The following is a 144179-nucleotide window of genomic DNA, read 5'->3' as shown; positions in this document are numbered from 1 at the left end:
TATATTTTAGAGAAAAATTTATAGAATGCAAACTAGTCTAGAACGACGTATGCGCCCAGAAGAATAACGAGGTAAGGAGGAAATAATTCTACTGCACTGTAGTCTGTATCTACAATAATAATTTAAAAAGGTACGAAATTGTCCTGTGATGCGTGTGGCAGAATATATTTGAATATATGGGACTACTAAGTGCCTTTGCTGGCAGGATCTAGTGTTTACAGTGCACTATGTCTTCTGGTATGGGCTAGAGCAATTTTGTTACTTTCATTGATCTGTCTCAGTCTTATCTTTGGCTTTGACAAAATGAAAGTGACTGAGGTATGAGCGATGCTAGTAATGCCATTCCTTATGCAGCCAGTCCCTGCTATGAATGGTGTGAAAATGTTGCTCATAGGGTCGGTTGATGCAGGCATTTCAGTGGGCTTGGCAGACTGATATGTAATAGCAACTTCTGGCTCGGTGTGGAAAGCAACGGGAAACTACCTCACTCCTCATTTCCGTAGTATGCCTCTTCAGTGATGCCTAGGCCATCTATGACAGCTGATGGCGGAGCTGTTGAGGATCCAACCAGCCTTCGGGCTGAGGACTAAACATACACATACGGGACTACTGAAATGAGTAACCCTCCAGGGATTCTGAAGTAGGGAGCGTGGGTTGACGGCCACGGAGCCCTGAGTCTGGTACTGTTTCCACTGTCTCGTGCAGGTTTTCTCACTTTCATCTTTCCTATTTCACTTCCTACGGTCAACACTTATTCCATCCCGTCTTCGGCAGTGTTAGGTTTCCGAGGCCCAGGGAGGTCTGTAATTTCACACCCTTCGTGACCACTCTTTGAAGTGTTGGGCCTCTTCCTGTTTATCTCTGATATGTGTTGAGGGAGGATGATAGCCCAGTTACACTTCGTTTCAAAACAATCTCCACCGCAAAGGGACAAATTTAACCAGAACAATAGTACACTTTATTTTTTTGCAATCTGCATTACGTCGCACCGCACATATAGGCCTTATAGCGACTATGGGATACGCAAGGGCTAGGAGTGGGAAGGAAGCGGCCGTAGCCTTTATTAAGGTAAAACCCCAGCATTTTTCTGGTGAGAAAATGGGTAACCACGGAAACCATTTTCAGGGCTGCCGACAGTGGGGTTCGAACCTGCTATCTTCCGAATCTAATCTGATAGCTAGGTGACTCAAACCACGTGACCACTTCCTCGGTAAACAATAACAAGTTTTTAAAAAGTCGTTACTGGGACGTAAAGCCAATAACAATTGAATGGAACAGTACTGAGGTCAAGGTGGCCAATTGTTCTACTGCACTGTACTCAACAACATTGGTTGCTGATGGAATACCGAACATCATAGCTTATATATACACAACATCAACTGTGGTGTTTACAAGGTATACGAATAATACCGTACAATAAGTACAGGTCGTGATAAATTGAATAAGGAAAATTAAATGAGGAAAGGAATCAACCCCTTAACTTGACATTTTCATGTATAGTCAATTGGGAAAAGGCTGCGTAAGGCAGTGCTGCAACTGTAATTTATCAGAAGGAAGTCTGGCGCCGAGTCGTCAGCGTACTTGCCTTTGGTTCAGAGGGTCTCCGGTTCGATTCCCGCTCAGGACAGGGATTTTAATTGCGTCTGGTTAATTCCTTTAGCGCGGTGGCTTGCTGTTTAAGTTCCTACTACTTCTACTACTAAATGTTTTCATTCCTCCCCTGAAGGGGGAGGCGGGCCTCCTAGACGGTGATGCCGTCTATGATGCTAGGAGATTTGTATCGGAGAAGGAGATGTACGCAGAAGGTGAGAGGTTGGCAGCCGTGGCCTATACTAGGACCTCTCCCGGCATTCGCCTTAGTGCAGGAGAACGGAGAACTACGGAAAACCATTCTCAGGACGGCCGACAGTACGGACCAGACCCTCTCCGTCTCCCGAATACAGAGGCGTAGAGCCACGGTAGAGCCGTGGCCAACCCTCCTCTGCTCGGTTGGCCGGTCAGAGTGCAGAGCTGTCGAACCATGGACCAGCTGTGTCCACTTGTGGGCCGAGACCTACACTGCATCCGCCGACTTGTGTTCCTCTTAACACAGATTTTCAAATACAAACAACCCATCACACTACAAACCATCACTGAAACAAGTAATGGTGAGTACATCCCTTAACACTGGGTTGGCAACAGGAAAGGCGTCGGTTACGACTCAGTTAATTTAGAACTCTTAGGTGTTCCAGTCTTCCGAAACTGATTTTAATAATAAATGTATAAACTCTAACAACGAGAAAATATATGGTAAACGGTATTGCACCTGACAAAGAAACAATTTAATTAAAATAGAAAGACATGTTTCGTTCTTGAGAGGACATCGTCAGGTCTAATCAAATTACGCACAAATATTTAGAAATAAAATTTAAATTTATTTCTGTTTAATTACTTAGGAACTTGATATTTGGAACTTACCTAAATGATGCCCTCCTTTGTCTCTACTCCAGCATTTACTCCCAGGTTTTTGAAAAACCGTTGCTCTGTCATTGGTGTCGGTCCAAGTAGGTCAAGGGACTGCAGTCATTTGGACCCGCGCAGGTTTTTCAAAAACCCCGCAGTAAATGCTGGAGTAGAGAAAAATGAGGGCATCATAAAGATAAGTTACAGATTTCAAGTTCCTAAGTATTTAAACAGAAATAAACATAAATATTTGTGTGTGATTAGATAGGACCTGACGATGACCTCTCAAGAACGAAACATGTCTTTCTATTTTAATTAACTTGTTTCTTTGGCAGGTGTAATTACCATATCTTTTCTCTTTCCGATAATTTTTAAATTTATTACTCAAAAATTAGTTTCGGCAGAATGGAGAACCTAACAGTTAAAAATTGTAAAAAAGACATAGGAGAAAGGAAAAAGAAGAATTTATCAGGTAGCATCCTCCGTGGTCGTTCTGTTTGATCTCGGTTCATGTCCACTTTTGATTGGCAGTGGGAGTGAAGGAAGCTTTGCCGTCCGTGCAAGATAGCTTATAGTTTTAAGTAATCATAGTCACGGGGATTGAGCAAAATTTTATCTCCGTTTTTGACGGAACTTAACGCTTTATGCCCCTTTGACTCGAAGAGAATGAGTTTTGCGACATTACTCTGACATAAGTGTCCTTGAAGCTACTTTCGAGGTGTTCAATGCTCTAGTACGTTGCTTACCACAGCTGAATGCGGATTAAAACTGAGAGAGCGGATTGGTTTCTGCCCTCATTCTAACCGTTCTTGACCCATTTATCACGGCCTGTGCTTATGGCACGGTATTTCCGTACATCCTGTATAGCCTACCCTCCATAGACACGAAAAACCTGTTACAGAAAGAACTCAAATCAAAATCAATTTTTTTTTTGCAAACGAGGTGTGTTCCGCGGTGCTAAATGGTACACTAAAATACATTATTATCCAGCACTAAATTTTAAATTAACAAGAGAAGAAGACATTTTCCTGGAATACATTATTATACAATTTACACTAACAATTTTTCTATTAAACGCACAGCTCATCCTTAATAAATTTATATTGTTTAGAAAATTCTACTCATAATATATTTTATACTTACAAACATAATTAACTCATATACATTATGTGGAATTACTTCAAATAAAACTATACAACTGCTATGAGATTAAAATTTGCATTTATTTATTTATTTATTTATTTATTTATTTATTTATTCAATTTTTACTCATTTTGGAAATGAAATGGCGTATGGCTTTTAGTGCCGGGAGTGTCCGAAGAAAAGTTCGACTCGCCAGATGCAGGTCTTTTGATTTGACCCCTGTAGGCAACCTGCGCGTCGTGAAGAGGATGAAATGATGATGAAGGCGACACATACACCCAGCCCCTGTGCCAGCGAAATTAACCAATTATGGTTAAAATTCCCGACCCTGCCTGGAATCAAACCCGAGACCCCTGTGGCCAAAGGCCAGCACGCTAACCATTTAGCCATGGAGCACCCATTTTAGGCTCTGGTTAAGACGCAACAAGTCGTAGCCCCTTTTGCCACCGCTTGTCAGAGTTCCTAAAGGGCCTTCACAATTACCGTAGCAGTTCCATGGTCCTCGAAGTCCCTACTGTACCCACCCCTACAGGTAGTCCCTACTTCGGCTGTCCAGTCTCCATAGACCAGGGGTTGGAATTAATTTATTCACAAAAATTCTTTATTTACAATAACCTACACAGGTTGAATGCCCTCTAACATTTCTTTTCTTTGTTACTGTTTATCCTTTTCTTGAATATGTGTACATATTTCGGAAAAGGATCAAACACTACCTCTGGTAAACTGTTCCACTCCTTCACATACTTCCCAATGATTGAAAATTTACTCCAATCACTACTGCTAAAATCCCTTCTAACTCTATACCTGTGGTCAGCCCTGCCTCTTACGGTTTCTCCCCATGATTCCTTCCTGTATAGGTTCTATATAACCCCGTAAGACTAGTTTTCTCCCTTCACTTACTTAAACTTCCCACCCAAATTTCTCTAACATTTCGGATACACTACATTTTCACTCGAAATTCCCTGTTACAAATCTTGCTGCTCTCCCCTGCACGCCATCTATTTCTTTTATTAGGTATTCCTGGTGAAGATCCCAAACACTGTTTGCATATTCCAATAATGGATGAACCATACATAAGTAACTTTTCTCTTTTATTTCTTTGTTGCATCCTTTGACATGAAACGATCTGTATGTTTTCCAACAATGTCGTCCACATGACCCTTCCATTGCAAATTACTTTCAAATATCACACCTAAGTATTTGCACTTGCCATATTTTGGGACAATTACCTCATCCAAAGTTTATTTAAATTCAGTTTTTTCAGCTCCTGTTTGTAAATGTTGTCACAGTTGATTTGCCGCCATTAACCTTCATATTATTCTCTTCAACCCATTGTTGTATACTGTCAAGGTCCCTTTGTAATTCTTGACAACCCTCAATGTTATTTATTCCCCTACAAACAATTATGTTATCTGCATAAAATCTTATTTTTGATGTAATATTGTTCTCTAAATCGTTTACGTATATTAAGAAAAGTAATGGACCGATTATTCTACCGCGTACAATTCCCTTCCAAACTTTCACTTCCTGTCATACATTATTTCCTACTTTGACTTTCTGAACACTTAAATTTAGAAATGTTCTTGTCCAACGTATAACCCTTATGTCCAATCCCATTTCGTCTGGTTTCTTTAATAATACCCGTATTTCATATTTCACTCTGTCAAAGGCTTTCAACTGATCTGATAAGTCCTGCTGAAATCCCACCAGTTGTGCCTCACAGGAAAATGTCTGGCTCCTCATGAACCAATTTTTATCATCATATACCCCTCTGACGAACTTTGCTATTAAACTCTCCAGTATTTTACACACTACACTGGTCAGGCTGATTGGAAAGTAGTTCTCAGGTTTCACTTTATGACCTTTTCTTTTATATATTGGTATTATTGTAGATTCTTTTGAGAAGCTTCTTGTTTCTTTGTGTCTCTCCCTCTCTATCTTCAGTTTCGGTTTTCAGCTCCTAACAATCTTCTACTGAATTCCTCAATTCCCTACTAAATATATTTGTTTTCTCAATATCTGTTAAAAAGTGTTCACCCTTCTCCTACCATCATGGGAATTTGGATTCCTTTTCCATTTTGATTCCTAATATAAGAATGCAGTTTTCCCCGTTTCCCTTTGTTGTCATTACCCTCTTGAAGTATGACATTCATGTAATTCTCTTTTGCTTCCTTTTTTACTCTATTAGTTCCCTCGTTAGTTGTTTTCTAGTTTCTTTACTCTCCCTACCCTCTTTGATTTTCCTGTTTACTATTCTACATTTTCTCTCTAATTTTCTTATTTTCTTTGCATAATAAACAGGGCCTGAGGTAATTTTACCCTTCTTAACAGGTACAAATCTCTTCTCTCCTTCCCAAATTATTTAATTATTTAAATTTTGTCCAAAGTGTATCCACATTACTCCCTTCACTTATCCAACAACTGAATTGTGAATTAAGGTAAGCCCCAAATTCATCAACGTTAGTTTTTCTGTACAGTTTCTTGTCTTGTGTGACTCTCTTATTAAGTCTTTTTGGTACTAGTCCTGCATCCATTATTACAGCCTTATGATCACCCATTCCTTCAATTATCTCAGTATTATTCAAAAATTTCCCATGCTTTAACCAAGAATATATCTAGTAAGTTATTGAGCCGAGTTGATTCTTGTACTACTTGTGTAAATCCTCCTTCCCAAATTAACTTATTTGCCAGTTTCTGCTCATGGGTTTCATTTTCAGCTCCATTCCATTCAACTTCAGGCAAGTTTAGATCGCCCCCAATTATTACCATATCATTATATTTTTGTGCGAGTATAATCTATTATTTTCTCAAATATTTCTATGTCTCTTTCCTCCCTTCCAGGCCTATATATTCCTATAATTTCCACCTCCTTCATATTATCACAGACTAATTTTATCCCTAATATTTCATCCCTTTCATCGGTAAACCATTCATGTGAGCAATAAGTTACCTTCACCAGAATAAAAAGAACCTTCCCATTTTATCTCCTCAGTCTCTACGATGGACTGTATACCCTTCTGGAAATACTTCTATATTACCCACCCCTTCTCTCAACTATGATTCCACTCCTATCACATCAGTCTCATAAGATTACTTTTTTTTTTTTTTTTTGCTATTGGCTTTACGTCGCACCGACACAGATAGGTCTTATGGCGACGACGGGACAGGAAAGAGCTCGGAGTGGGAAGGAAGCGGCCGTGGCCTTAATTAAGGTACAACCCCAGCATTTGACTGGTGTGAAAATGGGAAACCACGGAAAACCATCTTCAGGGCTGCCGATAGTGGGGTTCGAACCCTCTATCTCCCGATTACTGGATACTGGCCGCACTTAAGCGACTGCAGGTTTCGAGCTCGGTAAAGATTACATCAGCGTACCGAATTTTAATTTCTTATTCACTACACTTTGACAGATTACCAAAAGCAATCTCAGATCCTCGTCCTCCCTAAAACTTGACTGTTGCAATTGGGTAACTTGAAATTCCTTTCTTTCCTGAGTTTCATTTTGTAGTTGAATGAGCCAGCTTGAAGTACAACTGGCTCTTTCTACTAGTTTTCCTGGTCGGTATTATAACCCAAGGGAGTTGCCTATTTTACAGTACATATCTTATGATTAATAAAATCGGGAACAATATTTGCAATATTTCGTTTACCTGAATTGTTTAGCTGAAGACCATGTTTTGTGTAACAGTGTCTCTCGAAGCTGATGCATTCTATTACCTGAGTATTACGAAAATGTTTACAAATTTTAACCATATCTGTACTAACTTTGTCCACTTCAATGCTCACACACGAGCGCTACTCAAATCATGCCTATGGGACACGTTCACTACAAAGATGTTAGTCTAGAGTCAGCTTACCTAGTGTACATTTAAGTTGAGAACTGACATTCTTGGCGTCGTTGTGTGCTACGTCATTCGTACCGCCGATGACCACTACTGCAGCACAACTTCCGAGATTTCTTGCCTCCTGCTCCGTGTTTTCCAGTACCTTCTTGATTGGGGCCCCAGGATAGATGACGGCCAATGCTGTAATATCTTCATTGTTCATTTCCTTAGCAACTACTCTCGCCTGGCTGTTATCAAATAAAAGAATGTTCGACACGTTCACCGGTGCACTGTGTGGGATTTTAGGCCTAACTTTGACGCGTCTCGTAACGGAGTTAGTGCTATCAGTTCGGCTCTTTCTCCTATGGATAAGTCCTTGCGCATCGTTTTCTTCCCTCCGAGCTGAAAATAAATTTGGTATCAGTTAAAAGGTTTTCTTTATCTAATTGTAAATTTTCCTCCTAGAATCCAAAACAACGTGACCCCACGTGCTTGAATTCACGGAGTCACCTGCGTTCTGAGTGTTTACTTTCGATTCTAGTAAAGGTACCTTCTCCTTTCAGATCTCATTCTCTCTTTTTAATGCTTGTAAATCTTTTTTCAATGAAGATAGAATTACAAGTACATTATCATTACCTCCATTCTCCAAGGAATGAGACGCCGACGATTGGTTGTCCGTTGTAGGCCTAGGCCCGTTACTGCTATTCAAATTGCACTCGCCACAGCTCTCACAGGCCCAAGTATCTTCATTTACAGCAAAACCAGCACTACATATTGTGCCATTTCACCGTTCTATAGTTACAGCATTAGGAACAAAAATGGCGTTACAGCCATTAAAGGATCAATATAAAAGAAATTAACGTCAGTACGAGCCGAAAAGGCAATACTTTGAACCGGTAGTCACCGAAAGAACCATTCTTAGAAGGCGGTGAGAAAAGAATGACAGAAGCGGATTATTTAAACTGATTATTAAAAAGGAGACTTCAATTAGAATAAAAAACTAAATCCAGCACTGCAGCGAAAAGGACGGAATCGTGTAAAGAAATAAGCACGTTATCTGATTTTGTGATCAATTATTGGCAGAAAGTTTAATCCACGGCAATCCGCTCAACGTTCACCGTATAGAACGACATATATACGCGAAATTTAAGGCCAGTGATAAAAACGTCAAGTCTTGATCAGTTACTACGTGACGGTTGGACTTTGGAAACAGTATATTTTGTCCAATACTGCATACCGTAGAAAACGGAATTCAACTGGCTGTAGAGTGCAATTCTAAAAAAAAAAAAAAAAAAAAAAAACAGAAAAGAAATACTTTTGTTCAGCAAGCAAGAGAATTGACTAATATTAGCACATTTAAAGTTGTTATAGCTACATTAGACGGCCCAGAGCACATATATTTCTATCATTGGCAGTACGAAACGGATTACAGCATGTCAATATCAACTAATGCAATGTATTATTCTGTTCCTGACGTACTAGAGACCACTATGATGATGTTCTAAGAAACTGAGGCAGAGACTACTCCGACTATGGTGGCGCTTCACGAGATTGATGACCCAGGAGGGTTGGTAATCAGCTGAGAGGACGAGATGGACCCGATTACCTAAGCCGAACCATGGAGCGAGGCCTACCATTCCCGATGAACAACAGCGAGATGGGAGACACTACCCAATAAGCAAAGTTAAGTCCCCTATGAGTCGTTTCGTAAGTAGAAACCTTTATTTTTTTACTTATGTGCAACATGATTTGTGACATTGTGCGTGCGTAGATAATATTCAAGTGTAGTTACAAGGAAGTAGGTATTCATCTAAAGTTACCGTTAATCCCATATATAGGCGTAAAATACCAGTGAATGCCGTTCGCAAATTTATCAATGTGGTGTTAGAGAAAGTGATTGATATATTTTTAAATCGTTGTCAGTGAAGTGTTAGAATATTATATGAAGGTTAATATACATGCGTGATGGCCTTAACAGAATAACAAGCGTGGAGATCGTATTTAGGGAATGTTTACGACGAAGTATAGTAGCACAGTTTAATATTGTGATGCACTTTTCTTTGATACTATGACGGTAAGAATAATATTTTATATGTGTAGGTTATGGCACATATGCAGCGTATTTGATGAAATGAGTGCCTGAGACGCACTAATATGAATGCTACGTGATATTTGAAGTGATAATTGGTGAATGAAATAATAATATGAGTTGATAGTAAGTTATGATGGTGATAGTTATTGTTATTTGGAAAGTTGGTCATAGTTTTCTTCTGAGCAATGACAGTATGTGTAAATTGCGCATGCTAACGTATATATTGAAACGTACTGTTTTCAATTGCTGTTTTTATTCCCTGATATACAAAAATAGGTTAGGATACGATCTCAATGCCATCAATACAGAGTCATTTGAGTATGTAGGATCATCAGAGGAGCCGAGAGGCCAATAACGTTAATATTTAGACCTTCCCTGACTTATCTACGATCATTTTTCAAATATTCTCATATACGGCAACTTAATTTATGGTTTTATGGGAGCAGCTTGACACATCACTGGTAACTTAGTCATTCATATTTGGACTTTTAGATGAAGGTAGAGTCTTCTAATATGCCAATTTTTCCTACTTACGGTATAATTTGTTGGAAAATTAGTTAAATACACTTGACAATGCTACATTCGGCTAGATACGCACTTTAATTGAATTTCAACCATGAATTAAAATGGTAATTGAGTGAGTTAGCCACATAAGCCTTATGATAGAATTAATTTGAGATTAATTACGACTTAAAGTGGACTTGAATTTGCTTATATGGAGATGAAACAGCAAGAAATATGAAACGATTATGGAAATTCTCAAGCTTATAAACTAGGGGAAATCTTAAGAAAACAAACGTTGCTTTCTCGCACGAATTTCCTACTGTGCATGGACACGGATGTTTTTTCAGCAAAGTGATATTCATTTTATTAGACACATGTGAATTAAAGATCAAATGATAGATTTTTTTGGTAATTTTGAGGAGCAATCCAGCTCATTAAGAAAAGATTCCAGATGTTAATTAATTAATTAATTAATTAATGGCAATTTTCACTGCGTTTTTACATTCTTAATTGAAACCATAATTTGAAATGTTGTATATAGTAGGGAGTATAATTTTGTTTTCATTTAAACCAATTGGATGCATCTAATTATTTTAACTAGATTTAATATGTTTCACTTGATTATATATCTTTAAATTTTCTTTTTCATTTGATTTTTACGGACATTACCTGATATTTCGACAGGCCAGGATTAGCGTATCGATGATTGAGGCCTGGTTTCCAATTACTTGCCAAAGGTTTTCAAACCTGTTTTTCTTTCATTGCAACATAATTACAGCGCAAAGAGATGCTGATTGCGTTATGAAACTATCTACGTTTTATGAGACAATTTATAACGATATTTTAAGAAATTTTTAAATGATACTTACACTTTTTTGACAATAAAAGTGGAGTAGTGAAACCACGAAATTCTTTTACTGCCTACTTAGTATAGAACTAGATATAAGGCTGAAATGACTAATTTCTGGTTGCGATTTTATTAGCGACGCGTATGAATCACTTGATATATCGTAGAAACTGGAGATTTGTGATTGATTTTAGCGACATGCGAGTTTGGTATCCGACTGATAGCGTGTTGGAGACGTCCTTCTACGTAGGTTGAGATTTACCTCAGGCCATCGACGTACCTTCTCAAGCGGAACTCACAACCCAGTAACATTAATCAAATAATATCATTTATTTAGAGCTAGTCTGGAACTCTTGTATCCCCTTCTGGACGCGGGAGCGGTGCAATATATACACTCAAAATTGTACCAAATTAAACACGTTTCACACTGGATACCATTCTTCACTCGCTTCTTGTTTTCACCACACGTATTCCCGATTTATTCACAAGAGAAGCGGGAGCTACCTTCACCTACATCCTTCGCCGACGCCATCTTAATCCACTGTGCGTACAGTACATAAAAGTTATGTATTTTATTGGTAATACTACATGTGCCTTTTATAGTAAATCAGTCATGTTTAAAATACTCTCTTTAATCAATAAATTCTAAAAACATTACACAGACCTAGTTACAAACACTCATACAGCTGTTTTAAAAACTTTTCTGCTTCGCATAGCCCTGGCAGTCCCGGGAATTCTATTTCACGTACAAGATAGGACGATGAATATGATGGTGAGCACGATGGTTCTATGAACAGATAAAGTGAGTTCTTTTTCTTTACAGTGGGTTTAACGTCGCACCGACACAGATAGGTCTTATTGCGACGATGGGATAAGGAAGGCCTAGGAGTGGGAAGGAAACAGCCGGGCCGTAATTAAGGTACAGCCCCAGCATTTTCCTGGTGTGAAAATGGGAAACCACGGAAAACCATCTTCAAGACTGCCGATAGTGGGGCTCGAACTCAGTATCTCCCGAATGCAAGCTTAGAGCTTCACGCCCCTAACCGCACGGCCAACTCTCTCGGTTCACTGTAACAGCTTGTACGGATTTCTTTAACTGAATTATTTGCTTTAGTTCATGGTTTGCGTCGTTAGTTTAGATGTTGCATTGAGAGACACTTGAATTATGTTGAAATATGGACAATTTTATACAAATTACAGATGCTTTGTACGCAGGCCAACGTGTTTGTATATCTGTAAGCTTACAACCGCGAGCGTAAACATAACGCTAAGAGTAACAGAAACGAGAGTTTAACACAATTTATTTTTCTTCAGAAACAGGTGTTTAAATCAGCTTAAACAGTTAAGAGAGTACAGACGTTTAATGGTGCAGTCCAAAATATGGTCTCTCACCTAGAGCAATGCCAAGGCATTTCGTTGTAAATGTATGTAGTATTTGACAGTCAATGATGATGCGAGTGAGTTTCACTCGGTTAAGGTGGTGCCAGGTTAAGTCTGGGTGAAAACTATCACGATAGATTGTATGCCACGGAATCACACTAAAACTGATCTGATTTTTAGATAGGCTATAATTATCATGAAAACCCATTGTAGATATCAGAACTGTTGTTAACATTTTGCAAAATATTTTGTGTGAATACTGGGGGAAGTAGCTGGGGAGTTGGATAACTTTCATCTTTAGCATGCCATTCCTCTGATCCATACGTTTTCTGATACTGCTGGTGCGTAGCACACTGGTTCATCATAGTATTCTATCTATTCGATCCCTACTCAGAGGCGCTGATTGGAATAAGCAGTGTGCAAACTTAACAAAATAATAGCACAGAGTGGCAGCGTAGTACCGTTCGTTAAAAGTGAGAAAATTTATGGTTTTTCACTTAATCGCAACATTCCTACAGACTGTAATGCATGTGTTTGTTTTCAATTGGCAAACCCAGTCTTTCTGAGGTTGTAAAAAGGCATGTGCAGGGTGACTGTAGGCATGAGGGCCTACCATTACAACGAATATTCCCTAACCCAGTCTTCACACGTGAAAAGACGTATGTTGACTTCCCCGTCACGTTTCTGGGGTAATGTCAAGAACTATTTAATTTAATAGAATCTTACAACATGTACACTACCTAACCTAGAATTCCGTAGCGAGGCACGGGTACATCAGCTAGTTGTTAATAAGACAATGTATTTCGTTTGTCCTGAAGGAATCAGAATATGGCTAGCTGATTGTAACTTTTGCACTTACAACACCAGAGTTTCATTTAATTTTCACATTTTATTTTATGAGCACTGAGAATAATAATTCATATTCCACTTCTAGGTAAAAGTTCAGGGAATTTTAAACTATTTCCAGAGAAAGCGTTTGATATTCCTCAAAGCAAATAAAAAAATGAAAGTGAACTGGATTACTGAATAGAGAATATTCTGGGCATACCTGGACCAGCTTGAAATTTTTGAGATAGAGTTTTAATTGCTGTACTTGCTATGGATTCGATGTGAATCCATCTGGCTTCCAGTCAGGTGTACAAACATTTGCATCAGAGCTCGCAATACGAGGAACACCACGAAAAATATGTTCCACTGTGTATCGAACACTCAGGTACGTAAATGAAACGCAGACTGGTTTTCAAGCACAAACTACACGTAAGGCATAACTGTGGTGAGTTTTACTGGGGTAAATGTACCTAGATTAAAAAAAGTGAATTATCATATTTAACATCTGTTGACCTCCAGTATATCAACCATCACATTCTGAAATATCTTGTGTGTTGCGTATTAAAAGTGTACGGGGCCCCAGCGAAGTTCTGTCCCCACTAAAAGTCATGTCACACATAAACCTAAAAATTATTCTGTACTTGTTAATGGTTTAGCTGAATGTTCAGCGTACTGGCCTTCGGTTCAGAGGGCCCCGGATTCGATTCCTGGCTAAGACGGGGATTTTAATCACGTCTGGTAAATACCTCTATCTACGGGGCTCCATGTGTTTTCGTTCGTCTTAATAGACATCATCATCATCATCATCATGCATACATCATCATCATACATACATCACACTACAAACCACCATTGGCCATGTGGTTAGAGAGCGCAGGTGTGAACTTGAATTCGGGAGATAGTGGGTTCAAACCCCACTGTCGGCAGCCTTGAAGATGGTTTTCCGTAGTTTTCCATTTTCACACGAGGCTGAACCTTAATTAAGATCTGGCCGCATCCTTCCCACTCCTAACTCTTTCCTAACCCGTCGTCGCCATAAGACCTCTCTGTGTCTGTGCGACGTAACGAAAACTGAAATTTAAAAAGAAACCCACAGAAACGAGCATTAGTGAACACATCCCTCCACATTGGGTTGGCGTCAGGAATGGGGTCTAGCCCTAAAACTAGGCTAAATACCATTCAAAGTGAGTTTGGAAAAGCCAGGAGGAAGAAGATTGTTCCTGTGAATTATCCAGTAGTTTCGGCATGGCATGAATGACGGTAGGATACCCAGGAGACTGGAGAGAATGGGTTTTATTTTTTTAAAGTGGCTCTAAGTCAAACCGACACAGACAGGTCTTATGGTGGCGATGGGATAGCAAAGTGCTAGGAGTGGGAAGGAAACGGACGTGGTCTTAATTAACGTACAGTCCCAGCATTTGTATCGCGTGAAAATAGTGAACCGAGAAAAACCATATTCAAGGCTTTATACAGTGGGGTTCGAACCCACTATCTCAAGAATTAAAGCTCACAGCTGCGAGTTGAAATGGTTAGAAGTCGTTGCAGGAAATGGAAGTTGAGGAGGCCACTCATGAAAGCAGACGTGGACACAGTGTAAACAGAGAATCCAGCAGGTGTTTTCTACACTGAAAGCTGATATCCATAACAAACTGTTGTAGAAATGTGCCTGACTGACGAAGTATGTTACAGAGCATTATAGAGCAATGAGATTGTCGTTTTACGAAAACATTCCCCCTCTTAATGCTGGTGAGAAGGGAAAACGAGAAGGTTTGAACAGGTAGTTCAAACAGAGAATGAAGATACAGTCTTGCCAAAACAATGGGAAAGGCCTCTAGGAACTTGAAATGAATAACTCCCTTGGCCTCGCAAATCTAATATCATGAGGGTAGGAAACCAACTACGGTTGGAGGTAAGGAGCTTAGTCTCCTGGTTGTCGACTCTCTCCCCCAAGGCCAGAGCTCTAGGAAATTAATTCCCTCCTTTCAGTCGCCTCTTCCGACAGGGAGACCACATCGTGGGTGTAATCTGTGTTCCCATCCAGAGGGGTATATACAAACAATGAAACCTCTTACGAACACCACTGTCGGCAGCCCTGAAGATGGCTTTCCGTGGTTTCCGCTTTTTCACACCAGGCAAATGGGGGAGCTGTACCTTAATTAAGGCTACGGCAGCTTCCTTCCCACTCCTAGCACTTTGCTATACCATCGTCGCCATAAAATCTATCTGTGTCGGTCCGACGTAAAATAGCTCGTAAGAAAAGACAAAAGAAATACTCCTACGCTAAGAAAGGAAACCATGCATACAATGCCAGTTCTAAAGGAATGTTCAAGAAAAACGGAAATGAAATCGTACCCGTAACTCATAGCATAGCCAGAAAGTTTCCGTGTCAGTGACCAGTTTGTGCGGATCAGACTGTACTAGCGGCATAGGGGCACGACCTACCTCAGCTAGCAAGCCGCAGTCTTGTCGCGACTTTCAAACGATAACATCGTAAACTCTAAGGCTAAAGTGAGTGGACGGGATGTAGCATGTTGAGAAACACTGTGTTCCCACACCTCATCTGATACATCACCTTCAACTACAGGTAGTCAAAAAGACAGCACAGCGCACGTTCCTCATGAGCACATGACCTCCTGTATTATTATTATTATTATTATTATTATTATTATTATTATTATATGGTAATATGCCCATTAGGACTACGAAAAGTATTTAGAGGCGTGGATTTGCCTTCCTTTGTGCCCACATTTCTTTCATCCTTTTACTGTAGGCTTCCTTTCTGTCTTCAGACCAGGTTCTTTCAGTCTTCATCTTTGGTCTTTCCTCTTGGTCATCTTGCCATTTGTGAATTTTGGAGTTGAATATTACCCTGTTTTGCACATCTGCTGGTGTAATTCTGCCCGTTTCAAATCAGTTTTGGTTTTGCCATCCCATTTCATTGTGTCTGTTTTGTCTTTACACCTTAAACTATTTGTTGTGTTTGTGTGGATGAATTGTTATTGTTATTATTATTATTAGATCTTCGTCATTAAGTTATTAGTTGTTGTATTTTACTCGTAATTTTGAGAACTGTGAAATTCATATAAATGTGCTCAGTAGCAGTACAGTACATTATCCTCGAATCGCAATACGTTTTATTAAAAAAAATGCTCAACGATAAATGCGTATTACCTATAAAATCGTTCGTGTTATGCAATAATACATATAAAAAACAGGTGATCCAGGTCAATCGTGTTCCTCAAACTGGAGGATCAAATTACATATCTATATACATTACTTCCTTGCTGTAGATAATTAGTATTACTTAAAGTGTCAATATAAATGTTTCGTTCCCAATCAGACAAGTGTTATAAATTTCGAGAAGTAGTTTCCCTCTGGGTGAAAATACATTTACGGTTGCGTTCTTATATTATTATCCTGCTGAGCCCCAAGTTTGATGTCCTTAGAACGTCCTCTGCGGAGAGTTCTAGAGGTCTTCCATGTTTTCAAGGTGTCCTGTGAGTTTCGAATTATCTGGTATCTCGTTCGTGCCTGGAAGTGTCTATTTTCATTTTATACCCTACCTAGCGTGGATTAAGCAATGGAGGAAGAAGAAGATTACTTCCCTAATATCTTGAAAATATATCTAGACACTTTCTAGGGCTCTGATGTGAAAATTTAATTTGTACTGTCATGAGACTTTTAAGCTCGCGAAACCTACAGGTCGTCACTTCGGAAATGAAAGTTTCCACTGGATAAACGATCATATACGCTTGCGAACTAATGCCTTTTTTCCGTCTGACCCCCTCTTTTGGAACCTCCTTCCACTCCCCCCACTCACTACACACCCAGCTCGGGATGTTTTTTGTAAATTTTAGGATTTTCTAATGATCTGTGGAGTATCCGTTTCTCCGTTACTACAGTAAGTGTTAAGTTTATGGTCTACTTGGAAGTAACTAATTAATGTACATTTTCATGTTTAGATCTACCTTCATGCATCGCTACACTTCGAATTTCTATTATTAACATTTATGGAAGATATCGATCGAAAGAACGGCTTAAATATTAAATGGTTGAGGTTGACAGATAACGCTGAATAAAAGTTTTAAAAAATGAGATAATTTAAAAGAGCAAACTAGCATGAAGTGTCATTCCTTTTTCTCTAGTGAATACAGAACCAAGAAGCAGTAACTTCTTATTTCAGAAGTATCAAGTTCATTGGATGATATTCAAACCACAGTAACTTTGGTGATGTATTTAAAATTTTTACACTAGTTATTTTAATATTTAGGAACCTACGTGTAGTGTTTTCGGGTAGAAGTAATTTTCCAAAATGAAGACAACTAGTCAACTGTATCGCTCCTGCATCGGAGAGAGTTTATATATATTTTCGATTCTACAATAATTCCTTGTCTGACAAAATTGGCTGCTGTGAATTTGGAACTCGGTGTTATGATAGACGAACATATTTTTTGGAAGCTGCAGGTTATCAGCGTCTCCAGGTAAGTATTTGCGACACTTAACTCACATAGAAGATTCCGCAACATATTTTCTCGAGTATAAATAAAAACGCCTCATTTGCACTCTGCTATTACCTTATTTCGACTACTGTGACACCGTATACAATGACCTGACTGCTACTCTTAACGACGAACTACAACGCGCGCAAAACGCCTGTGTTCGTTATATATGTCACCAACGTTACTATGACCATGTTACACCTGTCTATGATGAACACGGTTTGCTAAAAATCAAACAGCGCCGTAATCTTCATGCTTTAAGCCTTCTTCATCGAATACTCTCCTCATGCTCACCTCCCTACTTGTACAGTCAATTTCACCACTTCTCATCCAATCACAGTTTCGTAACACGGTCAAAATTTGATACACTCTTATCTATTCCACCTCACCGCACCACACGATAGACAAATTCATTTGTTATTTCTTCGGCACGACAATGGAATACACTACCCGTCTCTGTCAGAGGAGCCTCACCTGCCAGTTTTAGGCAACTTTGTCACCGATACCTACTAAGTAATAGATGAAGTCCTAAATTGTTGTTCGTATGTTATGTAAATATCGTAGATTTAGCCTTTCTCAAACTATAGACTTTACATAATCACACTCTTATTATTAGCTAATTATGTCATAATTGTGTAAATAATAATTATCATCATCATCATCTTTTCCTCCTGTTTTTATTATTGCTCTTTATCATAATATTGTATTGTTCAGCAGTTGCAAGATGTTTCAATTTTAAGTCTATTTATTTTAATTTTGCACATGTAAGTACTGTATGTTCTGGTTAGATGGAAGGGCCTTAATATTGCCAGACAAAATAAATCCATTGTATTGTATTGTATTGTATTGTAAAAGCACTCGTGGGTACGAAGAAACCATAAGCTGATTGCGACTTCTAGATTCAACCAAGCATGTTTCTACATTTACGAAAATATTTATATCATGGTCACAGTAACGAGACCTCCACTTTTATGTGCAATTCGAACCACAGGGACGTGCTACTTCATTTCCAAAGTCACGGTCGAATTTGTGAGAAGTTGGTAACGATGACATCTAGATACCCTTAATTGAGTAAATACCTGAGAACCCTCCATTCATCCTTAATTGCGATACAGATTGCCGATTTGGTTACAGTGAAATTTGTGGAGATGGATGTGCAATTAGCTCAGTGGCTTAGCTGCTGGCTTCCCATCCAGAAGGCTGAGGTTCGAATCACGGTCGGTGCTGGGTCAAGATTTCCATCTCAAGAATCAAGTGGCATCAGGAAGGGCATTCGGCCTTTAAACCCCGCGAGAAAACAGAATGAGCCTGTGGGGGCTGCTGAGTGGGGCAAGCAGAAGAAAGTTATTGAGGTCCTCCATAAATACACAGAGCATAAGGTCCACATTTAAGTCAAATACTGACAGGTTCTTTAGCAAAGTTGCTCATTGTGTTACACACAAGTAATAGCTGTCGTCTACAAACAGGATTTCCCTGCATTGCGGGCTAATCTCTACCCCTGATGTGGAACATAGAACATCAACTCGTAGCCGTCTGCGGTGAGCGAGGAATGTTTTTAGCCTTGATGTGGTAAACAGGACTGACTTGTAAAGGAACTCATATACAAGACTTAGCGGTCCGACTGGGAACATGTGCTGAATTGACGGACCGTGCTCTTGGAGAATGTGTGCAAGCAGAGCAAAAGCAAGTATACAAGAATACAATTACTATGTCTAATTTTATATGTTCTCTTAATACAATAAGGATAAATTTGCGAAATTAATAATAACATACATGGAACTCGGAGAATCTTAACAGTATCAATTTTCAAATGATTCCATACTAGTCTATTATTGCCACACTCTTTAACGAAAACTGCTTGATATGTTAAAAAAACTGAAAGCTATCCTCTACAAAAGAGCACTTACAGCACATTTCGGGCTATCCTAAAACCATTTTCTTGGAAAAACTATTTCAATTGTAATGTTAGAAAAATATATTGATAATTTGAAAAGTAGATGTGACCAAGTGGCTTTTGTTAAATATAATGCCCATAGCTTGCTAAAGCACGCGTAAAAAATCATAGTAATACAAAGATTCTGAAAAAATGACCCATGAAGTCAGGTCTTCAGGGTGTGAACCTAGACAAGAGTCTCTATGAAAAGTTATAATACCCAATTTTCTTGATATCTGAAAAAACCACCATATAATTTTTTTGACCTCTTGTTAACGAATACCTGAATTATTCAATGCAGCGCCAAACTAAGTCACAATCAAGGCAAACATTAAAGGTGTATGTTACCGTTTCTGTCCAGAAAAGTTCATGAAAATCAAATCAAATCAAATCAAATCAAATCAAATCAAATCAAATCAAATCAAATCAAATCAAATCAAATCAAATCAAATCAAATCAAATCAAATCAAATCAAATCAAATCAAATCAAATCAAATCAAATCAAATCAAATCAAATCAAATCAAATCAAATCAAATCAAATCAAATCAAATCAAATCAAATCAAATCAAATCAAATCAAATCAAATCAAATCAAATCAAATCAAATCAAATCAAATCAAATCAAATCAAATCAAATCAAATCAAATCAAATCAAATCAAATCAAATCAAATCAAATCAAATCAAATCAAATCAAATCAAATCAAATCAAATCAAATCAAATCAAATCAAATCAAATCAAATCCGTAACCTCGGCTGGGGTAGAGGTTAGCTTTGGGCCAGGCCGCCTTTGCAACCATGAATTAACCTGGCACACATTTTTGGTGTAGGCTGAGTGAACCTCAGGACCATGGGCACTTCTGGAAGTGGAAATGTCGTTTCTCAATTTTTCCATTTCCTGACGGAGAATCAATCCCCCCGTTCTTCCAGGTGATCCAAGCAAGCCTTTGCCGCCTCAGATAGGCAGCCCCAGAAAATTGAATGTTACTCAGATAAAATCAACAGATACAGAATCTTGACGTCTGTTTTTTCTTGACCTCTTCTCCACGTATACCTGCATTATTCCAGCTTGCGCCGACGTACGTCATAATCAAGGTACAAATTAAAAATGAGCGTCACTCCAGAATATACAGTATGTACAGCAAATACACAATAGTTGGTGTCTGATACAAAGAAAATTCTATAAATGAGCAGTCGTAATCGAGTCTATCAGTAGAACACAGTTATATGACATAATACGGAAAGGACTGTGGTCTATTATACCCATTCCAACTACGCGATCAAACTCCGGTCCCTGATTAGGGTCTAGGAATGACGAAGTTACAGGATATTAAGGGAACAGCCTGGAGGTAAAAAGTGATATCTGGGTCATTTTGGCGAAAGAATTTTATGGCTGAAATTGAAAGGAATCCGTTTCTTCTTTCTTGTCACGATGTTATCCCTTTAATTCAAACAATTCATCACTTCAATAATGCTTTGTTTGCCAGTCTGCACACAGCAGAAATGGGCGTGGCTTCCGATTTACTTTCATTTTCACATATTTTCACATATTATTCCCATTTATACCCTATAATATTGTTAAATGTAAATAAGTTATATGGTATATGTATCACATCTATATTAGGAAACCTGTGTATGGATATTTTCGATTTAAATCCAAAAATTTTGAACATAAAAAGTACACAATCGTAATTACAGTGCATTCATTATACCTCCTTATGTAAATTGTATATATGTTGGGTATTCAGCCCGAATGCTGGTTTGATCCTCCACAGCTATGCCAACAGCTGTCATAGATAGCCTAGGCATCACTGAAAATAATGTAATACGACTTATAGGCCAAATTTTAATGGTTACAAAGTCTGCACAAGAATCTATTTACAATCTCTTGTCTCACTTAATTAGATCAGATAGTGGCTCAGTCATTCCGCACGCATGAGAAAGGAGATACACTGGTACTTACAGGGGCAGTCTGGAGATAAAAATATATTTTTACCTAAAGCAGAGATTTTCACAAAACTTCGTGGGAATGTCACCTGAATAAAAGTAGGGACATTAGCAAAATATATTTCATAGACAACACAGATTTTTCAAAACAAAAGTTACTTGAGAATATTTTTTTGAAATTTTAATTCCATTTTTTCATGAAATTTAATTGAGATGTTAGTGAAAATTCGGAATTAGGTAGATAATACTCTTTATAAAGCACTGTGTATTGATTTTTCTGCACATAATTTATATTATGGGGGGGGGGGATGGGAATAATAAGGGAAATTGGTGGGAAAATGAAAGCAAAACAGAAGCCACGCCCATTTCTTCTGCATGCAGACTGGCAAAGCATTATTAAAGTGATAAATTGTTTGAATTAAAGGAATACAATCGTGACAAGAAAGAAGAAACTTATTTCTTTCAATTTCAACCATAAAATTCTTTCGCCAAAATGACCCAAATATCGATTACCTCCGGACTGTCCCCTTAATATCCTGTAACTTCATGATTCTTAGATCCTAATCAGGGATTGGAGTTTGATCGCGTAGTTGGTTCTCGTTCAAGAAGCTTTTATTCTAAAATTCGGTAAGAAGGAAGCCATATGTTTCAATGTCGATTCAGTTTATATTTATTCTATAATTCACACCAAAGGATGAATAATATTTAAAAAATACTCCACAAACTCTATTTGGCATTAATTTCTTACACAAGCAAGTAAGCTGTAAACATCCCTATACAAATATTTTACGCTGTGCTCAAAGATCCCTCCCTTTATTTAACTACTAAATTTCTAGTTGTTGTAAAATAACACTGAACATCACAATACTTTTCATTCTAAGTTAATTTCAGTAAAAATGTAAATGGTTTTCATCTAAATTTTTGTTTGCTCTTTTGAAAATGTACAAGTGCACTTTATTACTTCTTTTGTAAATAATTTGCATAGGCCTACTCTTATTAAAACTGCTATACTTCCATGTGTCAGTAACAAAAATGAACATATGTTTGCTGTTTGATGCAAATTTCCAGAGATTTGTTAACTACTAGGACTATGGTTAATGATAAAAATGAAGGTTGTCATATTAGTAATTAAATTGTGACATTGTCAAACTAAGCAACTAACTAACGTACTAACAGTTAACTTCCCACTAATGATCTAAACTAATCTACTGTGTTAATGGGATACCTCCATGACAGCTCATCACACTTGATAATAATCTCTCTCTCTGACGAGGGACTGTTGGTTCTCACCTGTAACAAACAGACATTCCCATTAATAAGGACGTATAATATTATGTTAAATATATAGCATATTTAGTTATATAGAGTTATATATAGTTATTTATTACTTTATAAATATGACATCGTCTGATTTCATATTATCATGATTATAGGCATTCATAAGTTTCTTTCGCTCTTGATTTGCCATTTACCATAAAATTATAGGAGAGAGAAGATACATCTCAGGGTAACTGAATGAATATCTGCATCCTTCACATTCATCCAAAGCCACCCGAATGATTACCAAACGCTCCACTTCACCTGCATGTTGAAGCTACCGGGTGATTCAAAAGTTTGCTCTGATTCTGAAGTAACCCATCGAATGACAATAATTTTTGAATAGTGAACCCTTGAGTCCATACTGAGGGATACCTACCTTTCTTACCTATCAGCAAAGCTCATGAGATCTGTCTCTTGGGTCGTATCGGGTTCTTCGTCACTTGCTGAGGTAAAGGTAGGGTTCAGTAATTCTAATCTATCTACTGGAATGAAAGGTCTGTTTAAAAGATTCCTATTTATTCAGGAAATTTTGAAGCCTTCCTTTATGTCAATGGTATCATAGAAGTCAATTGTGTCCACTGGACACCACAATCATTTTTACATAAACGTCAGAACACTGGTGTGAGACTTGAACGTAACTGCCTGACGGGCATTCTTACTAGAAACCATTGTCTCAATTATTAATCATTTAAGAAAGGAAAGTCTGGAAATCCTTAAATTCGGCTTCCATGTAAGACCACATGTACCATCATAGTGATTCGTTATGGTCCAGCCCTCGTAACACGAACTCCGGACTCTGGATATAATTAAGGCCGTCCAATCGGTGTGTGCCACACAGTGGTTCTACGGCATGGACCCTTATTTGAATCGATGTGACCTGCGTCTATGTCATGGACCGACATCTAATCTTCTAAGTTACTTTAAAGTCATTGTGGATGATAACCGCAAGGAAAGGATGCTACAATGGCATATGGCCCTAATCTAAGTCACTGAGGTTGATGACCCCCTGACCATCCAAGTTTCTAGGCTGAAGGCTAAACACAATTAAGTTACATCGGTTGATGACCAAAGTTCCACTTTACTATCCCCAGCACATTCACTGCCCAATCAATCAAAGTTCAATACTTACAACAATAGCAATGCTCACAAACTTTGTGGCAGTAAAATCCATTTCCTTCGGATATGTCCCTTTAATCGTTACTTTATTTTTTAATATTCACCAGAAAACAAACTAAAATTTCCAGAATGCATCTCCAAGTTATTCGCTTGATTAAAGTTATTTCAAAATGCGGTTTCACTGAATTTAATAATTAAATAAATTTAAATGATTTTAACGAAATGTTAAAGATCAGTAAATTTTATCTCCGCGGACTCTGGTTTCTTCACAAATTCCTACGCAGCTGTGATGTGAATTCAATATTGCGATGTTTATCTGGCTGGAAAAGAATTTGTTACATAATTCATGTCCAGCTATATATCTTGTCTTGTGATCTCACACTTTTAAAATCTAATCTAGTCCTAACCGTTATTAACACTTGGATATCCTAATAATCTACGTACAAACCAAACAACTCGCCATATAATTACGATGTCATATCTCGTCATACCATTATGAATTTTGCACACCCCTCACAGACAAACCGATCATCACAGCCATCGCTCTATAGTTTGGAAACCCTGAATTTGGTTACTCTGTTCCTTATACTCAAAGTTCGTGATTTCAAATGTTCATTACGTCCCTAATTACAGTATTTCACAATACTCAGATCATTACCGGCTATGAATTTCAACTAAATCCAGCATTTTAACGTTTTCCCTGGCCGAGAATACAGTACAATCTTAATTCCACTCCTTTCCCGTTATCACAGCTGAGGTCTCTCATCCCCCGAGTTCGCTTGGCAGTTACACGAAACACCTGGTTTATTCACAGTTGACTGGCTTCTCAAAATGCTCCCTTTAAACTCTGCCGACATAATTAAACAAATACGATATTCTAACCAACAAAATGCACAGGTTATGCTTCAAGATGCCTACACTAATTATACGCGTCGCCAATTATTACCGCTATGGATTTCTATGAATTTCTTTCCATTCTCAACATTATAAAATATTCCTCGGGCTATCATGTCCCGGCTTCAAATGACAGGACTCTAACCTGATTCGCACATCTCATCTCAACTCATATAAAACATTCCTCGGGCTTCCGTGTCCCGGCTTCAATGACAGGTCCAACCTGATTCACAAATCTCATATCAACAAACTAACCTCTGTTTCCCAGCTCCACAATTATCATCGACAAAGAACTGGAATAAAATCCTCACTAGAAATCTCGACGTCTAATATCGCACAATGCATTAATCATGAATAACTTCGCATAAATGATATCGTATTTAATAACTTGATTTTTTATGAACAAAGTGACTGAAACATTCTACTAGATCTTTTTATTGTCAGTCAGACACAGTTTAAAATGAGCTTAGAAAAACGTTTCTCTCCGTGACCAAATTCATCACCCTAGGTTCTCACTCGACAGCGCGCTTCCACTCGATTGAAAATGAGTAACCATGGATTATTATTATTAACGTCAAATTGCAGACAGAAAAATTTTACGTCGAATGAACATCTTAATTTGACATCACAAAATATAGGCAGTACACTCACACGGATGACGATCTACATTGGACGTGATATCACTTCGGAACCCTATTCAATAACTTTTTACAACATTATACGGCACTCGCAAGACTTCAAAATTTTATCCAAGTGGAAAATAAAACAAATGACTCTTTTAGTCGTACTCTCACATTTACAAAACTTAGTAGGGGTGACCACTGCGTCGTATATCCCCATTCAAATACACTTTTAGAGATCACGAGACAAGATATAAGAGGTAGTAAGATGGAAAGTCACCTACCTCATGTAGTCATAGGGCTCACCTGCGACCCTGGCATTTTATTTAGCCATTTTTACATTCATGGCTTCACAGTTCATTATTTTCTTCAGGTTTCCTGGAATAAAGCATTAAAAAAAAGAAAATACCCTTCACTTGTTTGCTGAGCGCACACGATGGACTATAATCATTTCCGCACACGGATTACTTAATCACATTAGAATTTATTCAGTACTTTGACCGTCCTATCTGGTACAATTATTTCACTCAAGAAAACTATCTCCTCTTGGAGACAAGACTTAGCCACACTGGCTGAAATCTGCAGTTGAACTCAGTCTACTTTCGTTGTTTGATTTCGCAGAGCAGCTCAACAATTTTTCGTCCGCTTTGTATCACAAATGCCGGAGAAGGAGACTTCGTCATGGCGTCCCTTCATATTTATAGCAGTTACCCCCTCTCTTCGGATATCTCCCTTTGCCGCCAAGAAAATTTCTATAAATTTTCTGACTTACCTAAACTGTAATTTCAAGAGTTTTGAAAGTGACTACATGCTTGCTACATTTCTGGCGGTAGTGTTCATGGACATTTAAAAATTTTACGGGTTCGATTTGTGAGATGATTGACCTCCTTTGATAGGCACTATATTTTTTGACTTGGCTTGGGTCGCCATGTACACGCGCTTTGAAATAGTTCACAAAAATGACTTGAGATTCTTCCGCCGTTGACACGTGTGGCTGTCGTCACGTACCCCAGAGAGTGGGACCAAAGGTAATCACCCTCTCGTCACGTGTCAAATCCATGCTATCAAGAATCCAACTTTTAAATTATTGTCGATTTTTGCATAATGTTCTTAGGGCACAAAGGTCATGGGTTCAATAGAAACATATTATCATCCAGGATGAAAACCTGAGTCAGAGCAAGCCTGGGAATGTCAGGAACAACACAATGGACAATACATTTTATTTATATTGTCCCAGATGATCTACGTTTCTAAACAATGCAGAACTAACTGTCATTGAAGTGACAGTCGTTTGTGCACACAGTGAAGTTCCACACTGAATGCTGTTTACAAAATATGACCGAACTGTCATCCATCACATTCAACGCAGGGATCATTTAGACGCATGGTTTCATCCTAGAGTAAACTGCTCCATTCGAAAGTTGTTGAGCCGGAAGGAAGTGACTGTGGCCGTTATTAACGTACAGTCCCAGCATTTTCCTGGGGTGAAAATGGGAAACACGGAAGATCATATTCAGGGCTGCCGACAGTGGGGATCGAACCCACTGTCTCCCGAGTGCAGGCTGACAGCTACGAGACATAAAACGCGCAGCCACTCGGTCGGTGTACAAACTTTTGAATCACCGTGTATATTTGTTCTCACTTGAACATTCCGTAACCGAATCAAATGAGGACGCATGTCTGCCCAACCATGTATAGAGAGGGTACCAGAAATGCTGCCCACTCAGCACAGGACATGTCCGACTCGTTGGCTGAACGATCAGCGTACTGGCCTTCGGTTCAGAGGGTCCCGGGTTCGATTCCCGGCTGGGTCGGGGATTTCAACCTTAATTGGTTAATTCCAATGGCACGGGGGCTGGGTGTATGTGTTGTCTTCATCATCATTTCATCCTCATCACGACGCGCAGGTCGCCTACGGGAGTCAAATAGAAAGACCTGCACCTGGCGAGCCGAACCCGTCCTGGGATATCCCGGCACTAAAAGCCATACGAAATTTCATTTTTTACAGGACATGATGAAAGGGATCAGGTAATAAAATTGAACATAGGAGTCAATGTGAACCAGAGTTTTCATTCAGAGTCAAGTGGGACTCCTTATTGTCATTTTACACAATGCCTCTGGCCGGAATATCCCTTAAAATGCCTCCAAGAATACCTCACGTTTTCAAAATTCCAGATATGGTGCGAAGCTCATATTTTCTATGTTTAGGCGGCAATGAACTGGAGGTCGGATTTTTTTTTTGAACACATTTTCTTCACACGTATAATCGTCCTAAAGTAAAAATCAAATGGAACACAGAAAGAGCAGAACGAACATGGGGACTCCATCTGGCAATAAAACGGCATTACTTAACTTTCACCCAGTTCATGAAGATTGTGAGTTAGATGGTGTGTTCCTGTCTTCAGTTTAATTGTACTGAGACACTTTACCACAATAAGTGTTTGGCACAGCCTGTAAGCCCTACATATGTTGTAGAAGAAAGTGACCTATAACATCATGTGAAGTATGACGCATGAAGTGAGAGGGGTACTTCACAAGTACAATAGGTACTGCTTTCTTTAATTGGGTTGAACCGTGCCCTTGCCATGTGCCTTATGTACACATTGTCTGCATTTCGAATACAGGGTCTCTCTTATAAATCGAGACCGTCCAGCGGCGTTTTTACTTTCTGAGACCTAATCAGCTATACGGAAGGCGCGCGCATAGTTCTTGACCTTGCAAGGACCGCGCACGTGCTCTAACTAACATCAGCAGAATCCCAGCTGTTAACATGGTGAGACACTTATCATTGCCACACCATATTTTCGTACGTAAAAGTTAAACAGTTTAAAAAAGTTAGGGGGACATGTTTTTGAACGTATGCCATGCTCCACAAAACAATACCTCACACCCAGATATATTACCAACTAAACCTTTATTCTTTACCGTTGAAGTATAAAAAAGAACATTGATATATTCGCGTTCATTTCCAGAACACAAAAGGAAATGTCCAAATAGGGGCGAAAACAAAGTGATATCAGTCATCCAGGGTGGATTTTTTCACAGTTGGAGAGCTTCAATATGCTGTATGTCATCCACGAGCATTTTTCACAGCTTGGCACCTACGTGGCATGCTCCGTATAAGTCGACGGAGGTCACATTCCGGTATCAGGTCCCATTCTTCAATGACGGCCTATTCGAGGTCTTGCAGAGTCTGTGGTGGAAAAGGACGCCCACGAACACTTCTGTCAAGGCTATCCCACACATGCTCCATGGGATTAAGGTCGGGACTCACTGATGGCCATTCCATCTCTTGAATGTCCAGTTCTCGCAAGACAGCCCTGGTAATGCGCGCTACATGAGCCCTGGCACTGTCGTGCATGAGTACGAATTCAGAGCCAACACCGTATGCAGCAAACAACACATACTGTAGCAGTATGTGCTCGATGTATCCCGCAGCGATAAGATTACCGCGGACGACGCCAAGATTCGTACGGCCATCAATACTGATGCTACCCTACACCATCACAGAACCTTGTCCGAATCGGTCGCCTTCCTGGAAAACATTTGGCGTGTACTCCTCACCACCGCGTCTCCATACACGTTGACGTCCATCACGCTGTGTCCGGAGAAATCTGGACTCGTCTGTGAACAACACAGGTCTCCATTCTCGAAGTTGCCAGTTGACGTGGGTACGGGCAAACAGAAGGCGATGTGCGCCATGTTGCTGCGTTAAACGGGGCACTCGAACAGGAGGTATGGGTCGTAAGGGCACTTTTCTTAACCTGTTCCTTACTGTCTGGTCAGACACCGTGACTCCAGCGACCCTCCTGGGGTCTTGTTGCAGTTCTCTGGCAGTTGCTGAAAGACGTCGCAACGCATAGATGGTCAGATATCGGTCATCCTGTGGTGTTGTCATGCGTCCACGATCTTGTCCAACCCTCCTCCTTCTGTCTCATTGTAGCGATTACGCAAGCTGTGAATAACTGATGGAGGGACATTGAGATCCACAGCAACACGACGAAACGTCCATCCTTCCCATATCAAAGTGACGGCCATTGCGACTTGAACCTCGTTAAGGTGTCTCATGGGATGTGCTGGTTTACGTACAACGTGCTCAAATGACCGCAGTAGTCTGTGTATCTCACAACGACACACGGACGCACCGTTATTCACTTTGTTTTGAGAGGTCACCTAACAGTTTAATGCATGGCTACGCCTACCGGTGGAGTATAACTTCGACTTGACATACCTTGAGTAGTTAAGGTTTCAAGGTATGCTGTAGGACCATTGGAACCCACCTACCAAATTAACGTTCACATACCAATCGTTACAAATCATATTCCTCTAATTTTTTGGACTGTGTGTTTTAAGTACGAGTCGGATCGACGGGTACACGATGCATTTGTTGAGACATTCCCTGGTGAAGTGTCACCTTCACGAGCACGGATTAACGTAGTTGTAAATAAAAACATGCGTGAACACGAACAGCTTCAACAGACGAAAGGCTAGATTATATTGGAGCGAATCTTGAACGGTCACCGAATAAATCGCTTACACAATTAGCGCAACAAGTAGGGGTTTCAGTTTCTTTTGCACACAGAGCTACAAAGCTGTTACACATCAAACCGAACAGGTTTACATGGGCCCATTGTTTAAGACCTGCTGATCCAGCCACAATAGTGGATATTGTGAGTGGTATCTTGCATCACTGAGTGATCGTTTATTCGACCAACAGCTTGTGTTCTGTTCGTATGGGGTCATAACTCCCGCTATTCATGTACAGAAAATCCTAATAGTGTTTACTAATCCCTCATTATGAAGGATGACACTTCCAGCATCTTTTATAAGGTAAAATTTCATATAAAGCTGTATACACGCTTAAAGTAGGGCGGCCGCGCGCGACGTAAGTTGCGCTGAGACAGCTGCCTTAGCGCGGAGTACAAGCACCATGCGCTCGGTCTGGGTTTATAAGAAAGACCCTGTATGTTACAGGAGGGATGACCCAGATTGGATTCAAACCCAAGGATTATGACATGGTCATGTAACGCTGTGGTTCTGTCTGTGTTCTAATATCAACAACACAGGCATCCATCCTTTCACATCTTACTACGAAAATTCTTTCTTTCCTTTTCCTATCTTTTTTAAAATTTGCTTACGTCGTACCAACTGAAATACACCTTATGGTGACGATGGAATAGCAAAGGACTAGGAGTGGGAAGAAAGTGACCATGGTCTTAATTAAGGCACAGCTACACAGCTATAGCATTTGCCTGGTGTGAAAGTAGAAACCACGAAAAACCATTTTCTGCGCTGCCGATAATGGGGACTCGAACCCACTATCACCCGAAGGCACGCTGGTAGCTACGTGAACTAAACCACGTAGCCACTTGTTCGGTTCGTTACGAAGCGGCAGCGTCAGAGCTTGATTGTGCTACGGTCCTCCCGCTGAGGCAGAGTGCATTGTTGACTTTGGAACATACCATGATGTACGGTTACTCTAGTTACTCTAGTTACAAGGCCGCTTCACGTCATAGTTTCAAGTTGGCGAATCCAACTTCGTCATTCCTGCATTACAGTGTTATTTATCAAGCCGAATGATGTATCCCTACTGGATCAGAGGTAACCAATAAGCCGAGACAGCTGTAATTGACCACCTAAAGCATGCACATGACATACATAGAACCCACCCAAGGAACGTAACAGTAACAAATTGCGTCCGTTTCACCACACGTTGTGATATCAATCAATCAATCAATCAATCAATCAATCAATCAATCAATCAATCAATCAATCAATCAATCAATCAATCAATCAATCAATCAATCAATCAATCAATCAATCAATCAATCAATCAATCAATCAATCAATCAATCAATCAATCAATCAATCAATCAATCAATCAATCAATCAATCAATCAATCAATCAATCAATCAATCAATCAATCAATCAATCAATCAATCAATCAATCAATCAATCAATCAATCAATCAATCAATCAATCAATCAATCAATCAATCAATCAATCAATCAATCAATCAATCAATCAATCAATCAATCAATCAATCAATCAATCAATCAATCAATCAATCAATCAATCAATCAATCAATCAATCAATTAATCAATCAATCAATCAATCAATCAATCAATCAATACAGATCTGCATTTAGGGCAGTCGCCCAGGTGGCAGATTCCCTATCTCTTGTTTTCCTAGTCTTTTCTTTTGTTTTCCTAGACTTTTCTACATCCTACATCAGTTGTAGGAATGGAAAGCAGCCGATACATCCCAAAATACGAAGCAATATTGACGGACGTCACAATGTTCGTTGGTTTTCGACTAACGCAATGATGCTACAGCACACGTTAGTCTTCCTGACTGACGCTACAGATTTGTGAAACCTTAAATGAGTCAGCCAGGCCTGGACACTGGCACTGGGTCGGAGTTGGCATCCGAGCTAGTCCCACACATGTTCTATCGGGGACAGATCTGGCGATCTTGGCGGTCACAGTAGTACTTCAATATCACGTAGACAGTTCATACAGACAAGTGTCGTGCGTGGAGGAGCATTTTCCTGTTGAAAAATGGCATCGAGGTACTGTTGCATGAAAGGTAACACATGAGGACGCAGGATGTCCGTGACGTACCGTTGTGCCGTCAGAGTTCCCTCAATCCATATCAGCCGTGAGTTGAAGTCGTACTTCTTGGATCCCCACACCATGACGCCAGGTGTAACACCGCTGTGCCTCTCCAAAGCATTGGAAGAATGGGACCACTTCGCAGGTCGCCGCCATACTGGCAGACGAAGGTCATCCGGGGTAATGCGGAAACGCGGTTCATCGCTGAACGCAATGCGAGGCCATTCATGAACAGTCCTTGCTTCTCGGTCTCGGCAACACTCCAAGCGCAGTCGTTGATGTTGTGGTGTTAACGACAGCCTACGCATTGGGTGGTAATTCCCTAGTCCGGCTGTTGCTAGCCTCCGACCATTGGTGCTGTTGTAAGGATTCCATTACTTCTTCTCGGATGGCAGGCATATATTTGAAGGCGTTACGATACGGTTGGTGCAAAATACGGCGATCCTCCCTTGTGGTGGTCCGACGTGGTCGACCGGAGACTTGACGACGAGTATGCCTGCCCTCACGTTCCCATGCAGTCAAAAAACATCGAGCAACTGTAACATTTGAATGCCGCACACATTTGGATATTACAAGAATTCACAGGAATCATTCAACAAATGATGCTGATCACGCCTCTTATATATCCTACCAGGCCTGGTAAAAACACTAATGCGATCTTGTGGCCGTTCTAAATGTCACGGAGAATTGCAATTCTAATCATTTACACACCCGCCGATGGTACACGTGTACGAATTTACATTGAAATCCGACCATTTAATCTGGGTGCTTCAATTGTTTTTTCAGGTAGTGTATAACAGTAAATGAAATAAAAAACAGACGTTTTATATTATGTTATTCCTCAAATAAAGTCACTGAGTGAACGGCACAGCTAAACTCGATCGTCTTGTTTAGGTGTTGGCGGAATCCAGCCCGGGCAGCTGTCTGACCACTAGGTTCAAGAACGGATGATTGTACGAGAAACATGGGGATATAATTCAGGCATTTCGCGCCGATTTCTATGTAATAGAGTCGTATCTAACGCCAGAAAATCGCGTAATCCATACTGAGCGTGTCCTTCGTGAAACCGGCGAGCTGGTACATTACACGATTCCGGGCAGTGAGGGAATACGTAGCGAACTATGCGGTGACTTCAGAGTCGACATAACACTGAACACACAGCTCGTTGGTCGTTCAACATCCATATTTCAAACAATGAACGCTACGTTTTAACAGCACAAATTCTGTACAACATAGCACAGTCACCAAACTTTTGCCATGAAAAGTAACTTTAAATAAGTGGTTTAACGTCGCACTAATACGTTGAAGAGTTTCGGCTACGCATGTATACGAAAGTTTGTTAGGAAGGAAGCCATAGTTTCCAGTGTCGTCTCAGTTAAATGTAATTGAAAAGCTTTTCAGTTTATCGAAAACACGAATTCAATATAAATATTACAATATAACATACAGTAGGTCTACATGAAAAAAGCACATTATTAAACAAGGATAAATATACACGCTATTAAACAAGGAACGACGTATTTCGTTCTTTAAAGAACGTCACCTTATTCTTTCAAATCACACTCAAATACTTAGAATGTATCTGTTAAACAATGTGTAAATGCTGGAGTAGAGGCAAAGGAGAACATCATTAAGATAAGTTACAGATATGAAGTTCCTAAGCATTAAAGCAGTAAATGCTCGAGTAGAGACAAAGGAGGACATCATTAAGATAAGTTACAGATATGAAGTTCCTAAGTATTAAAGCAGTAAATGCTCGAGTACAGGCAAAGGAGAACATCATTAAGATAAGTTACAGATATCAAGTTCCTAAGTATTAAAGCAGTAAATGCTCGAGTAGAGACAAAGGAGGACATCATTAAGATAAGTTACAGATATGAAGTTCCTAAGCATTAAAGCAGTAAATGCTCGAGTAGAGACAAAGGAGGACATCATTAAGATAAGTTACAGATATGAAGTTCCTAAGTATTAAAGCAGTAAATGCTCGAGTAGAGACAAAGGAGGACATCATTAAGATAAGTTACAGATATCAAGTTCCTAAGTATTAAAGCAGTAAATGCTCGAGTAGAGACAAAGGAGGACATCATTAAGATAAGTTACAGATATGAAGTTCCTAAGTATTAAAGCAGTAAATGCTCGAGTAGAGACAAAGGAGGACATCATTAAGATAAGTTACAGATATGAAGTTCCTAAGTATTAAAGCAGTAAATGCTCGAGTAGAGACAAAGGAGGACATCATTAAGATAAGTTACAGATATCAAGTTCCTAAGTATTAAAGCAGTAAATGCTCGAGTAGAGACAAAGGAGGACATCATTAAGATAAGTTACAGATATGAAGTTCCTAAGTATTAAAGCAGTAAATGCTCGAGTAGAGACAAAGGAGGACATCATTAAGATAAGTTACAGATATCAAGTTCCTAAGTATTAAAGCAGTAAATGCTCGAGTAGAGACAAAGGAGGACATCATTAAGATAAGTTACAGATATCAAGTTCCTAAGTATTAAAGCAGTAAATGCTCGAGTACAGGCAAAGGAGAACATCATTAAGATAAGTTACAGATATCAAGTTCCTAAGTATTAAAGCAGTAAATGCTGGAGTAGAGACGGAGTAGGACATCATTAAGATAAGTTACAGCTATCAAGTTCCTAAGTATGAAAGCAGTAAATGCTGGAGTAGAAACAAAGAAGGACATCGTTAAGATATGTTACAGATATGAAGTTCCTAAGTATTAAAGCAGTAAATGCTCGAGTAGAGGCAAAGGAGAACATCATTAAGATAAGTTACAGATATCAAGTTCCTAAGTATTAAAGCAGTAAATGCTGGAGTAGAGACGGAGTAGGACATCATTAAGATAAGTTACAGCTATCAAGTTCCTAAGTATTAAAGCAGTAAATGCTGGAGTAGAAACAAAGAAGGACATCGTTAAGATATGTTCCAGATATCATGTTCCTAAGTATTAAAGCAGTAAATGCTGGAGTAGAAACAAAGAAGGACATCGTTAAGATATGTTCCAGATATCATGTTCCTAAGTATTAAAGCAGTAAAAGCTGGAGTAGAAACAAAGAAGGACATCGTTAAGATATGTTCCAGATATCATGTTCCTAAGTATTAAAGCAGTATATGCTGGAGTAGAAACAAAGAAGGACATCGTTAAGATATGTTCCAGATATCATGTTCGTAAGTATGAAAGCAGTAAATGCTGGAGTAGAAACAAAGAAGGACATCGTTAAGATATGTTCCAGATATCATGTTCCTAAGTATTAAAGCAGTAAATGCTGGAGTAGAAACAAAGAAGGACATCGTTAAGATATGTTCCAGATATCATGTTCCTAAGTATTAAAGCAGTAAAAGCTGGAGTAGAAACAAAGAAGGACATCGTTAAGATATGTTCCAGATATCATGTTCCTAAGTATTAAAGCAGTATATGCTGGAGTAGAAACAAAGAAGGACATCGTTAAGATATGTTCCAGATATCATGTTCCTAAGTATTAAAGCAGTAAATGCTGGAGTAGAAACAAAGAAGGACATCGTTAAGATATGTTCCAGATATCATGTTCCTAAGTATTAAAGCAGTAAATGCTGGAGTAGAAACAAAGAAGGACATCGTTAAGATATGTTCCAGATATCATGTTCCTAAGTATTAAAGCAGTAAAAGCTGGAGTAGAAACAAAGAAGGACATCGTTAAGATATGTTCCAGATATCATGTTCCTAAGTATTAAAGCAGTAAATGCTGGAGTAGAAACAAAGAAGGACATCGTTAAGATATGTTCCAGATATCATGTTCCTAAGTATTAAAGCAGTAAATGCTGGAGTAGAAACAAAGAAGGACATCGTTAAGATATGTTCCAGATATCATGTTCCTAAGTATTAAAGCAGTAAATGCTGGAGTAGAAACAAAGAAGGACATCGTTAAGATATGTTCCAGATATCATGTTCCTAAGTATGAAAGCAGTAAATGCTGGAGTAGAAACAAAGAAGGACATCGTTAAGATATGTTCCAGATATCATGTTCCTAAGTATGAAAGCAGTAAATGCTGGAGTAGAAACAAAGAAGGACATCGTTAAGATATGTTCCAGATATCAAGTTCCTAAGCATTAAAGCAGTAAATGCTGGAGTAGAGACAAAGGAGGACATCATTAAGATAAGTTCCAGATATCAAGTTCCTAAGTATTAAAGCAGTAAAAGCTGGAGTAGAGACAATAAAGGACAACAGTAACATAAGTTCTGAATTTCTAGTTCCTATTTATTAAAGGGAAATACGCGTAAATATTCTAAATATCTTATTAAGATTTGATAGAATCTGATGTTGTTCTTCCACGAACGAAGCACGTTTAATATTGAGTATTTTTATACCTTTTATAATAATTGATTTTTACTGGTATTTTTTTGTAATATTTAACTTTTGTATACGCCAGACTAGAATTCTTAAGTATAGGAAAGGGCTAGGATTTGTGTGGAAATAGGAAATCATCAAGACAATTTCCACGGTTGCCAATGGCGGGATTCGAACCTACCATCTCCCTAATGAAAATTCACAACACGGCCAAATCCCAAATCGCTCGGTGAACTCACGTTTGAACAGTTTTTGTAAAATATGACATTTTAAATACATTCGATGTGTTAGTGTGATGTTAAACCACTAACAATGAAATGTTGTTGTCTGTTGTATATGTACTCTAGAAGTACGCAGCTGCAAGCACCCGAGCAACGATCTCATCCTCGGATTCAATTGGAGTCTCATACATTCTCTCGATCTGCTTTAAATGAGAACGTAGCACGTGTTGTCACAGCACTGACATTCCGTTTTAACATTATGCATGTTTAACAGAGTACGTTATGTAACATTCATGGATTTGAAGAATGAGAGATGAACGGATTATATGAGCATAAGAGGGTTGGGCATGCTAATAATTAATTTGACAAAAAATCGACATCTTTTGCCGTTATAGTTTTATCAGGTTTCCAAGTTAGCCAACTGGATCGCTTCACGCGCGAATTCAAATCGGCTTTGCGAGGGGATGATGTTAAATCTGCACGTGGCTTAAGGCCGGCATGAAAGCCTTGCCGAAAATTCAACATCAAACACAAACACGCTGCGGGTTTCAGCAAGTGTCACCGCGGTTCTATGGCGAGAACCTGTCAACTCCGAGGTCCGTGTTCAAGTCAAGTTGTTTTTCTTCGACTGGCGCTCTCAAGCTGGTCTTAAGCCGCGTGCAGATTTGGCAACACCACCTCGCAAAGCACATTTCAATTCACTCACGAAGCGATCTAATTGGCTCAATTCAGCAGTTGATAAAATGTAAACGGCGTGAAGTAACAAACTATTTGTTTCAAATTGTTTATCAGTATGACCAACCCTCTAAAACTCATATACAGGGCTCACATTGTTTCCGATCACCCTGTGTATGCACACCCTTACAGTTCAGTCTCTGATTTTCAATAACTTATTTCAAGTTTGTTTCGGTCTCTTCTATCATCTTTAAAAGTTGTATTCAATGTCTCTGCAACCTGTTTGTAAAATCTTGTGTCGTCAACTGTGAGTGTTCCACACAAAACAAATACTTTTCTAATAATAATGTTATTTGCTTTACGTCCCACTAACTACTTTTTAAGGTCTTCGGAGACGCCGAGGTGCCGGAATTTAGTCCCGCAGGAGTTCTTTTACGTGCCAGTAAATCTACCGACACGGGGCTGTCGTATTTGAGCACCTTCAAATACCACCGGACTGAGCCAGGATCGAACCTGCCAAGTTGGGGTTAGAAGGCCAGCGCCTTAACCGTCTGAGCCACTCAGCCCGGCCAAAAAAAAAAAACTTTTCTAATGCCTCTAGTTGTGAATAGAATCAATGACAAGTACGTAAGGATGGTTCTTTATTGCACGTAAGATTGATTGAAATGGTGAAGATTCAAGAAGATACAAGAAGATCCAGTTATATCCAATAATAAGTCAGCTTCTTTCTGAACTGCCTTTTGTAATGAGAAATCTTTCATTACATTGAGAGTCCGTTCCTTATTCATATCAATGGCTAAGACACATTTAATATATGGAGAGGAACAATCAGGACTGAGAACTAAGCCAGAGCTGTAGATTTCCGGCCTGTAATTGAAGTGTCAAGGAGCTCAACTGTTTCAATTGGGACCGCGTGCCTTCCGGCGTCACCACGGAATTCTTGTAAATCCACAGGCGACCAATTCCAATACCCAGTCTCGCTGACTGTCTTCATCACAAAAGAACCTACCCGGAGGTTCACTTCATTACATCCTGTGTTCGTTTGCCAAGGTTTTCTTCTCAGTTTATTGACTTATTTTATTACCGGGCGTTGTATTATCGACGTCTCTTAATAAGACTGCTAGGTGCGAAAATAGTCTCGACATGAGATCAATATTAATGTATTGAAAGTTGTAGGGTTGGAACGAGATTTAAATGAGAATCAATTTCATTTTCTAACATTCAGTATTTTCACCAAACTACAGCAAAGTACAGGATGCCCAGAAATACGCACATTCGGTCTTTGTTGTTAGAATTCTGGACATTTATGGATATTCTATTCTTCTGAAATTAAGTACTGGTTGTGTGGCTAAAGTCACTTAGCTATCAGCTTGCATTCTGAAGGTAATGAATTCTGAACCCCACTGTCGGCAGCCCTGAAGATGGTTTTCCGTGGTTTCCGATTTTCGTACTAGGCAAATGCGAGGGCTGTACCTTAATTAATGCCACGGTCGCTTCCTCCCTACTCCTAGCCCATTCCTTATCCCATGGTCACCATAAGGCCTGTCTGTGTCAGTGCGATGTAGAGCAAATCTTTAAAAATGTTCTTTATATTTTGCATCTAATTCCACAACAAAATAGTTTTTTCTACTAGTGGTTTTACGTCACACTAACTCTGAGAGGTTTTGGGAGAATATGGAATAGGAAAGACCTAGCTTAGAGAGGGAAGGCTGCACCCTTAGTTAAGTTAAAGCTCCAGCATGTGGCTGGTAAGAAAATGAGAAACCATCTTCAGTACCAATTGACTCTGAATTGCAGACAGTTCATCTAAAGTAAACATTGTTGTTTCTTACGCTGAACATTAACATGATAGACTTCTTTAGTGGTTTGATTCGTAAAGCATTTCTGTGGTGTCAGGGAAGTGTGTTTCTTTTCTCTTTATATACTTATTCCATTCTCAGCTTGTCCATTCATTTTTAATTCTGGGTTAATGGCTGAAAAGTGGTTCACCCAGGTGCAGTTCGAGCTAAGCTGTCAATCCTCATTCCCGAAAAGGACACCGTAATAGCAGAACCGAAGACTCAATCTTGTTAATTAAGATCGCTAATAATTAAAATGTATACTTCAAACTACCCCACAAATAAAAGTCGCAGGGCGTTAAATCCCTAAGCACTGTTGGTTCCCTAACAGCTTTCTGATTTAGTACTGAACCCACACATTTGAATTTACTTACATATTTTTCTTATTCCATCACGGGTTAGAAATCGTGCATCGGGAAACTCATCAAGAAATGTCCTTTTTCTAAGAGATTCGTTCTTTACGAACGCATGAAAATACGCGTAGTCCGTTGATAAGCCATCAACAGAAAATGTATAACTTACGAAGCGTAGAGCTAATATGCGTACACGAGTACATCCTTTGCCGGAAATTAACCTAACTCAATATGTGAGTGAGTGATTCAGTCATCGGGCAATCCCCACTCATCATCTGATGGAAACTACGGATACGTTTCGAAATATCAATCAATCAATCAATCAATCAATCAATCAATCAATCAATCAATCAATCAATCAATCAATCAATCAATCAATCAATCAATCAATCAATCAATCAATCAATCAATCAATCAATCAATCAATCAATCAATCAATCAATCAATCAATCAATCAATCAATCAATCAATCAATCAATCAATCAATCAATCAATCAATCAATCAATCAATCAATCAATCAATCAATCAATCAATCAATCAATCAATCAATCAATCAATCAATCAATCAATCAATCAATCAATCAATCAATCAATCAATCAATCAATCAATCAATCAATCAATCAATCAATCAATCAATCAATCAATCAATCAATCAATCAATCAATCAATCAATCAATCAATCAATCAATCAATCAATCAATCAATCAATCAATCAATACTGATCTGCATTTAGGGCAGCCGCCCAGGTGGCAGATTCCCTATCTGTTGCTTTCCTAGCCTTTTCCTAAATGATTTCAAAGAAATTGGAAATTTATTGAACATCTCCCTTGGTAAGTTATTCCAATCCCTAACTCCCCTTCCTATAAATGAATATTTGCCCCAGTTTGTCCTCTTGAATTCCAACTTTATCTTCGTATTGTGATCTTTCCTACTTTTATAAACGCCATTCAAACTTATTCGTCTACTAATGTCATTCCACGCCATCTCTCCGCTGACAGTTCGGAACATACCACTTAGTCGAGCAGCTCTTCTTCTTTCTCTCAATTCTTCCCAACCCAAACATTGCAACATTTTTGTAACGCTACCCTTTTGTCGGAAATCACCCAGAACAAATCGAGCTGCTTTTCTTTGGATTTTTTCCAGTTCTTAAATCAGGTAATCCTAGTGAGGGTCCCATACATTGGAACCATACTCTAGTTGGGGTCTTACCAGAGACTTATGTGCCCTCTCCTTTACATCCTTACTACAACCCCTAAACACCCTCATAACCATGTGCAGAGATCTGTACCCTTTATTTACAATCTCATTTATGTGATTACCCCAATGAAGATCTTTCCTTATATTAACACCTAGATACTTACAATGATCCCCAAAAGGAACTTTCACCCCATCAACGCAGTAATTAAACCTGAGAGGACTTTTCCTATTTGTGAAACTCACAACCTGACTTTTAACCCCGTTTATCAACATACCATTGCCTGCTGTCCATCTCACAACATTTTCGAGGTCACGTTGCAGTTGCTCACAATCTTGTAACTTATTTATCACTCTATACAGAATAACATCATCCGCAAAAAGCCTTACCTCCGATTCCACTCCTTTACTCATATCATTTATATATATAAGAAAACATAAAGGTCCAATAATACTGCCTTGAGGAATTCCCCTCTTAATTATTACAGGGTCAGATAAAGCTTTGTCTACTCTAACATCCGTACACAAACGATGATCGGAGACGCCAAAGAGCTGGACAGGAGATAACTGTATCTTATCCAATCTCGAGTCAATGATATCGAAATGCAGTACATAAGAAATGTTTAGTGTGATGCTTTTACGACCCTGATTAATATTTATTTTTGTCCTGTGAAAGAGTCAAACTACAGGGAAATTTTACGTTTCCGTAAGATATTTCCCTGCTTCCTCAGAAGGCTTTGACTACTATACCAATTTCCGAAGGTTTCAATGCAATTGGCTGTTAGTCTCTTGATAAGGTGATAAGATAATCGAAGATAATCGATGTCGACCGATTCAGCACTAGGGTATAAATCTATCGCTAAAAAGTGCGCAGATAATAAGGGAGTTCTGAACAGGCCTGCGGATCTGTATGTCATGGCCATCAATCGATACTTCACATCACAGCCTGCACGGTTGCTACGTAACATCGCGTCACACATTTTACTGAAAGATATATTTATGATCATTTGATTTTCGCAAAGGTAAGTTTAATAACACTTTTGCTCTAAGTCCGATGTTTTCTCGGTCATGATTTAGGATACAAGAGAATAACAAGATCATCGTGCTAATTACAGAAGAGAGATCATCATGAAAAAGAAACCAAGAGCATTGCACGACAAAGGGATAGAATAGTAGTATACTCTATTTATTCTTCCACCAAATCAAATACATGCCTACAAAGTACATTTTGATACTGGACACGATTTGAAGCTAACATATAAAACAAATAAGTGATTATATACAAGAATTAAATAAATATTTACAAATAAATCATTCCTTACAACAAATCGCTATCTACATTTTATATTATAATCTTGCAGTTACGTCACTGAATAAACTTTACGACCTATTTAAATATTCCTCCACAGATTAAAAACAATGGTATGCCAGGTATGCCTTTAATAGTCTTTCAAATGTTTTCATTTTGTAGGCAAATTTGACATCCTGTGGTAGTTTATTGTATAATATTTGATTCCTATGTGAAATGTTCCTTTCATATATGTACTTGTGCATCCGGGAGATCGTGGGTTCGAGCCCCATTGTCGGCAGCCCTGAAGATGGTTTTCCGTGGCTGTACCTTAATTAAGGCCATGGCCGCTTCCTTCCCACTCCTAGGCCTTTCCTATCCCATCGTCGCCAGAAGACCTATCTGTGTCGGTGCGACGTAAAGCAACTAGAAAAAATAGTACTTTTATTTGTGTGTAATATATGAATGTTTCGTTTGTGCCTTTTGTTATAGTAATGAATACAGCTATTTAATTTTACGGAACTCTCTTTATTCATTTAATTCTAAAAGAAAAGAAAACAGAATACTTCCATAGATATAGATACAGGGTAATGGGAGGATTTTTAATGTCATGAATAGAAGTCTGCACGATTCTCTAGTTTCAACATTTATCATAATTCTAAGTGCTCTCTTTTGAATCCTAAAAGTACTTTAAACATCTGGACACATAGCCCAAAATATTACTCCATATTTTAAGTGTGCATAGAAATAAGCAAAATTATGCATTCCTTAATGTTATTGTGCTTATGCAAGATTTCAAAATACGTTGAGCAAGACACATTGTACTGTGTTTTGAATTTAAACACTGTATATGTTTATTCCGCTGGAGTTCATGCTGAATCCAAATCACTAAAAGTTTTGTTTCTAGCTTGTTTTCAACAGCTGAATGGAAAAAATCAAATCAACGTATTTTTCTCTACTCTTTAACTTCCTATTGATGAAAACAATTTGGGACTCCGCCTTCCTAGTCACCTTGTTCTGTACTGATTTGTCGGCTCAACACTTAATAGAAGGGAATAAAAGTTGGACAGTTAACGGCTGGTCGTAAAGCTGGACCACTAAGCCCTTTGTGTTCGCACTCTCTTCCAATAAAATAGCCCCAGCAATCATCGCCGAGGTTTTTTATTTCCTCTTCCCCTACCCTCAGAGTTATCGCCCGTGTTCATGATTGAGAACGCTGGGGATGGACTCATACGAATTTCACGTTCCACGCCCACGAAAGTAGAACAACTCACTGTATCATTTCATTTTTACATTAGACCGATAAAAATTGAACCTCACAGTTTTTATCTGCTGTACAGATCAGCGATTTATAGAAAATAAAATGTCCTAATCAGAATGTGAACTACGGTAGAGAACAATCTAGCCAATGAAATTGAACTGCTGCTAGTTAGAGGACTTTGCTTTTATGTAACATATAACGATGCAGAAGGTAACGCCTAAAATTGAATATGTTTCTGTATGTTAAATATAATAATAGTAATGATAATGTTATTCATTCAACGTTTTGTTAAACTGTTGACGGTCTAAACAGCCACCAGAATATTGGAATTTCATCCCGTAGAAATTCCTTAACGTACGGGAAACTGACTACACGGAGTTTTCGTATATGAATATACTCAAAATTCACCGAGCTATGTTAGGATCTAATTCACTGCACTGAGAGAAGGAAACCAAAGCCACTGAAGTCAGCCCAATAAATCAAATTTATATCATTGTAATAATTCATTGAGTACATAACTTCCGTCTCTCCATTTTACGATTATGAGCATACGTATTTCTAAGGATATTTTGCAGCAACCCGACACAAGGTACATCTACGATAGCTCCTTCCTATTATTATTATTATTATTATTATTATTATTATTATTATTATTATTATTATTATTATTATTATTATTATTATTATTATTAATAATATTATTGTTATTGTTATTATTATGAGGTGACTAAAAGCGGAAAACCATGTTTCCGCAAACTGGAAGTGTGATTCATTGATGATGTGTACCCTAGCTCAGTCTGGTGATATCTTCGCTTACTCGCACTAGCCTCTCTGCTTTCATCTTTCTGTCCGACTTCCCTTTGTAAACTCTTTTTTTCTTTCAATCCCTATCGAATTAGGTTTGTAAGGCCTACAGTGTCTCATTTTACTTCTATTTTTCCATCTGAGAAAATAGCGCATCAATTATATATCTCGTTTAGAAAGTATTCGCTATGGTGTTTTAGGTCATTTAGCCGTTGTATGGAAAAGAAAAAATATATAGTACGTGCGAAGAGTATTGTAACCATTAGTGAACTAATGTATATAAACATATTATTCTGGATATCTTAGCTTCTGCTTACAAGATTTAAATTACTGCATGCGTCAAAACAAATTACACTGAAATATTATTTGATTGCGTTTGTGTAGAATGGCTTCAAAATTTTCACCATCACGTGTCACACATTGTTCATAACGTTTCGGAAGATTATTGAACTTAATGGTGAACGATGGTTGCTGTATGGACACAAAAGTCACGTTATCTTCTCTCGTAATTCGGGAATATTTGTAGGTGCGGCATCTGCTTGGGAATATTATTCCTTTAACATTCCGCATATGTGCGCATCTGGGCCCTGGGATACGGGGGACAGGAAGGCTACGGGAAATTAGGGATCTCCAAAGTGTCGTTGCTAAGCGACTCCTCCGCGGTGTTGGCTGTAGCTCCATCTTGCTTTATTCGATTTCGTTTGAAGGTGTAAGTTTGTGGCGCGAAAAGAAAGGTGTAAATCCCGCGTGAATGTGGTAATAATAAGGCCTCTGCAGACTTCCTGGCTCATAGTGTTTGGTTTCTGTGCAGCATCCTCGATGAAATAAGGATCAAATATTCCATGACCGGACACGGTAACACCTGTTTGAGAAGTCGTCCATGATTCTTGTGTGTGGTGGAGGTTCCTGGGCATCCTGCTGTCCCCTTTCGTTGACAAAGTACTGATCCCCTATGCCGGATCTTGTCAACGAAAACTAACACTGTTCTTTAGTTTGATGCCCTCTTATTAATCGCTCGTCGTACTGTTCTTTAGCGTGAAGATAACTCGACCCATTCTGACGCCACTACTCCGTATGACAGGAAACAATATACCACGGTAAGCACCTTCTGCTCTGTTGTGAGAATCGTAATTTCAGAAATCAAAAAGCACTGAGCAATATGTCAAGCTATTATATACAGTAAAAATGCTTCGTTGCTAGAGGAACATGGACAGCAGATGAACAATAATTTCTGTGTCCTTTGTTTTGCCGCATATCGTATACGTGCACTGAACATGGCACCGACTATGCTGAATATTTTATAAAATATAACCATGCAAGTTTCTCAAAGGAGACGACTGATAAAAATTATTGCTGCTTAACGATGTTTTAATATATTCTTTTGTAGATATTTAACACGGAACTATACATATTAATATTAAACTTCATAAAATATGTGTCCATTGTAGACTGACATGACAAAAGTCATAGGGATGTGGTCTAGTACTACGAAGACCCTCCTCTAGCTCGGTCAACTACAGCAACTCGTTGTGGCATCGATTCCACAAATGGAAGGGACACCTTTGAAGAGATTCTGACCCATGTCCTTTGGATTACTATCCACAGATTCCTGCTATTTGGAGGTGCAGGGGTATGAATGGACCTCATCATCACGTCCCAATAAATGCTCGACAAGGTTCATATCAGGCAAACGGGGTGACTATAGCAGTCGTTGAAACTCTCCAGATCGTTCGTCGAAGAAATTCTGGACAACTTGGGCTCGATGACACGGTGATATCCTGATGGAATGTCTTATCGTTGTAGGGGAACGTAAAGTCCATGAAGGGCTGCAAGCGGTCAGTAAGAAGTTCAATATACCAGTCTGCGGCCAACGACCTATTCAGTTGGACCTGTGCATTGAGCCCATGCTATATGAACACAACTTACACCACTATTGAGCTACCACCAGCCTGTATGGTGCCTTGTTGACAACTGTGGTAACTTGGCTCTATGGAGTCAGCGCCACTGCGAACGCTACCTTCAGCTCGAAACGACTGGAGCAGTGAGACCAGTTCGCCAGTGGAAATGACACGCTGTGTCCGGTGGCATGGTGTTAATAAGGGTGGTCTGCTAGATCTTCTGCTCCCGAATCATACTGGAGGTCATGACCGTACTATCCATGTTTCTTGTAATTTCTTTGCTCACTGTCGGAAGCAGAACTTAACATGCCCTGAAGAAGGCCAATGCAATTTGGCTGAAAGCTCGGCTTCATTAAATAAATATAGTGGCTTGAATCCAGTATTCATTTATTTATTTACGTTAATTACATACAACATTCATTCTGAGAAGAGACTTGCATAAGCTAACAACAACTTCAAGATCGGGCAACCATTACAACATATTCTCATGAACAAATACGAAAGCCAACTTCAGAATTCACAATCCTATCGGTCCTGTACTTTTCTCAGATTTATAAACACCCATATCACGCAGGATCACAGACTATAAGTTGGAAATATGAATACCAATAAACCAGTATGAGGAGAAATTTAGGGGGAATAATAAGCCCAACAGATATGAAAGGGTCAAAATTTCAACGAAGTAGACCAATATTTTTGAACTCTCTCTCTCTCGCACGAATCGTAACCTCTTACATCTCACATCATTTGGCAGATATGCTGTAAGACAGACCAATAATTATTCGATGTTAACCGTCTATGCTGTGATAAAATTACGTACCAAGACTTTGAATCTGTCACTTGATTTCACCGCCATTCATTTAATAACTTGATAAGGAGTTTACGTCACAAGACATCGTCAAAAAAAATAAATACGTTTTCTTCTGACTATCCAAAGATGCTATTGGAATACATTAAAAAATACTAGCAGCATTATTGATTGCATATAAATTGCGAACAGTCTTGATTGCGGACACCACATTACTAGTCTCGATTGAGGACACAAAATATTTAGGAAGAGTTTTTAATATTTCGGTGTCTCGAATGCTGACACTATTTCCTGCAGATAACCCGTCATGGAATAAAGCGTCTATTGTATAGTAGTTATTACTAGTGCAAGTGCGTAATGGTTCATTGGTAGCGACAGCCGGAACTGATGTCCTTTCTTCCTTTAAAAGTACCTCACTTATTCTCGAGGTAGGCCCGCCGTAAGGTTCTGCACACGAAGTTAACGGTAAGAGGTCGGACTGACGGTGGCCATGAACCCGCATTATTAACCGTATTCGGCCTTTAACATAATGAAGAGATAGTTCCATAATTAGTTTTCATTTTGCCTTGTCAGAGTAACAGTTTGCACTTCTTAAGAGGTATGTCGTTTTTACTGCCAATTATTTACATATTCAAAGGCTTATAATTATTTCTCATTCATTATATTAGCCATATATTTTTAAATACATACAGCTAAAAATACATAACACATATTTACAACATACTTTTCTGAACGATTGACCCTTACGTTTACTCTATTCTGAGGATCTATTCACATTACGTTCAAAATCCTTTCCACATTGCCAACTTCAGTGTACTTTCTCGTACTTTGAACAATTCTTTCATCCAGTCAAAAGTACTTATTTTATTTTTCCTTCCAAACATCAGTCCATCTGCATGACTATGTCATCTGAATTCTCTGCTTCCAGCTTCAGACAGGTGATGAGATCTCTTATTCTAGGATGAGGTCTTTCAATTTTACTATTGATTTTGTGATTCCACCCTTTAATAGCATTGTTTGTTCTGTGTTTAAAGTTAAAACAGTTCCACATCGCCAGCGTGACACACTCATTCTGCAGCCATTGCTCAACAAAATAATCGAAGAATTCTGTTAACTTCACATCCGGCGGAGCTTGACTGTGAATACGAATCCATCCACTCGCTACGCCTTCAGGCTTCAGAAAAGCAAGTGCGGCGCATTTTCTTTGTTTTCTTTACAAAGAGTCGACATTCCGATTTCCTGAACCTTCCTCTGCAGACACTGCGTGAATTGAAAAAAATATATATCCGTGAATCTCAGCTTGAGGAAATTTATAGCAAATATACCACCAGCCTCAAAGTCCACTGTGAATTTCTCGGGTTTCCATTCAGGAACAGCTTGCAGAATATTTTCGATTATCCAAATACATGTTTCCGTGTTATTGTCAGGAAGAAATGTGAATACAATTGAAGTGATTTTGGTTCCACTTTCACTACTTCCTACGTCCAAATGCATTGTGTACAGTTGGGCGAACGACCGGGGGAGTTGGCTGTGCGGTTAGAGGCATGCGGCTGTGAGCTTGCATCCGGGAGACAGTGGCTTCGAATCCCACTGTCGGCAGCCCTGAAAATGGTTTTCCGTGGTTTCCCATTTTCACACCAGGCAAATGCTGGGGCTGTACCCTAATTAAGGGCACGGCCGCTTCCTTCCAACTCCTAGGCCTTCCCTGTCCCATTGTCGCCATAAGACCTATCTGTTTCGGTGTGACGTACAGCCACTAGAAAACAAAAAGCAGTTGGGTGAGTTGGCTACTTCCATTCTTAACCATACCGTCGACGAAAAGAAATTCGTAACATTTCCTTAGCTAGAGACCTGGTGAAAATTAACATTCTGTCATCTGCGTCGTCATCAGAAAGTAGAAAGCTCTTTCCGTCAAATATTTTCAACACTTCTTCATTGAGGATGATATCTGAAGTTAATTAAGGTCATTTCTATACTCCATGCCCCTTACTTCTACGGTACAATGAATTTTAAATTTTTTTGAAATAAGGGGTTACGAGATCATATCATTTATGATGCAGATTTTGAAATTCTTGAGAACAAATCCGAGACATGGAAGTACAAGGCTCTTCCCTAGCTCGTATCTTTGTTTCTTTAACATCCAGTTGAGCCCCATTAGCTATGCAATCACGATTTTCTCACTACTTCATTTCCTATCAATCAATCAATCAATCAATCAATCAATCAATCAATCAATCAATCAATCAATCAATCAATCAATCAATCAATCAATCAATCAATCAATCAATCAATCAATCAATCAATCAATCAATCAATCAATCAATCAATCAATCAATCAATCAATCAATCAATCAATCAATCAATCAATCAATCAATCAATCAATCAATCAATCAATCAATCAATCAATCAATCAATCAATCAATCAATCAATCAATCAATCAATCAATCAATCAATCAATCAATCAATCAATCAATCAATCAATCAATCAATCAATCAATCAATCAATCAATCAATCAATCAATCAATCAATCAATCAATCAATCAATCAATCAATCAATCAATCAATCAATCAATCAATCAATCAATCAATAAATAAATTTAATAACATATATTTAACAATAAGAAATAATTACTTTGGATGCTAATAAATATAGTTATTAAAACTTTTAAAATTAGCCAGTTCTGTTACATACCTTTAGTAAATAATTTTCCTTTGCACTTCCAAAATGCATGTTGTAACAACGTTTTTTCTTAATTGTTGGTGACGATAAGCACGCAGGAGAACACACAGTTTACCCTCGTCCGTCTTGATAAATAGAATAGAAACAAACGAACTCAAAACTCAACACTGTGGTAGGCTGCGTATGGCAAATCGAGGGATGGAAAGGGAAACAATCCTGGCACGAGTTGACACACTTACCAAATATTTTGTGTCCGCAATCGACACTGTTCGCAATCGGAAGGGCACGGAGTTTGGAATCCGATATGGAAAGTCTATGATGCCTCCAATCACTCTTATTCTATTTATATTGCTATTTGAACATCTAAATGTTATTATTCCTCTATATCACCTCACAAATTAGAGGAAAAATAGTAAGTTTTTCCTTCTTACAGCTCCATAGTGACGGAACATCACCATGGTCGTTCTGTGCACACCCCCGCGTCTCGCTGTTATCTGCATGGACTTGCTATGTCCACTCTACATGAAGCTAGGGAGAAAATATGATCTGGAGGATCCAAACGCCAAGGGACCGCTGGATAAAGCAGGTAAGCAGTAAATGTAGATCAAAGAAAATATTACAGGTAATCCCGTACTGGCATAGGAAGAGGCAGAATTCTATGTTCCCGAAAACACAGTACGAAGCACTGGGAATAATACTAAAAGGAATGTAAAAGCCATCTCTGCACAATCTACGAATGCCTCTAAAATCCTGAAAGCTACAGGATTCCACTGGTCTTAACTTCGGTGTCTGATAGCTAAGAATGCTTAACTCTATGTTCGGTCAATCTAACTTAATAGGGTACTCATTTCTGTTGGAAGCTGAATGAATCCCAGCACCATTTACCTTTGCAGAGGTGGTAGACTATTTATCAGTTTAATGACCGAGTGCGTCACTACACGGCTTGTGTGGTGATCTGCCAGCTTGCATTCGGAAAATCGTGGGTTTGAACCTCACTGTATGTAGCTCTAAAGATGGCTGTCCGACGTTGCGCATTTTCAGCTCCAGGCAAATGTCGGAATGGTACCTTCCCAAGGCCACGGCCGCTTCTTTCCCATACCCCTCCCATTGCCACACAAAGACAGCACCACACACGGTCCATGTAGTTCATCCCTTTGTGGTGTACTGTAAATAGCTGCTACAAAAATGGTGTGCAGAACATGTCCTCGGACGCTCCCGGCACTAGGGTCATACGCTAAAAGAAAAGGAGGGGAGTGTAGGAAACTAACATACTGATTTGACTTCCGTAAAGCTTATAGTTATTGTTATGGTTTGTATGGGCCAATTACGTAGATGTTGGGTCCCTTTAAACAACAAGCATCATCATAATCATCTTGTTATATTTTTTAATTGAGTTAATAATTTCTTAGTGCACCTTTCATATCTCGCTCGACCGGTATAAAAGGTTGTATCCCACAATACTCTTCCTATCCATTATTCTCCTTTAGACTGGTCACGCCTCCCAGCCCCATATGGATACGCAGTCCATCAGAACAATGTCCGTTGTGTTCGTTTTCCTATGTCGACGATTAAACGAAAATGAACCTTACATGCATTGTACACTAGGAGTGCGTAAATACGTAATGCAAACATACATTCCTACAGTACGGTACTGTAAGGTTCATTTTCCTTTACACATGGGCATAGGAAAATGAACACAACAAAATTTGTTCTGATGGACTGCATATCCATACGTGGCTGGGAGGCGTGACCAGTCTTAAGGAGAATAATTGATAGGAAGAGCTTTGTGGAATACAACCTTTTACCGGTCGAGCGACGATATTAAAGAATATTTCTGTGAACTGTAGATAATCTTTACTCTGTACCTGTGAGACGAATAAAATAAATATTTGAGAATATGCCATTGAAGTTTCATATCAAGATTGGTTGCACTAACACATCGAAGGTTTTTGGCCATATCAACAATTTAAACAGATTTGTGAAATAAAGAACATGACAAAATCAGTAAAATACGTACCAAAACAGATAAAATATTTTTTTGGTTTTGTTTTACAATTTGCTATACGTCGCACTGACACAAATAGGTCTTATGGTGACGATGTGACAGGAAAGGGCTACGAGTGGGAGGGAATCGACTACGGCCTTGATGAAAGTACATTCCCAGCATTAGCCTGGTGTGAAAATTAGAATCACGGAAAACAATCTTCAGGGCGGACGACAGCTGGGTACTAACCACTATCTCAATAAGGCAAGCTGACAGCCACTACCTCGGTGAATTTATTTCTTCAACTACAGATAGTGCAAGGCATCAACCTCACAGAATTACACATTATTTGGGTATGTGCCAAGTTACTGCGCAATTTAGGATAAGTTTCCTTCAGTCTACAATCTGCTAAAATACTGGTCACATTGTAATTTAACTCCACATCTGCTACTTTGTTTAATTTCGGTTTGTACAGTATAAATATGTACTCCGAGCTTATAGTACCAAATTTGAACCTGTGCTACTTAATTGACACTTTTAATGACGTGTTTGAATTTGTCCACGGCATCAATTGTTCGCCTCCGTAGTGTACGGGTTAGTGCTATTAGATGCAGTCCACGGAGATCGGGGTTCTGTTCCCGGTGCTGCCAGGAATTTAAGAATGGCAGGAGGTGGTATGATGTTAAATAGGTACACGCACTACCTTGGTAAGAGGTCACGAGTTTATGATATCAGCTTACAAAGTATGATCACCTTCCATACTTCGAGTACGTTCGGTAATTTCTGACAGGATTAAATAAAATACAACTATAGACGAATGTAAAGTCTTCTTTATCATACATTTTCTATAATAATTCCATGAAATTTCTCCCTTTTTGAAGTAAATACATTTTTAGCTTCCTCTGAATAATTTTACTGAGAATATCTGAATTATTCGTTGTATAAATCCCTAATGTTTCGTTTTTATATCCCACAGCTGGAAGAGTTGTTGAGGAAATGTTACTACATGCTTACTGTCGAGGAATTCGTGGGAAGAAGAGCGATAGTGCTGGTGTTTGGAATTACGACTGGCTGGTGTACTTCACACCTAGGATTGAGTCTGCAGTCGTCATGTGGGACCAAGAACTTCTGACATTCTTGTCGAAGAAATGTAAAGTATGTATTTCAGATATTATTATTTTATTACATCACTGATGTTCTTTAAGATAAGTAATTCTAGATAAAAATGTACTTGTTTATCACTGGAATTGAATATGGTAGTCCGCCACTATATCCCACTTAGGGCGTTCGTGCCTTAATATTAATAACATTAAGGGTATAGTCTTTGTTGAATTCAACATCGAGTAAACTCTAGCACATTGTAAGAGTTTGCGACCTAAAGAAATATAAAATAGGGAACGTTGGACGACGATTTCATTAAGAGAAAATATTACAATAGGATAATAATAACAGGAGATGCTTAGCCGGGGCGGTAAAGTCATGTTCGGCTTTACAGAAGGACCAAGATTCCACTCTCAGTAGTGGTGACAGGAAATTAGAAGTGGGTGGCAAAACAATTTATAGATAAGAAGTACAAGGCTTTGAGAGATACAGTAGATGGAGGGAGGGGGTCGGGGTTTACACCATAACTTAAAAAAATTACAAAATGGTTTTTTATGCTCTCTGAGCGAATTTATACACAGAGGTGAAGGTTGACAATCTACCAACTTAAGTGCGGTAATAATCCCTTTTTGAGATTTTGATTCAGTACTATACAATAAAACTTTCACAAAAGGAACATTAATAACATACGTATTAAAATTAAATAGAATTACGGGGTGATTATACAATAGCAATCACTTAGTATTTGACTACACACTAACAAAGTAACAGATACTGAGGAGATTGCTAGACGCTATGCGATCCACACCAAAAATGCTCTCTTAATAGAAGCTGGAGAATTATCTTTGCAAATGCGTCGAGAAATGGTAGGTAAGAATTTCTTTTTACAACGTTCTGCTATTTCACAGAATCCCATTCTTATTGCTCTTCAATGATTGGTCGTTATCCAGGAGACACATGGACGACGCTCACGATACAAACCACAGCTTCTGTTACGCTGATACAACGGACTGAAACCGATTTTCTCACTAACCCTCAAAACAGGAACCAGGCCCGGATTTCAAGCCAGTTTTCTGTGTTCTTCACATCGACTGCCTATACACTATCCACTTAGATATCTCACCATAGAAGTCCATACACAGAACTACATTCCGGCTCTGATTCGCTCCATGTGGCCCAAATAGCTCCAAATTTGATGACTCAGTGGGATATGCATATTACTGCCAACAAACGGGAGAATGGGGTATCTTCAAACTACCGCCCGAATCCTCTGATTAAACATAGGAAATTTTAGCTATTTATGCTGCACTTCGTTTTTGTCAAAACAAGCGCTTCGATACCGCTCTCATTATAACGAACTCCCAAAGTTTTATGAAGGAATTACAAAACATCCAGTGGAATCTCTGAACGCATGGTTATTCGTATGACATCGCGGATTGTGCTTTTAACATCTATTCTTCAGGTTGCTCCGTACCATATTAAATGGGTCAAAGGACATAGTGGAAATTTTGGCAATGAACAGGCTGACATATTAGTCAAGCGTGGTGCAACGCAAGGTATACTTACAGCACTGCAACTCCCATGGATTGACTTTATTCCCGCTATTCGGCAACAAATTCGTCACAAGTGGTCTACGGAATGGAAAACATCCCAACTGCACAAAGGTAGAGCTTATGCTCTCGTACAAACCAACATCCCTCCTAAGCCATGGTATTATAAGTTTCATCAGTCACGACGTCCACGGTTCCAGTAATCCGAATGAGACTAAATCATGGATCATTCCCTTCACGTCTACATCGCATAGGGGTTTTGCATTCACTACGCTGTCGATGTCACCATGCACAGGATGGAGATCTCAACCAAATTTTGTTTAAGTGTGGCCTTTATGATGCTTCTCGAAGCTATTTTCTATCTGAACTATGTCATCTATAAGTGCCATTCCCGACCAGCGCTGCATTGGAGTTACAAGGTGAAAACAATTCACTTCTCAATGCTGTGATAGACTTTTTGAGAACCGCGGATATAAGAATTTGACGTTGTGCTCATCGCGTTGTTGCTAGTGTTTTATTTGTTCTCCCCCTCTCCTCCCGGAAGAGATTCAGTTTGGTTTTATGTACTTGAAGAATGTAGAGATTTGTTTTTTATTTCTTATTGCGCTGGCAATTCATATTTTTGTATGTGTGCTGTGAGTGCTCATTGTACATGGAGGATGACCAAATGGTGTTACACTAAAGGTCAATTAAATAAAAAAATTAAAAAGAAAGATTGCCAGACTGACGAATGCACCCGACAAACGGGTGAATCATACTTCAATGTCTACTGTATGATCTTTTTAACAATATCCTACTACTACCTTTACTCACAGCTTGATGATCATATATAAACGTCGAAAGAGAAATTGGAAATCACTGAACTACAACACACTGGTAAGTAAAAGTACTAAACATATACACTCTACTTTCGATGAAACTAGTACAACAGGTCACCTATATCTTCAGCAAATATTAATGTTTAGATGAACAATGACACGTAAATTCCCCCGTAGACATCAATGATAATCTGAGTACAAGTATTTGGTTTCCTAATGCTGCTCATCACTGAAAGTACTTTAATGAAAATAAAATGGTGTATGGCTTTCAGTGCCGGGAGAGTTCGAGGACAAGTTAGGCTCGCCAGATGCAGGTCTTTTGATTTGACGCCCGTACTCGATCTTCGTGTCGTGATGAGGATGAAATGATGAAGAAGACACATTCACCCAGGCGCCGTGTCAGCGAAATTAACCAATTACCCTGTATGGTTAAAATTTCTGATCCTGCCTGGAATCGAACCCGGGACCCCTGTGTCCAAAGCCCAGTACGCTAACCATTTAGCCATGGAGCCGAAAAGTACTTTAATTGGTTAGTATCACGCAGTTTATCTGATTCTCAACACTAATATTCTTAAAGAAAACCTACTATTTCTAATTTGTTATTTTTTACAGATTTAACTGACATTTCTATGTCTCTATGTCGAGGATCAATAACATGTCCACCGGGCAAGTTGGTCGTGCGGTTAGAGGCGCGCAGCTATGAGGTCGCATCCGGGTGATAGTGGGTTCGAATCCCACTGTCGGCAGCCCTGAAAATGGTTTTCCGTGGTTTCCCATTTTCACACCAGGCAAATGCTGGGGTTGTACCTTAATTAAGGCCACGGCCGCTTCCTTCCCATTCCTAGGCCTTTCCTGTCCTATCGTCACCGTAAGGCCTATCTGTGCCGGTGCGACGTAAAGCAAAATAGCAAAAAAAAAAAAAAAAAAGTCCATCCTCTAACAAGCGAAGATTTTGATAGTTAAGATGGTTAAAATATGTCCAGTCAATGTATTAGCCATGTTTATCGATGCTTATATGACAACTAAACCCTCAAGGGAATTTAATGTAGCTGAATTTAAAACCAAATATCATTAGTGTGAAGACTTTCACTTCTTAAACTGAGGTTGATCACAAAAATCTTTTTGTGTCTCTCAATTTATATTATCATTATTGCCAACATTTTGAAGCTTCGTTATTCAATTTGGTTTTCTCATTTTCCTTGGTCTTTACTAGCTTACAAAAGTGTCGTAAATTTTCGCTGTTCTGTGTTTAATATTGCCTGTAAAATAGGTAATGTTGTTTGTCATTTTTACTGCCTGATGCTCAGTGGGACGCATCTTAGAACTTTCATTTGAACAACATTTTGAATCCTAATTCCTTCTTATTTCTTGTGTAACCCATTAACTTCATCTTGGTATTTCGTGTGCATTTCAAGTCCTTCTTCCTAAATCATAGCATTATTAGCGTAACATTGCTTTGTTCCTGAGATCTCATGATTAAAAAGGCGTGAAAGTAGTCCTACACCCGACATTGTCTCAACATTTGTGTGTTAGTCTCCTCCCTAAGTTTCCTGTGTGGTCTTCGATCAACTCGAGTTCTCTGACCACGGATCTCCTAGTATTACAACTTTCCTGCCTCCTAAGATATTCATCAGTGCTCATTTTCTTTTCTCTGTATGTTGGAGATTCGAATACACCCACTGCCGTAGAGGGGCGGTTTGCTCATAGCTCAGCTCCTTAGTTTTATCCTGGTTAACACTACAATGCTTACGCTCGTAAAGGCCCTCACATTTCTGATTCAGTTTCTCTTCATTCAGTTGCGTTGGGTTCGATCGTCTAGTATGATCACTTATGTTCTTCTCTTGACCCTACTATGACTCCAAGTTCCAAGAACCTAATATGTTTTGGTTTAGAAATCCATGGAAGTTTGCAAAAGTAAAGCCTCCTACTACTGCATATGTAATCTCGGCACTATGCGGGTTAGAATGGTTATCTCTATGGACGGCCATCCTTGCTCTCAGGAATTATCCTAATAATACTCATTCGTTGTGTAGGTTGAGTGAACCCCAAGGCATATACTTATGTCAATGTGTATGTTTTCTTTCTAATCCCATGTAATTCTGGGTAACTAAACACAATCCTTTTGCCTCGATTAGACAGGTTCCAAAAAATGTTTAGGTAATCGTCCATTAAATGTACTTGAAAACGGAGACAGTGCTGTCCTTATTTTCCATTTCCCCCCTAAAACAATTGAAGAAAGTGTTTCAACTTGTCCCTATATTGTTTACCTTTATCTGTTAATGATTGACGTGCATCGGAGGACATACATATTTTATATACCTTCCTCTCAACTCAGAATGTTATTACTTCTTAGCCTTTTGTAACAGAAGTGTCTTCTCCTACACCTACCAATGATATAGAAGTTTTGTGGAGCCCAACGTACAGTAAATACAGTATGAGAAAGTTGATATTACCTCTATTGTTAAACATCTGACAGTAACGGGAGGAGACCGTGTATGTGACGAAATGCGATTCGCTCTACATTATATTATGTGTTCAGCTCTTGGCAAGATTTATTTAAATTTTGAAATATTGGAACATTTCTCTTTAAAACAGTGTATTCATTATGATCAATCTGTAAGTGGAAGTACAGCATTCTAATTTTAACTTGTTAAACAATGCACTTACTAGCTGAATTACCGGAATGCTATGTTCACAGAAACTGTGTTTTTTGAATGTCTATTGAAATAGCGATAAATTAAAACACACGAAGAACATTTTACTGCGACGTCTTTTGGGGAGAGCATTACATGTTTGTGGTTGACAGACGTTTTATTTGTAGTTGGTGTAATTACACATATTTCCTCGCGGTTCTCACTGCACTCATATGCTTCTGTATTCCTAGATCTAATCCTTGTGAGTGTGAAATACAACTAGAAGAATGAACCCATTACATGAAAATAAAATTAATTCCTGTTACTGTATGTGATGCTAGTTATCATTTACTTTGGGAAATACAGCAAAATATGAAATGTTGTAACCAATGGAACTGAATCTTGAAATTTAGCTGATATGTTCCTACTTCTAGACGAAGAGAAATTAATGATTGCCGATACAGCTCTTGAGAATGTGCATTGAAGTACCTGGCAGGCCAAAAAGGGCATGAAGGGAAGGTTAGAGGATGAAATGGAAGATGACCCCATATATGGTGCAGGAATTTACTAACTACAGGAAACCAAGGAAAGCCATCCTCACGGCTGCCGATAGTGGGGTTCGAACCCACTATCTCACAAATGCAATCTCACAGCTGCGCGCCTCTAACCGCGCAGCCAACTCGCTCGGTGTACAATAAACACGAACACGAACACCAGTAAATTATGCTTAGTGTACGTTTGACTGAAATAGGCCTACATCGAATTAATGCCCAAGCACAAGATAAGTCTTAAGGACCATTATGGAGGGGGAAAAAGAAAGAACCTGAATATAAAACTTCAGTGAATCGTACACCAACACCAGATGGCAACAAGAATGCACTTTCAAGGGCAAAGGTACCTAGAAATGATCACTAATTATAAGTCTGAAAGAAGGGAACATTATCAATCACCATGCTCCGATTAGTGCAGCCGTACCTGAGCATAGGGCTAGCTGGCATTGTTAAAGGCGAGAATCTACCTTTTCACTTCTTAAAACGCGTGATGTTCAGTCGCCACGCACAATCTTCAAGTCACCTAACCATATGGTCTTGCGCCAACTGTCTTTGCTTTGACAACTCGGAACATGGCTGTCCTTTATGAACTTGCCTCCACAAGGAGCGCTGATGTCAGGCACACCGCCCCTCTATGTCATTCTGGCTCCTTGATTACAATGTAAACATGCTAATAAAAACCATCTTAACTGGAGCTAAGCCGGTGTCACCACTTCCCACTCGGAACGCGAGCGCACAGTGAACCATCTAGTGACGAACAAGACTACCATTTACTATAGCATTCCTAAATTCAAACCTTTCTCGTGAACAGACGAGATTTTTGCTGAAGACGTGGAGCGAAGTTATCTGCAAAACGAAAAGAATTTCACCTTGTTTTCTGACACGACTGAAGTCCAAATGATCATCAATATGTTTACAATTACGGGCCGTGAAAGCATCATTCTAAATATCATACAACGCGACTCTTTGCACTATACTTGGATTTATGTAGCACTAGAATAACACCAATAGAGTCAACAAACAAGCTTTCTTCTGAAATTTGAAGCGCGGAAGTATTTCAGAAAATGTACTCATGTCAATTACTGAAATAAGACTTTACGTTATTTATAATTCAGAATCTTCCCGTTTTGACTATGTTTCGTCTTTACCTTTCTTCTTATCAGGGAGTAATGTCCAAAGCACGTAACACGCACTATATTTAATTATAGTTCCGAAAATGCTTTGAATTATTTTTCAAATTACTTTTGTTCCATGCATCATGTAACAAGTTTTAAGACCTTATTTTGGGTTTTGTAACGCATGGTAATGCACTGGGTAATGCGAGTTTCTTAATTCCATGGATTGTTTTAAATTTAAAATGCTTTTTCTTCTTACTCCTCCATACGAGTCAAGGATTGTTCTGATTTACTAGTTGCTAGTTCCTGTTCGTCTTACCTTGTTCAACACTTGATTCTGTCTCAATTCTGCACAGTTAGGTTTGTGAAGGTTGCAGAGCAATTGGCACTGCGCTGTTGGCGTCGTACTGTGTTGTGGATTAAGAAGGACTTCAACAAATCCACCATGAACAGCCATATATAGCCTAGATGTCAGTGAGGAGACTTGATTAGGCAATGAGCAGTAACGTAGTTCCTCACTGCTTTCCTCTCTGGACACGAATATGGTCCTACATATGAGCCTGATAAGCCAATTGAAATGCATGCTCCCTCTATGGAACAGTGGTAGAGTATCGTCCTCCAGAGCCCAAGATAGCGGGTTAAAACCCGGCAGAGCTAGTTGGATTTTTGAAATGCGGAAAAGAGCCCATTCGACATTTCATACCGTACGATGTCATCATGTAAATGTCTAGTGACACATTTGGTATTTGCTCGTCAAAATTCATTAAAACTCAGCTACAGAGGCCGAGGAGAGATTCAAATTCCTCTACCTCTAGTAGGCCTAGAGTAAAACGGAACGTCCAAATTGACGAGCGGAAGGCATCAAATTAAAGTGTATATATATGGTAGTTGAGTCCATATTATTATTATTATTATTATTATTATTATTATTATTATTATTATTATTATTATTATTATTATAATTCATACACCAAACAACCCTGTGTACAACTTTTTCTCACCGTTCATCACAGGGACTGGCTATATTTGGAAGGGCGCAAATAAATTTGCTCATACCTCAGTCATCTTCATCTATTCAAATCCAAGGGTAAGACTAGGACAGAAGAATCAATGTAACGAGCTTGTTCTAGTTCACACCAGTAGATATAGCGTAAGGCACTGGACTCAAAATAAATAAATAAATAAATAAATAAATAAATAAATAAATAAATAAATAAATAAATAAATAAATAAATAAATAAATAAATAAATAAATAAATAAATAATAAATGAAATAAATAAATACATAAATAAATAAATAAATAAATAAATAAATAATGTAGCAAAGAGTTCAAGCAAGAAAACAAATTGGTATCATGAATTATAGGTAAACTTAAGGCAGATGGGGAACAACAGGCAAAAGACAGGGGACAGTAAAGAATTCAGAAACAAAATTAGGAATATAAAATTTATAGTAAATGAGAAGAAGAAGAAGAAGAAGACAGGAATATTGTGGACAGAACAAAGGAAACAGGAGCACAGAAAAAGGATGAAGAGATTTTGGGAAGAGAAGAGGAAGAAGGGAAAAAGTGAAAATTGTGTCATCATGAGATATTCGAGTTCAAACACCTGTCCATAAGGGCAAAAATGATAATAATAGTAATAATAATCGTATGGCCTCAGCTACCGTGTGCAGACATTTTCAGTTTGACGCTATCAAGGTTGCCTGCACATCAACTTCGACGTTCCGTACAACTGTACCAATTGACAGAGTAAACCGGAAATCTGCTGGGCAATCTATGGTTGAGTTTTAATTAATTTTGTCTGATGAATATTGTATCAAAGGAGATATTTTACGTACCACAACGTATGACGACGAGTGTCTAATTAGCTTTTATCAGTCCCCCAAAACTCCTTCTACATCTGCCGGGTTCGAACCAGCGATCTTGGGATCCGTAGGTCAATAATCTACACCTGATCGACAGAGGGAGCTTGTGAACATTCTACCTCATCAGGGACTTGTAGGATAAGGCATGTGTCTTGTAACCCAGTTTAACACTCGTCTACAACTTTAAGATTGCTCAGAAAAAGAAGAAAATCATCTAATGTGATCTTCCAAGCGGCGACGTAAGTTTCGAAGTTCACAGAGTGCTGTAAGTCACAAATCCACAACCTGTTGCAAATCTCTACGAGAACAGTGTCCACTAGAGAGCATACGAACCAAACTAAGTTTATTATACAATCTGCATAATGGTAACATAGCTGGTGACCGTTGTCTAATCAAATTATGGAACAGTTTGGTAGCGAATAGCTTGACCCTATTGCGAGAGTAACACGGGAATAACACGAAGTGTCAGGCACTGAGTTGGTGGCTTTTACTACAGTATCACTACGCTGACCAAACTTCTTAATGATCAGAAGTCTTCTAGTTGCGGACCTGAAATAAAAAAATATTCGTGTAATTATGACATTAAAATGCAATGATTACTGCCTTCTACCAACCTTTTCTATATTTGTGTAGAGTACTTGTGTTTGATGAGTGTCCTCTGTTTGTCTCTCTCCAGTGCCCACTGCTCATCAAGCACCAAGTTTTTCTTCAGGTTTCTTGACAAAGTAAACAGTTTTTGTATTTTACAGTAAATAATTTGCTTTCAGTTCGCAGACTTATCACATTATGGCAACCAAAAGGTGTAAACACATTGAAGACGCTTACTTTGAATACCAGATTGGAAATAGAAAATTATAATTTTACTGCGATTGAAGGCTGGCTGCGTGGGTGGTAAAACGTCATGGGATTCGAAACGTGGTAACTTCAAGTGAGACTATATCAGCTGATGATGTAGCCTCAAGCAATTTTGTTGCACAATTGTATAAACTATGAAATAACCCGACATAACAGCCGATCAAATGTATTACATTGATGAATTTGGTCGGAAATATAGATTGCTTCCAAAAAAGGTCACATAAATACCAATGCAGAGATGGGAATCAAATCTGGGCCGGTTGGCTGAAAGACTGATGGGCGTAACTCTAGACAAAAACTGTATTTAAATACAGTAAAGAAAACCTTTTGAGGAACAACTTTGTTAAAATACCATAACGAAATAGGCACCATCAAGTAAAAAATTTCACAAAACAATGCAATTAGCTTGAAAATTATTTATCATCTATAGATAATACTGGGTGGGCAAAAGAAATCCTCTCCGAATATATTTTCAATAGGACTGACGCGGGACTGACGCAGGATTGACCCTTGTTAATGAATACCAAAAAAAAAAAAAAATGCCGGAAATGACCTCATCTGAAGAAATGAAAAACTGAGGATCCAAAAGCTCTGATTCCACTTCACTCATAAACCAGCGGCAAAACACTACACACGGAGGTTCGTCTGGACGCTTCCACAATAGTTAAATTGTAAGGATAAGAGTCGGGTCCTTTTTCATTAGGTTTCGACACGGCGACAACTTAATTCCCACTTGCAAAGATAAATGACGTTGACATTTCGTCTGACTTCGTTCCAGGCTTTCCTTCACTTGAGCATTTTTTTCTGGTGTTCGAAATCTTTTCGGTTAGTTACGATTTTCATTCGCTACAGAGCCCGTTTCACACCATTTTGCCACACGTTTCGCATTGCAGACTTTGCTGGAGATTTTCCCAAAACATTCCTAGTCTTAAACTCTTCCACAAAGAGTTCCGCACAGGTTTCCACGAATCGTACTTCGCAAAACACTCGACAACGAACACGCGCCCTTTTATCGTGAGCACCATTTTGTGTTGCATTCAACTGGTCACTGAACACGTCTGCTCCACTCACTCACTCACTCACTCACACGTAATGACACAGCAACGTACTCGGAACAGAGCATGTGGGAGATGCGCACGCACAGACATTTGACAGCAACCGATTGGTGGATCAAAATCAGGGTTTCCAGCATTTCCCTGTGATAGGCAATTCTCCTGTTCATTAGCAAGGGTCATTTCCCCGTCGGTATTATAAATATTTTACGGAACAGTTTATATTGCCCACCTGTATAAGAAAATGGCATAGAGTAGTATAGCAACATTAATAACTTACACGTGTGTTCTAGGGCGTCTATAGCGCGCTGGTGACGCGCTGGAAGAATTTCGACCCCGAGTCCTTCTCATCGTGGTTGCCGAAGAAACTGATAACCCTCGACTTCGACGGTGAGCTCTTTTACCGACGTCGGCGAGGTCCTGCCCTACAGAATATTTCTACCAAACCAGGCCCATGGTTACCGGAGGCAGCAGAACTCTTCAGGTAAGTAAAATGTCACCATGAACTAGTACACGATCAATCTCAATCAGTCCATTATTCATACCAAGGACGCAATCTACGTGGTCTTTTTATTTGTGAATTTTTGGAATCATTCATTATCCCAGATAAACACTTGAAAGATTTTATTAAACCTTAAAACATTTTACTTTTGTAATAATATAACTTGCATGGTATTCACCAGGGGCGTTACCATTCCTGCAGTACGAGTCACGTAAAACACTGTAAGAAACCATACGGATGCCTTTCGAGAACTTCAATGAAGTTAAGGTCGATCAAATATAAACGAGGTTTTCGTTCCTGAACAACAACAGTTGGTAGGACTGACCTCGCGCTTCTGCTATGCTTAGGTCGTGCTGTTAGATATTTACCGTCGTTTCCTCAGTAACGCTCACGATGTCGGAGCATCATATGAACACCTCCACTGCGCAACGAATAATTATAAAATTTCTTGCTCGTGAAGCAGTCACAGCGGCGGAAATTTGCGAGAGTTGACTGCGCAGTTCGGTGATTAAACGCGTGTGTTTGCCTGGCATAAAATGTTCAACGAAGGACGAGAATGTGTGGAAAATCAGCAACACGATTGCCGTCCTCGGACCAGCATTTCAGACGGAAACATTCATGCGCTTAAAGACATTATTGACGACGATTGACGGGCGACAGTATCAGAAATTGCAGAACAAGTCGGAATCAGTTATGGGAGCTGTCGAGGAATCATCACAAACGACCTACAGTTCCGTAAAGTGTGTAACAGATTGTTCCTTCGCCCCTTGACCGAAAATATGAAGTTGAGACGTTTGGAGGTCTGTCAGAGGCTTACAGCAAGGTTTGGAGAAGAAGGTGATGCATTTTTGAGTCGGATCGTCACCTGCGTCACGAAACACGGGTCCATCCAGGGTGCGAAATCAGAAAGAAGTGGTGGTGGTGGGGGGGGAGAAGGAACATAGGGCTTAACTACTAGGGTTTATTTCAGGCAGTATCCGGCGGGGGAGGGGGTATAACATTTCCCTATATTTAATTACCCCCTCCCCCATAAAAATGTAAATTTGTCGTATCCTATGGACGGGACAGGCTGGGGACCCCCGGGGTTCGAAAACAACAATAACAAGCAATTAATACAATATGTATAAATATACATAAATGTACCCCCTTCTCAATGAAGGGAACTTCTCATCTCTACTACACATCAAAAAGTTAACTAAGGAGTCTTTGGTTCCCTTCTTTTTTGGATTGTCTGTTACAGTCAATACTTATCTTCCGGAAGCGATGTCTTCTTTCTCCTCGCTTGCTTCGCACTCGAGCGTCTTTAGCACTTCACGTCTCACCAACCCGTCAAGGAATTGCAGTTCCCTTAAAAGTTCTCAACCTGTCTTGCGGGCCACTTTCCTATACGAAGGTACTCTTCCCTGTAGTAGGCTGCCTTTACCTTCCCGTACTGAAGCTCTTGGACTAGCGTCAGACTAACTTCGTTGAATACTGTGACTTAGTAGTCCTCCTAAGTTCTTCCCTTCGAAATGACGCAGTTACTCTTCTCAATAGGCTCTCAATAGCCTGAGTCCCAATGAAGTCAGTCTTTTATTCCTAGTCTTCCTTTGCTACTTAGTTAGGCAGACCCTCTCCGTGGTATCCCAAAACCAACTCCCTGCGACTACGTCTGACAAGCTTCCGTGTCCTCTCTCGGGCCGACTCTCGTGAATTCTTTTGACCATCCTCCCGGCCTTCTCTGCCGACCGTCGCTCGTAAATTATTTTGACCAACCTACCTAATTCGCCCTCTACACCTCCTTAAATAACCTCTTATTTTCTAGAACCAACTATTTGATAATCGACTTTGTCCTGCTCGTGATTCTGAGTTGGCCTTTCCTGATTGGCTGGCCAGTTCCCTCACCAAGGAAGGATGTCACCACAAGCATATTCTAGAAGTCTTGAGAACATGGATATTTTTCCATTGCCTACGTGCGTCTTTGGAGCTCCCAACTTCTGATCTTAGAATATTTACGTGTCGGTAATCAGCTGGTATAAACAGCTATGATGTTTCCTAATATTTCGCCATACCTCGGCTTACTCTAAGCCATCCGTGAACTGCATTGCCTTTTCAGGTTTTCGTATATATATTAAATCATTCTCCCCTTACTTTTTCTTATTGAACTGAACACTGAACACCGAACACTTTCACTTCACTGATCATACATTTCACTATGACACCGTTGTAATTTCTGTTGTTAAGCTTTTCTTTCTTAAACCTACTACCCTTTCTCTTACATCTGTCTTGTACTAGGAGGGCACAGTTCGAGCCTAGTTCGAACCGTTCGCTCTTCTGTACGTGGGTGGCGGATCGCGCCATTTTGGAAACACAACAAATTGTAGATCATTGAATGTTGTTGTTATAACGAGAATGATAAACATTAGAACGTTATTCCAATCAGCTGAGAAGTATATAAGAGACTGTAGCTTTCTGAAGAAAGGCCATACGAGGCGCGATTTGTCCTGATTTATTGCTTTATTAGTGGAACCTTCCTTCACCATGGTTAAGTGTTGACTGAACAAATTTTTCGGTTTGTACACTGCTTAAGTGAATATTGTCCTATTGGCTACCTATCGGAAACACACCCTAACCAAGAAGAACACGAGTGGTGTAAGCTCGAGCTACTTAGAGCAATGAAAAAGAAGGAGAGATCCAAGTAATTTACATTTTTGCCCTGGTTTCAGATGGACTTGTCGGAGGGAAACATGCCAGGTCCGGATTGCCACTGCTGCGTTGTTTTATTGCTGAAGGTCTGGCAGTCATTCGAATTATTACTGATGTTCTTATGAAAATATGTACAGTAATTTCAGTAATAAATTACATGTTTTCTACATTTTACTCATTATTTTAAAATGAAAGGATTCCCACGGGCAATTTTAGTAGGGGATAACCTTTAAGATAAAATCGTTGGTGGAGGGGAGCGTGAAATCACTCCCTTTACCCCCGCGATTTTGCACCCTGGGTCCACCACTACACTCCCGAATCCAGGGAAAGGGGAGGCAGCACCAGTGAAGGCCAAAACTCGACTGTCAGCTGACAAGTTTCTTGCAACCGTTTTTCCGATCGACAAGGCATTTTGCTGATTGATATTTTTGCATGAGCGACAGACAATCAATGCTTCTTACTACTGCGAGCTGTTGAACAAGGCGAGGGTTGCATATCGCCGCAAAAGACGAGACCAAACGATTCGACAGGTCATCTTTCTCCACTACAATGCGTGGCCCCATTCTGCAGCTCTAACTGCCTCCAGGCTGCAGGAAATGTACTGGGCTAGACTTGATCATCCTCCTTACAGCCCGGACTTACCGCCCTAGGTTTTCTATTTGTTCGGAACTCTTAAAGAATCTCTAGGAGGGCAACGATTTGAAGACGATGAGAATGTGGAAGACTTCGTTCACAACTGGCAGGTGTCACGACCCTGTTCTTTTTACGATTAGGGCATAAAAAAGCTGCCCATACGCTGGGACAAATGCATTTCCAAAACAAGAAACTGGGTAGAAAAATAAATTGTAATTGCGTTGTGTTTTTCAATAAATGAAGTTAAATAAACAATAAAATCCCGTTTATATGTGATCCCCTTCCAATTCGTTAATTAGTTTCTTTTCGTTAGGTATATATTTATACTGAGCAGAATACAATCCTTCCATCCTGACCTATAGTTAAGTATCCGTCACGAGACGCTACAATCATTGCAGAGATGATGTATGTGACAGGTATGTGACATATGGAAATTTCAGTTTCAACAAATTATTTCTGCTCCATTTGCATATCCTTTGGTGTTTCGACACGACAGGGTTTTGATTCCATGTGTTCATGCTGAGGTTTTCTCCATATTAGTAATTACGGTCAGTCTGAATTCACTCACGAACTGTTGATTATGAATTATATCACCTGGATGGAGACACTGGTGATGTCAAAGGAATTGATCTCTCTCTTGTGTACAAAGTGGATCAAACAAGTCCAGTGGAAGCGATTGGTAATTCTGGTTAATTACCCACAATAAATCTGTGGTCAGTAATGAAGTGATTCTGTTGTTTGTCGAGTTCCCTGTAATGTATTTAATACGCGCATTCTCATACTCCTTCACGTGAATAATTTATCACTTCCATATTATTATCTTATTTATCGGTTGTAACAAGTGAGATTTATTTAACGTAATGTATGTCACAAAGTATCACAAACTAATCCGAACAAATGTGTACAATCACTAACTGTATTTGCACGTCCTCTTTTAAGTTGCTAATATAGTCTACTGCAGCTGGGCTTGCCTCCAGAAAATCACTGTAGTTGCCACTGTAGGAACTGAAACTACATTCCTTGACGATGTGGCGGATGGTTTCATAGCAAGAACCACAGCTGCGCTTTGGAAAAGGAAGTTTCCCCCATTTGAAAAGATCAGCTCATCTAGGCTGGTTCATTCTTGTCATGTTAAGGGTAAGCTATGTCTTTCGAGGCAAACTGAAACCACCTGGCGCCGGGCTGAGTAGCTCGGAGGATAGAGTGCTGGCCTTCTGAGCCCAAATTGGCAGGTTTGATCCTGGCTCACTCCGGTGGCATTTCAACGTGCTCAAAATTCAGGCACATCGGCATCTCCGAAAACCGTGAAAGTAGTTAATGAGATGTAGAGACCAGTAACATCACGTTGTTACTACAAACAACTTAGCTTGACTGCAATCCAGGATAAGTTATGCCACTGGGACGGAGATTTTTCAGTCCGGTCGACTGATATATTTCTTGATTGTAGTCTATTGATTTCTGCTATGGTGATATCCTCATATGGATAGGAAGATGAACATTGGTATCAATCTTCTTGTACTCCTTGACTAAGCCATATTTCCTTCAGAGATCATCCGGAGGAATGTAGCTCAGGATTGGTAAACAACAAGTTTGAGTTGGCCTGTTAACACGCGCAACATATTGCCTTTAATACTGCACAGTAATGCACAGCTGATAATATTATACCTCAAACCGGTGGTACTTCAAGCGCTCATATGAACAGTCAAAACAAACCAGTAGCACTGTGGCCTTGATCTGCCAAGACCATTGCCCAGCTACATGTCCTTTGCAGGTACTGGTGTGTTACGTGGACAGCGTAAGGACGTTCTAAGCCATGTTGTTAGGCTAAATTGATTGAGTCTGCTGCCAATATTGACAGACACCTCTTGTTAGTCTTACAAGGCTGAATGGACCCCGATCTACCCCTCACCCCGGAATTTAATTCTCTGGAATGCCGGGGAGTCAAAATGGATCGTCAGAGTAAGAGAGACGTGGACTAACATCTCCAAAAATGTATGAAATCATTAAGAACGATTGGATCTGTTTATGAAGTATGTACCTTGGGCAATGACAACTGCACGTGGTTCATTTTCTTAAAACTAGCCTCGTCCAAGTAGCCACCACGCTAGATTACCAGGCACCAAAATCCATGCATCACCTGAAATAATTGTGCAAATATTGTGTTAGATATTTTGTAACTATAATTTATCAAGAATTCAAACATTATATTCAGTCTCAGTGTTTACAATTAAACTATTTCCTTTCCTTTGAAGTACATTCTTTTGAACTAATTTTAAGAAGAGACTGACTGAAATTCAAACGATCTCATTAATAATATGAAAAATCCAAACAGCGAAATGATGAAGGAAACACAAACAGCAATGTTTAAGGAATTAAAAATGCAGTAACATCTGAGGTAGGGTTGCCAAGTTTTTGAAATGCCAATAAGGGACAGGTCATGTCGATAAGACACAACGACATTTGCTCAAGAAAACACTGAAACACAATTTACCGTAACATAATAAATTTTTAAACACAAACTTAGATACAATATTTTTCTGTTTCATTTCCTAGATACAAATTTTAAAACCAGTATTTTTCTTCACTTTAGCCTTTTTTTCAATAAATCGGAATCTCCCTTAATCAGGTCATGAAATTTCTGACAACTATGGTCAACATTTAATGAGACTTTAATTTCGGACTTAAACAGAGTTCCTGAACATCTATGCTGTTCATCATTCCATTTGTTTTTAAGAAGTCGAAAACCACTTTCAACATATGCATTCGAACCAAGTATACTTAGAATATAAGATACCAACGTTGGTATACTTGGAACAGCATCTAACGTAATTTTCGAGAAAGAATTCACCTATTTTCAGTTCACATTACAATTCTGATCCCTTACAGGTTAGGCGATACCTGTATACAAACTTGAATTCCTGCATCCTTGCGAAATTTGTGTCGTTTTAGTCCTTATATTCTTTGAGGTGTTTTTATCTGGACAGAGAACAAAGGAACTGAAGTGTATACTGTATGGTTTCTTATATGGTGGTGGCTTCATATAAGCTGGATTTTTGAGGATGGGTTATCAGGAGAATAACGGATTCCACCATGGAGAGTAACAGATACAGATGGAAACTACTGTAAAGTGACGATGCTTATATTAATTTTCTAATCAACTTAAGATAAGGGGTGTGGAAATAAACGAGACTACGGAGCCCGTTACAAGTTCAGGATTATGGAGGCACATAAGTAATCCAATGGGGCTAACACACTAAACGCTGAAGTAAAGAACCATATTTAAAGAACATGTATTATTATTATTATTATTATTATTATTATTATTATTATTATTATTATTATTATTATTATTATTATTATTTCTTTCTTTCCTTCTTTATTAATCCGTTTGCCGTCCTGGGTTGGTTTTTCCGTCGGACTCAGCGAGGGATCCCACCTCTACCGCCTCAAGCGGAGTGTCTTGGAACGTGAGACTTTGTGTTGGGGGATATAACTGGGAAGGAGGACCAGTATCTCGCCGAGGCGGCCTCACCTACTATGCTGAACATCGTCGTCCTTTTGAGAGATGGGAACTTTGGAAGGGATCGACAAGAAAGAGGGAAGGATGTGGCCTTCAGTTAGTTACCATCCCTGCATTTGTCTGGAGGAGAAGTGGGAAACCACAGAAAACCTATTCGAGGATGACTGAAGTGAGAATCGAACTACCCTCTACTCAGTTGACCTCCCGAGGCTGAGTGGACCCCGTTCCAGTTCTTGTGCCACTTTTCAAATTTCATGGCAGAGCTAGTGATCGAACCCGTTCCTCTGGGGATGGCAGCTAATCACACTAACCACTACGCCACAGAGGTGGAATATAATATAATATAATATAATATAATATAATATAATATAATATAATATAATATAATATAATATAATATAATATAATATAATATAATTATTGAAGAGAGGATTAAATTTGTAATTATTGGACTTTCCATGCCATGTGTATCAAATTTGGCTTTGCCAATTCTCCTTATGAATCAGGAGCAGTAAATTCTGAACTCACGGTAATCACACACACAACCATAGCATATATTTCAACCCCTGTTATGTATACACTTGTTGCATGGAGAAATGAAACTCACGCGTGCTCGCTATTGTCCATTATGATCCATTACTAGCACAAACAATAACATTATGACAATATTGTATAGGTACATACTGCATATCGTTTCATTTTACAAAATTTAATGTTAGCAAGCACGAGATACGTTGTTCTACACAACTGAGCACACATCAATCGTACAACACATACAACTGGGTGGTATTAATCACAGTTATGGATGGCTGTCCATGGCTTGAGTGATAAGTCAGTCCCAGGCTCACACAAAATTCAAAACTGTGTTACTGAAGAAGACATAAACCCCGGGCTCTTTCGACAGTTATGCGAATTTCTCCGATAAGAACATGATCCTGGTTTATTCCCGGCTCATGTCTTGCTATTTCAGCTTGCAGGAACTACAGTATATTGTCTGGTTCCTTGGATGATTGGTCAGCGTAGTTGCCTTCAGTTTAGAAGGCCATGCTTTCGATTTCTGGCTGGGCTGGGGATTTTAACCACATCTGGTTCATTCCTCTAGCTGGGGGTGGGGGTAGGGGTGGGGGGCGGGGGCGGGGGCGGGGATGAATGCCGGTGATCGTCTCAATACACATTTACATACATCACATTGCTCTACAAACCACCACAGAAACAGGCAACAGTGAATACATTCCTCCATACAGGGTGGCGCTAGGTAAGGCTTCCAGGCGTTAAACGGGGCTGAATAGACACAAAGCGTGGACCTAAGTAATTGTAAATATTGCTTACAAGGGGAGGCCGCCACGAGGTTTTCTAGAAAAGTGTTCAAATTTTTAGGTTTTTCTCTTCATTAAAATATTTTAGCCCCGTTCGAGCGTTTTTGCCAATAGGCCCTACTGTTCAAACTTTAAAGTTTAAAATCTATTCTCAAAGTTTTGTAGTCTTATTCCCGCAGATAATTCCCCACTTATCTCCGTGGAGCAGTCACTAACGCATTAGAATTGGGAAATGAGGTTTCCGAGTTCGAATCTGGCCTCAATTTTTTAAATTAGTGAACATCTGCTTTTTGCGTGAAGTAATGAGGTCAAAGTGTTATTCCTGCTCTGCACCAGCGTTTATTAAATGTGTTCGTTGTCGCGAAATGCTTTGTTTACAATGCTTCCATGAAAAATACCACCCAAATAAGTATAATAATGAGTCAAGGTCAAGCGGTTCATTGTCAAGACGAGAAGTGAAAATGTAACGAATATTGCAAATAATTCAAACAATAACGTAAACATGTATTAATATTGTAAACAGAGAAAAGGACAACAAATAATAAAGTATTGATACAATCTAAAAAATTAAATAGTGTTCCAAAAACATAAAAGAAAACACTGGGAAGAAAGGAAAAGAAAAGGAAGAAATCGGGAGATGCAGAATGAACTATCAAGAAGACCATGAAGAAGAAGAGGACTAAATACAGTACGCCCATGGCATATAGACATAGAATCGTGACCAAAATCGTTCACACAAAATAGCAAATTCAGTGTTTATTGAAACGATTTTCATTATCCTACGAATAGACCTCAATCAATCAATCAATCAATCAATCAATCAATCAATCAATCAATCAATCAATCAATCAATCAATCAATCAATCAATCAATCAATCAATCAATCAATCAATCAATCAATCAATCAATCAATCAATCAAGTTTTACGTGACCAGAGCCACGAAACTCCAGTATTGCGAAGTGTTTGATATGGGTTAACCTATGACCACCATGAAGAAAGCGGACGGTTTATTTTATGTGCGACGAGGGTAAAATGCCTTTTGATAGCCAAAATGTGACAGGAACCGTCACACTCTACACAAACAATATTTTTTAAACATTTACTTTAAAACAAATAATGGTTCAATGATGTAAATGACAACGTTTCAGTTTTCTAAGGGTCATTTCCACCGTATCCACTCAGAACACTTATCATAATTTTAAATTTAACTCTGAATATTTGTTATGGCCTCTTCTAAATCTCCACAGGTCTTTTTGATGTGTTGCTAGCGGCTTAACGTTGCGTTAATGCAATGCAAACATGTCATGTTTTCTGTAAAGCAGGAGTGGGGAAGGACTAGCGCTGGAAAGGAAGTGCCCATAGCTTGAATATAAAGGGACAGTCCCAGCATTTTTCTTGGTCTTGAACTGGGAAATCACGGAAAATCATCTTCAGGTCTGCCGACGCTGGAGTTCGAACCCACCATAAAAGTTCATAACTTTGCGAAACGTACCATACCCAAGTGAAAGTTGTCATTCAACATGCGTCAGAGACGCCAGGATCAGTGAAATGACTCATACTAACGACGAAACTGGGAAAATTTGGCCATCAATTTTCAAATTTTTCTCCTTCGTCCATATTTATTTATTTATTTATTTATTAATGTCTTTCTGTACATGGCGGGGCTCAGGCTATGAAGCCTGCTATTATGCCAAACCATATAATTATCCACCTGCATAAACATAATATACTGAACATTATAACTACTTAAAAAATAAGTTAATTATAATTTAAAGTTAATGTGAAATGTAATTTGTATGAAATGTAAAGCATCATAAAAATCATTTTAACATTTTAAAATTAATTTATAATATTTACTATTATTAAAGCTATATCTCGAAAAATATAAACTATAATGTTTCTAACCTTACATTGTCATTTTATACATTTAACTTAATAATCTAAAATTTAAGGGTACTTCTAAGAGTAAATCAATCTGAGTGTAGGTAAAATTTCCAGCACATTCTTCTGAATAGCTTTAGGTTGCTTATGTCTCTAATTTCAGCCGGTAGAGAATTCCAGGAACGTATGGTCCCCGGTACAAATGACTTGTTATACGTACTACTGTGATGAGTGGGGATGGACAGCAGGGTTTGTACTGATGACCTTGAGGGTGTTCTGCCTGAGGGAGAGAGGTAGTTGAAATCTATTCTCAGATAATGTGGTTTACCTGTTCGCAGTATTTTGTGAAGAAGAGAAACAGCATGGTATTTACGTCTATCACATAATCTTAACCAGGACAGCTGATGGAGGAATGGGCTGATGTGGGAATGGAGCGGAACATTTAGAATGAATCGAATGCAGGCATTATTAGTCCTTGAATGAGCAGTTTCCTGGTTTTGACAGGTAGAAAATCTCTCAGTTTGTACAGTGAGTGTAATGAACCGAATACACGTTGACAAATTTTTGTTACGTGCTCTGACCAACTTAAATACTTATCAAAAATTATTCCAAGGTTCTTAACAGAGTCTTTCAGTGCTATAGGTGTTTCACTGATCTTGGCAACCGGTATGTTGATGCTTTCTAACTTGGCATGCGCTTTTCTAGATCCTATTATGATGGCTTGCGATTTTAATGGGTTTACTTTCAGGCAGTGGCTACTAGTCCATTCGTTAATGTTAAATAAGTCTTCGTTTAATTTCATGGTTGCTTCTTGTATGTCATTCGGCTTGGTATGAATAAACAATTGGATATCGTCAGCGTATAAGTGATATTTACAGTTCGTCAGTTGTTCTGATAGGTCATTCATGTATAGGGAGAACAGAAGTGGTGATAACACCCCACCCTGTGCCACCCCCATCTCAGTATTTCGCCATCTAGACACATTGTCTCCCACTGACACACATTGTTTACGTCCACTGAGATAGGAACGTACACAGCATAATACATTATTAGAAAATTTCATCATTTCTAATTTAGCTAGTAAAATGTCTTTATCTACGCAATCAAATGCCTTTGTAAGGTCGAGAAGAATAAGAATTGTCATTTGTCCGTTATCCATTGCTAGCTGAATGTCGTTAGTTACTTTTACTAATGCTGTGCTGGTACTGTAGTTCGATCTAAACCCTGATTGATATCTGTCGAGTAAGTTATGATGTAAGAGATAGGCTGTCATTTGTTTGTGTACTAGTTTCTCCAGTACTTTTCCTAGTACAGGGAGAATACTAATAGGGCGGTAATCGTCAAGGGTTGTGGGGGTACTGTTTTTCTGCAAGGGCCGGATGATGGCATTTTTCCAGTTCCCAGGAAAGATTCCCGTCATAAGAGAGGTGTTAATAATATGCGTTATTGTAGGAAGAATGATGTCTAGAATTCTTCTTAAAAGGGACAGGTTTATTCCATCGTGTCCAGTAGACTTTGATTTTAATTAAGGAGACAATTTTCTAATTTTGATAAAAATCTTTCAGGGCACCCATTCTGTTGTTAAGAACAGAACATGTGGTAACTCAAATTCCTATTCGAGAGGAACATGATATTTTATTTCAAAAATCCCATTACATGAGCAAGGATTCGAACCACAAACCCTTAGTGGGAGGGAGTGGGGGAAGCAACAATGATTCAGAAGGGATTTCCTTGGGGAGTTACACTCCAGTTATGCTCGAAGATTTCATGCTGGTAGCTGAGTTTGTGTTCATTTCAAAATGTCAAAAGTGGTAACCGCACGTGCCAAGTTTGACATTTAACACTGTGTTTTAAGGTTTTCCGACTCCGTGGATGAATAGTCAGGGTTGAGGCATTCGATTCCAATGCGTTCGATTTTCGGCCGAGTCAGGGATTTTTAAACACGTATGATAATTCCTCTCACTCAAGGACTGGAGGTTTTGTCTTAATATTCTCCTTCTCGTACAGGCACAACACATGAACCACCGCAGTAACATACAACAGTGAATTCATCCCTCCACATAATGTAGACGAGCCCTTTACCATTCTTCCATCACCGAAAACACTTGATGTGTTAGTGCGACGTTAAACAAGTAACCACAGTTCGTCCTTCAAACCCCGCCATTGTCTGAGATAATCCTTCGAGGGAGCAGAAGGAGCTGTATTTTAACATTGAAAGTGGTCAAAATGAGGATGAAGATTCGTCGTAAAATAGCTCGTGGTTGAGGTAAAACTGAGACGGATAAGTCACATGGTCAACTGACCACTACCAGCTGATAGATTAGGAGTAGCATGAAAACCACGTATAAAATGATAGGGTGACTGCCAAAATTAACTTTCTTATGCGTGGCAGAACAGCACAAGTGATAATGTTCGCGACTAGCAACTAGGGCAGGTACAGTACATTAGGCCCTACATTTAAAATTCTCGTTGGCTTAATACATCAGTGTACGATATGAACCGTGTTATTCATAGCACACAACCGTCCGCATGCTACAATTCCGAGCGGAAGAATAACGTTTACGTACCCAACAATCGACACCGGCTCGAATCAAAGCTATGACGGCACTACTCCGCGCATACTGTCATTACATTCAATGTTAAAAAACCAGCATAAATACTGATTTCATTTCTGAAATGTGCACTACCTCAGCCACCAGCATGGAAACTTTGAACGAAATGAAAGTGTAACACCTCAACCATTTCCCTTTCCCCTGGCCAAATACCCGGCCCCTAACCAAGGCGGGCGCGCTTCGAATCCACGTCAATGCAAGTATTTTGAAATGAAAAGTCACATCCCTCAAGGTTATCAGCACGATCCTTACTGCCCCTATCCAGTCATCACAGCAGTTCGTACAAAGCATTTGTACATGGGACTATACGTTCCTCGAATTCTATCTCGGAGGAAACTATAGAGATTAGTAATCTGAAGCTATTCAGAAGAATGCGCTGGAAGTTGTAACCCCATTGAACATAAAGAAGCTATGGCACATCTTCAAATGTTATATTATTATATAGGTATTGTAACCGTTCAATACCATGCTGATAGACATGTCATGAGACCCAGCAAGTCATATATGCCGTTTTCCGCGTCATTCTACGATATATTTGGTTGTAATAAGCATTTTATGCCCGCTCTAGCTCGAAGGGTGAAGCTCTAATTGCGCGTACCGAGGAAGAAAGCTCTCAGTACAGCGAAACCTTAAAATTACGCTCTCTAGCGTGCAAGCGAGAAGGAAACTGCACGCCACACTCAGGTACTGCCTATGTCAGGAAGCGGAGTTAACTTTACAGGGTTTTAACTTGAGAACCGGATATTCTCAACGATTCCCCTGCATATTCATGAATACCAAATCACAAATTCCGAGCGTCAAGTGATGATAATAATAATAATAACAACATTTCGAGACAAGCCTTAGAAATTTACAACTAAGAACTAATTGAAATCAGCATAATTTACAATATTTGTTAATGTAAGAAAAGGTGTTACTTAATGAGCGCAGTACTAATGACGCACATTACACGGATAGGCGTAATGGGATCTATCTGTCGGGAGCGCTTATCTTGACACAAATATCAGAGTCCGAAGCCTCAAGCACTTCGCGCGCTGAGATCCAAGGTAAAGCTTGTGAGATTACCAGAAATTCAGCGATGTGAAAAGAGGAAGTCAAGATCTGCAAAATGAATATTTATACGACCCTGAGGGATCATTTTTTTGCTCTTTGGGCGGAGCTTACCCTCTCCCTAGTTGACGACCCGTATTTCATATCTAAAGATACCAGGACAACCCTTAGTTACCTCATTCGTCCAGTATCCAGTGTTACTCATTACTATCCAGTGTTAATCAGTGTTGCTCTACATCGTATTGGACGGAAGTCTACTCTTCGTTAAGCCGATACACGTTCCTAATACAATCCTATTTTTCTTGTATGAAATAATCATTGTGGTGGGTAGATTTATGTGGTTCTAATCCCAATATATATTAAGGGAATGCAGACAGGTAATACCAGTAACGGCTCACATGGACATGTTTCAATGAACGAGTAATATTCCAGTAATCGTCACGACGTTGTGAGTTATTGACTATAGATTACCAATAATTATTGTACCGGGATTAAGGCATGTGCAGTGTAGGAGACAATAATCCTAACAAGTAAAAGTCGTTAGACTAGCCAGGATGTGCTCCATAAATCAACAATTGACGCTCACGTAGGAACAAATAAAACCAATAACTATGTCGCTTTATAACGTACGGGAATTGAGTAGTAATCTTCAGGGACTGCAACCGCTACTTGGGTAGTTCATTCGGGTCTATGAGTGGGTCTATCAATTTTATGTTTTTCAAAGAGATATAAACAGAGCTTCAATAACCAATTCCCCATTGTATCCACACGTGTGTGAGTGCTCGTCAAACCCAGGATTCTCTCTACCAGAACGCGCCGGTGTGCCTGCGTTACGCCAGTCAAGGACCACGCAGAATTTCCAAGAGTAGGAGATTGCAGATCAAGACACCATGGATTCAACCCCGAAGAAGTTGAACCTAGGAATATCTGCTAACGAGGTGTCAGTAATGGAGATCTAAATCCATTTTGGTATCCTCAAACGACAGCAGGGTTACACACGGCAAATGATAAGTACATTCCATGATATTCATAAGCAATAAAATCAGAGGTGTCGCATTAATGTGTAAAACATATCTTTGTAAATATAATTTTTCAGCATGCACTTTTGATATTTGTGATAACGTGTAGGTGACGCAATATGCGTGTATCAATGGGGTAAAGTATTTTACTAGTTTGATATCTTTTTGTCTTCCGTGATCATGGGTTAATCACGTCCGGCCCCGCGGTGTAGGGGGCAACGCATCCGCCTGTCACCTGATGGCGCCGGGTTCGATTCCCGGCCGGGTCAAGGGGTTTTTAATTGAAAATGATTAATATCCCTGGCCTGGGGACTGGGTGTTTGTGTCGTCCTTACCGTTCCTTTCCTCACATTCAACACTCTATACTTCCGCAATTCCAATTACACGCAGGTTCACATCATATGGTGCAGGTAGGGGCAGAGGATCTCTGTAGGTCGACGCCCCGAACAAATAGCAAAAAAAATGGGTTAATCACAAATTTGTTCCGTGGATTTTTGCATGAATTAGTGTCTAAGGCCCCATAGTGGGATGTGTTTGAGTGAAGCATTCGTAAGGGTGGAGTTGATAATTCAGAGGACTTCATAATACGTTCCAAGTCAACTAGCTGAGATGGGTCTTCTTCTCAATTTTTCAAATATATATTATTCAAATGTTTCACGACTTTAATGCATGTGTACAGCCACCTCATTTTTAATCTTAAGGATGCTGACAACTAGAAGGAGGAAATATGATTTCTAGGTGTGAACAATGATCTAGATAGTTACGCGAGTGAGCGTCATGTTAAGTAACTACCTGTCGCTTTAGGATCTTCTCAACGTGTAATAACGTGGACTTGAGGTACACCTGTGTGAAATGGAGGGTGAAACTGTCTATGTGTAACTGTTTAAGATGGCAGACTAAGGATATGATAATAATAATAATAATAATAATAATAATAATAATAATAATAATAATAATCATGAAGTAAACCAATACTGAATATGGTCGAAGCATTGAGATGAAATGATACTTGAAGGTAGCCATAAAATATTATTTGCGTGAATAAGAGGGAATTGAACTGAGAATTACGTATTTATATCTGGGTGCGAGTGAAAAGTATTCTCCCAGCTGACAAAGGCAGGCTTTCTTAGAGAGAGGTTTATGGCCTTCAGAGTATAGGACAGGGGATAAAGCGCCCGGGCCTCCGAGTCTGGTCCGTTATGTCTGTCAAAATGCCCGCAAGAGTCACATAAGAATATTTCCGTCATTTTTGCACTGTATTGAATATTCATTTGCCAATACCTTATTACTATCAATGTTGCATGTTTCATGATCCGATTGTTGACGTAATCCTCCAACTTTATATTCAAATGAGATCGTAGTAGGGATTTCAGGTAACACATCGAAATCAAATTAACATTGTTCAATACCCCGTTGGTATCGATGTCCTTGGATCGACACCAGGAGACCTGATAGGGGTCACAGTTTCAGAAGGCATTAACGTGTGTATATTATATCTAGTGTTGACGTACTTACAGATTATTGCTTCATTCTTACATGTGTTTATATTTATGTGTTATATCAGTGTACGGTATGATGATTTAGAGGATACCAACGTCGTGTGTCCGCTTTGTAAAATATTGAAATAAGGTATTGCCCCGGTGAAATACGTATATGCGATAGTGTAATATAAAATTAATGTGAAAGAGTAGATTTTATTAGCGACAAGCGACGACATGATTTTCATAATTGGGTAAATATGTGGAACTGCATTTCATAAAATATCCTAATCCTACGACATTGTAAGATAAAATTGTTTTTCTTACGATAATGCCATCCTTTTCATATAATTTTTGTGTTGTTAGATAATAATATAGCGGATACCAGCGGGTGCCGATCTTAAGATAAAAAGACAAATCCATATTGATTGAGATGTGTTATTTAAATATGTGCACTGTTAATAAGTTGATTGGGGAATACCAAAATGAGATTCAGAATTGATAAAGACTGATAAGAGACATTAACGGCATTACCTATATAATTATTGTGTTTAAAATCGCCACGTAGGCAATAATATAGCATTTATCGTGTGCATAGATATTTTCATGTTACTATCAGTTGGGAACAATCCACTCTTATTATTTATAAATATAAGGTATCCCACTTACTGTAGCACCCTACTTTCAAAATATTTAGAATAAGAGCCCACTTTACTTACGAACAGCATCATTGACCCGTATGCACATGAACGTAGCCGTTGTGCCAGGTTAAAGTAGGGAGGATGGTACTTCGATATTCGGATTTGATTTCCGAAGTTCCTCACCCAGAAAATTTCCGTCCAAATATATATTTGTGAAAATTAAATGTTATATTCAGCACTCTGCCGACCCCGGGACAGGTGCAGTATTATGTAAATATATGGTTAGTAACATTACAGTTTAAATGTAGCAGAATTTAGTTCTTTGATCAGAGTAACTATATACATTAAATAATTTCAAATTTCAATTATATGTAAATTTCAGCTAAATTACGTTTTATGTATATTTGAAATTAAAATAAATGTAAATAGTAATAGTGCGTAAGGAGAAAGTGATATTCGGGTAAGGAGAGATAACGAGGAAGAGATAGGAGATTTTAAAGTGTACTTGACGGGTGTCAGAAAGGGAAGGACAGAGTCTGGGGTAGGGCTGTTTATCAGGAATACCATTGCACGAAACAGTTTCTGTTAGGTACGTAAATGAGCGAATGATGTGGGTAGATTTGGAGGAATTAGGACGAAAATTGTCTCAGTGTATTCGCCATGTGAGGGTGCAGATTAAGATGAAGTTGACAAGTTTTATGAAGCATTGAGTGGCATTGTGGCCAGGGTCAACAGCAAAGATAGAATAGTGCTAATGGGCGATTTCAATGCGAGAGTTGGAAATAGAACTGAAGGATACGAAAGGGTGATTGGTAAATGTGGGGAAGATATGGAAGCTAATGGGAATGGGAAGCGTTTGCTGGACTTCTGTGCTAGTATGGATTTAGCAGTTATGAATACATTCTTCGGGCATAAGGCTATTCACCGCTACACATGGGAAGTTAGGGGTACCAGATTCATAATAGTCTATATCTTAACCGACTTCGAATTCAGGAAATCTGTTAGGAATGTACGAGTTTTACGGGGATTTTTCGATGATACAGACCACTATCTGATCTGTAGTGAACAAAGTATCTCTAGGCCTAGGGTAGAGAAAGTGAAATCTTTCTGCAAACGAATAAGGATAGAAAATCTCCAGGACGACGAATTTAGACAGAAGTACATCGATATGATTAGTAAGAAGTTTCGAACAGTAGACAGTAAGCAGGTTCAGGATACAGAAAGAGAATGGGTCGCATACAAGGATGCTGAAGTAGAAACAGCAAGGGAATGCCTAGGAATAACTGTGTGTAAAGATGGGAAAAGGCGAACATCTTGGTGGAATGATGAAGTGAGAGCAGCTTGTAAACGTAAAAAGAAGGCTTATCAGAAATGGCTCCAAACAAGGGCCGAGGCAGACAGGGATTTATACGTAGATGAAAGAAACAGAGCGAAACAAATAGTTGTTGAATCCAAAAAGAAGTCGTGGGAAGACTTTGGTAATAACCTGGAAAGGCTAGATCAAGCAGCAGGGAAACCTTTCTGGACAGTAATAAAGCATCTTAGGAAGGGAGGGAAAAAGGAAACGAACAGTGTTTTGAGTAATTCAGGTGAACTCATAATAGATTCCAGGGAATCACTGGAGAGGTGGAGGGAATATTTTGAACATATTTTCAACATGAAAGGAAATCATCCTGGTGGTGTTGTGAACAGCCAAGCTCATGGGGAGGAGGAAAATTGGAAAGGATGGTAAATGAACTCCACTGTCATAAATCAGCAGGAATAGATGAAATTAGACCTGAAATGGTGAAGTATAGTGGGAAGCCAGGGATGAAATGGCTTCATAGATAATAAAATTGGCATGGAGTGTTGGTAAGGTACCTTCAGATTTGATAAAAGCAGTAATTACACCTATCTATAAGCAAGGAAACAGGAATGATTGCAACAACTATCGAGGTATCTCATTGATTAGTGTACCAGGCAAAGTATTCACTGGCATCTTGGAAGGGAGGGTGCGATCAGTCGTTGAGAGGAAGTTGGATGAAAACCAGTGCGGCTTCAGACCACAGAGAGGCTGTCAGGATCAGATTTTCAGTATGCGCCAGGTAATTGAAAAATGCTACGAGAGGAATAGGCAGTTGTGTTTATGTTTCGTAGATCTAGAGAAGGCATATGACAGGGTACCGAAGGAAAAGATGTCCGCCATGCTGGGGGACTATGGAATTAAATGTAGATGATTAAAATCAATCAAATGCATTTATGTTGACAATTGGGCTTCAGTGAGAATTGATGGCAGAATGAGTTCTTCGTTCAGGGTCCTTACAGGAGTTAGACAAGGCTGTAGTATTTCACCTTTGCTGTTCGTAGTTTACATGGATCATCTGCTGAAAGGTATAAAATGGCAGGGAGGGATTCAGTTAGGTGGAAATGTAGTAAGCAGTCTGGCCTATGCTGATGACTTGGTCTTAATGGTAGACTGTGCAGAAAGCCTGCAGTCTAATATCTTGGAACTTGAAAATAGGTGCAATGAGTATGGTATGAAAATTAGCCTCTCGAAGACTAAATTGATGTCAGTAGGTAAAAAATTCAACAGAATTGAATGTCAGATTGGTGATACAAAGCTAGAACAGGTCGATAATTTCAAGTATTTAGGTTGTGTGTTCTCCCAGGATGGTAATATAGTAAGTGAGATTGAATCAAGGTGTAGTAAAGCTAATGCAGTGAGCTCGCAGTTGCGATCAACAGCATTCTGTAAGAAGGAAGTCAGCTCCCAGACGAAACTATCTTTACAACGGTCTGTTTTCAGACAAACTTTGCTTTACGGGAGCGAAAGCTGGGTGGACTCAGGATATCTTATTCATAAGTTAGAAGTAACAGACATGAAAGTAGCGAGAGTGATTGCAGGTAAAAACAGGTGGGAACAATGGCAGGAGGGTACTCGGAATGAGGAGATAAAGGCTAATAATGTAGGAATGAACTCGATGGATGAAGCTGTACGCATAATCCGGCTTTGGTGGTGGGGTCATGTGAGGCGAATGGAGGAGGATAGGTTTCCTAGAAGATTAATGCACTCTGCTGTGGAGGGTAAGAGAAGTAGAGTGAGACCAAGACGACGATGTTTAGACTCGGTTTCTAACGATTTAAGGATAGGAAATATAGAACTAAATGAGGCCACAGCACTAGTTGCAAATAGAGGATTGTGGCGACGTTTAATACATTCGCAGAGGCTTGCAGACTGAACGCTGAAAGGCACAACAGTCCTTAATGATAATGTATGTAATGTATATATGTATAGTGCGTAATTTATTCAGTTAATGTAAAAGATTACAATTTTTGGCGTAATAGCAGGCTTTATGGCTTGAGCTTCACCGTGTGCAGAAATGCGTCAATAAATAAATAAATAAATAAATAAATAAATAAATAAATAAATAAATAAATCTCCGTCGTTCAGGTAACACGTAATACTGAAGGTCCGGCTGCTATGATCACGGTATTAAGTTGCGTAAAAAGCAACAAACTATAGTAGCCTGATTACTTACTCGCTTGTTTGAGGAACAAGTGATGATGCCACTTGCCTATTATGCCCTCCTCGCACTGTGGTAGAACTCTGTAGGTTTGTAGAAGGTAGAGTGCTATTCACAGTGATTACCTAGCAGAAAAGGATGGTACATTGCAGTACCTCAATTGTCCTTTATTGAAACTAAAGTAATTCTTACATCGCTTCCTGGTCGTACCATGCAATTTTTGCTCCTTAATATATATTTGCATGGCATACTTAATGTATATTACACAATTTCTTCTTTTTCTTCTTCTTCTTCTTCTTCTCCTCCTCCTTCTAGCCTTTATCTGTCCCCTGCTGAACGTAGACCTCTTCCATTGTTTTCCAGTATCTTTCGTCTTGAGCCACCTGGTCCCACTGTGTTCCTGCTGCTTGCTTTAAATAATCAAGCAATCTCCTCTGTGGTCTTTATACACTTGTCCTGTGTTCTCACGGTCTTCAGTGAACTGTCCTACGAGTCCACATGTCCGGATACACTCTAACCACGAGGCCCACCCTTTGCCACTTCAATGTAGCGATTCGAGAACATCTGTTACCCGCATTCGTCTTCGTTTTTCTTCCACTGTAAGACTGATAACAAGCATCCACATTTCCACAGTGAGTTGTGAACGTTCTAGCGTTAAAGCACTTGCATTTGTTAGACTCTTAAGAGTGAATTTATTGTCGCTTTAATATGAAACAAATATACAAATGAATGTTTACAATTCATTTTGGAATACAGAGCAATACACTTTATACATGAATATTTTGGAAACCATCCTTAACCGATTTCTACAGACTGCATAGTTTTCCATGATCGTCAATAATTATTTTTCATGTCAGCCAACCCGTTCGCTCTCCCACTCGTACAGAAGTGTCACAAATTCAATATTTCCTTGTGAATAATCCACATCAATACAAAATGTTGACACAATTTTGTTGATGGACGCCGTCAAATGTCATTTTGTTAATGGTTATAGCATGATATATTTTCAAATATTATGACCGTATACAGAGGCTCAAGTGTACACACGTCAAACACACTCAGCACTACGCGGACAGTGCAATGAACAATATCCAAAGCGTGTTATACAGACTATTTAACTTCTGGAGGCTATGGCACATGGGTGACCGATTCGATCCAACTTTGGTACATGTGTGCGGTGTAACCAGGTGTTTAGGCCTAACAGGTTAAAGTAGCAAGTCGCAATTCTCAGCCGTTTCCGAGGATCTAATAATGAAAAATTGCAGTGTGCTTCTGTAAAAGCTATGTTGGCGAAAAAGACAGCGAGCCGTGAAGGTGGTTTTCCATTTGTACACCAGGAAAATGCTGTGGCTGTACCTTAATTAAGGCCACGGCCGCTTCCTTCCCACTCCTTGGCCTTTCATCTTCCATCGTTGCCGTAAAACCTGTCTGTGTTGGTGCGACGTAAAGCAGATTGTTAAAAAAACTTTCTATGTGCTTTATACTGTATTTGGGTACCTCATTTTATCTGAAATGTCGTTATTGTAATCAATGTTTTGTGGCCAGTTCAAGTTATTGATATGTTACAATTTTTCTCACGTCTTAATTAATTTTTTATTGATATTGTTACCGATTCCTATTATACCCTAATTTTGAATCCTTTGGTTTTCGTACGCTTCCTGAACTCTGCTTATTATTATTATTATTATTATTATTATTATTATTATTATTATTATTATTATTATTATTATTATTATTATTATTATTATTATTATTATGCCCGATTCGTTGGCTGAATGGTCAGCGTACTGGTCTTCGGTTCAGAGGGTCCCGGGTTCGATTTTCGGCCGGGTCGGGGATTTTAACCTTTATTGGTTAATTCCAATGGCCCGGGGAATGAGTGTTTGTGCTGTCCCCAACATCCGTGCAACTCACAGCCACACACAACAATATCCTCCAAGACATTAACACGCAGTTACCTACACATGACAGATGCCGCCACCCTCACCGGAGGGTCTGCCTTACAATGGCTGCACTCGGCTGGAAATAGCCACACGAAATTATATTATATTAGTATTGCTTACTTTCTCACTATTCTAAATTATGGTACTAAGTTAGTAATATACCTGAATTCTGCCTACTTGGATTTTTTTTGCCCCATCACAAACCAATAGCTTTGCTAATATTAAATACTACTTCAACCACATACGTTAAAGCAAAGCAAATCTCAGGACGAAAGCGATTACAATGAGGGCGATATTTTACTAGGAAATACCGTAAATAGAACCTCTCTTGGGAGGATAGCGTACGAACAGAAACTGTGGCGTAGAATCTGACAAACATGTTCAATATACCCACAAATATAACATTCACCATAGTCTGATTCACTATAAAGGCGTGTACCACAGTTGTTTGACATTCAGGCAAATGATCTATAGAAAGGATAGTTTTGTAAATAAGCTGTTCATTGTATGTAATTAGGAATATATTAGGTACCATAAATTTCCATGAAATAAATTTAAATTTCAGAATCTGCATGTCAAAGTTTTGTAAGGTTGCAGTGGGTTATTTTATTGCAGTGCCCTACACGTCAGTCGAGAGAGTCGTCTAATACCAGGAGATTTAAGTGGACATGACAAAATGTGTCTGGCAGAACTTCATCTGGGAACAGTGCACGTGACCTCTGCGGACTTGGTTGTGCTGCTCCGTCAGCTACCTCAGTTACGCCTGTTGCGCCACTACCAGCTCGTCACAGCGCTGTACTTGATGCACGGCGAGCAGTGGCGACAGCAAGAATCACTACCACGGTACAAGCTACAGAACTTGGATGTAGACTTCTCCCATGTGGTAAGCTCACATCAGAGTTAAATGTTTTGCAAAACATGAATTTTAGGCTTAAATGGTATACAGGTAAAACTCAACGACACCATTCATCACATGCATTTATGCACCAACAAACATTCATGAAATCGAAATATACCAGGTTGTCCGCCAGCACTTTACTTTCTACTTATCCCTAGTAACACAACCTTCATTTCTTGGAACTAGAATCACAACGTGGGGTCACCCACGACCCTATATTTGAACAAATTCTTTAGACATTGAATAACATTTATTCTACTTGAAATAAGAAAATTACTTACATTTGGGTATACTAAGTTCAAAACATAAAGAAATTTACCAAAATGTCAAGTAACATTGTTTACAGAACAATTTGATTAAAAGTGCGTATTTTTGTTTGTTTAAATGTTAAGCACTTGTCTACGTGAATATTTAGTGTATTATTGTTTATATCTTCGCAATATTTACCTTAAAATAAAAAATTCACTTATATTTTTTCAAGTTAAGTTCAAATAAGAAAGTAATTAACTGTATTACCACACAATATGATGTAGGTATCTTTGTTATCAAAAGTAAGTTCCTTTTCTTGATGTTCGACATCTTTTACGGTGAGTAATCACTACCTTACGGCTTGCAGTATTTACAGACATTATTCCTATGTTCTGCACATAGGCTTTTAGAACAGGAACAGCAAGTTGCTACACCTTTTCGGTCCCTGGTTCCAGGACAGAAAGCACATCGTCCAGGTCGTCACCCAATTGGCGCAGTAACGTCACTGTGCTCCTCCTCATAACCAAGTACTTTGTGAATGTTGTTTCTGAGTTGCCTTGGAAGCCTCTTGTTTACCATTCTAGTCTTCATACGCTCTTCACATAGTCCTAGGGAAAGATTTTTCAGGAAATCTGAGCGTTTGCTAATTTTCCATTCTTTTACCAGTCTTTATACCACCGGGCGAGTTGGCCGAGCGGTTAGGAGCGCGCAGCTGTGAGCTTTTTCCGGGAGATAGTGAGTTCGAACCACACTGTCGGCAGCCCTGCAGATGGTTTTGCGGGGTTTTCCATTTTCACACCAAGCAAATGTTGGGGTTGAACCTTAATTAAAGCCACGGCCGCTTCCTTCCCATTCCTAGGCCTTTCCTGTCCCATCGTCGCCATAAGACCTATCTGTGTCGGTGCGACGTAAAACAAATAGCAAAAAAAGTCTTTGTACAGTGCCATTGTTTGATAACTTTACCAATAAAACACTCCACTACAAACAGTTCACCACAGACGAACACTTTACACAACTCACAACGTGGGGTCATATGCGAACCAAGGGCCTATAACTTTGAATTTAAATAGCGGGGGACCGGGCGAGTTGGCCGTGCGCGTAGAGGCGCGCGGCTGTGAGCTTGCATCCGGGAGATAGTAGGTTCGAATCCCACTAAGGGCAGCCCTGAATATGGTTTTTCGTGGTTTCCCATTTTCACACCAGGCAAATGCTGGGGCTGTACCTTAATTAAGGCCACGGCTGCTTCCTTCCAACTCCTACGCCTTTCCTATCCCATCGTCGCCATAAGACCTATCTGTGTCGGTGCGACGTAAAGCCCCTAGCAAAAAAATAGCGGGAGAAAATAATGCAACCACTCGTTTCAAGAACGTGTCAAGCACTGAAGGTACTGGAAGCATCAGCTTCCTTGATCATAGAGGCGCATGGGCAGAATCGGTTTAGTACTCAGGCGGGTCGCCCACGACCCCACGTTGTGGTTCTGGGGTTATAAGTGTTCAACATTCACTGGTGATGAACGGGATGTCTAAGAACTTTTTAGGGGTATTATTGTCTGATGGTAAGTTACGTCAGAATACGTAGAGATAATAATCGGACGGTCACTTACTGCATATTCTTCTTCGGTATCCATCTATCGTGCCCCCCTTGCTTTAGTAAGCCTCGGGTTTCAGCGCTTAGTACAGTAATATTCCAGATGCCAACTATGGCTGGTGTGTTCAGAAGCAACGAATCCAGGGTCTTTCATATAAAACCAGACCGTCTAGCGGCGTTTTTACTCCCCGACACATAAGCCGCACCACGGGAGAAGCGCGCATACTTCTTGATCTTGCAAAGAGCGTGCGCGTGTTCGACATAGCAGTCGCCAGTCTGAATCTAAGCTTTTAACGTGGTGAGGCCGGTATTTTTTATGTAAACGTTATTTTAACTACGAGTCAGCTCGAAGGGTAGGCCTTGCATTTGTTCAGCAACGTCCACATTCACGAGCACAGATTCACGTAATTGTAAATAAATAGATTGTAAATTAAATTCAAACTACTGGCTCAGTGCTCAATAAAAATACATGCCCGCACACGAACAGTTTCCGAATTGTTTAAAATCTGCCGATTCAGCCAACAGTGTGAGATATTGTGAACGGTATCTTGCATCACTGCATGATCGTTGATTCGACCCACAGCTTGTGTTCTTTTCGGATGATTCCTGGTTTCATCTTAATGGTTGTTTGAACAGTCATAACTCTCGCTATTGGTGTTCAAAAAATCCTAATCCTGTTTATGAAGTCCCCCGTTATGATAGGATGATTGGTGTTTGATGTGCTGTTAGTGCAAGACGAATATTTGGGACTATATTTTTCGAGACGACAGTAAATGCAGTGTGTGATTTCTACTTGTGGGGTAAACTGAAAGAAAACCCTCACACATTGGATGAACTGAAATAAAATATTACGAATGCAATCAGAAATATTACAGTGGCAGAACTCACTCGCGTCCACCAGAATGTGGTTGCCAGATACAATGCTTGTATAACCCAGGAATGACGACATTTCGAGCACATTTCATAAGTTAAAATTTCATTGTATACACGGTTAAAGCGGGGCGACCGCGTGCGACATGAGTTCGGCTGAGGCAGCTGCCGTAGCGCAGAGTACAAACACCGTGCGTTCGGTCTGAGTTTATATGAAAGACCCTGTACACAAGCAGAATGTTGTTATATGGAGAGTCTGGTCGGAATGAAGCCGAAGCTCGCACACGGCATGGGCAGGAGGTTCCAAATGGCCACCTGCCTTCTATACACGTATTTTGCCGGACAGAGTTGCCATTAAGAGCTAATTGATCGTTCACGGCACATACCACATACAAGAAACTTTTCGAGAGAGCAGAAAGTCTGTAAGTTAACGAGTTATTAAACTTTGTTTTCTACATTTTTGGCGTATTTACAAGTGCACCATGTTACAGAACGTGTGCAGTAAAATTACTGCTATTTGTTTCACATCCGAAATACAGCACGTTTTAGCGCTCCTTTGTAAGATGGCGATTAGGCATCCCATTCATCATTACTGCATGCAGGACACTTGTTAATAGAAAGTATGGGGCTGGAGGGCCACCTGGTATAACACAGAATGTTTCTACCAGTTAAGGCGAGCTCGAATGCCACCAGAACGCATATAATGCAAGCGTAAAAATTCAGGGAAGATGACGCAACAATAGCGAATGGCAGGTTCAGCAAGTACCCTGCTTTATTAGTGAAGCATCTGGCAGTGAAGCTCCATGCGCTTCAGTAACGAGGTATGTTTCAAGTATTTATATTGAATAAATGAAATTATAGGATAATGGTAAAGACCATTATTATATATATCGGGTGTCACAACTGAGAGTCGCCAAGCACCTTTTTCTCCGCTGTTCAGGAAGATATTTTCGATTTAGTTTTTGTAATGTGTACGTAGAGTCAGTCCAGACAGCCAATACTCATCAAGCACGTCATGCGACGTCCAGTGTGAACGGTACACATCGTTTTGGTTCTCACTGAAAACGAAATTAGTATGTTTAAAGTGTAAATATGTGCCCAGTCGATAAGGCGGACTCAAATTAATCTAGTGCAATATTACCTCCAGTGATATTTACTAACGAGTTCAGTAGAACATTGTTAGGTATTTGCGTAAGTACAAATTCAAAGGAAAAAATAATGACCAATTAATGTTACAGTTTTATTATTGGAATATACTTTATATGGGATCATTGAAGTGAGCATATATATCGCGTGATACGGTTCCCTAAAGTACGATACGTTTCCATGATATAACATATAGCTAAAATTCATCATAACAAGTAGCAGAATGTAAAGAATCAGGAAGGTTGTGACTGAGTGAGAGATAAAATGCACCCTGCTATATTAGTGAAGCATCTGGCAGTGAACCTCCATGTCGTGAGAGATGACTGAGTGTGTTTTTGTGTGTGTGTGTTCATGTTCCTTGCCAATAAAAGGCATTAAAGTAAGTCAGACTCACACGCAGCACCAGTGTACGGTCCTATAACTGATATGGAGTCAGTTGTATGGGCACATGGCTTGTGAAGTATAGAAAAGACGAGAAAATGAGTACGTACCGTGAATCAAACACGAATGTGTGTAACTGGGTTATAAGGTGGGATTAAAGGAAAACCGCTCTGATCTCTTTGCTCGCTCCAATGAGCTCCAGTACAAGTTGTTTCGCAGTTGGCGTGTGGGTAATGAGCAAATGTGACAACGATTCTGTATTCGTCAAAGAAGGATCAACCAACCAGGTTGAAGAATTCCTGCATGTCGTAGTCTAAGGTCGTCATAATTATTCACGATAATTCGCGCCCACATGTTAGAAGACCGAGCTCGATAGCTGCAGTCGCTTAAGTGCGGCCAGTATCCAGTAATCGGGAGATAGTGGTTTCGAGCCCCACTGTCGGCAGCCCTGAAGATGGTTTTCCGTGGTTTCCCATTTTCACACCAGGCAAATGCCGGGGCTGGACCTTAATTAAGGCCACGGCCGCTTCCTTCCACTTCCTAGGCATTTCCTATCTCATCGTCGCCATAAGACCTATCTGTGTCGGTGCGACGTAAAGCAAAATAGCAACAAAAAAAAACATGTTGGAAGAATCATACTCCGGGTGTTTCTGAAGATATTGTGGGAAGATCTTGACCACACAACCTAGAGCCTTGACCGGTGACCTTGTGGTTTCCTTTTAGTTCGGATGTCTCCAGATCCAAAATCTTACGCGTCCAAACCGAGGCGCAGAGGCTCTGACTCGGCTCAATTCGGCTTCACTCGGATGGTGTTGTGCGCTGAGAGTGGCGAAGCGTTCGGTAATAGACGGCATGTTTATCAGTGAAAGAGATAAGCGCAGGACAACATAGAGAGCAACCTGTTTCGAAAAAAGTAAAGACTTCCATTTCAAACGAACTGGAATATTAGCATATTTTTATCAGTCGTGACAATAAAGGCAAATGCTTTGTCTGTAGGACAATAATTTCGTGATCATCAAAAAGATCTATTTTTCAATACAAAGACTTTGCTCGAATTCTACCAGAATTTTTTCGGAGGAAGATTTTCCTAAGCTGCATCGAGAAGCAGCTCAGATTATATCTATGTTGGATTCCATATGCATATGGGAAAGGTATATTTTCCTGTTTTAATTTGTATGAAAACTAGAGTGTGTGCAAGTATTTCTGATCGCAACTTAAAGAGCGCTCTCAGAATTGCTGTCAGCCGATCCCTTGTTCCAGACATTACTGGTATAATTGCAAAAAAAAAAAAAAAAAAAAAAAAAAAAAAAAAAAAAAAAAAAAAAGCTAGAGAAGATAAATTGTCTGCTCAAACCAAATTGAAGGAAGATATTTTTAGCACCGGTCACATTGTCCATACAACAGAGTGCCTCCGCTCACCGCAAGTAAACATTTCGCAGTGAGAGGAGAAAGAGCGGGGAAAGTGAGTAAGCCGAACGGGTGAGACAGGTGTAGGGGAAGAGGAGTGGGAGTTTGCACTCTGATCAACCTAGTGAAGACGTATCCTGCACCATGCGCCGTGCAGTGCACCGGCGCACGCACCCTCAGAGACCCTGTTATAAAGCAACCGCTAGAATAGGCGCTGTAGTGGTTCAACACCAAACGCTTTCACTGATGAACTGGAAGTTGCGGTCCTGGAATGGTTCAAGTAGTGGTTCAAGGACAAACGCTTCTACTAATAGTAATTTCGAGGTTGATGATCCAGAATTGTTCACATAGCGAGTTAAAACCCAACGCTTCCATAACGATGACGTTATCGAGACTGCAGTCCCAGAATGGTTCACGTAGAGATTCAAAGGAAAAAGCTTCCGGAACTATAACGATTTCAAGGCTGCGATAACAGAATGGTCCTCGTAGTGATTGAAGGCCTAACACTTACACAAAATTTTACTTACCAGCATTCATTACTGCGTGTACAATGCATGATACAAATTTCGGCTTTCCATGCCTAACAGTTCCTGAAAAAATGTACCTATGTTTACAAAAATTTAGTATTGAAAAAAGTTATTAAAACATAAAACTTAGTGTTACAACTTAATTTAGTACATCCCTGAAGAATAGTTATCATTATCTGCTTCAGCTGATTCATCTACCTTCCTTTTTCTTCTTTTTGCAATCCTGCCTGCCTTTGATAAGGCCTCAGCAGCTTTTTTTAAGCATATTTCACTCGATCTTGATTGATTCGACACAAAGCTGTTGTGATGCTATGACCTGGTTTTATGCCCGTTGCCTCCAAAACTTTAATTCTCCCCATTGCACCCTAATTTAATGTGATAACAGCGTCACTTACAACAATAAATATTGTACTATATTCTACGAAAACTGTTTTTGGTAGGCGTTCCCACACACAATTATTAAAACTTCCATTTACATTTTGAGTCTGAGATCTCTGAAAATAGGTGTCATGGCTTCTATCACAGCACTAGGAAGTGAGGTTAGTGCTGATAAGTTATACCACCTGCTAAAACTTTCTGGAAACCACACCATGATTCCTCACCTTTGGGGCACAACAGACGTCGTGGGTATGAGACAGGAGATGCCTTATGTAAAGATATTACCCACACAGCTGAACTTATATCCTTCAAATTTTGGGTATTTCACCTGACAGGTAACACATAGTAAGTCTGAATCAAGTCTATTTCCGAATCAGTTAACCTACCAGCACCACCTATTTGTTTTTCTTCATGCAACACTTTACCTTTCAAGTCTATTTTTTTTAACTTCCTAAGTCTGGCACCCATTCTTTTCTGCACATGCCCTACACATTCAAGTTTATCTATACTTACATTAGGGATACATATGGCTGTGCTTCACTGACTAACTTATATCCTTCGGAATCCCCATCTCCTCGGTAATTCACATACCGCACTCCTCTCTCATCAACTGATCGAAGGAAGAGTTCTTTAGCACCAGCTGCTTCCATGCCACCACTGGAGCCTTCATAGTTCCTTACACATTTATGGTCCTTGATGTTTAACCTGCACCCTCTGCAGTATTTTGTGAGAATTTCAAAGACCAATACCTTACCTGTGTCACTAGATGTGACAGCAACTACTCCATGAGAGTAGGTGTGGCCTCTCTTCTGCCATGTCCCATCTAATCCCACAGTGATGTCATTATCGCCATTGTTTTTTGGATCTCTTCTGTTGCTGCAGTTCTCATTGTTTCATTACTCACTTAATGCAGATGTTTCTTTAAAATCCCGTAGTAATTATTAAATATCTTAGGTAGAGTGGGTAAATCTAACACAGCACAGAGGCTCGCTGCAGATTTCTGCCCTTTGCCTACGCAGCGCATGCCATACACCATTCTTAAATTTATATTATATCTACCTGAAGTTTTTCCTGAAGTCTTAGGTGACTTATTTATGTTACAATTATGATAGCTATAGCAAAGGGGAGTGGCATGCTTCAACTTAAAAAGACGAACAGTCCTTTTAAGCATTTTTTAAAGAACTAAATATGCACAAAACAATATTAAAATGCATATAATTTTGTTCAAAACCTAGGAGAATTTAATACAATAAAAAAGCAAAAATGTATTTTTTGATTCTGTTTAGAAGAAAGTCCTTTCCTAACACTAGTATCGTCAGTAAAAACAAAGAGATTTCTCATTTACAGTATTTACAACAGGAGTTATTACTAATTCTGATAATAACTGTACGTTAACAATAATATTACCCTTAGCAGTATTATTTACAGAATCACTGTAAACAACTTCTTCACCCAAATATGTCAATTGCCAACTTGAAAAGCTTGGAATATTTTGGACTACATATCACTTCGACTACTTTGTTCTTGCAGGTTAGAATGAACACGAGTTTCGCAATTGTTTACTTTAGTGTATTTGTTCCCTTGTAATTTACGTTTTTTGTACACACTACCGACTCTAGGCATTATCACTATTTTATAACACCACTTATAGTGTGAAGATGAAATCAACGTGCAACAAAAATAACTTTTATGACTTCAAATGGACCAACGTGTATACTTATACACACACACACACACACACACACACACACACACACACACACACACACACACAAACACACACACACACACACACACAAAACACAAAACAAAAGAAAGCGTGGTAGCGCACACCCAGACTGCAGTAGACTAGCCAACATAAAAACAAATTTAACAAAATTTACTAGAAAAATTTATCACCATAGGGGAAGGAGAAATTTAGATCAGAGTGCAAAGGGGAGTGGCATGACTCAACTTAAAAGACGAGCAGTACTTTTAAACATTTTTTAAGAACTAAATATGCACAAAACAATATTAAAATGCATATCATTTTGTTCAAAAACCTAGGAGAATTTAATACAATAAAAAGCAAAAATTGCATTTTTTGATTCTTTCATACTTCCCAGTTGCCTTAAAACTGAACTGGGGATTTTCAATTGATGACGCCTTATATTTACGAACATTATTCAGTCAAAGTAACTAGCAACACGTTTTCTTTCAGCCTAACACAACTTCTTGCGAACTTTGTTGTTTAATTACATTTAACTTTCTAGAACCACGAATGAATGCTTAAAACTGGCCTGAAAGTAGTAGAACTCATTTAACAAGATCAGGAACAAATGTAACTTACATAAAGTGAGTATAACTTCAGGGCGTAACACACTATGCTGGGAAGTAATCGTTTTGTTTCTTGCGAGGCCTTCGCATCCTATATTAGTTAATGTTCCATGTTTGCGGCCTGAAAACTTCGCGTATTGCCCTGCGTCCGAGAGAGAAGAAACAATTCAGAGCGAGCTGAAGTTCGCAAACTTTGTTGTAACGCAGAGAGTTAGGAATGCGCAGAATTAATTCATTTTCATATTGAAGCGATAAAGTATGTAATCACGTTTCCCAACGCCACATTCTTGAGCTAATTAACTCACATAAGTTAATGACCTCATGTTGCGGGCACTTCAAGATCTATGTACAATATAACAAGAGCTACACACACTTTTAAACTGGCATTTGTACAGTGCAGTGAATGCTATTTCGTTTTAATGAAGGCAAGTTGTATTCATTATATTGACAAAATGACGATGTTTGTTTTTTAATGGGGCTAAACATCTAGGTCATAAGTCCCCAATAGTACGATATTAAACGATATGTACTATTAATTGACATTTAAAAGTTACCCATCGACTAGAATTTAAAAGATAATGATTAAGAAATTGATTGTGAATTTAAAATTATCAGCATATCTAAATTTGCAATGCCCTATTTTCTTGTAAAATGATTTAATGTATTTACAAGGAATGAGGCATTGTCTTTGGAATGAAATTATATATTTCATTCAAACTGAATATTTTCAAAACACGTTAAAATACAGACTAAATTAATAGAATAAAAAATGAAATAAAAAAAGGAATAGAAAATTGACCTTAAACACGATAAGACAGGCCACTATTCCTCACGAAACGGACGACAATGTCTACTGACTGCTCGTCATCTCGTAGAATGAGGGAGGTGGTACTCGGACGTTTTAGACTACAGCGCAGATCGGCCAAGTCCGCGCACTCCATAAGAATGTGTACTACGGGCAGATGACCGTAACAAGTACTCTCCCCGGAGGCAGAAGGGAGGGGGCGTATCCCTTCACTAAGTATGTTATTATACCATAGCACCGATCCGAGGACGGCATAATACCACAATGCCACTGCTTCACTCCGTGAAACCCGAAAGGAAATTTTCCATAACTTGGTAATTTCTTTAACCGTTCTCAGGTTATTTAAAAAAGCAATGCTCTGCCACTCCAACTCGAAATGCGACGTCACCAAGTGTCACAGCTGAGAACGAATATCGCAGGCTGGAACATTGTAAGGAACGGGGGCAATGTGACCACTTCCTTCGCGGGCCTATCAGCTAACTCGTTTCCTGCTACAGCCATGTGGCTTCGGAGCCACAAAAACGTGATAATGGTGCTAGTACTCTAACATCAGGCCAGCAGGTCCTGGATTCGCTGCACCAAAGGGTGCCGCGGGAAACATGCATCAATAGATTGCAACGAGCTGAAGGAGTAAGTACACAGCAAAATTTACCGACGCTCATTGGTTAGCGCATATCGTAGAGCTTCAGAGGTAGCTGTGTACACACTCCAGGTTACCGGTAGAGGAAAAAGAAACCTCTATTGACAGAAGTTAATTTACAAGATCATATGAATGAGAATAATAATTTAGTCAAACGAGGAGGAACTAATGTAAGGAAGCACGTGCAGAATTTAAACCAGTAATGTTCAGTGCATATGCCTAAGTACGAAATAAACCTTCACTTTATACTTTTGATGTCACATAATGTTTACAGTGCACTAATGTCTTCTGGTATAGGCTTCAACAAAATGTTACATTAATCTATGTCAGTCCAATCCTTGGTGTTGATGGAATGAAAGTGACCGAGGTATGAGAGATGTTAGTAATACTAAGTTCACCGGACAACAAATTAGTCACCCTAGTGCACACGAACAGATGTATCGTTAAATCTGTACACATAGCGCGCCAAACGAGTCTCGTGCTGAACCGCACGCGCACTGCCTTTATGTGAGCATAAGGCAGTAGCGTTCAGTGAGACGTTGATGTTTCAAGCGGACAGTGTGCGTCAACATGGATAGATGTAGATGGCCATACGGTGCGTGAAATTTCTGGATGTGTTGTTCTTCACAGTGGACTGGTTAACGTGTCTACAAGCAGTGGTGTAGTACACGTGGCCGACGTCAGATTTGTGGACGCAAGAATATCCTGACTGAGAGAGACCGGAGACGCGTTTCACGGCTTGTGAATCAAACTCGCTTCCAACCCGACAGGAAGTGCTGCAGTCAGTGAATAAAGTCCATTCCAGCCTATTAACGAGAGAACACTACGGCGGGAACTGCATGCAGTGAGCACCTCGCAAGAGGCAATTACTCACACAGGCGCATAAAGCTGCGCTTCTTCAATGGGCTAGAAATCATCGAACGTGGACAGTACGTGACAGGCGGAACGTAATGTGGTCTGAAGAATTACTGTATTCCAATGACGCACGTCGAGTGCACCGAAGACAAAATGAAGCATTTCATCCTGGATGTGTTAAAGGACAGGTTCAAGCCGGAGGTGGGTCTGTGATGTTTTGGGGGCGTTTTTCGTATCGCGGGTTAGGCTCCCTCACTTCAGTGACTACTAACATGAACCAACATGTTTATTTAAACATTCTGGATGATCAGGTGTTCCTTTCCCGTCAACATGATGAGTATGCAAAGTTCATCGGACTGGACGCATATGTGACTGGTTTTATGAACACTCCCCCCACACTATTAAATCTCGATTGGCCTGCAAAATCACCTGATATGAACCCTATTGAAAATAAGTGTAATATGTTAGAACAGGGGATAAAACACCGACATCATCATCCCCGCAATTTGGTGGAATAGCGCGATCAAATCCTCAGCGAGTGGCTTAACCTGGATGCACGTACCTGCACAACCTTGTGCACTCACTGCCTAACCGAATACAGGCGGTTATCAAGTCCAGAGGCGGAGTTAAACGGTATTAAATGATACATGTAATGATTTCTCCAGGGATACCGGTAACTAATTATTTTTGTCCGGTGAGCTTATTACTCATGCATCCCGTCCGTGTGATGAATGGTGTTAAAGTGTCACTGATAGGTTTGTTTAGTGTGTGCGTTTTAGTGTATTTGGCAGACAGATACGAAATAGCAACTTCTGGTGCAGTGAGGAAATCAACGGGAAATAACCTCACTATTTCCCTAGTACACCTCTTTAGTGATGCATAGGTTGTGAATGTTGGCTGACAATGGAGCTGTTGGGAATGTAACCCGTTCTAGTACTGAAGATTCTACATACAACTGATATGATTTTGCCCACATTACAATACATTTGCCTAACTAGTAAGAACCTAGGTGAGTGTACTGTATGTTTGTAAAAATGGAACGTCTTTTGGAGAACATTATTATGCAGTGTGATGTTAAACAACTTCTTATATATAGAACATTGTTTTGAAGGAAGCCCAGTATAATAATTGGGATAGAGTACAAAAAAAAACAGTTGTTATAAAGTAGAACGATATGGTCAGCGTTAAAAGAAGACAGTGCACCCTTGAATCTGATGGGTACAATAGGTCAATATATTCATGTATATATAAGGCCATCGCCAGGATTACCTGATTCGAGAGCTGGATAAAATCCAAAGGAAAGCAGCTCGATTTGTTCTGGGTGATTTCCAACAAAAGAGTAGCGTTACGAAGAGAGATGGCGTCGATGAATAAGTTTGAGTGGTGTTTTAAAAGTAGGAAAGGTCATAATATGAAGGTAAAGTTGGAATTCAAATAGCCAGTCGCACTGCCCACTTTTTACGGTCTTTTATAGACGATGAAGTACCATAATATTGTCCTACAGGTGTTTTGTATTGCCAGCGCCGTGGTGTAGGGGTAGCATGCTCGCCTGTTTCCCGGGGGCCCTAGGTTCACTCATTCCAAGGGTAAGAATTCTCGAATGAGGGATGGAACACAGTTCATTAACCATCACCTCACCTCAAATCAACACTCATCTGCTGGCCAGGGAGAAGGAGTCACCCTCGAAGTGGCCCATTTCACATCTAGGGATAGAGGAATGAAAGCTTCTAATTAACTGTTATTCTGACTTGGCACTAGCACTTTTGAATCGTTTGTGACTGTGTCCTTGAGAGTTGATAAACATCCCGGGGGAAGGTTCGTATGCAGGACAAGCAGGTGGACAAGTTCGAATGGAGCTGTAATGTGGGTATATGGAAAAGTGGCTTGTCATTTGGACGCATCACTCAGCATATCAATCGTGCTGATGTTACCCTAGGATGCTGTTGAAACCAATTGGTGCAAGAAGGTACTCGTCTTCAACAGGATTCAAGGATCCACCGCTAAGCTCTGAATGAGCGAACATCCATTCTTTCGGTCACCTGGCGAGTTGTGGCGTCTTCCATGATTAATCCTGTGTCTTCTTGCACCATTGTCAAGCTACTGCGTGACGAATTACGTTAACGTCAAATCTTATGACGACGCCCTTGAACACCGCATCATAATCGTCAAAGACTGGAGTGGTGTCGTACCATGAAGGCTTGCATACAATCCATGTAGTCGCGTGTAGTCTTCGGTGATGAGTCTCGCTTCTGCCTGGCTGGGAAATATCAACTATTCCGTGTGTGGAGGCACCCTCGCCAGCACCAAAAGCGTTTGTTGATAAGCGTTACACCTCTAGAACGACTGGTGTTATGATGCGATGTGCGATTGCCTACAAGATCAAATCACCTCTGGCATTAATCACCGAAAATTTTATCGCCCAGCGATACGATGAGGAGGTCCAGGAATATGTTACCCAACGTCTCCTGAATTTTCTGCACGATGCAATTTTACAACAGGATGACGGTTGGCTGCAGACTGCTAGAGTGTCGAGAGCGTGTTTCAAGATGTAGACACTATTCTTAGGCCCGCCTAGTTACCCGAGATCCTCCGATGGTCAACGGAACATTAAAACCACTCGTACCCTCTTCCTTCGTCCCATGATTCACTACATTTACAAGACATGCTGAAAACGATTCTAAATTCATATTTACATATAAAGAAATTGTTTTTCTATGTAATCGTAAGAAATACAAACTAGTGGCTACATAAGAATATACAGTTACATTGAGATTTAAATTGGGAACTAGTCCCTCAATTACAAGTAGTTTCTCTGTTACAATAATGATGTTAGTGGGACGTAAAAACAACAACTTTTAAGGTTTTCGGAGACGCCAAAGTGCCGGAATTTTTTCCCGCAAGAGTTATTTTACGTGCCAGTAAATCTACTGACACTAGGCTAACGTATTTGAGCCCCTTCAAATACCAGGACCAAACCTGGGGTCAGAAGGCCAGCACCTCAATCGTCTGAGCCACACAGCCCTGCTTTCTATGTTACAATCTCTTCGCCAAGAAACAGGAAGCGTTATTGCGATCATGTGCCTTAATCAACTCCTCCCCACTGCAAGATACAGGAGAATATAGATAATGACACCCGCTGTTTTACAGGCTGAACCTCACAACATTGACACAGGGTTGATTCTCCTGGGAATACGTACCCCCACTTTCCTTAGCTTGCCCTTGGTTTTACCAACACTTATTTTCAATTAGTTCAGGGTTATCCACGTGTTCCAGTTCTAGTTGCTTCCGGCAGGTATTGCAACTCCCTGAAATCTGGACGAAACTTCCTTCATTCAGTCCGACACATACAACTACTGTATATTTTATATTATGAATGAATGAATGAATGAATGAATGAATGAATGAATGAATGAATGAATGAATCAATCAATCAATCAATCAATCAATCAATCAATGTACAATTTCAGTGTTTCTTGTCTATCGAGAGCTCATATTGGCTGTTCTCAGGTGAGATGCCGTATGTCTCCAGAAGCTGTACTACCCTCCAATGTACTTCACATGGCGGTACGTCTGTGTCCGGAAGCTCGCTTTATCAGAGTTCGCTACGACTGTTCTACACCGCATGACGTCTTGGCGCCACTCATGGATCTGAAACACCTGAGTGAATTCAGCGTTGTATGCGTGTCAAGTGGGGAGAGAACTCTACTAGACTTCAGCGACATTGCCCCTATCCTGGAGGCGCACGGAGAACAGTCCCTCGTGTTTCTGGAACTAAAGGTAAATGTTAGCTTACATGCAAGTCTATAGATTCTGAGCTAGTGCGGTAGACTTGAAGAGCTGCCAGGGTGTTGGAATTTTGCCTCTAAAAACAGTTTCTTGGATGGCGGTTGGTCTACTGGCCTTCTATCGTTCAACATTTAGCACTGGGAGCGGGCGCTCAGTACTCAGCTATTCCCGCTTGATGGGGCGTGAGTTGTGACCGCTAATCACTCTAGTGGACGGTACCAGTAAACTAAAGGGAATAATGCATTTTGACATTCATTAATTACTGCCACGAGGCATCCAATTTTACGTCGAATCCGAATCATAGGAATGTGGCTTTTCAAATAAAAAATTCTATTTACCCTGCTCGGAATTCGAACTGCGTCTCTATTGGTGAGAAGCCAATGACAATGTCATTAGGCTAACATGCCCCCTGCCCTGGTGGGTGAGTGGTAGAATGTCCGACTCAAAATCCCAATTTCGTTGGCACGTCCGGTGGTATTTGAAGGTGCTCAAATACGACAGCCCCGTGTCGGTAGATTTACTGGCACGTAAAAGAACTCTTGTGGGACCGAATTCCGGCACCTCGGCGTCTTCGAAGACCTTAAAAAGTAGTTAGTGGGACGTAAAACAAATAACATTATTATTAATTCGAAATCTGTACAAGTACGATCTAATGTTTCCGTGTCTTGCCAAAACCGTAAATTTGGGCTTTATGCTTATTTTCAGTTTTAGTCTGGCCTGTACACTGGGGAAAGATGATTTTGTAATTTTGTCCCTTGGATGTATTGTCATATTCATTCTTCCACTTACTCAAACCAAACTCACATAATTCTTTTAGTATAGTACGTTTTGTAATTCTAATGTATAACTCACTTAAACCACTTTGTGGTGCTTCACCAGCCAACTGGTTCGCTAATTCATTCACCTCATTCAATCATGCGGCTTAACCCAATTGGAGACAATCAACCAGGTCTATTTCTCCATTTCTACTGCATTCCTTCTCGGAGTGTGTCACTATGAACATGGCGTAGGTCGCATATCCTCACCTCATGGTATTTACATTATTCTGTGTTGCAGGTCATCGAGTTTGTCGATGTACACGTGATCCTCTCGTGGTGCCCCAACCTTCACAGCCTAGTGCTGAGTGGGTGTGGTTATGTTACTCCACCCACATGTAACAACTACCGCTGCGAAGCCTTGGCACTCTCCAGATTACGGTTGCTCTTTTACGCAGACGGTGATGACTTCAGTTGGGACCATGCCCTGCCCCAGTGCTTCTGGCCTGCAACACTTGGAGCCGCTTACAGGAAGAAGGAGAAGAAAAGTAAGTCAATTAGACGGATTACGATCCGTGGTATACCTACGTGAACTCGTAGATTATTTCGAAGTCCTAGATCCAAGTGTTCATTGAAAATATTCTTCATGTTCTGATTTATGAACGTAAATATGACACCTGTAAATATCAATAACAGAAATAACTATAAATACCAGGTCTTTCACCCAACCAAAACATCAATATTTCCAACTGAATGAAAGTGGAAAGAGACCCAGGTTGTTTCTTACTTGTTACGGTGCTCAAAAACTTTTTTTGCATTACACTGCAGGCCTTGCGTGACGTGAGACAGAGCCAGATCAGGTGCGCGGTTTTCTTTCGATAGGCGGCATTTTGCCACGTCGGTCAGTTTTAACATCATCACATCACAGCATCACTTGTATGGTCGGTGGTGTATAGACAGCACGTGCAGGACCGAGGTAAATATGACAAAAGTACCCATTTCTGCTAATGACTGCATTCTAATTCAGACACTGTCATTGTTACAAGGTAGATGGTGACGAAAGTATGTCGCCGCTCGTGATGGAGTGAATCAGAGTGTATATAGAGTTTAGAGAAGGTTCCGGGAGACACAAACGGTTGCTGATCAACATAGGGCGGGATACCCACGCAAAACAACTCGCAGTGAGGGTAAGTATTTGTTGCTTTAAGGACGTCAAAGACCCACAGCTACGGCCACCTAGTTACAGTAGAAAATTCGGAGGGCTACCGGAGTGAATGTGTCTGATTAGGCGATGCAAAATTGGGTGCACGACGGAGGACTAATATCAAGAAAGCCTGTGCTAAAACTGCATATACCACATCACAGAGCAGCTCAGGTGAGGTGAGAAATAACTCACAGCCCATGGCATCAGGGACAACTCTTTTCCGATGAGGTTATTATCAGTTTGCCCATAGAACAGGAGCACTGGAATCTGAAGGAGATCAAGTGAGAGGTGGAACGAACCCTTCATCCTGGAGCGTAATTAGTAGAAAAACGGCTCAATCATATTTAGGGGTGGGGGTCATGTTTGGTTGGCGTATGTCTCTACTTCGTATCCAGGTAATCGAGTGGGAATGGTCAATCACGTCATTGAGGCGTACGGCATACAACGAATGGTGTGGCCGGCATATTCTGCAGACATGAACTCTCATGAATATGCATGGTGTGAACTGAAGCGAAAAATTGCCAACCGTCCTAATCTTTCTGCAAAAATTCATCAGATTACCGAAGGTGTTATCCAAGAGTGCTTCCAAAAAAGTTGGATATTTTACGCTGAATACGACTCGTCGTGTTGAAGCTCACTTCAGAGCCCGAAGTGGCTATACCCAGTATTGATTTGCAAAACAATGAACGATAATTTTGTGTTTAAAATACCACATTGCCCATTTTGCACTTTTGTTACGTTTCTGTTGCCTTTTCACAGTTGATTGCATGCTTCAGTCCTTATATATACCTTTCGTAATGTATAGTCCCTCAACAAGAAAAAAAGGAATAGGTGCATAGAGTGATATGTTCCTCGTATTTAATATTTTATCGAACTTAATTTGAATTATTGTCAAAATATAATTATCCTCCCATGTAGATATAAACCCTGCGGATGACCGCAACATTAGGTTTAACTGTTTCTGAGGAAAACGTACCTACGAGGAACTTATGCAATACTACCCGGTCAATCTTTTTGAGTGAATATACTTAAATACATATAACAAAATAAAATGCCCAAAACACCAGAACATGCAAAACATGTTTAAACACTGTAAGTACAGTGACAAGTACAGGTGTCTCAAACCTTTGGGGTCAGATTGAAACAGGTGATAGTGGGTCCAAAACCGATTATATTGGGATAGGGAACCAATGGTCGTAAATGCATATTTATTGCGTTATGGACATACACAGCGTTCACCGCATAACAAGAACGTAGCTCATAGTAACTGTTCAAAGTGACGACCGCCAGTCTCAATGCATGCATGGCAACGGCGTATCAGGATACAGGCAGCTTGGAGCCAAGCAAGCAGGTCTTCATCCGTTTCTACGGGGTTTCATACACCAACGACTAGATGTAACACCAACTGAAAATGTCCAGAGGTGTGAGATCCGGCGATCACACTGACCGTAGGACAGACCTACCCGTCCAATCCAACGATGAAGGTACGTGTTGTTCAGGTGCTCTTCGACATTAAAATCGAAGTGGGTTGTTGCACCGTCGTGTTGAAACTACATCCTTTCGTGGACAACAAAGGGTACAGTCTCTAGGTACTGTGACAGCACATCTCGCAGGAACTCCAGCTAACGTGAACCAGTCAAACGGGAGACAGCAAATTAGGTCCTATTAGGTGATTTTGGACAATGCCCGCCCATACGTTGACAGAGAATCGGTGCTGGTGGCAACCGATGTGGGTGGCGAGGGGATCGTCATCACTCCAGACACGGCTGTTGTTGCTGTTGGAAACACGGGTGAATGACGCCTCATATTTGAACAATAAAAACTATACAAAGTTCGGCACTACGGCGCTGCGAAAGATAACATTTTGACAGAAGTGAACACGGAGCTCAAAATCCGTTGGTCCCAGTGCTTCCACACGTTCTTTATGATAGGGACGTAATACCTGTTCCGCCAGTACTCTCCGCACTGTATCCTTCGAAATGTTCGTTTCACGGGCATGCTATCGGGTGCTTATTGCTGGGTGGTCGGCCATACAATCCAACACCATGTCCTTAAAGTCTGGTGTTCGGACATGACTGTGGCGGGAACCTTGGCCGGATCTCTGTGGTGTGAACGACCCTGTCTCTCGTTAGTTGGTGTCCATGGAGATAAACTTCTTCGAATTAGGATGACGCCTGTTGGAAAAGAGTTCTCTGTATATTCGTGCTGTTTTACGGGCACTACATTCTGCGCACCGTACATTAAATGCATGTCTGTCAACTCTCGTGACGAGTAACGTTACATCTTTGACTACGCAGTAATACACCTCACCATAGACACATCACAAGCTGTCTGATGCAATGGACAACTGACACCAAAGACAGTGGTGTGCGTGCGGCACAGGTTAAAGCGCCGGTGCGATGCATGCGGTCTCGAGTGACACAGGTGCTATGAGATAAGATGCGTACAGTGTGTCTGTTGGGTGGTGAGGGGTGTGCGCTGCTTATCACCCGCTGCCTGTTCCAGTGTACAACCGAGTGCAAGAGTGCGGCAGAACTGCTTGCGTCGTTGCAATACATGCATTGAGACTGGCGGTTGTCACTTTGAACAATTACTATGAGCTACGCTGTTGTTATGTGGTGTATGTCTACAATACAATAAACATACAATTCCATCGATTGGTTCCCTATCTCAATATAATCAGTCGTGGACCCACTACCACCGCTTTCAACTTGACCCAAAAAGTTTGAGACACCGTGAATATCTAATTTACATTTCTGAGAAACAAAATGGAGTAGCAACGTTGTAAGTCATAGCATGGTGCTTTGTGTTCCAGGTTCACGCCATGACAGATCAAGAGGATTGTCTCATTTCTCTAATGGGAGTCCAATGGAAGGGATTTTCCTGGAGTCTCCCAGAATCTCCAAGAATACACTTTCAGGAATTCTCAAGAATCGAAAGAGAGGTACACGATTATTCCCCAATCTACAGATTCTCAGTCTCTGCAGATATCCTGAACTGAGTGTCGAAGAGTTAGCAGCATTGTGTGGAGCAGACATTCACGTTCGTGACGAAGAGATTCCTCTTCAGTATGTCAGAGCATCCCAGTGCGAGAAGATTGGTCCTCGTCAGGAGATGTACCTGAAGAACTTGCTGGCCAAAAATAGATTCGAAGATGGGATTGTAGTGACAACTCAGTGAAAATGTGACTACTGTAGGAGATGTCTGCGAGTACGTGCTGAATAACAATGAAATTATCTACGGGTAGTATGCCGTATGGCATTTGCTGACTGTCAAACAGTCGAAAAGATTCCTGAACTGAACCGAAGAAACTGAATTGTTTATTCAAAAATCAGAACTAATCTTATGAAGGCAGTTTCCTTTTTCACTAGATATTTGTCAAACAATGAACAAAATAAATTTGACATTTTAACAGGTCGATATTGCCTGGCAAGTGTACTTGATGATCAATTACTGTATATAACACGGGAAATATGATAAGAGGATAGCGAATGGATATGCGGTCCCTAGGAAATTTTGAAAGGAAAATAACCTTTTCTCAACCTTCCATTTTTTCTTTCTTTAAAATTGGACTGTACCGTATAACATTATTGTAACTGCATAGTACGATTATTTATAAACATGATAACGAACATATATTATAAAATATCGTATAATGATTTCTATTTTTTTTTCTATTTTTTTCATCCACGGTTAATACGAAAGTGATATATAAATATAATTTCCTTTACGTCGCATCGACACTTGTGGCGACGATGGGATAGGAAAGGGCTAGGACTGGAAAGGAAGCAACCATGGCCTTAAATACGGTACAGGTCCGGCATTTTCCTTGTGTGGAAATAGGAAACCACGGCGAATCACGTTGCGGGCTGCCGACAGTGGAATCCGAATCTACTGTCTCCCAAGAAATTAAGCTGATATCGAGCAGTCGTAATCGAAGGTATATTTTTGAATCGAGAACAGTAAATTCATTTTTTTCTTCTTTCATGAGATTATCCGTATCTGCGTCTCTGTCTATGGAGACAGACACGTGCCCGACATACGACAATTGAACAGCAGTATATATAAGCTGCAGATAGGGTTTATTGGTGTTGATATTGAAGGCGTAACTCAGGCTCCTCCTGTTTGACTTTGTGACAGCACGCGTAATGCATGATCAAGACTGGGGCTGTACGGAAACGGGGTTTGTCCCTGTATCCTGATAAAGTGAGCGTCAGGGTTGTAGAGAATTTGCAATAGAAGGGCTATCAGAGGGATAAACTGAATGTGGATCTATAAAGGCAGAACCATCAACCTGTTTATAATCTGCAATTTTAGTTTGCACATTTAACGAGAACGAAATACAGATCTTTACAGCAAACAAAGTAAATTCCTGAATAATATAACAGCAAAGTGAGTACAATACCACCTCGTAACTTAGGTACAATCTTAGGAGCTCAGTGAGCTAAAACAGTAGCACATTAAACTTTCTTCAAATAATAATAATAATAATAATAATAATAATAATAATAATAATAATAATAATAATAATAATTACAATTTTGAAATACGTAAGGTACGTGTGAGTTTGTGTATGACTGTGCTAGTACATTAGTGTCCAGACGTTAAGCATAAGTTACGAGTAAGCAGGGCAACAGGAAATAGACCGCAAATCGCACGACATATGCACCTACCAACCTTACGTGTTCGCTGTCCGACGCGTTGGCTGAATGGTCAGCGTACTGGCCTTCGGTTCAGAGGGTCCTGGGCTAGATTCTTCACCGGTTCGGGGATTTTAACCATCATTGGTTAATTCCAATGGCTTGGGGGCTGGGTGTTTGTGCTGTCCCCAACATCCCTGCAACTCGCACAGCACGTATAACACTATCCTCCACCACAATAACACGCAGTAACCTGAACATGGCAGATGCCGCCCACCCTCATCGGAGGGTCTGCTTTACATGGGCTGCACCCGGCTAGAAAAGGCCACACGAAATTATACGTGTTCGCTTTGTGTAGGGAAGGAGTGTTCCCTGGTGTGACTAGCGGCGTAACCGCAAGGTAAACACAGCCAGTGCCTGCGCCCCATATTTCCTCAGTCGCGTTGGCCCTGTAATAGCGTGCGGAGTGTAAACTCGTGGTGAACGTGACAACATAATGGCACAACGACGGGTTCCACCCCGTTCTGCAGAGTAGAATAATAGGCCGCCTGGAAGCGGGCCAGACACAGACCGAAGTCGCCGTATCCTTGAATGTGCCACAAAGTGTCACTTCCAGTTTTTCTGGAGACGATTTCGAGACAGAGGAGAATGTAGTCATAGGCCAGTACCAGGTCGACTAACGGTAACCACCCCACAGCAGGACCGATATCTGGCCTTAACCACCCGACAAATTCGGAGTGCACCTGCAGGACAATTGTCGGCGGAGCTTGCAGCCGTCTCAGGGGTTGCCGTTTCCCGGCAAACTGTGTACCGGAGGCTCAGCACAACACGGCTGTTTGCCCGAAGTCCAGCGGTGTGCGTCCCGCTCACTCTAGCAGAGAGACGGGTCCGTTTACTGTTTAGCCGTCAACATGAAAACTGGACCATGAATGAATGGAGGCATGTGCTTTTCACAGATAAATCCCGCTTCAGTTTGCAGAACGATTCCCGTCGCACATTCATCTGGAGAAAATCGGGTAGCCGATACAACCACAGGAGCATCATGGAACGGGACCAGTATGGTGGTGGTGGTGGTGGTGGCGGCATCATGTTGAATGGCCGTACGGTACGGACCTGCACATCTTCATGGCTGGTCCGAGGAACACTGTTAACGCTCGGAGATAATGGGGTGAGGTACTGAGACTACATGTTCGACTCCTCAGAGGTGCGGTTGGTCCACACTTCCTCTTAATGGGCTATAATGCCCGACAACACCGCGCTGCTGTGGTGAATGAATTTCTGGCTGGGGAAGACATTCATCGCATGGACTGGCCAGCGAGATCTGCGGATCTGAATCTTATAGAACATGCCTGGGATGCATTGAGAAGGCGAATTACATCCCGTCAGCCTCCACTAAGGACCCTCCAAGACCTTTGCATTCCCCTTTCGGAGGAATAGGATCGACTGCTGTTACGAGCTCCCTAACCTTATTCACTGAGTTCGATCTTACCTTCTGCCGAGTTCGCCGGCTTGCTGCTGCGTATATTGCAACTCAGCTCATCTTGCACCGTCTACTCACACGGCTCACCTGCGACTGTTTGCTGCCCCTCCTTCCTGACCTCCATTCTACTACGTCACGATGTTCTCGCATGTTCTCGTCTCCGCTTCTCTTGCGTATATAAGTCGCCGCTGCCCTGTTACCGACAGTCAGGCATTCTGTGTTAATTCGAGCGGAGGGAGCAGAAACTGTATCGCATGGCTGATCCGTTGCGATTTTAAAATTTTCCATCTTCTACGTGACATCTTTATTATCTTCGCTATGCTGGATGAGCAGAATTTTATTGTGTTATTCTGGACACTTTTGATTTAATCTCCTACTACTTTGCCCCTCACGCCTTGTTCATATTTCAAACTTAGCCCTTTTGCAGGGCAGTTCTCACTGCTTATTTGGTGAACTTCTATCGTCAAGACTTAGTTACAAAACCTTGTACGTTGTGTCACAAAGAACTCATAGCTTCGGCGAACTTTTAAAGGTTGAATCATGCGAAAGACTGATTGATTCGGAAGCTTTTTATACAACCTGTGTGCATGTGACAGAATAACTTCGGATTCATAGCAGCCTGACTTTTACCATCTCTCACCCTCGCCATTTCTATTTTTCTCTGCTTTTTCTTGTCACTGTTAACTTGTTTTCTCATTTACTGTCTTTTCCTTTCCTGTCCCTCTAATTTCCTTTCCTTTTCATAATTTCGGTGATTCTAAATTTCTAAAATTTGGTTTAGTGTTTCATTAACCATGAATATCGGTGTTTAACTATTGTACATATTCTTCTAGGTGCAAAATCATGAATTTGACCCCTTTCTCATCTCGATAAAAAAGGTTCTATCACCAGATAAGTCTAGTTACGATCTCATAAACATTTTCCTTTTAGAGTCATGTTATTTGTAGCTATAAAATTCTACCTAGGTTTAGTCATGGTCTAAAGATCAATTTTTTAAATAGCCTTCTTGGTATTGGCAAAGCAAATATTGTATAACTTTAGTCACGATCTTTAGGAACAGTTTTCTTTAATGAGTTCCATAAAGCTTTTTTAATTCTATTTTTATGGTTCAAAGAAAATAAAGTCACGATAATATAGTGTCGGTATTTGTGGAAATCCATGATTGTAAAATACTTTCTTCTTTGCTGTTGTCAATATATTTTTGTGGTTTTGAACTTGGTTGTTTTAGCTTCACTCGCTGTCCTAACTTCCAGTTTCTTCTCCAGCTTACTATGTGCTCACCACGTCATACCTTTGGAAAATGGCCCAGCAAACTATGCGGTAATTCTGCTGATATGTTGAGGTTTTGATTTGTGATTATGCTTCGCTCTCCTTTCCCTATTTGGTCTTGGACTGGAGTTTGACAAATTTCTTGTGTTTGCCACCTAATTACTTGCCTTGTGGCCTGTATTGTACGCGTCCTTTGGCCTAGTGGCTTATTTTCTTGTTCTGCGCACAGGCAGATTTATGCTTAATTTTAGTACTCGTACACCATCATCGGTATTATTTGACTGAGTTTGTACTGTTTAACGTACCTCTCCGGGATAACACTCAAGGTATCCCCTACGATTAATTCATCTGTAGGCAACACTGCCACAAGAGCTCTTGGACCATCTGACAGAGAGCATGCCACGTCGCTGCAAACCATGTGTGGCCATTAGGGGTAACCATACAGCGCATACACGCTATTTACAGCATATTTTGTTGTGGAAGACACTGCTAAGTTTTGTTAGTTGTTGTCAAAGGTGTACCTTAGCTATCAGAACCTTTCTGACACTGTTCTTTTGGACAAGTTGTGTGACATTTGGTGTGTGAGTCAGCTTCCGTTTGTTCAGCAATCCGTCTGACATTACTCTCCGGTGGTATGGCCTCGTTTAGTGATTATGCTTAACTTTTGGGTACTAGTAAAGCATTGCTCACACCTCGGTCACTTTGATGTGGTCAAAGCCAAGGATAAGACAGAGACATGTCAGTGAACGTAACAAATTTGTTCTAGCCACGCCAGAAGACATTTTTTTTTTGCTATTTGCTTTACGTCCCACCGACAGCGACGATGGGATAGGAAAGGCCTAGGAATTGGAAGGAAGCGGCCGTGGCCTTAATTAAGGTACAGCCCCAGCATTTGCCTGGTGTGAAAATGGGAAACCACGGAAAACCATTTTCAGAGCGCCCGACAGTGGGGCTCGAACATACTATCTCCCGATTACTGGATACTGGCTGCACTTTAGCGACTGCAGCTATTGAGATCGGTCACCAGAAAACTAATTCAGTGTAAACACTAGGTCCTGCCAGCAAACTGCATAACGTCCTTTTAAGCAACGAAGAGGAGGGCATGTCTAGGTAAAAGATGACAGATGATAACCCTTTTCGCCAGAGACTGATGTCATACGTGATGTTACAGTCCTTGAATGTCGGAGTTTCCTTCTGGATACAGCAGACCAGCTGGGAAGCGTTAGGTGACAATTTCGTGACGGAACATTGGGTTAAGGAATTACGGCTGTAAGCCGGGTGAATATCCTTATACTACTGGAATTCCGTGTGCGTCAAATATAACTTTCCATGTTTTGAAATTTTGGGAGGGGTTACAAAATTATGACTCTGTTGAAGTGTTATTTCTACACGTGGAGCGTGCGAATTTGACGGTTAGCTAAAATTATTCCTGAGGATGAACTTTATCTAATATAGTTTTTTTGCTATTTGTTTTACGTCGCACCGACACAAATAGGTCTTATGGCGATGATTGGATAGAAAAGACCTAGGAAGTGGAAGGAAGCGGCCGTGGCCTTAATTAAGGTACAGCTCTAGCATTTGCCTGGTGTGAAAATGGGAAACCACGGAAAACCATATTCAGGGCTGCCGACAGTGGGACTCGAACCCACTATCTCCCGATTACTGGATACTGGCCGCACTTAAGCGACTGCAGCTGTCGAGCTCGGTATCTAATATAGTTAAAGACATGACAGTTAAACTCTCTGACTGTAGCTTGAATTGCACATTTCACTGTCTACTCTGTAGCTGCTACGATATTAAATACGGTCTGTGTTATTTTCACTTTCCTTCTTCCTTCTCAGAAAAAAGAGAAACAAAATAAAAGGCAAGTATTTACGGTCTCCAGCAGGGTTGAAAACTCGTAAATTGCCGACAAAATGTATATGCTTAACTTCCCTGTGACAGAAAATTGGATACAAAAACAGTCTCATAATATGTATGGAAGTGTGTATATCAACAATTACTGTGCAGAATATTTGAGAAGGAGACAGCGTGGAAATGAAAGCTGTGCGGCGCACATTTCATGAGCGCGCGGATTTACGAGGCAGACAGCTTTATATTTTAATATGACGAAATCTCTTCCAGTCTATTGTTTTTAGCAACGTTTATGGACCATATTCCGTACAACAACTAAGGTATGTAGGGAACTGGTACGGTAGTCGTTGTCTGGTCAACTAGTACGGACTTATCCAAACAGGACACCGTTTTTAATGGAATGTAAGAACTGTGAAATAATCTTACAGAACATTCATTTATGATTTTACTTCTGAAGTTTTTCCTCAAAATCTTTTGCGATACAAAAAATTACCAAAAAATTAATCAAAAATTAAATTCCTACGTCTTTTTCAACTGCTTATCCACTACTGGGTACTGGCAATTGCAAGTCAGAACTTCATTCTGACAAACAGCACGCAAGAGTCCACCAATCATTCTCATTGAGTTTGAACCGACGCATTTCTTGCCTTCCTGCACCCTTTTTCCAAACAATGAATATTTGGGATAAAATCATATTAACCACCCTCAGCAATTCCTCCTCATTATTTGGCACAAATACAATGCTCATATGTGTTTCATTGTATGGAATCATTCTTTTTGTTTCACCGTTCTTTCAAGATGTCGCCATTCTGTACTCAATAAATCCACAGCATTTTCAATAAGTGACAGTAAATCAACATCGAAAATGGCTGTAATATGCTTTTTTATCATTGAAGCTTTCAGCGCCCAGGTCTCCGTGCAATACAGTAGGGGAGTCCAACCGTTTTTGGACAAGGAGTCACTACCTTCACCATGGACTGGTTCACGCACAGTTTATTTCGTTGGAATTTATCGCGTAGTTTAGATACTTTAGGACTGAGCGAGTTGGTCGCGAGATTAGGGAGCGGATAACTGTGAGCCTGCATTCAGGAGATAGTGGGTTCGAACCCTACTGTCGGCAGCCCTGAACAGCGTTTGCCGTGGGTTTCCATTTACACCCAGGCAAATGCTACAGCTGTATCTTAATTAAGGCCACGGCCGCTTCCTTCCCATTCCTAGCCCTTTCCTATCTCATCGTCGCCATTAGTCCTATTCGTGTCGATGTGAAATAAATCAACTTGTAAAAAAAAAGAAATGTTAGGCATGATAACACTCGACTGAAAAATGTCGCTTGACTAGTGATGGACCGGAGTTACATACATAATAATAATAATAATAATAATAATAATAATAATAATAATAATAATAATAATAATAATAATAATAATATATTATATTATAATAATAAATATTATAAATTAAATACATATATTATTATTATTATTATTATTATTATTATTATTATTATTATTATTATTATTATTATTATTATTATTATTATTATTATTATTATTACTATTATTAGATACCTCTGAGGACTATAGGAAGTGTCGAAGTTATGGTTCTAGAATCAAGTACTTCAATTCTGGGAGTTAAACAAACATCATGGCATGGGAATGCCACATTTTGGGATGTTAAAGACCTCTGGTGGTACACTCGACATTCACTCGATAGAAGTAAATACTCAGCGTAAAAGAGTAGGCCTATATATTTGTGTTCTGTTTCCTGGTATATGAAAAAATGACCGGAACATCTAATTCAGGCCTGCGTAACTTCACTGCGTTCGAGGGACAAACTCAACTGTACCAACCTGTCCAGGGGCAGGATCATGCCTGTCCTTGAATTTAGACTAGTTCACTGTAGTTGAATATACGTAAATTTGTTAGTATGCCCACAATAAATGCTAATGAATGTCAACACTAAATTTTTTGAGAGTTAGAATTATAATGACAATAATTTTTAACTGCAAAATTTCTCAATAAAAAAAAACCCTTTTAACACATATCCTAAGATTCCTAATATTTTCCCGGAGAATATTACAACAGTTTATAACAGTTCTGTTTGACCCATGTTATTTCTTTGTTAGTCACTATTTTATCGAAGTTTGATATCATCTTTGGAGTGGCCATTCTTAACATGGCCTTTAAACTATTTCACCTAAAGATGAATGCTGTTTGGTTTTGTTTATGACCGAAACTATCTTTCACAACAATTTGTGCTCCCCGCTGCGAACATTATACTAACAAAAATTCGAAGCGATTGTAATAATTTGTTACCAAATACGGAAGTAGGAAATATTCCGATGTAATTTATTATTATGTTGAAAGACACATAATCGTGACATTAATCACATGAACGTAAACATGCAGTCTTAGTCAACATATTATTCAACGTTGAAAAAATATCGTCTAATTTCATATTCCTCCGTAAGATTTCAGTCAAGCAAGCGGGCTAAAATAAATAGCTTTGTGGACCGCGGGGGGCCTGCGGGCCAAACTTTTTTCAGAATCACTCATTGACAGTCATCCCGCCTAAATGTCACCACTTCAGAATGCGTGCGTTCGACAGCCGAGACCATATTATTATTATTATTATTATTATTATTATTATTATTATTATTATTATTATTATTATTAATAGTAGTAGTAGTAGTAGTAGTATTATTACTATTATTAGTAGTATTATTATTAATAGTCCGCCTCTGTGGTGTAGTGGTTAGCGTGATTAGCTGCCACCCCCGGAGGCCCGGGTTCGATTCCCGGCTCTGCCACGAAATTTGAAAAGTGGTACGAGGGCTGGAACGGGGTCCACTCAGCCTCGGGAGGTCAACTGAGTAGAGGTGGGTTCGATTCCCACCTCAGCCATCCTGGAAGTGGTTTTCCGTGGTTTCCCACTTCTCCTCCAGGCGAATGCCGGGATGGTACCTAACTTAAGGCCACGGCCGCTTCCTTCCCTCTTCCTTGCCTATCCCTTCCAATCTTCCCATCCCTCCACAAGGCCCCTGTTCAGCATAGCAGGTGAGGCCGCCTGGGCGAGGTACTGGTCATACTCCCCAGTTGTATCCCCCGACCAAGAGTTCGAAGCTCCAGGACACTGCCCTTGAGGCGGTAGAGGTGGGATCCCTCGCTAAGTCCGAGGGAAAAACCGAACCTGGAGGGTAAACAGATGATGATGATGATGATGATGATGATTATTATTATTATTATTATTATTATTAATATATACCGGGCAAGTTGGCCGTGTGGTTAGTGGCGCGCAGCTATCGGAGCTTTCCATTTTCACACCAGGCAAATGCTTGGGCTGTACCTTAAATAAGGACACGGCCGCTTCCTTCCCACTCCTAGGCCTTTCCTATCTGATATTCGCCATAAGATCTATCGGTGTCGGTGCGACGTAAAGCAAATTGTAAAATTAATCATCATTACAGTTATCTACACCAATATTATACAGAGGAAAAATTTGTATATTTGTTTGTGACGGATAAACTCAAACACTACTGAACCGATTTTAAAAATTACTTCACCTATACAAAGCTACATTGCCAGTGAGTAACATGGGCTGTATTTTATTTTCAAAACGATTCGAGGAAGGGGGGCGACGTGGGGAGATATAAAAATAACAGGCTAATATAGGCGAAATCGAATTTGTCGTACAAGGACGAGACAAAGCTCATTTTAAGCCCCTTGACGCAATGAACAAAACTCGGTAAGCCCTATGGGCCCGAGAACCATGTTTTAAGGCCCTAAAACCAATCGTTATGGAGATATTGGAACCACACTACCCCTGCTCTAGGAATCGGATAAAGAAACGAACGGTCGTAACCATAGCAACGCCAGCTCCAGGATTCTACAGCAGCGAGATTATACATGTACGTTTGGGTACGGCTGCCAACCAAAATTGATACACATATGACTTACTAGCTGGAAAAAAATATACTGTTTTGTAGGACACTCATAGGACTCCTTTCGGGCGGGGATAAAAAGGGGTTGAAGTATAAAAATCTTACAATATATATATAAATGTATGTATGTATGTATGTATGTATGCATGTATGTATGTATGTAAATGACACATCTCCTCCTAAACCACTGGAGCAATTTCAATCAAATTTTGAACACTTATTATTTGCTATCAAGACGAGCACTGTGGGGGTAAGCCACCTCTAGCCCCCTTTGGAGTGGGGGGTTAGGGGGTCATGTAAAAAATAATCGAAAATAGTGTTGAATCCGTAGTTTTTGGGGTCGCTGATGTGAATAGTGGCAATCCCGGTTTTTTAAAAGTCAAATTTCTGCTCCCATTTGGGTGGGGGAGGCGAGGGGGACTGATGATGGATGGATGTGTGTAAATGACACATCTCCTCCTAAACCACTGGAACCGAGCTCGATAGCTGCAGTCGCTTAAGTGCGGCCAGTATCCAGTAATCGGGAGATAGTGGGTTCGAGCCCCACTGTCGGCAGCCCTGAAGATGGTTTTCCGTGGTTTCCCATTTTCACACCAGGCAAATGCCGGGGCTGTACCTTAATTAAGGCCACGGCCGCTTCCTTCCCCTTCCTAGGCCTTTCATATCCCATCGTCGCCATAAGACATATCTGTGTCGGTGCGACGTAAAGCAAGTAGCAAAAAAAAAAAAAAAAAAAAACCACTGGAGCAATTTCAATCAAATTTTGAACACTTATTATTTTCTACCCGGAGACGAGCACTGTGGGGGAAGCCACCTCTAGCCCCCTTAGGAATGAGGGGTTAGGGGGTTCAGGTAAAAAATTAATCGAAAATAGTGTCGAATCCATACTTTTCGCGGTCGCTGAGATGAATAGTGACACTCCGGGTTTTTTAAAGTCCGAGTTCAGCCCCTTTGGGAGGAGAGGGGGGAGTGATATATAAAAATAAACGAAAATAGTGTCGAACACATAGTTTTCGGGGTCGCTGAGGGGAATTGTACACTTCGGATTTTTAGTATCAGGAAATAAACCACGTGGGGGTAAGGCAGCACAGGAACCCTTAGGGTCGGGGGGTGAGGGGGTCAGATACACAAATTAACGAAAATAGTGTCGAATCCATACTTTTCGGGGTCGCTGGGATGAATAGTGACACTCCGAATTTTTAGTATCAGGAGACAAACCACGTGGGGGTAATACACCCCAAGAAACCTTAGGGGCAGGGGGGCAAGGGGGCTCAGATACGAAAATCATCAAAAGTAGTGTTGAATCCATACCTTTCGTGGTCGCTGAGATGTATAGTCACACTCCGGAATTTTTAAAGTCCAAGTTCAGCCCCCTTCGTGGTAGGGGGCGATGGGCGAGTGATATATGAAAATAATCGAAAAGAGTGTCAAATCCATACTTGTCGGGGTCGCTGAGATGAATAGTAACACTCCCGATTTTTTAAACACAAATGTAACCCCATTTAGGGGGAGGGGGAGTGAGATATAATAATAACCGAATATAATGCCTAATCCATAGTTTTCCGGGTCGCTGAGATAAATAGTAACATTCCGGACTTTTAAAGTCCAGCTTCAGCCCCCTTTGGCATAGGGGTGAGAAAGGCTGAAAAAATAAATTGTCAAAAATGCCCCCCTTTGGCATAGAGGGTGAGAAAGGGTGAAAAAATAAATTGTCAATAATTGCCAAGGTAATAGACGTGTGTATGTTCCACTATGACTTTCAAGTATGACTTACTACCTGGAAAACATATTGTGGGATTAAGACGCCCCTAGAACCACTTCGGAAGCGGGTGAAATATGTAATCCATATTATTAAATAGAAGTCAATTTGGCGCGATCGATATATACTGTACTATACATATATAAATTAAGGCATAAAAATGAAAACAGACGTGAATTAATGAGACCATTCTAGGCATCCTAGAAACTTAAAACTTGGTACCAGACAACCTGATGACTTCAGGATCCCTAGAAAAATCTAAAATTCTCAAAATTATCCAAGAGGGACACGTTGGGAGTTTTCAAATCTGCATAAGAACACAGTCGGTGATATTTATCCTAAACGATAACCTATAGGTTTCATGGGGTTAAAAGTTTCCTGAAAGTCCTAATTTTTAACCCCTTCCCCCATATCGAGCCAACGGCCGTAGCTGTGTTGAAACACCGGATCCCGTGAGCTCTCCGAAGTTAAGTAACATTGGGCGTGGTCAGGAGTTGGATGGGTTGCCACGCGCTGTTGGTGGGGGGTAAGGGAATGGAGGAGCGGAAAGGAACTGGCCACCCTACCGCACGTAAACTCCGGCTCAGGAACACCTCTGCTGAGGTACTGACCTGCTTTCGGGCAGTATAACCCTATATCAAAATGGCAGCACAATCTTCGAGACGAGTTAGGAAATAGAAATTCGGCAAAATTATAGCTTTTTGTCTGTAACCGATGGAAAATTCACGAGTTGTTTAAAAATTTTATTTTTTTACCCCCCAAAAATATCGAAATATGGAGGCAATTTTAATGACGGTGCAGACCTTCCTTTCGAGGTATTTGGTGGCTAAACGTATCACAAAACGGATGGCACAATCTCCGTTCAATTTGGAGTGATCTACAACTTTGGTCCTATGACTTTTTGTCGTATCTTTATCCCTTATGTTAAATTTGGCTCTATTTCTGGATTTACGTAAATTTTGCACTTTGTACACGTATAATTAATGCTTTGATTCACTTACAGGAAAGAGGGGATCATCAAATTCTGCACCAGCCAAATTCTATGTTTGAAGCTGTCGCGTAAGTATCTGAAAAGTAATTCACTGTGTGAAAACCTTACACAAATTTCACCCTATTCAATGTTTCTAAAATAATCTTGCCTTTAAATAGATGAGATACGAGGAAATATCATAGGGCCAGCCATTTAGATAGCTAACTGGGGTCAGAGTCGTCTTTTTATACAATCCGTTTTTCAATATGAATCCACCGTTTAGCAGCACCGTTTATTCTGTAAATGAAGGTGAACATGCATATACTTCCGTATGTCGATCTATATTTATTAATTTAAGTCGATTTGTAGCGATCTAGAAAGGGGTGAGTCTTACATTGTAATTAATACTTTACAAATCAATAGTGACTTTCAGCAGGAGGGCGTCTGCTGTTGTAATCAGTACTCCCTACATCGACTTTAACTGGCAATAGGAGTGGGGTCATTCTCCAACGCCTGTGTACCATTGTAATGCATAATTCCCTTCTTGATTTGACTAGCGGAAGGCAAGGGCGCTTGCATTTAAAAAAAACTCTTTTACCTGATTCTCTTTATCATTGGGTATAGGTGCTCCCGATTATAAACAAATTTACCCATCAAAATGTGTCTGACGTTACGCATAGTGAATTGCGGCAGACAAGTGGACCTGTCGTTATCATCACAACTCTGCAACTCGCACTTCACATTGGAAACAACGTCTGCGGACCTCCCTGTGCTTTTTCTCGGATAACACCAAGAGACATGCAATTAAACATTTTTTATTCACTTCATGTACAGCAATTTACTTCGATATCCGTATACATTGTAGTATACCGTAGCGCAGCACGGGTACATTTGCTAGTTATATACACTGACTGACAGAGCAAATGCAACACCAAGAAGGAGTGGTCAGAACTTTATGCCAATTGCAGGGTAGACTGACGTCACTGAGGTATATGCATGATGTGAAATGCGCCGCTGTGCTGCGACACGGCGTTGGCGAATGGCCCACTTCGTACCGTGATTTCTCAGCCGACAGCCATTGTAGAACGTGTTGTCGTGTGCCACACGACACGTGTATAGCTAAGAATGCCAGGCCGCCGTCAACGGAGGCATTTCCAGCAGACAGACGACTTTACGAGGGGTATGGTGATCGGGCTGAGAAGGGCAGGTTGGTCGCTTCGTCAAATCGCAGCCGATACCCATAGGGATGTGTCCACGGTGCAGCGCCTGTGGCGAGCATGGTTGGCGCAGGGACATGTGGCACGTGCGAGGGGTCCAGGCGCAGCCCGAGTGACGTCAGCACGCGAGGATCGGCGCATCCGCCGCCAAGCGGTGGCAGCCCCGCACGCCACGTCAACCGCCATTCTTCAGCATGTGCAAGACACCCTGGCTGTTCCAATATCGACCAGAACAATTTCCCGTCGATTGGTTGAAGGAGGCCTGCACTCCCGGCGTCCGCTCAGAAGACTACCATTGACTCCACAGCATAGACGTGTACGCCTGGCATGGTGCCGGGCTAGAGCGACTTGGATGAGGGAATGGCGGAACGTCGTGTTCTCCGATGAGTCACGCTTCTGTTCTGTCAGTGATAGTCACCGCAGACGAGTGTGGCGTCGGCGTGGAGAAAGGTCAAATCCGGCAGTAACTGTGGAGCGCCCTACCGCTAGACAACGCGGCATCATGGTTTGGGGCGCTATTGCGTATGATTCCACGTCACCTCTAGTGCGTATTCAAGGCACGTTAAATGCCCACCGCTACGTGCAGCATGTGCTGCGGCCGGTGGCACTCCCGTACCTTCAGGGGCTGCCCAATGCTCTGTTTCAGCAGGATAATGCCCGCCCACACACTGCTCGCATCTCCTAACAGGCTCTACGAGGTGTACAGATGCTTCCGTGGCCAGCGTACTCTCCGGATCTCTCACCAGTCGAACACGTGTGGGATCTCATTGGACGCCGTTTGCAAACTCTGCCCCAGCCTCGTACGGACGACCAACTGTGGCAAATGGTTGACAGAGAATGGAGAACCATCCCTCAGGACACAATCCGCACTCTTATTGACTCTGTACCTCGACGTGTTTCTGCGTGCATCGCCGCTCGTGGTGGTCCTACATCCTACTGAGTCGATGCCGTGCGCATTGTGTAACCTACATATCGGTTTGAAATAAACATCAATTATTCGCCCGTGCCGTCTCTGTTTTTTCCCCAACTTTCATCCCTTTCGAACCACTCCTCCTTGGTGTTGCATTTGCTCTATCAGTCAGTGTATAAATGTCATTGTTTGTATGTATTACATCCCCTCCTAAACCATTGGAGTGATTTCAACTAAATTTGGTGGACTTATGACTTAGTATCAGGAGACGAACCGCGTGGGGGAAAGACACCCCTACCACTATTACGGGCATGGGGCGAGGGGGGTAAGGTATAAAAATAGAATAGTAGTCGAATCCATCGTTTTCGTGGTAGCTGAAATGAATAATGGCACTCCGAATTTTTTTAAAGTTCCTGTTCAGCCCCCTTTTGGGTGGGTGTGAGGGAGGAGTGAGATATTAAAAAATAATCGAAAATAGTGTCGAATCTACAGTTTTGGGGTCTCTGAGATGAACGGTGACAATCCAGATTTTTATCTCTTAGGGGTGGGGGACGAGAGGGGGACAGTCTAATTGACAATTGAAATCCTGTACATCGTATCTATAGTGCTAAATACATATAGTTATCACTTATTAATTTTTGACAGGATCAAATACTTCCCAGTCGATTCGAACTTCCGTAAGGACAAAGTTTTACTCGAAAATTAAATAATTCTAAAACATATCAATCTGCAAGTCAAAAATGAATTCTATAAAAATTCACTTCACACATAACTGGTAATACAAATCGTAAAGGTAAACATTCAGAAACTATCCGGTCAACGCCGGGTACTGCAGCTAGTGTATGAAGAAAGACAAAAAATGCAAGCTGGTGGATTAAAATTGATATCATAATCACAGCCACGGGACCTCAAGTTTTAATTGGAATTCGTACATCGCGGAGTAAATTTGCAATTAATAATCCTATGCACTGGACTGAATTCTAACTGTGACCGTCTTAGTGAGATTTCATTGACTATGCCACTCGGCTGTCACGCTCCCAGAAAAAAATAATTTACTGATCCTTATTACGTGATAATCCCCCATCCCTGTGATGTAATAATGGTAGAATACACATACGGTATTCCCTACCTATCGTAAAGGTACCCCTAAGGTTCCAAAATTGGGAGCATGGTTTGGAGACCACGGGCCCCCTACCACTTACTTGTGCCAGGCTCCTCACATTCATCTTTTCTATCCAACTTCCCTTGGTCAACTTACCGCAGGTTTTCTTATGACCCTGACAGTATTAACTTTGTCATTCTTTCCTCTTTCCTTTCTTTCTTTCTTTCTTTCTTTCTTTCTTTCTTTCTTTCTCTTTCTTTCTTCGAAGTGTTTGAAATCTGCAACTATTTTCTTTGTTTAGTGTTAAAAAAAAGATGGTTACCCAGTTGTTTCTATTAAAGCAATAAACACCACCACCATTACACGATAATACCTGGAATCGGGAAAATGTACAGAAATTTGGAATGCATGTCAATAGCAGAGTAGAGCCTCATTAATTCCAACTAATTGGTGCTGTCGCTGCCTCGAGTTACAGAAGACTCGGATTAAACAGAAATAATAACACTTCAAAAGGTGGTGCTTGAATAAATACTTAATTAATACAAAAAGATTAAACATTTCAGTACATACCCGATCTATTTATGGGCTAACATAACCAAGTTTAAAAAACCCGAATTTTAATTTAAAATAAATTTCCAGAGTATTTCGTTTCAATGCAGAGCCCTGTTTTTAAGAATCTGTGTCCTGCCATCTTCTAAGCAGCCTAGTGTCAGATGACACACGTTCCACTTGCAGCTCAACGTAACTCAACACCGCGTCTAGCACGGCCGAATCTACCGTTGTAGGTCATAATTGGTACAGTCTCTTCAAGCAATTCTTCGTCACCATCGTCTTCAGCTGAAAGATCGGTCAAGGTTAGGTGTAATATTCAGGTGTGCTCACTTCTGTTTGCAAAAGGAGTCAACCTGCTACTGATATATTTTTAGTGACAGCTGTCACTGCGTTAGTGTTACTTTTCTGACAAGAAGTCATAATTTTGAAGGACGTGCAAACTCATTTAGTGAAATAACGGAGAAACTGTATGTGAACTCCTCAAAAATCAGCCTAAATTGAGGCTACCTGTCATTATCATGCAGTGGTGTAGGAGCACGTTTCTTTATGTCTGTACATTTTAAAGGGAAAACGTACTTCAGAGAAAAATATAGAAAGGGTTTCACTGAGGAAGGTACTTTTATAAGTTTAATTTTCGTTAAGACTGGCTGAAATTACACGGAACTTAAATTACTGATGCTCTACTCTATTGTAACATTGAACTAATCACGCAACACACGTACACTGTGGATTCAAGTCTTCATAAAACGAGGAGCATTATCAAATTTCAAATAATTTAGCAGGATATGATTTAAGTACTTATTGGCAAATAGATCCATTAGCTTTACATCCACATACGACTAAATTAATATTCTCACCTCATCGATGGCAGTATGTTTTGTGGACTACACGGCCACCCGGTGTGATGGCCAGACTGTTGGAATACGAGAACAGTTCTCGATTGAATTTTAATCACGATGAATAATTCTAGGCAACTGTAGGACTGCCCAGAGACTGTCCATCACCTACCTGTGTGTCAAATGCTCAGGTACATTAACACAGCTCGTTAGCATATCATTCCCCCTCTGGAATACTCTTGGTGGACAGGGTATAGTGCAGCTGTTCAGTAATTTAACAGAACAATTTCCCTTAGAATGATTGGAAGAAATTATATGAGCTCACCGAACGAACAATTCTCTAGAATACATCACAGTGAATATTTTTCCCACGATGATCACGACAGAACCATAAAATTTCCATTTTAGTGTGAATCAAATAATTCTAAACAGCATGTTTGAGCAATGCTTCATGTCCGGTGAAATAATACACATTCTATGGTGAATAATAAGAAATGATAATAATAATAATAATAATAATAATAATAATAATAATAATAATAATAATAATGATAATAATAATAATAATAATAATAATAATAATAATAATAATAATAATAATAATAATAATAAGATTTTCGAAATTAATGCTTTATTACTTACGGTGAACATTTTATTCAACTAATTCGATATACAGTATGTACTAAAGTTAAGCGTTTGAAGATGACTTCTTCTTCTTCTCCTTCTTCTTCTGCTGCTGCTGATGCTGCTGCTGCTTCATGGCCTTCTTCCAGTTTTATTGGGGTCGGCACTTGGTGTAGATCAGATCAAGATTTGTCGACAAATGCCTTTCCCGGCGCCAACCCTATGTGGAGGGATGTTTTAACTATTGCGTGTAGTTTATGTTTTGTTTCTTACAATTTGATTAAAGGTCGCATCGACACAAGTAGGTCTCATGACGACGATGGGACAGTAAATGGTTAGGAGTGGGAAGGAAGCGGCGGTGTCCTTAATTAAGGCACAGTGCAAGTATTTGCCTGGTGTGAAAATGGGAAACTACGTAAAACCATCTTCAGGACTGCCGACTGTGAGGTCCTAACACAGTATCTCCCGAGTGTAATTGGAATAATTTGCCACGGGATACGTTCGATGTATTTCCTATTTTTCCGATTTTTTTTTTTTTTTTTTTTTTTTTTGCATTTTGCATTTTGCTTTACGTTGCACAGACACAGATAGGTCTTATGGCGACGATGGGACAGGAAGGGGCTAGGAGAGGGAAGGAAGCGGCCGTGGCTTTAATTAAGGTACAGTCCCAGCATTTGCCTGGAGTGAAAATGTGAAACCACGGAAAACCATCTTCAGGGCTGCCGACAGTGGGGTTTGAACCCACTTGAACCTACTGTCTCCCGAATACTGGACACTGGTCGCACTTAAGCGACTGCAGCTGTCAGCTCGGTCGAAATATTTTAAAGACAGACTAGGTAAAAAGCTGATAGAGAATCTGCCACCCGGGCAACAGCCCTAAATGCAGACCAGTGGTGACAAGTTGACTGGCTAGTTGACTGAAATTGGAGACTAGGCGAGAAAGAAGCAGAAGAATGACTGATTTCCAATTTTAACTGTAGGAGATGCCGGCGTGTTGTCTAATAATGACACACTGGGACTCCTACCCCAGTTAATAAAATAGCTTAGGCTTTCATGTCCAGCTGTTGTTGAATTGGGTCCCTAGCACCCATTATTTCACCAAAAACTGCGACCAGCATTTTCCAAGGTATGCTCTGCTACTGCCTGCTGCCATTTCTTGATGGATACAGTACTTTTGTATCCATCTCTTGGCACAGGCCAGAGTAAAGTGTAGCTTCCACCCAAGTCCCAGTCAACATCCATGGCTGTGACAATATGGAAGTTGCTGGGGTATGGGTGGTGCTGAGTAATGACATTCAGAGCATGACTAGTGCATCTGAGTGTTATGAAAGGTGTTGTTCATAGGGTCAGTCGTGCTGCAATAGTACTTTCTGACCCAGTGAGGAAAGCAATGGCAAACTACCTCACTCCTCATCTTGCCTAGTACGCCTCATTTTGGTGCTGCCATTGGTTTTTGGGGTTTCCTTATAACCGCATAACCTTTGGTGATGCTATTTGAGGATCCAACCAGCCTCTGGGCTGATGACCTAACAGACAGACAGACATGCTCTACTACTACTCCTCCTACAATAGTCTACTAACGACCTTTCGACGTGAGATTTCAACTACCACAAGACCACCACCAACCCTGGGAGAGAGCTGTCCCTTGAAAATGTTGAACACAGTTTCCGGTCAAAACATTGGGAGCTAGAAACTCAATTCGCTACAAGTCCGGAAAAGTTTCTGCGTATCTTATAATCTACAAGTAGTCTCACAGCACAGGTGTCAGAACTACTTTAAAACCACTACGTTAACATAGATGTCCATATGATGGCCTCATTTCCTTAAGTGAATTAACAATATTAATTAGTCCTCTTGGATGCTCTATGTTTTATCAGGTAGATTGTGGTGTCTTCAATGTTAGCTCGTGGTCAATAGAAGCTCATTCCATCCAATCAAACGGCTAATTGCATTTTGACGGTTTAATTTACCTCGCTGGCAGCATCATTATACTTTCATCATGATCATGATTGCTTGGGTAATGGAAACAAATAGCACTCTCTTTTCACATAGTAACTCAACTGAAGAGGAATAATAATTGAACATTGGCAAAAGCATGATTACAAAATAGATGAAAGAAATCTAAAGCCCTGTATTTGCCTCTCTATGCAGTGTCTTTAGCGGGGTTATCACTAGCTACCACACCTTGTCACGAACTCCACTATCTGTAGTGGTGAAAACGAGACTCCAGTGATTTTCTCCTCCCTCAATATTCCGACGTATTTCACTTATAAATCCTGTTGAAAGATAGATCTTAAAGTGGCTGCGACGGTTCATATCTCAATCTACAATGCTTTAAAATAAAATAAAAGGGAATATTGAAAGTAGTGAGAAATGCAATTGCATTCGAAGGGGAATATATATATTTGCTAGTTGCTTTACGTCGCACCGACACAGATAAGTCTTATGGCGACGATGGGACAGCGGAGGGCTAGGAGTGGGAGGGAAGCAGCCGTGGCGTTAATTAAGGTACAGCCCCAGCATTTGCCTTGTGTGAAAATGGGATACCACGGAAAACCATTTTCAGGGCTGCCGACAGTGGAGTTCGAACCTACTATTTCCGGAATACTGGATACTGGCCGCACTTAAGCGACTGCAGCTATCGAGCTCGGTAGGGAAATAATTATAGAGGTAGGAAGTTATTATTATTATATTATATTATATTATATTATATTATATTATATTATATTATATTATATTATATTATATTATATTATATTATATTATATTATATTATATTATATTATATTATATTATATTATATTATATTATTTCGAATGACCCACTAGGAGGGTCCGTTAAATCAACATTAGTTACTTTTCATTGTGTTCTATTTCCTTTGCTTCCAAATTTTCTTCATCATTCGAGAGTGTCGTTCCTTCTCTTTTTGAGTCACTTTCTTCCAGTTGTTGGTTTCTTCCGCTCCTGAAACGCTGCCTTTTGAACTGATTCTCTAAAAAGTGTTCTTTTTTTGATTGAATCTGTTTTAATTCCAGCATTTTTCATGTCTTTCTCAATTTCAAGAAACCATGTGGGTTTAGATTTGTAACTATTCAGAAGGTTGAAGATGCGCTTGGTTTGTTTTTTGTCATCCATTCTGTAAACGTGTCCAAAAAATTGTAGTCTTCTTCTCCTCATTACGTCAGTTAGTTTTTCAATTTTCAAATATACCACTATGTTTGGTCTTAACCTGTATTGTGTAATATTATTTCATTTAGCTCCCGGTATTTTCCTCAAAATTCTTCTTTCAACCTTCTCTAGTTTTTCGAGACCTCCATTTCTTGTTAGTTTAAGTGTTTCTGCCACATATAAGTTTTCAGGCCTGACTACTGTTTGGTAGTGTCTCAATTTTGTGTTATTTTTTGTCATGTGAGACATCCATTCCATTTTGTGCACTCTAGTTTCTATAGCTGTTTTTTCGTGTGTGTCATTCGTTATCCACTCTCCTAAGTATTTAAAGCAATTTGTTTTACATATTGTGTTATCATAGATTGCCATATTTTGTGGGGCATCACTGATGTTTGTCATGAACTTTATTATTATTATTATTATTATTATTATTATTCTTTTATTTCTTCTTTTCCTGCCGCTTTTCCCACACCTGTGGGGTCGCGGGTGCGAACTGCGTCGCACATATGGATTTGGCCCTGTTTTACGGCCGGATGCCCTTCCTGACGCCAACCTCTATGGAGGGATGTAAGCACTATTGCGTGTTTCTGTGGTGGTTGGTAGTGTAGTATGTTGTCTGAATATGATGAGGAGAGTGTTGGGACGGACATATACACCCAGTCCCCGAGCCAGAAGAATTAATCAGAAGCGATTAAAATCCCCGACCCGGCCGGGAATGGAACCCGGAACCCTCTGAACCGAAGGCCAGTACGCTGACCATTCAGCCAACGAGTCGGACTATTATTATTATTATTATTATTATTATTATTATTATTATTATTTATTATTATTATTATTATTATTAGACATTTTATATAGTGTGGCTCAGACTATGAATCCTTTTGTTTTGCCAAACCATCTTACACTGTATAGGCCTATGCTATACTGAAGTAAGTCCATGCTATACTGTCTCAAACCGTTCCACTCTCTGGTTGTAAATTAGCCATCTCAACCGGAGATAATTAATTTCCACCCACGGGATAATAGTATATATATAATTAAAAAAATTATTATAAATCGGGTATCTATAACTTAACTGACAATGTTCAGTGCGGCATTATAATATTCGTAGGAGTCCGAAATTTCGTAGATATGCCAACTAAGCAATGCACTTGCGAATTATTGCACAAAAATTATTATTACAAGTCTTACCACAAGGCGAAAATATGGCGCTGTAAGCAGTGGTAGGGTCGCAGCGAAAAGGTAGGAAAGATCAAACACATGATCAGGATGGTTCTGACAAATGTATTAGGAGTTATAATTACAAAAAAATTCAGTATGACCTCCCAACTCAGCAACATGCTGCATTCGTATCACGGCATGGTCGATAGGTGCCAGAAGCATATCAGGTGAAATCAGAGCGAAATGTCGTTGGATGCCAGTCTTTAGATCAGGCAGAGACCGGATGTGTCCCTGATAGACACGATCCTTCAAACATCCCCACAATCAGAAGTCACATGGATGGAAAATGCTTTGAGATGATGCAGTCGTTACTGAAGGTTTCTCGTAGAAAAAAAAATCAACCTTGCAACACTGCTGAACAACATGCTATTCAATAGAGCGTTCGAAATATATTTAAACGGCAACAAGAGTAAGTCCTATATACTGAACGATGGTTTACCCCAAGGATCAGTTCTTGCTCCTCTATTGTTCAGCATGTATACTGCAGATCTTCCAGAAACTATTTCCAGGAAAATCATATATGCAGATGACATAGCTCTGGCTGCCCAGTCGAGTGACTTCAAAACAGCAGAAACTACACTCACAAAGGATCTCCATAACCTGAACAAATATTTCAGTACATGGCGACTCAAACTTAACTTGAAAAAAACTGAAGTAAGCTGCTTCCACCTAGACAACCAAAAAGCCAACTATGTACCTCAAGTCGAATTCAAAGTCCAAAAACTTAAGTATAACCCATATTCAAAGTATCTGGGCGTCACAATGGATCGGACACTTTCATATAAACAACACCTCTCTAACACTGCAGCCAAGATAAAAACAAGGAACAACATATTACACAAGCTCAGTGGAACAAGATGGGGAGCAAACGCGACCGTACTACGGACATCAGCTCTTGCCTTGATCTATCCAGTTGCAGAATACTGCTGCCCTGTGTGGCTTAACAGTGTATATACTTCAAAAGTTGATACATTACTGAATGATACCATGAGGACAATATCAGGCACCATCAAATCGACACCCCTAAAATGGTTACCCGTTTTATCCAACATCCATCCGCCTCACATACGAAAAGAACTGGCTCTTGTAAGAGAATGGCAGAAATGTCGCAATAATCCTCAACTACCCTTATATCAGGACTGCAACCCTCAGAAACCGAAGAGATTAAAGTCAAAAAACCCATCATGGAAGTTAGGCGAGAAGCTCCTGGAAACACATTTTGATGCTGATGAGATCTGGCACCATGAATGGACCTCTTCAAATCCTGACCACCTGGGTTTAATCCACCATCTATGTAGAGCTCCTCCTGGTTTCAACTTACCGTGAAGGGAATGGACATCTCTAAACAGAATCAGGACAAACCATGGAAGGTGTAAATTCTGGCTTCACAAGTGGGGAAAATCTGAAGACCCATTCTCCGACTGTGATAATGTGCCTCATACCATCCAGCACGTTATTATGGACTGCCCAAAAAGAAGATTCAATGGATCTGTTCAAGAATTACATAGTGCCTTTAAAGAAGCAGTGGAGTGGCTGAAAATTCTGGACATTAAGATTTAAATGCCGACTTGTAAATTACATACTTATTTATATGTATTTATATGTATTTATAATGTATCCTTGTTTTGCCATATGAAATAATAGTAATAATAATCAACATGCGTCACCAAGGAACTGACGTCCGAGTTACGGAATATTGCACGTTCTGACTGCTTGATTTTCACCTGGTGGAAAGCCTTGAAACTAATAATTTTTGTACCATAATTCGTGAGCGCATTACTTAGTTAGCAAATTTACGAAATTTCTGACTCCTAGGATCATTACAGACTGTGCTGTGCCACATTGAATAGCGTCAATTTATTTGTGGACACCCGGTGTTACTTGTAAATCCATCTGTACAGCTGTAACAGTAAATATAGAAACTATACAAGGTCTAAAAGATATATAGTTTCAATATAAAATCCTGCCCATTGCATGTTGGCAATACCGTTATCCATTCAAACAATTCAAGCTGAACATTCATTCTCTCGTTGTTGGGTGAGACTGTTGCGACTGATGAGCAGGTGCCTGCCTGTTAATGGTTTGACCATATTCGTAATTAGTTATAGGTGCAATTCTAGAACAATCTGTGCAAATTATGTCCGTTCATTATGTCTAAATACAAAGCAAAATTTTGTATTGCTCGAAGAACAGTCAACAGTTGGGAAACCCTCGGGATTATTGGCACCCAGGATCCTTTCAGCGGCGGTAAATGAGTTAAAATGGACATCATATAACAGAAATAATCCAAATAAAATGACTGTGCTAGCAAGAAGAAGGTTAGTGTAATTTCGGGGACCTACTACAAAGATATATAAATTTATGACGTAGTCAAAGCACACAATCTATTCTACACACCCTGGTAAAACCACAAAATGCACCCCGTTGTCATCAGAATTAAAATTCAATTTAGTTAATGGATTGTATAAAAAAATCACTGTAATGTCGCCGAATGAATTCAAGTAACTGGGCCATATGTACCAAATAGAAATAGGATGTAAAGTTCAAGAAAGCTGTCGCCATTCAAAAAGGCTACCAAAGAATATTAATTTCTTGGAATATGGGGATTTATTCGCAAGCCTTTTGCATTAATTTAAAATTCCTTAAAAACCTGTCAACACGTCCCTGCTGGAAGCGTGTCCGAAAACACATATTAACGTAATTGCATTATTTAAGAAAATACTACTCCAAAACCCGTAAACAATTCATCCCTTCATACACAGCAACAATACCAGAAAAACCTCTGTCGTAATGGTATTTTCGAGAGTAATGACTTGGGACTGGCGTCTTGGTTAGAAGAACTGGTTATCAACCGGCGTAGAGCGCTTGATGTTAGGATAATGCTACGAATAAAACACCGTCTATTTTATTACTCCAATTTATTTCACGACGACACAATAAATACACACACACAAGCACGCAGATATATATATCCAATTCTATTTAAGCATGAATGACCACACCTACTATGTTACTGAACATGAATGCACAGACGGATTGGATAACTTCATGATATGAATCTAGGCCCGAGTGTATCTCATATATGCTCAGGAATAAAAAAAATGGAAATAAATAGAGCGAAGAAATGCCAAGGGAGTACATCTAGCACTTAAAATCAAATATTTAATTCCTTTACCAGTTATTCTTCTGCGGACACTACCCCCTGTGGGTGGGGGACGCAGACGAAGAATACACCCATGGTATCCCCTGCCCGTCGTAAGAGGCGACTAAAAGGGGCGACGTTGATTTCTGTGAATGTGAGGCATTACAGGTCGGATCCACTGATTGTTTTAAATTCATATCCACCCATTTATTCTTCGTACTCACGTTCTGAATTCTGGTCAGTGGAGGATTTTGGACTTCTAAGTTGGCATTACATTTCGTCTCAATTCGTACCATTATGGGCCGATGACCTAGATGTTAGGCCCCTTTAAACAACAAGCATGGTCATCTGTGGACACCGGTTTAGTTGATCCATTTAAACGTGATTTTGGAGGTATTTATCTGAAAAATGTAATGCGAATATTTAAGAAATTAGTGTGCGAAAATCTTGGTGAAATTACCGTTTGTTTTATTAAAACCTTTAGAGGGACTCTGCTAAACCACTTCAGTAGAAGATTGTGGAGGGGTCTATTTGATTCACAGAAACGTTCAGACTGAACATGGAAATATATTTCAGTCTGCAACGAAGGTACAGGTACCGTGTACGAATTTAGTTTTCTGATAGCAGAGTATAATTTGTTCCGATTTTGCCTGGTGATGGAGGAATGTCCTCGCTTGTAAAAGGACTCATTGATTTAGTGTAGTTGAATTAGGATATCATCACAGACCCAGTTTGGACGAGCGAGCGTCTATCTCATCTCATCTGTCGTTGTTCATTATAGCCGATACCTTGTTCTGGCATTAATGGACAGAAACCTGTTGCATGTCGGAAGATCATAATTGCTGACCACCTACGCAGACAACTTCTATTGACACGCAGAGTAGGAATTATCGACATAATTAAATAGACGACGATGCACCTTCCATCTTCTATCTATATAAATGTTGTGCATTTGAATTTTTGGCTTATGTTTCACTCATGTATCGGGCGTGGGTTTATGCTACATGATGAAAGTTACAGTTTTTATTCATTTCAAGGTAAGAGGTGAATAACAAATTCGATTTCACACATGTAGTGGCAAATAGAGAATTGTGGATTACTTCATTATCAGAGAACTTGTAAATTTGACCTGAAAAGAATACAGATCAACAATGTGCTGTTTTGCTGTTCTCGGTAGTGTGCTTCACCATAATTATTTGGTCCTAGGACTGAAATTAGAGCCACAGAACTTGACATTACGCACTATACCAATATTTTTTTTTTTTGCTAGTTGCTTTACGTCGCGCCGACACAGATAGGTCTTATGGCAACGATAGGACAGGGAAGGACTAGGAGTTGGAAGGAAGCGGCCGTGGCCTTAATTAAGGTACAGCCCCAGCATTTGCCTGGTGTGAAAATGGGAAACCACGGAAAACCATTTTCAGGGCTGCCGACAGTGGGGTTCGAACCTACTATCTCCCGAATACTGACCAATATTTTTAGCTGCTCTTTTTTGAATAGCTCAAGCGTAAAGCTGACCCAGGGTAATCAATTTCAGAACGCTTCCCAGTGAGGCTGAAACTAGAATTTTTCTTTCAGGACTGCATACTGTAATACTCGATACTTCAGTTTGTGATCTTTCCCTCAGTTAACTTTTAAAGCTATGTTCTTGTTACCGCACCTCGAGCTGAACCACGACCTGCTACGTACGTTACAGGTTGTTGTAACAAATGGAGTCGCTGTCTCGAATCTCATACCGAACGTCGTTGTCTACAGCTTGCTCGGCTATATTTCGGTAGTTTGGCACGCCTCAAATCAGATAACACATTCTCTTCAGAGAGAACGTTCAACAAAACAAGCTTACTATAGGTCTAATTTCGAAAGTTATGACGTGACAGTCAAGCGATCAAACAAGAACTACAACGGGATGTTGACGACTATGGCAACCGCTTGATCAGCTAATACATTCAGCGTACAAGGTAGAACTTAATTTAAAATGTATACAATGTACAAAATGCAAAATATCACAAATTATATTCAGCACTGCTTGTAACGCCATGTTAGTAGTTCAAGAAAGGTCCACTCGTGGGAGACACAGCATTGCAGCGAAAACTAGATTCGTGGCTAGACTATGAAATGATACGGCGGGCCGTAAATCATATTTACGTCTTTTGATACCACTTTTAACCCACAACGCAGGAAATTATATTAGTCAAAAAGCAATGTGAGCCAGGTTTCAACTACAAATTAACTACTAATGTAAATGAAATATTTAATCCAACACTAATGATAAAGATAAAAATTAATAAAGAAGAATAAAGATAATGATCGAGAATAACTCCGGAAGGAAAGAAAATCTTAAATATAGCAAAGACAATACATCCGGTAATTGACAAGCAGGTAGCTGTATCATTCACAACGTAGGGATACTTCCTCCGTATTACTGGCAACACGGTCACGTTACTGTTAAGTGGCAGTCCTGTCGTGGGTTCTTTCTGTGCCTGAGCCTCGCGTAGCAACTGCTGCCGCTCTCCGTGGATTTGTTTGACATTCCCGACCGACTGGGTCCTTAATCTCAATTTGACGTGTGGTTCTTAAGAGCATTGCCTGGTGGGTTTGTCTGGTAGTTAGTTTCCAGTATTTCAGGGAAATAGTGGAGTGGCGAAGGTGGAGGTATTGAGATGTGGTGGTGGAAGTTGTTTACCATTGTTTGGGACTTAGGAATAGGTGACTTATTTGCACTTTGGAAGGTGGTGCCATAAGTTGGGCTCATTAAGAGGTTTAGAAGGGATTTATTTAGAGGTCCGTTGTCGGTTATTGGGGCATGCAGTGTTTCTGGGTGGGAAAAGGTCTTGGGTTGAGATGCGTGGGTTATGTAGTACTGGGTAGTAGAGAGAGGAGATTTTTAAGGAGTTCTATGGTGCGGATGGGTTGTGATGTGCGGTTTAGATAGTGCGTGGGAGGGGGGGATTGAGGATGAGGTTTAGTAGGGACGGAATTTGTTGGTTAGTTGGTTGTGGTTGGCGGAGGTGTTTGTTTGTGCTGTGGTGAGCTTTTATTGCTTTTTTGAGGAATAGGTTGCATGGTTTTGAAGCGGCATGTTTGCCTTTGGAGTTAGCACACTTGGCTTGGTCCCGCGGGACTGGTCAGACGGTGTGGTGGTGATGATCACCACATCTGTTGCAGCGGTTCTGATTTGTGCAGCTTCCGGCGGAGTGGTTTAACTGTGCTTCCTGGAAGGTATTAGCGAGGCAGCCGACCGGAACGCTCCCAGCCGGCCTGGAGGGATGGCTGGCATTTCCATGTATTATTCTCTTCTTCTGCTTTCTCTGTGCCATTACTATGCAAGGTGCATCGAGAATGTTCCGCCTCTCCAGCACTTCACGAAACCGAGCTCGATAGCTGCAGTCGCTTAAGTGCGGCCAGTATCCAGTATTCGGGAGATAATAGGTTCGAACCCCACTATCGGCAGCCCTGAAAATGGTTTTCCGTGGTTTCCCATTTTCACACCTGGGGCTGTACCTTAATTAAGGCCACGGCCGCTTCCTTCCAACTCCTTGGCCTTTCCAATCCCATCGTCGCCATAAGACCTATCTGCGTCGGCGCGACGTAAAGCCCCTAGCAAACAAAAAAAAAATCTGCTGAAACTCAGCTTTGGCTGTCCTGATTTTTTCTGGGGGTAGTTGTCGTGCCCTTGCTGCTATTGGATGTCCCTCAGTGACAATGGTGTGAAAAGCAGTTGTGTGTGGGATGTCAAAATTAATGTTTTCATGAAGTAAGTTGGAAAAATATTTCAGGATGTCGTCATATTTGTGGTCTGGTGGCATAACGTGAACTGATTCTATGTCTGAGACCTTCGTGGTTTTCATTTTTTATAGCTAATGTAGTAAATTGTGTTTCAAATTGAAGGAACGATACCTTTATGTTTTCCTTCTAGATCGGCAGAACCGTCACTGAAATACGTGCAAGTTCCTTTTCATTCTACGCTGATTTTAGTGGTTGATTAATGTTGTGCCCGGTGTTGTTCATGTTAATACTTCGCAAATCTCACTTCGTTGCGTTAATCACATCAGGGTCACCAATATGGGTAATGATAAATCGTTTAACTCATAAATACGGAAGTGTGAGTAGCTTTTCAGTCAATGAAGATGATTATTATTTAACAAAGAACATACGCAATAGCAAATAAGAAAATCCAAAAAAATGTGAGCGTATGTGTAGCCATATTTGGGTTCTTCTTTTTTTTTTTTTTGCTAGTTGCCTTACGTCGCACCGACACAGATAGGTCTTATGGCGACGATGGGATAGGAAAGGCCTAGGAGTTGGAAGGAAGCGGCCCTGGCCGTAATTAAGGTACAACCCCAGCATTTGCCTGGTGTGAAAATGGGAAACCACGGAAAACTATCCTCAGCGCTGCCGACAACGGGATTCGAACCCACTATCTCCCGGATGCAAGCTCACAGCCGCGCGCCTCTAACCACACGGCCAACTCGCCCAGTATATTTGGGTTCTACACTACGGTCCGCCACAACGTCTCACAGCGCTCTTACATGGCGGAAGAATCGAGTAATCCCATTACTGAAATCCAGCAGGATAGGAAAGAATCGAACACATTTTAGACCTGTTTTCCTTCTGTATGCCAACGGCCGTAGCCGTGTTGAAACACCGGATCCCGTGAGATCTCCGAAGTTAAGCAACATTGGGCGTGGTCAGGAGTTGGATGGGTTGCCACGCGCTGTTGGTGGGGGGTAAGGGAATGGAGGAGCGGAAAGGAACTGGCCACCCTACCGCACGTAAACTCCGGCTCTGCGGAGGTTCGGACCTGCCTTCGGGCAGAATAACCCTTACCTTCTGTGCCATCTATGTGAACTAGTATAAAAGTGACTTTAAACCACATTTGTTCCGTGACCGTCGCTTTGGTCACACCCCAGCATGTGCTGATTTTATCCTGGTAAAGCCTGCTCTCGGCGACTGTTGAATATTAACAGCTTATCGAGGATGGATTTGAAACTCTTAAAGTGATGTGGATTTATCAGGAGCTCCTAATAGTCTACGATTTGATCAATAATACCAAGCTAGCTATATTCGTCGTCATTCTTCTCCAGAACCACAGAATCATTGTTAAGTTTCAGGGGCTGCGTGCGATCGTCGGAGAGTACACAACAATGGCCCGCCATAACAAAGTGTACTGACCCAAACTCTTTTCAACATATATAATAAATAAATAACCAATATTTCCAAATATTAGAAGATTCTTGTATGCTGATGACCTTGCTCTGGATTCACAAACCATAGTCTATGAAGCAGAGGAGAGTAATCTGATTAGCCCTTGAAGATTCGTCAAGCCGTAATGGTGAAATCAACTTAGACCGAAACCAGACAAACGTGTGCGTTTCATGTATGGAAGAAGGATGCCCGTTACAGGTTGAAAATAGCGTGTCAGCTATCAAACTACAACATCGTTACACTCTAAAATAAGTAGGAGTTACTCTTGACAGAACTCTCCTATTCAAGAAACACTTAATAAATTGAAGACTGAAAATATTCACCAAGAAATATCTGCTGAGAAAGTTGGTTGGAGCATATAATCTATAAAGTAAGAGTATGGTCTGTACGTCGCTCAAAATTTAAAAATAATGGTGTTTCTGTATCGGATGTGTCAACAGTAAGAAGTAAGTGCACTTTTTAATTTTCTGTCACCTCTGTCTGTCTATCTGCCTGTCTGTATGTCTGTCTGTCTGTCCCTTTTTCTTGCTATTTGCTTAACGTCGCACCGACACAGATAGGTCTTATGGCGACGGTGGGATAGGAAATTTGCCTGGTGTGAAAATGGGAAAGCACTGAAAACCATCTTCAGGGCTGCCGACAGTGGGGTTCGAACCCACTATCTCCCGGATGCAAGCTCAGAGTTGCGCGCCCCTAACCGCACGGCCAACTCGCCCAGTATATGTATGTATGTATGTATGTATGTATGTATGTATGTATGTATGTATGTGTGTATGTACGTACGTATGTATGTATGTATGTACGTATGTACGCGCATCACAAGAAAATGGCTGAAGATAATTTAATGAAAATCGGTATGTAAAGTCGGGGATTGAGCCACCACAATCTAGGCTATACATCATTTTATTCACGCTGAGAGGAAATGGTAGTTTAGGGGAAGGCCTAACATTGTATTCTCAAATATTTATATTATTAGTGGCCCTATCTATAAATACTATGTAACTAAAGTTATATAGAATGAAATTTGTGATTATTTATGTCTAATACATTTTTACCGTACCGGCCATGATAACGGAGGAATTCATGAATTTCAATATTTGTTGCTAAGTCCATTTCAACGCAGAGATACGAGAAAATGTGTAAAATGAATTTAATAGAAATCGGTATGTGGAGTTGGGAAATAAGAAACTACAGTCTAGACTGTAAATCATTTTATTTACCCTGGATGAAATGGTAGTTTAGAGGAAGGCGCCTTAGATGTCATTTTTAAATCCCTATGTTATTATTCCTATCGAAAAGTACTACATAACAAATGTTACAGAGAATACGATTTCCTATCACTTATGTTTTATTCAGTTTTACCTACCAACTATGTTAAGAGTGGTATTACATAGTGGGAAGGAAAGTAATAATGTGAAGGCCTACATTATCGAAAGCTCATAATATTGATGAACAATAACATTAAATTGACCTTTGTTTGTTGTGATCTTCTTTGTGTCTTCTGCTGCCACTCATCTCCAATAGATGGAATTACTGCTGCGTACCGATTGTGTAACAGCTTGCCTGAATATTGGCGGGAAATAAATAGGGAGTTAGATAAATTTCTTCTTTAGCATGTCATTCCTCTGGTTCATGCATTTTGTGATACTGCTGGTACCCAACACACTGCTTCATCATCGTATTCCATCTAGTCGATACCTACTCTGAGGTGCTGATTGGAATGAGCAGTGTGTCCTGGTCACTCCAGCTCTGGAACTTTGGACTGTTAGATCGGCAGCGTAGTACTGTGCGTTAAAAGTGAGAAAATGTGCGGTTTTTCACTTGATCGAGCATTTTATATTATAGTAGGCCTACTGCTTTTAATCGCAACATTCCTACTGACGTTATTGTAATGACCTGTGTCGATTTCAGTTGGGAAAGCCACTAACACTGTCTCTCTGAGGATGTAAACAAGCAGGTGCAGAGTGAGTGTCTGCCATTATAATGAATCTTTACCAACTCGATTGTGACTTACAATGAAAATTCCTTAACCCACTTTTCACATGAGAAAGACGTATGGTGACTTTTCCGTCGCGTTTCTGGGGTAACGTTAATAGCTATGCAATTTAATAAAATCTTACAACGTTTACACTACCCAATATAGAATTTCGTAACGAAGCATGGGCACATCAACGACTATAGTAGTAAACCACGAACTGGTCGAACCTGCGCTTGCTACTATGCTATTCTACCGCGGTGTATGTTTGTACAGTCTGGTACAATTAATCTTATTTCAAACCGGTAGCCGTATGTTGATCTACCTGTCCGCTTTGGTACAATTCATCTCATTTCAAACCGGTAGCCGTACCTCTCATGGAGACTTGTACGTTAGTAACTGGGTGTTTAAATTTGACTCCAGTAGAAAGGCTGTAACACATCGCAGGAATAGCTCTACCCCTGTGTTCGAAGAGACGTGAATATGAAGACCAAAGTCGATCATGAAAATTCTCCTCAGCTACACGAATCTAAACCTCTTTTGGAGAGAAGTAAATCTTATAAATAAAGTTGTAGGTGGTTCACTGTCTGTAATTTCGTTTGTTTTGCCAATTTTACAAATATTTATCCGTTTTAGGTCAACTCAAGACCGAATCGGTGGCTTTTACTTTTCGTGTCTGTTTGTCTATTTGTTTGTCTGTTCCACCATCACGGCAAAACGGCTAGATAGATTTCAACCAAACTTCATATTTGGAGTATGCTCACCCCGAGGAAGGTTTCTATATGCATTTCATTTTAAAATCCTTGATCAGACGGGGGGTTTATAGGAAAACCAGAACGGTTTTCCTCAATTTTCTCTTATACTATTGATTTCCTGTAAACTCCGTGGACCGTATGTGAAACGTCTCTTCATTATAAACAACTTTCGTTATGTCCATAATTTACCTTACTATTCAAATGACGGAGAAATTTACTATTTCCTGCGGGTAACATGGTCTGCGTGTGTGACCGACAGACCGACAACGAACCTACAGGTTACCATGGCAACGTCTCTGACTGCTTGCCAGCAGGGAAGTAACGTATTGCCATTTTCCTCATCATACCTTTAAATTCACGGTTGTATAACTTTCGGCCCCGGAAAATATCGAAATATGGATACAATTTTAACGACGGTGCACACCTTCGTTTCGGGATAATTGGTGGCTAATCTATATGTCTTATCACAAATCAGAAAGCACAATCGCCTTTCATTTTGGAGAGATCTACAACTTTGGTCCCATGACTTTTTATCGTATATCTATTCCTTATACGTTAAATAGAGCTGTATTTCTCGATTTCAAGTTAATTTTGTACTTTCACACTTATATGTTAACATTAATTTGGCACACTTATAGGAAAGATAGAATCATGACATTCGGCACGCACATTGGCATGACCAGTGGCAATGTGATAGCCAAATTTTATGGTTCTATCTGTCACATGAGTATCACAAATATAAAGTATGCGAAAACTGTACAAAATTTCACACCCAATGATTCTAACTCAATCTAAGCCATAAATATAGGAGATACGAGAAGATGTCATGGTACCAACCATGTAGAACACTGAAAGAGGCGTCTGATGGTGAGGTCCGTTTGCAGATATGTCGCAGAGTTTCAAAGCAGTAACTCTCGAAATAAAGGTCTGCATTTCTAGAGTGTGCCTGTACATTGACTATTTTGGCGACATTTCTATACAGTTATCCGTTTCAGGTGTAATAATGACCATCTGCATATTTTTAGCTTTGGTGTATGTTTTTCTGTTTGTCTGTTTGTCTATAACTTGGAAACTACTGGATATATTTCCACTAAAATTCATATTTAGAATCCACCTGTCCTTGGGTAGGTTTCAGGGCAAATATTGTTTCTAAATCCATGAAATGACTGGAGGGTTTATACGAAACCGAAACCGTGATTTTGCACTCCCACAAAATGTACACAACCAAACGTAATAGAAATCTACCTGCCTTAATGGAAATTAATTTTTAAACCTTTTTTTCTCATGTGCATCATTTCGGTAAGAGGATTTATAAGGGAGATATCATTAACCGCACTTAACTTAAGAACAGGCGCTTGTTGAGCATATTTCTTACAACTTGAAAACTACTGAAGATATTTGAACCAAACTTTATATTTAGCATCCACCTTTCCAAAGGTAGATTTTAAAGGTCAATAACATTTCCTGTTCCTGGAATGGACTGGCGGTATATAGGGAACCGAAATGGTGAATTTACTCTTCCACTATATATACAGTACATGACCAACCTGACTGGAAATCAACCAAATTTGTTGGAAATCCATTTCTAAAACTTTATTCATGTGTATTTTTTCTACAGAAAGATTAATAAGGGAGATATCATGAATGGTCGGTTTTGCAGGGTACGTCCAGCAGACATAGACCAAAAGGTGTTGTACGTGGAGCAGATTCCTTATCTATCTATATAAGAAAAATCCTAACGACTGTGTGCCTGCACATTGACTATTTTGTCGAAATGTTCGCACAGCTACGCGTTTAAGGGGTAATAATAACAACCATCTGCATAATTTTTTGTTTTTGTTTCCTGAAAGTCCTAATTTTAACCCTCCTCGCCCAAAATCCACATTGCGGCATAATCTGCCAGTCGAACAAGAAAACAGAAATTTGGCAAAATTGTACGTTTTAGCCTGTAACGGACAGAACATTTCCAAGAGCTTTAAATTTTTCACTTTTTTCCCCGAAGAATATCGAAATATGGAGGCAATTTTAATGATGGTGCAGATCTTCGCGAAGTCCTATCACAAAAGGGAAGGCACAATCTCCGTTCAATTTGGAATGATCTACAACCTTGGTCTTATGACTTTTTGTTGTACCTGTATCCCTTTTACGTTTGATTTTTGTCTATTTTGCAATGTTAAGTAAATTTGGACTTTTCACATGCATAATTCATACTTTCAATCACTTATAAGAAAGAATCATCCAACTCTACACGAAAATTGGCCCGCCCAGTAGCCATAAGTGAGCCAAATGCTATGTATGTAGCTGTCACATAATTATCTGAAAAGTAATGCAATGTGAGATAATCTTACAAAACTTTTACGCTATTCAACGTTTCTAACTCAATCTGACCCATGAATAGATCAGATATCATACGACCAGCCATTTAGGCCGCTAAATCTGACGTCTTATGGTACAATCTTTTATCGATATGATGTACCGTTTTGCAGCAGTCAATCTGTAAATGAAGGTCTGCAATATTTTAAGCATGCATATACTTTCGCATGTCGATCTATATATATTCACTGATGTCGTCTTGTAGCGATCGAGAAAGGGTGTGTCTGCTATTGTAATCAGTACTCCCCACACCGACTTTGACTAACAGTAGGAATGGGTTCCTTCTCCAACACCTGTGTGACTGGCATTAGTAAGGAAGGCCTACCATTGTAGTGAATAATTCACTTCTCGATTTGACTTGCAGAAGGCAAGGGAGCATGCATTGTTGTTTAAAAGACCCCTACCCGTTTGTGTTTGGCTGTAGGCAAGGGTACCCGCCCTTATAAACAAATGTATCCATCTAAACTGTGACTGGTATTAGGCATAGTGGCCTGCTATTTTGATGAAAACTCACCAGCTTGGTGTGACTGGTAGTAAGCTGGCTGGCTGTAGGAAAAGGGGCCTGTCATTATAATTATAACCGCTCAACTCAATTTTGACTGGTAGTAGAGAAGTTGCCAAACATTCTAATGAAAACTGTAATCTGTCTGGAAGTGGGAAAGGAGGCCTGCCATTGTAACGAAAACTCCAAAATCGATTGTGATCGCGCAGTAGGCGTTGGGGCCTGCAATTATAATGAAAACTTCCCAACTCGATTGTGAATGGCAGTAGGCAAGTGAGCCTGCCGTTATCATCACAAATCCGTAACAAGCATTTTACATTGGAAACACCGTATTGGGAACCTCCCTATGCTGTTTCTCGGATAACGCTAAGAGACATGCCATTTTAAAACATTCTTATTTACTGTATTTACTTCGATATTCGAATACAATGTAGAATAGCGTAGCGAAGCACGGGTACATTTGCTAGTCTGATAATATTTTCCTTCAAACTTCTACGGAACTAAGCGTCCCAAATTGATAGGTTACAGCTGTGGAGACCGATTTTTCTCAACTCCTAAGGATGGAAGATGGAAGGCGAAAGCGCACCATCCAGTCATTATGAGAGCTGGATGATTCGTAAATCTCTGAACAAACTGATGTCAGGAGTGGGTAGATCCAAGGTCAATTTGGTGACGTGTGACTACATCAACGCCGACATGATCAAGTACGAATGCGGAGAAGACGAAACTATCACTCACATGCTTAATAATAATAATATTATTGGCTTAGCGTCCCATTAACTACTTTTACGGTTTTATGAGACGCCGAAGTGCCGGAATTTAGACCTTCAGGGGTTCTCTTACGTGCCAGTAAATCTACTGACACGAGGATGATGTATTTGAGCACCTTCAAATACCACCGGAATGAGCCAGGATCGAACTCACATGCTTCAGTGGTCCTGTGTTCATCTTCTTACACAGAAGTTCAGCTACTTCAAGCTATTCACGAGGCAGTGGATGTGACGAAGTTCTTGTTGAAGGTAAGATTCTTGTGTAACTGTTTATACATAAATGTTCCTGACACAAGCGTTCTTATAAGTATCTCCTTTTGGTATTATATTATTCTTCTGCTACAGAGGATACCAGGCATTTCTGTACTATATTATTATAATGCACACTAAATATTATCAATTTATGTTGTAAATTATACTGTACTTCAATTCATTTAT

The 144179-nt window shown here is 40.0% G+C and overlaps 1 protein-coding gene across 1 annotated transcript; it reads left to right on the top strand.

Annotated features, from left to right (window-relative positions):
• Nucleotides 1-49819: 49819 nt before the first annotated feature.
• On the top strand, nt 49820-106657 carry LOC136877743 (uncharacterized). Its single transcript, XM_067151951.2, has 7 exons — nt 49820-49949; nt 52324-52502; nt 63183-63373; nt 86289-86556; nt 101240-101509; nt 102575-102800; nt 106335-106657. Exons 1-7 carry the CDS (start codon nt 49820-49822, stop codon nt 106655-106657), a joined length of 1587 nt encoding a protein of 528 aa, XP_067008052.2.
• Nucleotides 106658-144179: the final 37522 nt, after the last annotated feature.

Source organism: Anabrus simplex, chromosome 7, assembly GCF_040414725.1.
Source record: "Anabrus simplex isolate iqAnaSimp1 chromosome 7, ASM4041472v1, whole genome shotgun sequence".
Classification (NCBI taxonomy): Eukaryota; Metazoa; Arthropoda; class Insecta; order Orthoptera; family Tettigoniidae; genus Anabrus; species Anabrus simplex.
The sequence above is the reverse complement of the archived record's forward strand: the minus strand, read 5'-3'. Positions and strand labels throughout refer to the sequence as shown.

Excerpts from the sequence above, each read along its gene's own strand:
- LOC136877743 (XM_067151951.2), top strand. The coding sequence starts at position 49,820 with ATGGTCGTTCTGTGCACACCCCCGCGTCTCGCTGTTATCTGCATGGAC. Across the intron at positions 49,950-52,323 it reads GGGACCGCTGGATAAAGCAG|CTGGAAGAGTTGTTGAGGAA; the intron begins GTAAGCAGTAAA and ends TATATCCCACAG. Across the intron at positions 101,510-102,574 it reads TCGTGTTTCTGGAACTAAAG|GTCATCGAGTTTGTCGATGT; the intron begins GTAAATGTTAGC and ends TCTGTGTTGCAG.